General features: G+C 41.2%; 1 protein-coding gene across 1 annotated transcript; it reads left to right on the top strand.

Annotated features, from left to right (window-relative positions):
- Positions 1–3,455: 3,455 nt before the first annotated feature.
- On the top strand, positions 3,456–106,419 carry MTNR1A (melatonin receptor 1A). The gene is made up of 2 exons (XM_077814555.1): positions 3,456–3,636; positions 105,551–106,419. Exons 1-2 carry the CDS (start codon positions 3,456–3,458, stop codon positions 106,417–106,419), a joined length of 1,050 nt encoding a protein of 349 aa, XP_077670681.1.
- The last annotated feature ends 15,477 nt before the right edge of the window (positions 106,420–121,896 follow it).

Genomic DNA, 121,896 nt, shown 5'->3' with positions numbered 1-121,896 from the left:
TTCACTTTTTCAGTGCAAAGTATTTGCAAGCATTTGGCCAGGCCTAAAGCACTATCACCTGTGTTGCATCTAGAAAAATCTTACAGTGCTCAGTGGCTGGGATCTACTTTTTTTCTTTAGTTAAATACCAGGTCAGTCCTAACCTCAGTCTAACATTCTTAGGTCTAGTCTCCAGTGCAGACTTAACTCAGGCTGAACTGCCAGTTTTTTCTCCTTACTATGTTCTGTGTTCATACGTCCACATGCCTCTATACGAGCTACATTCTGATGTAGCCACTGCTACCTATGCTATGGGGCAGACCCCGAAGCAGCTACAGTGAGTAAGTTCAACTAAGGGCCATCACAACACAGACAGGATGTCCTCCTATCCCTTCCCGTAAGCCCTCTGACCAGAAGTGGACTAGAAGTGGCTCCTGGTAAGCCAGGATGGCTTACTGGGCTCTCCTCACCCCTATCCTCTCCCACCATGCATGACAGAGCTATGAGGGGCAGGAAAGAGAATGGGGGATGGGCAGGGACATTTGCAGGGTTTGGAAATAGTGATGGGGGATTTTCCAGATCCTAGTGTCTAGAAACTAAGGGGTAGTGAAGCCTGGTACCCTGCAGGACATGTATAGTTTGCGCTGCAGCCAACGGAGTGGGGGAATCTTCTACAGGCACCATGTTACTGATCAGCCAGCTTTGATCTAACTTGGAGAGGAAATGCAGGGCCAAAGGCCATTGAGAGTGCAGCCCCCCTGCGTGGAGAAGGTGTATGGTGTGGCAAGTGCCCCACCAGGTAGGAGTCTCAGTCTCCAGTGTGGCAGGTTTAAGGAAGAGTGGTGCTTCACACAGATGATACAGGGAAGGTGTGAGAAAGCTTACCCAAATCCCAGTAAGAGGTAAGACAACTGCCTTCCTTTACCAGGGAAACTGAGGCACAGTTAAGTAGTGCAATGGAAGACCCCAGGCAAAAGGAGGGAAGCCGAAGCAGATACAGACTACTGCATAAGATGTGATATCTATTGCTTCACATTCTGGGTCATGCCCTCAGGATGGGTATTTTGTACTTGGCAGTCAGCTACTTCCTCAGTCGCAGCCATACTCCATGAACTAAGGGCAAATTAGGAGATGAAGAATTTATTGAGGGGTGGACAGTCCGTTCATCAGTGAAAGAGGATTCTTGGAACGGATGATTAGATGCCAGAGTCAGACTTAAAACTTGAAAGGAATGCAGTGGGAGGCATCAGGTCTGGTACGAAACAAACAAACAAAAGTTGCCTTCAAGTAAGGCCAGCAGGATTTTAGCCTTAAACACGATCCACCACAGAATTGTCTCTAGGGCTTGCTCCTCTCAGGCGTTGAGCACCCTCAGCTCATAGGAACTTCAATGGGAGCCAAGGGTTCTCGGCTGGGATTGCACTCTAACAGCTTTTGCAGCTCTGGTATAAATTAGTCCAATCTTACTCCAATGGAAGTCAGTGGGAGTTTTGCTATTGCTATCAGACTTCAGTGGAAGCAGGATAAGGCACCTGTAGCTTTACTGTTGAGGTTTTTAATGTGAATATCTGTCAACATTATCATCAAAACATTTTGAAAAACAGGGAGTGAATTTTCTACCATTGGATTCTATTTTTATTTTAATTTCTTCATAAATGACGGGTCACAATCTGGCAAACAAAGACTACCTAAAACATTGCTTATTTTAAGGTTACTTAGTTTCCGAGTAAAATATATGACTCTTTGTGACTGAAGTGGTTTATGGATCCATAATTACGTTGCTACTGCTCAGCAAGGACTTCAAAAAGTGCACATTCCATTATAATCATAAAATCATAACCAGCACGCTATCACATGCAGAATATTTAATGCAATTTGAAAACAGCAATTTCCCAAATTACACAAATAGAACTAATGACAGTTGTCATTCTTCACAATGTAACTTTGTGTAGAAGACTTTAGGCTTCCATCATCTCTTCCCCCGCTCGATTTCACGTCCACGAAAGAGACAGCTCCCGGCTGAAGGTTTCAAGATAAATTTCAGGGGCTGGCGATCGTTCATGGCTGTTTGAATAGTGCAAATACTGGGTTTGAGCCACTACTGTGGCATGGCATTTATCACAGCACAACGTGAATTACCATTTTCAATCACAGCTGATAGGTCCCGAATAGAACTATGATTTCTAGGACATTTTGTGCAGATCAGTTTTCTCGGGTTATATATTTTAGTCTCATGCGACATACCATCACATAAACGAGGTATTTCAATACAGCGATTGACATTCAGCAGAAAACACTTTCTGGGGGCTGAGAAGTTCCTATTATAGAAGCCAATGTAACTACGCACGATAAACAACACGTTCACTAAAATCAGATCCTCGCTCTCTTTTTAGCAACGGCACCTCGTTTTGTCTGTCGTGCTTTTGGGGAGCGGCGAAGGCAGACTGTGTCAGATTCGTACATTTGCCCATGCATTCCCCCCCCCCCCCCCTCGAATCACGTTTTGGAAAGGAGATGAGGCTGCATTGCAAAAGAAGAACCGTCTCCACTGTGTATTTTCATGCAAAGCTGAGACGGTCGGGTGCCATCTCTCGCTCTGTCTCGCTTTTCTGTGAAGCAATGGCATGTGCTGCTCTGGGGATCCGGGTCCTGAGGTTCCCCCCTTCTTCTCCCCCCCCCCCCCAGTCAGCAGCTTCGCAAAGAGCTTTTCATAGCTCCCAGAGCAGATCCAAGCTCTCCTCGTCGGCTTCACTTTCGCGGCTGAGTTCGCTTGTCCGTCAGTAAAGGGTGCAATTTAGTACGAGTGCAATTACCAAGAGCTATTAACGCAACCGGTAAAAAAAAAAAAGTAAATAAAAAAGCAGCCCCAAATACTGTCACACAGAGCTCGAAGGGCACCGACCTCGGCTTACAGCGCCAGGGGAGGAAGGACGGGTGCCTACGCTTACACCGCGCGCGCGGCGTTGTCCAGAGGAATCAATGAAGGAATGAATGAATGGGGAGAGCCGGGAAAAGAATGAATGGGGCCCGGCTGCGCAGCCACACGCCGCCCGCTCGCAATGAATGAACCGCCCCTCGGCCGCGGCGCCCCAGCGCCGCACCGGGGCGCTGTTGCCCCGCCGCGGCGGCGGCGGCTGGTGGAATCCCCCGGCCGCGCACGTGGCCGGGGCGGAGGAGGCCGAGCGCCGCCAACGCTAGATGTCACCTGGAGGCAGCGGTGGCGGAGGCCGCTGCTGGGGTGGGGGTGGGGGCGAGGGGAGGCTATAAAAGTAACTCCGCGGCACGTGCACTCTTCAGGGAAACTTCAGAGCCCGGCCGCGGCCGTAGAAGGCGCTGGGGCTGCCTGCGCCGCGCCGGGCACCCTCCCGGTGAGCCGGGCGGGCGGATCCCCGAGGGCTGCAGGCGAGCCCGCTCCTTGCCCCAAGGTGGCCCTGGGATGTTGGGCGAGTGAGGCGGGGGCGAGGAGGAGCAGCAGCATGAGCGGCAATGGGAGCGGGCTGAACGCCTCCCACCCGCCCGCGGAGCTCAGCCTGGACCGGCCCGCCTGGGTGGCTTCCACTTTGGCCGCCATCCTCATCTTCACCATCGTGGTGGACGTGCTGGGCAACCTGCTGGTCATCCTGTCGGTGTACAGGAACAAGAAGCTGCGGAACGCTGGTAAGGAGAGGGGAGGGGTTGCTCAGTGGTTTGAGCATTAACTGGCCAAACCCAGGGTGGTGAGTTCAATCCTTGAGGGGGCTATTTAGGGAGCTGGGGCAAAAATTGGGGATTGGTCCTGTTTTGAGCAGGGGGTTGGACTAGATGACCTCCTGAGGTCCCTTCCAACCTTGATATGAGTCTAAGGGCAAGGGGGGGGGGCAGTGTGTGTGTGTGGGGGGCTTGCCAGCTCCAGCGCCTTCACCCCAGCTGACCAGCTTCGCTCAGGCGTCGGGCGCTGCTAGCCCGTGGCTGTCTCACGCCAACCTGACGGGCACGGAGAGTTCGGCCCCGGGAGGGCTGGTCCTCATTGCCTTGGCGCTGCGGCGTGGGAAGCTTGTGGCAAACGCGTCCCGCTCCGCAGCGGTGCAGAACGCGAGCCGCCGGTCAGCCCACTTCTGCAGAGCTATTTTTAACCGGCCTCGACTGGCGCTTTTCTCGCTGTTGGAGCCTTGCTCGTTTGTAGATAAAACTCGGGATGGGTATTCGGGGGGTGGGGGTTTAAAAGTCCCTGCAAGACCGCGGATACAGTATGCGACAGATGTTTCACGGCAAATCGGCGCTCAAGCTCTGTGATGTGTATTTTTAGCAATTGGAACCAAACCGTGGTGCTATTTAAAGCTTTCGTTCAGTAAAAGTGTGAGCCGGTATAACAAACAAGCTTTGCTTTGCAAAGAATGAAACGTGGAGGGAGGATGCCGGAGCTTGTAGTAGTATGTGAACAGACCAGATGTCACGCTACCGATCTCTAAGTTGAATATTACTTAATACGTCTCTCTGCATAAAATAACAGGGTTGTGACATCTGACAAAGTCCAAAGGTTTAGTTATGGCTGATGCATAATTCAGAATAAAAGCACAAAGTTGATCAGCATCTCTCTTTATTCACCAACTACTTGCTGTTTACTTCTGTTAAAGACTGAAGCCATCTGACAGAAAATCAGATTTAGGCATGCCTCAGAAAAGTGGATTTTTGACAGGATAGGATCTGTGACGGGTTATTGGGTAAATCCCTCTTAGTTTACTGATTATTGGTCCGACAGACAGGAACTTCTCCTTCAGAGGCTCTGCTTTATCAGGTCAGACCAGCTGCTGCGCACGTGTACCAAATCTGTGCACTCAAAACCGTTTCGAAACTGTCATTGAAAAAAAAATAAAGAGGGAATATATGCAGGGAGCTGCGGTGCTAAACAAAACAGCTATTTCTGTGTTGCTATTTTTTCCTCCCCCCTAAACCAGGGGTCTCCAAACTTTATGAGACGAGGGCCATATTAGATTTTTTGAAGGGGCTTCGCAGGCTGAAGTAACTGTGAAATAAATTAAATATATGCAAAATCATTAAAAAAAACCCACTACTCTACTCTGTGTCAGTGTTGCATTAAATTCTAAATCAGGTGTAAAAGTTAATCAATGCAGGTACTGTGAAATCACACAATATTTGTTGATACGTTAAAAATCATTTCACATTTTTTTTATTTCTAAAAACTCACATTTGTATCATACAAATACACATATTCAGAAATAAAGAAATATTATTGTAGAATTAGTGAGAAGTATGGTACTGATGTTTTTCTGACAACATTGCATTTAGCTGTGGTTCAAAGTTAGCGTTCCCTACCACCAAAATTGATTGTAAATGTTCATCAGACAAGGTCGATCTGTAGTGGGATTTCACATCTTTCATCATCGAAAATGTTTTTTCGCACACATAAGTAGTGCCAAACACTGACATTAATCCACAGAGTTTTTTACATGAGCATATTGATCACTTGACAGGCATTTATAGAACTCTACCAGACTTCCTTCCTTATGTTTGTCCTTCAACATGTCATAGGATTGCAGGTCAGTCACTTCCATTTGAAATTCAAGTACCTGCTCTGCGTGCCTACTCAGCTGCAGCCTGCCTGCTTTGTGCTGATGGGTATCTGTGCCCGCCTGTTTGCTTCTCCTGCTTGGCTGCAGCAACAACTCGCCCCTAAGTTGGCTCCCAGAGGCACTCACCCCCTGCACAGCTCAGCTGTGCTGCCCTCACCCCTGCATGAGCTCCTGCCGCGGCCCCTCCCCCTGCCTGCTCCCCGTGCCTACTCAGCTGTTCGCCGCTTCTCCCCTGTTGGTCGAAGGGCGGACAAATGGAAGCCTGGGGCCGCAGTTTGGAGACCCCTGCCCTTAACTGTTGTAAAGGACTTGTTCCGGTTATTGGTGAATGGCCTGCAGAATTTTCGTGTTCACGCCACAGAAGTCAGCTGAGTTAGACTGGCTTGAGACTGGTGTTAGAGATGAAGCTTGGTTTTGAATCTAGACAACTGCCATGTAACTGTTCTCTGTTTGTATTATAAATCTAACTGACACTGCATAAAAGGTTTCTAAGGTCACTTTCTAAGTAAGGTAATTAAAATCGTTTATAGTTTTCATTTCAAGGAATAAAGAAGAGGACGACTTGTGGCACCTTAGAGACTAACCAATTTATTTGAGCATAAGCTTTCGTGAGCTACAGCTCACTTCATCGGATGCATGCTGTGGAAAATACAGAAGATGTCAATAAGCATGATTAAAATGAAGGCAAACTTCTTTTCTTATGTAGTTATCACTGATCTGAGCCTTCTGTCACTTACCTTGATGTAAATAAGGAGTACTTCCATCAAAACCAAAAGTGATGTGCAAACTATGAACTGCAGCAAACTATGATAACATAGAGCTAAGGCCAGAGAATGTTTTGGGGATATTGAATTGTATTAGGCTAGGTTGTGGGACAGATACTGCTGTAATTTAACTAAGAAACTGGTTTATAGTAGGAAATAATTCATATTGTGTTTTAGGATATAATTTACTAGTAAAACAAAGTAGTTTCCTAGGAGATAGATTAAAACTTCTGTCCTGTAAGAAAAACTTTGAATACTTTGATGAAAGAAAATGTATGGACTTCAGGATCTTGGGAAACATAGAAAATGGTTAAACGAACAAATTTTATAATCCTGTAACTTTTTAGGCCCCACCCAGCGAAAATTTAAGCTGATCCGTAATGATGTGAGTAGCCCCATTGAACGTTACACTGAATTCAGTGGGACCACTCATGAGTAAAGTTATCCATGTATGTAAGTATTTCCAGGATCCGGGCCTAATATTATTTTGATTGGGGAAAGGAGGATTTTCTTTAATTTTAGTGCTGTTAAATCAGGATATTTAGTAACAGGCTAAATTTTAAATGTCAGGTTATTGATACATCTTATTTATAATTTGTTAATTATAAGGAAGGTTGCAACTAATTGCAGAGCCATAATGAGAAAGAAACTTCTGATTTTGCAGCATCATATATTAATGAGTCATTTGCTGACCCATTCCTTGAGGAAAAAAGGACACGGGCTGAAAATTCCACCTGAAACAGGTCAGGGAGGAGCAGAAGATGCCTTCTGAAGAATATGTATTTCAGTGAAGATTACTCTTCCTTCTGAAAAAGAGGACAAACTGAACTATGGAATATTTAACATTGTACCAAAACAGGTGGATGTGGTGGGGGAAAATATCTTGCATCTCCATCTCTCTCTATATATACACACACATACGTACACACACACATTTTTTTGGAAGATAACTACAACGTCAATCTGTGGACTTCTTTTATTGCTAAAATATGCCCTGGGGAATAGTAGGAAAACCTAGAAAAACCTTCACAAGAAGTGGTATCACCTGCCTGCCAGTCAGAATGTTAGTGAGGTACTGTGATCAAAGCAAAGGAGTCAGTATCTCAAAGAAGCTTTGTCTCAGCACGCGAGGAGTGTCTGATACAACAGACTCCTTCATAGTCACAGACGTGGCTTCAGTAGATGCTCTTCTAGACACAGAAGCCGATGATGCAACTGGTAGGATCCTCTTTTATTTAATGTATTTGACTGTAATGAGTTTCATAGTTCTGACCTAATGTTATGGTGATTTTTACGATCAACATATTACTAGGCCAAGTTCAGTCTTGGTGCAAGCAGCTGTGATCTAGGTCGCATTGGCTTACACCAGGGCTGAATTTGGCTCCTGATGTCTTTTAACTTTGGCACAGATTTAATGGGAAACATTCAAGGCATAAGGATTCTGATGTTTTAAGTCTTGACCTGATGTCCAGGTCGATGAAACTTTAGTAAGCCATTCATGTGCTTGCTTTCTTATTTTTTTATAAAGAGGTTCAGTATAAATCATGGAATGTATTTCATGGTTCTTTGTTAATGCTTATAGCTCTGCCTGATAAATTCTTTTAACAAAAGTCCTGAGTTGAAAAATTAAAGACACAGATTTTTGCTGAGTTGCTCTGCTCAGTGTTGCAAAGGCTAAAGTGACTTAGGCTCTTAAGTGCGTAAGGCCCAGATTCTCAAAGACATTTAAATTCTGAAATCAGGGGGAGTTAGGTGCCTAAATAGCTTTTGAGGCTCTAGCTAAATCACTTGTGAATATGAGACTTCGACTCCTGAGTCACTTAGGCCTTTCAGCACTGAGTAGAGCAATGCCTAAATAGTTTAAAAATCTGGGCCAAAGTGACTGGCCTCAGGGAAGGTAAGTGGGGAAATACAGATAGTTTTCAAACCATTGCATAATGTTATTACTAAAAAAGCAATATATTAGAGCACCTCAGTGAATGTAGAAAGCAGGTAACTTAAAGAAGTTTATAAAATGGTATAAGTAAGAATTCATATGATTGACTGTCCTTATGCCTTCATTGTTCTCCTTGTCAAGAAAACAATGCATCAAGAACAAGGTGATGAAGCAGTTGTAAAAATTAGCTTATTACGTGGTAAGTTAAAAATGATTTCTCCCCTATTAGGGTCTCATTCTACACTCTTTGCACATGCACAAAACGACCATTGTAATCACTGGGAGCTTTGCATACACAAGGACTGCAGGTTTGGGACCTTACTAGTTAATGAAGGGAGCTGCTTTCAGTCTTATCCCTCTTGATCTTCCTCTTCCCCTTCCAAACTGTATTATTTTGGCCAAGTTAATTGTTTTTGCATGGCTACTTGGAGGAGCCAGCATAAAGGAGTCATAAAGTGGTCTTAAGAGCCACCCACTGAATTCCTGGGGAGCTAAATTGGGTTCAGGGAGCATAGTTTGTAAAGACAGGACCAAGAATGTCAGTGCGTGAGGTTGAGAGCAGCCCCAAATTAAATTTGTATGTTCATTTGGGACATCTAGGAAAAAATGAAGGAGGACAGCTACTTATGTGAAATGTGTTTTTAAAAAGTCCCTTTAAATAAAAAATAACCTAAAGTATTTTTATTAATACTGTTGTATTTTTAGAATCTGGGGCACAGTCAGTTGGAATCCTGCATGTGGAGGGCTTACAGAATTGGGCTCTTGCTTTTTAAAAATTAAATATGTTGCATAGCAGCATACTAATCTGGTTGGTGAAGAGACTTCTTAGTTTCAGTATTTACATTTATTGGAAATATTATACACGGGGGTTTTCAGATGATCAGAGAGCAGCTTTCATTCAGCCTTTTCATTCTGTTAATTGTTCTTGATGATCTGTTTTTTTTATGTCAAGACATTCTTCAACAGAGTATTTGTCATGTTCTGTTTACAAAAAGAAATGAAACTTCTTCTGTTGTGAAACAGACTAAAGGAATTATTGTCTTTATTACAGATTTCCCTGGATGACTTTTGCATACCCTGGGAGAAAATGGGTAGCCCAAGAAATGTTTGGATCATCAGAGAGAACAGCTGTAGAAGACCAAATAATAGCACGTGAAATAAGGGTCTCGAAGAAAATTGACTGACATATTGATGGCAGTGAACATTGGTATTTCAGACTTGAGTTACTTCAGGTAGCAAAAATGGTAAGCCAATTGGGGGTGGAGGGGGAAATGTCTAGCTGAGTTGTTGAACTTGTCCACCTGATGGACAGAATTACAAAGCAAAATGTACAGTTTTGGACAAAGCAATTCCTTTAGAGTAGTAAATGGTGATTTTTGGTTAATAATTTGTTCAAGCTTAGGGTTCACTTCAGAAACTTGTTGAAGTGGGACCTTGTCCTTTCAGTAACCAAAAATTAGGGGTAAGCATTTTAAAAAAAAGTGTGGGGTTGGTTTTTTTTTTTTTTTTTTTTTAGTTTTTGTCTTTCCTTACTCTTCCTGCCAGTTTTTAATTTTATGAACTGGCTTACCTTTTTGAAGGCACTGCTTCTTGTCTCTTGCTGTCATGAAACACTGTTTCTGGTTGGAAACACTTTTCTTTGTCTCTTCTAGATTTTGGTTCACCCCTTTTCTGTTTTTAGTTCGGGTTTTTTTTTTCTATTCTTCGTCTGTTGTCTCTAGTCTCTTTTCACTTCCTCTCTTCCTCCCCTCCCCCCCAGTACTCTGCTACTCTTTTTCTTTTACTCTTTGCTGTTTTTTCTTTTCCTTCACCACTATACATGTTTCTAGCATAATGACAATTCTAGTTTCTAATGATAGAAATGCTACCAGCAGTAGATATCAGATACCAGTAGGACCACTAACAAACCCTCTTAGACATTGTGGCTTGCTTTCATAGGGAAATAAAAATTCTGCAATGTCAGACCAGGATTCAGAGTAGCAGCCGTGTTAGTCTGTATCCACAAAAAGAAAAGGAGGACTTGTGGCACCTTAGAGACTAACACATCCAGAGTGCAATTTTGCAGTCTGAAAAAACACCTTGCACCCTTTCTGTTGACAACCTCTTTTTCTTATGTACTTGCTTCAAAACTTCCTGAAATATCTCACTAAAGTTCCACTTTTGAGTAATGGAACTCCTCCAGGAGGACATGATTACTAAATGAGTTCTTTTTTTGGAATGAGACACAAATGTGTGTTAATAGCTTTTAAAAAAAATTTATGGGTCTTTTGTAAACAAATAAACATGTATTTAATATGTTTGTAAATAATGCTTGAGCCTTTATTATATAAATACTACCAAGAGAATAGTACCCTTTCAGTAGGGTAGCCCTTCCAAAGTCCACCTGCACTGGGGGCAATGATTGAGCTGAATAGGGTTGTAAAGCTGTGTATCTTTCATGCTGAAATGAGTCTCCCCATTCTTTTGAACTATGTCATTTTAAGGATGGAAAATACAATGAAACAAACTAAATAAGAATCCTATGGTATGCCAGAGAACAGATTTGTCAACCCTGTGGGCATGCTGCAAACCCCATCTTCCTCTCCTATGTTAGGCTATTGAGGAGGGTGTGGGTTGGAAAAAATATATTTAGGGGCAATCTTTGGTTTATATTGTGATTTGTAACTTATGGGATGGGTTACTTTGAGCACTGGATGGACACCTTTCATTGTGCAGTAATATGTGCAGTAATAAATAATACAAAAGCTCCAAGTTCAGTATTTTTTTAAAAGCGCAAAACCATGTCAGTTTCCATTTAAAAGCAGTTTTCCACCAGAAATGTCTTCAACCAACTCACCCCAATAGCTAGAAGACTGAAACAAAGAAATCATACCTGACTATCACAGCTTCTGGTTCCACACTCTTTCAGGCAGGGTTAGCACCTGCTCAGGAATTCTGTTCTTGATTCTTCTGTGCTTACTGCCTTGTTTGGCGTACCTTGTAAAGCCACAGTTACAGAAATACGGAGATACTGCATTACTTTGTTTGCATACTGCTACCTTCTTTTCCCTTCAGCCCCAAAGATTTCCCATCATCCTCCCTTTCTCTGTCTCCCTCCTCAAGTTTCTTCCTCCCCAACATCCATGGCTTGTTTTTCCCCATTCAGACACTCCTGTTTCCCTCCATAACATACTAACTATATAGACTCTTCCTAAGGCATGGTCCCTAACCTACACATGATTACGGAGATGTGGCTTTAGTGATTACTTCACACTATGCAGTGCTACATCCATGTGATTAGATTAGGGACCATTCTCCAAACTCCTGGAGGACTCTGAACAGTCTTTATAGCTTAGAGTCCTAGGACATACCTAAAGGACTCAAAATATAGAGATTGCAGCTTGGAGCACCTCTCCCTCACGCCCCAGCTCTTCCAGCAAAAACAGGAGATAAAGGCAGGGCCGGCTCTAGGCACCAGCAAAACAAGCAGGTGCTTGGGGCAGCGCATTTCTAGGGGCGGCATCCTGGCGCCGGCCATGCCGCCCCTAGAAATGTGCCCCCGCCGCCCCAGCTCACCTCCACTCCGCCTCTGCCCACTCCCCTGAGCATGCCGCCGCCTCTCCGCTTCTCCCCCCTCCCTCCCAGGCTTGCCGTTTCACACGGGGGAGGCAGCGGTGGTGGAGCGGAGGCGAGCTGGGGCGGGGAGGGGTTCCTCTTCTCCCCCCCCCCCCCGTTACTTCCTGCGCTCCCCCCCCGCTTCCCTCGGCTCCGCCTGAGAGGGAGGGGGGAGAAGCAGAGCGGCGGCGTGTTCAGGGGAGCAGGCGGAGTGGAGGTGAGCTGTTGCGGGGGGCAGCCACAGGAAGCAATGCGGGGGGGGAATGCGGCACGCCCGGAGGAGGAGACAGGGCTGGGGATTTGGGGAAGGGGTTGGGAAGGAGCGGAGTTGGGGCGGAGCCGAGGAGGTGGGGGGACACGAAAAAAAAGCAGGGGCGGCCAAAAAAGTTTTTGCTTGGGGCTGCAAAAATCCTAGAGCCAGCCCTGGATAGAGGCATATGCTCATGAAACCAATAGGGAGTGTCCTAGCGGGGTTCAGAAAATTGACCTCTGGTTTGGTAGTTTCCACCAGTACAAATAAAATGAGATTAAAATGCTATCAGTTTAGAATAGGGGCATTTCTCCACACTTTGCATGTGTGTGACTAAGTGACTGTACATGTTACATGACAGTGGAGAAATAGATCTTCCGCCTGTTGGTTTAGAAGTTGAAGTCCGGGTACAAAATTTGAAGAGGATGCACGATCATTTTCTCTTCTAATGACAAAAAGGAGATCCAAAAAGTAATTGTATTTCAAATGTACTTTTTATGGTTTATCGGCTTTTCAAAGTTTTTTTTAAATTTTTATAACATACTTCTGTAAAGCCAATGAGTTTTAAACAGTTAACATTTGGAGCAACTCAGAATTGAAAAGTTTATTTTGATCATAAAATCATGTTACATAGATATTTTATAGAGATTATGTATGTACTATGCATTAAATGTATAACGTCCATTTTTCAGTCATTAAAGATGACATTCCTTGCAAAGGTAGAAAACAGGATACAAACTATTCTTTCCTTTGACTCATGTCGCCACATTTACTCATAAGATTCTCATTGATATTAATGAATGAATTAATTAATTAATTAGCTAAATCCCCTTTGGCAATGCAATGTATGTGGTTGACGGCCCTCTTCCCCTTTCAAGAATGGATTTCAGCTTCACTTCACTTAACTGGCCTATATGACAATCAGATTTATGGGAATAGTGCTTCATGGCGGCTGAAAGACAAACAAATCTGGGACTCCTATAAAGCTATTCAATTGGGTTCCCATCTGCAAGGCCCAAGATTCATGTGTATACTTCTCTCTGGACCCTACATCTTCACCCTTCTTCAAATAACTCTGCCATAAAAACAGGGGGAAGGTTTGTGATCCAGAGGGTGAGGTCCAATTGGGAATTTGATCAAAACTAATGTGTTTTCCCAGGGGACTCAGTTTATGTCCACAGAGCTCTCATTCCATACCATGGGCACTGGAATGTGAATGGTAAACTGCATTATCACCTTAGCCTGTCACTGTTGGGATGGAGCCCACTGCAGCTGCAGGTTTAGCAGTATTTTCTGAGCAGGACTCCCTTGGGTTAGGACTTTCCAAGTAAATAAATCCTCCCCATGTCCTAACACAGGAATCAGTTCTTATCTTGTTGATTGATATTCCATGTGACTAATCAAGAACATAGCTTTTGTTAGTAGGCCATGTCAACTAAACCTGAATAGGAGTACAGTACTACTGTACAATCTTGTATTAGTCAGCCACAGAAAGCATTTAGGGCCTGATTTTCAGACATGCTGAACACTCAAACTCCATTTGAAGTCAATGGGAACTCTGATAATTCGTTACCTTTGACAAATAGGTAAAAAAGCCCATGCAGGTCTTTCCTTGTCTGACCACTCAGGAGCTATTGGCCAAGCAGATGGAGGGGTAAGTGCCATGTACAGTCTTGAAGATTTCCATGCAGTCTTTATATGGGAGATGAAGGTAAAGAGTGTGTGGAGGAGGAATACTGGAAGTCCCAGAAGCAGACTGCTTATGTGAGTAGTAGGAAATTTGCTACAGTAAATTTCAGCAAAAGTGGGTTTTTTTATCAAAATTTTCCCTGAAGTGTTTTTTGTCAAAACACCAAAAACTGACATATTTTGTCCAAAATGAATGTTTTCCATCCAAAAACTGCAATATTTCAGTCCAAAGCTAAAAACTTCTTGCCTTTCAGGCATTTGTTTCCTAAAATTTTCCCCCAAAAGCAGGTGCTTTTCATGAAAAAATGTGTTTAATGCAAACCGCAATTTTCAACTGAAAAACAGTTTCAGTGGAAAACTTTGAGCAGCCCTTGTGGGTAGTCTCCTCTCCATTGTCATCAGCAACAAACTTAATTAATGCCTCTACTGTCAACATCAATAAGGTAGATTGAGTGAGCCTTCCTACTTCCAGCTAATTATAAAGACCTGTTCCTTTCCCAATCTGTCTTGGGGGCAGATAAGTGAATTTACTTCACCCCTAGAGTTGACAGAGTGGTATGACCCAATTGGAGGTGGGGAAAGAACAAGTTTAGCATGTACACCTGGAAAGCCTGAAAGGAGAAAAGTTGCTTCCACATTCACTTCTCATTACATGACACCTTTCACCCCTTCACTCTTTGAGCAGCTCTGTAATTCCTGGCTGTTGAGCTAGAGCGGTGTATTAGCATTTTTGCTTTTCTTCAGCTCCCCTTGGATAGGTTAGCCTGTGTCAATATCCACAGTCTTATTTTGAGACAGTGGTGATGCTTTGCTAGGATAGGACCCTAAGATCTTTTAGGTTTGGTGAAGAGCTAGACACTGGCCATTAACTTTAAATAAATGTTCTCTGTATAAATTCATATGGACTAAATTCATTCCTGGTACAACTTCATTGACTTCAAAAGGAGTTTCTCTAGTTTAGGCAACTTTCTAATACTGAATGGGGAGCAAATTAGTATGGGTGATCTACAAATAAAATGTTTTTAAACATTGTTTTTATTTTATTAGTAATGTGCATGCATTTGTCATGGCTCAATTATGGGAAATCTTTACATAGAAAGTATCTCTTCAGATTATCTTTTGTTGAATTCATTTTTACTGGGATTCCATCTGATTATAATACTTCAGCAGTGTAATACTGTTAATCTAACATTCAGGTTCATATGATTATGATTTACTAACCATCTGTGTTAATGTTTTAGTAATGCAGTGGTTAATAATAGGGTATTTAGATAATTATAGTTTTTAATATGATTCAATTTGCAAATTGTTTTTAATTACTGATATATTTACAGGCTGGAAGTGTAATATTTTTGTAACTGTGGGATTCCAGGATGGCTTTTTCTACAGTTAAAACATACCAACCCTTTTGTTGTTACCATGTGAATGGTTTTAAAGAAACAAAATAAATGTTTTTCCATATTCCAATTGAGCATGCGGATGTTCATTAATCTGTTTCTTTAAACACATTATTTTTTTGAGATCATGAAATTTGAATATTTTTGGCTCCGAGCTAAGTGAAACTAAAACTACATGGCATGGAGCAGAGCGGACCTCATCAAATCATGAAAATTATGCTACAAAGCAGGGGAGTGGACTCTTGTAGTGTGCTTTCCCGGCACCTGAGCTGTGAAGCCCTCCACACGAAGAAAACGTGTTTGGGGCTCTGCAGCTTTTGGGAGGTACTGTGACTGGCTGAAATATCATGGGTCTGGGGAACAGTTTCTCAACACAGAATGTTCCCCTTCAGAACCTGTAGATTTTCCCACCGAAAGCTCAGCAGAAGTTAATAGTATTCATTGGAGCCTTGAATTCCATTGTTTCTACCTTAGATAGAGGGACCAAAGCAACGTGGCTGCTCAGAGATGCCAGCATTTCAAAAAATGATCCTGATAACAAGCTGGGATAATCTGGAGTCTGCTCAGGGGAAGTGGGAGGGAAAGGGTACGTGCATGCTTTCTGAAGAGAATTTGAAGTGATTTGCAACATGAATATTTTAATTCTCAAGGCCTCAACTGACTTTGAGTTCAGCTAAGCAGCCAGAACCCATGAAGATCCCACTTCACCCTTTAATTAAAAAAAAAAAAATTCTGACTCATAACTGGTGCCCCCTCACCTACAGATGATTCTCTTCTTGTGGGGAGGCCCAGTGACCTTCAATTCCCTCCTCAACTGGCATCATCAGCAACCAGTTTCTCACTTTGATATCTAATTAACCTATCTTCTGCATTCTTTTTCTCCAGTGGAGGGCTGTGTGCGTGATGTCTCTGCTACTTTGGTCGTCTTTTTCTAGGGATTGGAAAGGTTTGGGGTTCCCCTATTCTTGTTTTATTACTGTCTCCTCTCCCCCCTCAGTATGTGCCCATCTGCCCAGCTCTGTGTCCCATGAGTATTCTGGGAAATGAGTACTCCCTGGGAAATATTTTCTTTACAAATTCCCCCATCCCTCTTCACCAGTCCCAGCAAACTCAGGGTGAAAACCTGGCTATAGTGAAGTCAATGGGAAAACTCGGAGTTCAAGGTTTCCCACTCAACATCTATATGGGGCAATAATTGGTCTATGAAAGGCAGGAATCTTGATCTGCCATAGTCAGGATCCAAATACTTACCAGGCACTGGGGATCCTGCCATCGCTGCCCTTTTTATGCATGAATAGTAACTGCAGTAAGGGACCAAGACATAACATCTTTCTCCCCATCCTTTGTGTGCCCTGGGACCATCGTTAAAAATGTAGAACTGTCCTGGCTAGACTATCACCACCAAGCCAGCTGTGCTTTCTGGTCCCCCTTCTCCTTACACAGCTCACAGTGGGGCTGACGGTCAGTGCAGATGCCCAGAAAGCTATATAGTTGGGACTAGTACACTTAGTGGAAGTACATGGCTACATACCTAGCCATATATACTCTAGCTGTCTATTAACCCTTCCCCAATCCCTTTACCCTTTGGGCAGTATATATTGGAAAGTCAGTTGAAATGTCATATATGTTAGACAAACAAATTATGACTCAGATGTTGATGATTCAAGATTATCTCGGCAGGGAGAAGACCACAGACTATTGCAATACCTCCCTTGTCTAACCATTTCAGTAAGTGGATTTTGTGTTCAGTGGATCAAGGACAGTTTGCCTGTCCCACGTTGTCTGGATGGATAACTTCAATCTGTTCTTGATGTTCTTTGCCCCCCTCTGCTTTCTACTCACAGGAAATGCTCCAGATTATCAAATTTTGCAAATGTATGAGCTGTTTGCATAAAATTGCTGGTGTGAGTGTATATGTACATGATCTGCATATATATATGCATTTGTGTTTGCATGAATGTTTGCACACAGAGTCTATCAGGGATGGGCTCAAGAATGGGTGCTGTAGAGCCAACAAGGATAATTTCCAGATGGCTGGTTTTCCATCCTCTATGCATAGCTTGGACAGAGTGGAGTGGAGCGGAGCAGGGCCGAGGATGTGTCCCAGTATCTGGTGTTAACTGATGTAAAGCTCATAAGATTCTCGCACTTGCTGTTTCCTACAAAAAAAAATGCGTTATTTTAAACATTATTTTTAACGAGCATTATTTTTAGTGAGCATTTCTTTGGTTACTTCCATTATAAGTCTGCCTACCTTTTCACACTACCTTTTCAGCTCACAACTTCTTGCCTTGTCTCTTCCACAGTCAGCGTATCCTACTACTGGGAATCTCTGCAGTGTCTGAAAATAATGTTGACTATAGGTGTTTTGGTGGCTGCTGGAACACTTACATTGACATTTCATTGCTTTCTTGGCACAGAACTTGCATTGTTTAAAGATATGACTTTTTTCAGTCCATACAGCATTATATGTTTGTCTCATGTATCCAGTTTTTTCCAGTAGTTTCTGGAAGCTCCTAAGAATTTTTCCTGGTTCTATTTGTTGTACATTTGCATGCTTTCAATGGATACTTCATAGGTTTAATATGCAAGTATGAAGATGGCTCCCTGATATATCTGCTGATTCCTGTAGCTTCTTTGACCACACTCATATTGCAGGATTACTTTTCTGATAGCAAGGTTTAAATTTGTACTATCTTTCTTAAGTTGCCTGCTGTGTTTAATTGAATAATACTTTTCTCTCTTGTTGTTTTGATGATGGATCTTTCAGTTTTGCTCTGAAATCTTGTGGAATTACAAGCTGGTTTTGACTGGGCTTTCCTTTAAGGCTCATGTTAGACATTCTCGGATATTGTTTTATTAGTCTCTGGAATGTTAGGATATTGAAATGTTCTCAGGGCATAGCACGCTGCCATTTTAAAAGGGACCGCTATTCTTCCCCTGTAATTTTTCCTTGTAAGACTCGCTGTAACATAATAAAGACAATCTAGAGATGACTGTCAAATTGAACGGAGCTCTTTGTGTGCTTCTCTGATATAAAGCCTGAAACCCTGAGTAATCTGAGTCTCCACAAGTAACATGAGGCCCTAAAAAAAGATGTTGGACCTGATTAATGTAGGTACATTGGTTGAAGTTAAGGTAATGGTAAGTAAGCTGTGTTCAAGGATCTCAGGAAAGGGTGAATTGGCAATCCAAGTGCCTTTATGTATTTGTTTTCTCTTCAGGATATCACTCATTTGTCACAGCCCTTTTACATGACTTCATTGTAAGTTTTTGTTAGTGGGTGTCCCTCTTACTTCCCTCGAGCGCTAGCAGCTACAGCATGGCTGACAGCATGCTGACTGGAGTCAATGTCTCTGAGCATGTTACTCTTGTGTTGAGAGAATGTCACAGATTACCAGCAGATCTTCTATTATATTTGCTTATATTCAGAACCCTCCATTATCTTTTCCTACCATATTTCCTCATAAAACCTTCTTAATCATCATTCCATTATGTTCACCTGTCTCTATATTGAACTGCTGACAATTCCTTGTGATGGGGCAACAATATTTGTGTCTACATCTTTTGCTTACCTTATTTAAAAACATCAAACCTGCTTCCTTCACAAATTGATCTTCAAATCATTTACTCCTTCAGAGCTGTTCTTTCCTGCTACATCCTTAATGGATATTCAGTGGAAATTCAGGAGCTACTATGGAAGTAACATGGGGCAGCAGTTGCATCATGTGGTTAAGTTTAAATATGGCTTTTAAATTTTTATTTCTTTTTTTATATTAAAGTGCCTGTATGAAAGGTGCTTTTGAAGTGTGAAGTATGTGGCTGATCATTTCTTCTATAAACTCTCAGAAATATGTATGCTTTAGCATGTTACTAAAAATAGAGGACTCAAACACAAATATCTTAAATATATAAGCACTGCAGGCATTTCATACTTGTTAAATAGCAAAAAATCTGAATTTACAGAGAACACTTCATGATTGACATTACACTCCCAATTTAGCTGATTAGTAAGGGCTAAATTGTGGCTTAGATTACATAGCCACACAAAGGACTAAGGCCTAGATCCTCAAACGTCCAGATCCATTGACTTCAATGGCTAAATACCTTGGAGGATCTGGGCCTAAGTGAACTAGGAATTGTGTTTACATCATTTTGTGATTACCTGGACCTTGGGACTTGATGCCTATATATAAGTGCACGCCTGCATACTCCCTTCCTGGAACAGGTGGGCAGGGAATAGGTAAGCGTTGGTTCCATCTCAACCCTCACTGGGTAGAGAAGTTGACCTAGCATGAGTAGAGGTATGGGAGGGGGTAATCATTTAGTGCTGGGGTAGGCCAATAGTCAGTTACTACCCCCATTGAACAAGGAGGAAGCAGGAGAAGAATTGTGGCTCAGAGGTGTGTCTGAAGAAATACTGGACACTCTTCTCTTAGGTTCTTGTTTTCACACTCATAAGATTTTTGGCAGGTTGATAAGGCGGGTTGTGATGCAACTTTAAATGTAACTAAATGTAGTTTTGGTTTATAACAGAAACCACTCATTTTGCACTTACTCAATCAAGACTATAGGAATACATGTTCTTAGGACTAAAGGAAACACTTAATTAAACCTAAAATACTACTTCAGAAGGGTAGGCAAGTATGTCAACTGTTAGTCTGGGAGCCTGAAAAATTCACCCTGCTGGAAAGGTGACATTAATTGAATTTGCAATGGGTTCCTGCAAAAAGACACTTTCTTCCTGCAGGACACATTGGGCCTGATCCTCAGCTAGTGCAAGTTAGAATAGGTCCGCTGAAATCAATGGAGGTGTGTCAGTTTACGTCCTCTGAGGATTTGGCTTAACATGGTTATAATCATCCAAATGCATGATTTTTTTTTTCTTATGACATTGGGTTACAGTCCTCAACAGAGCTAGATAATAATTCCTATGCCCTCCTTGCATTTGCCCTTTACATCATTTGCCATTGTCAACCATTCCATATTTAATGGATCTTTCAGTGTCTTACTGCAATTCTCATGCCTGTTGTAGAAAAAAGTCCTCACTTGCTTACAAATGTTCTACCTCCATCCTCTTTCCCTTTGTAAGACTTTCTCTCTCCTTACTTAGCAACCTCTTTGATTATTTTCTGTCTTGATTTTAAATCTACTTCTTCTAGTGGTTAATGATTTACTTTTGCCTTTAAGCATGAATTTCTTAATTTCCTACTTGTTCTCAGTGCCACCTTTTATAGTATATGGCTCACACTGTCATGCTTTGAGAACCTCATTCAAGAAGCCAGTTTCTCCAGCATTCTCCTAGCCTGGCTTTAATCCTATTTACATAATCCCTTTCACTTCTAGTGGAGATTTTAAATTGTTCCCTAGCTGTTCTCCTGTGGAATGCCTCAGACTCCCTGGGATGTCTAATTTTTTTGGTGGTTTCCCACTTGACATTCAGCTCTATTATCTCTGTCAACTCATCCTCCCTATCCCTTTGTCTCCCATCTACAGCATTTACATATATTGTTTTAAACATTTGACATCCTTTCTTTAGGTAAAAAAGTTCTTCTTCATGCATGTTTCTGCCTTTGTTAGTTTCCTTAACTCCAAAAACATAGCTCCCAAGGCTAGAAATCTCAGGAATTTTTTACCTTGAAAATTCTCTATTGCCTGTCCTCTGCCACATCTCCTTGTCATCACCTCTGGTTCAGTACTCTAATTTCTTTTTAACTTAGTTGTGCTTCTTGAAAAAATTCTCATTCGTGCCTTAATGATTTTCTATTATGACTTCTTCCATTAACTCTTCTATGGTCTTCCTGCAGCCTTACTCTGTTTCATAGAGTCCAGAATTTTACAGTGAGATTTCCTGCTCCCTCCAGGAAATGGGACCATATCATTGTATCCTTTATAATCTTCATTGACTTAACTATACATCCATCTCAAAACTGAGTTCAAAACTATCCTCTTGTATTTCAGGCTTCTTTGTGGACCTGTTGCATCTTATAATTCTGACGTCCCACACACCTGGAAACTCTATTCCTCTCTCTCCCCCTGTGACTTTTGATTTTTGGGGCAGTTCTTTCATTTTTGCTGTTCCATCTGTCTCAATTACCTTTACATTTTCCTTCTCAACTAATGCTCTCTTGAGTCATTCCTTTTCTTTAAATCTCACCTTTAAACCTTTTTTCCTTTTTTGTCCTAATTTTCACTCTGTACAGCATTTTGTGATACTCTGCATGAAAAATGCTGTATTAAAATACATTGTATTGTAATTTTTGATTGAAGAAAGTTACTTTGACAGAATTTTGTGCACTGGAAAAGGTTCATTTCTTATAGGACTCTGCTGCTATACTTAAATTAGCTCAGTATAGAAAATAGCTAAACATCACAGGCTCCTTTTTGTTTTCTGCATTTTTCAATCCATTACTTCTCTATGCAGTACACAGCACTACAAAATTTTAAAGTGTGACTACAGTTAGAAAAAAGTGACTTTATGGAATGTCAAAGCTGTAATTTTTATATATTCTCCTTCAGTAACTTCCATATCAAATCTCTTCTGTTTATAAGTCCATGTAAAGCGCCCCCAGATGTTCAGCCATTCAGATCAGTCTTTTCTATGAAGACAATATTTTTATTATTTCAGTTAATAGAATAATGAAGGAAACAGAAAAAAAGAAACAGCAGTTTTTATATGACAAAGGAATGTCAGAAGGAAAAACACTTTGTGTTTCTCTCTCAATTTACTACCAGTCTATCTTAAATACGGTATTGTTGTGCAAGGCTCTTGAAGAGATTTAATGAACAGTGTTCTTTGCTTCTTGCTCCTTTAAATTAGTTGGATTAAGGATTCTTCAAACCTTTTGGAAAAAAAAGCTGCAGCAGCTAAGCTGTTTAATGCAGTAACTAATGCTTTGTTAGTTGTCCGAACAGATCACTTCCTTTAATGACTTCATTTTGCCTTTAAGAGTTCCCAGGATAGTGGCAATGTGTAAAGGGAAAATATGAATCTTGAAAATGAGTTTGAGCTAAGTGATTCAATTAAAGATATTACAGATACGAACTTGCAGTCCCTGTGCACTAAAATTCCCATTTACTACTTCTGTGAATCCTTTCAGAAATGGTCATTGCAAGTTTCCTGTGCCACCTCTGACTCACACTTACATACTATGCACTATTTGAGTCTGTATTCTTTTCTCTTCATCTTAGACTGTACGCTCCTTTGGGCAGGGGCAATTTAAGTCCCAATCATACTTTTGGTACTCAAAAACAGATATCAGCAATAATGACTATAAAGGGCAGTAGGACTATCTTTGAACATGGATCTAAATGATCCAGCCTTGCCAGATTCGGTTGTTTTTTTTGTTTTTTTTCCCATGGGCAACTGCTACTTATAGTAAACCTGTCAGATGTAGGTTAAAGATACTGAAGCTCTTCAAAGGGATTTGATATAAATTATAACTGATTCAAGATGGGAGGGGATAGGGAGGCTGCAAACTCCTCTGGGAAATATGAGGATGGTGGAGGTCTTTCTGACTGGCTCATCAGACCTGTCTACATTCATTCTCTACTATTGATCTCAGTCTAAACCAACAGTTGTGGGGAGGCTGAGTTGGCAGCAGCAGGAGGACTGATAGATCTTACTTCCTTAGGTGGCGATTTTCAGTAAGGAGACATCTGTCTAGCCTATTTGGAGATCTGCCCTTTGGTTCGGACTCTAAATATTGCCATACCACAAAAGCCAAAGGAACCCATGTCTACATGATGATGGAGAGGTCCAGAAAGCCTCCATGAATCTGTATTACCAGAGGACTTAGGCCTGGATAAAATAGATGCTGGATTAGGAAAAGGAAGTAAGAGGATAAGAAGACTTAATTTAATCAGGATACTCATAAACCCTAGCAATGGCCTTGAGCTACGTTCCTGATGGCAGTCCAAAGACCTAATGGCTCCCAAGAGAGGCACTTGGAGCAGATTAACAAAAGGATCTCTGCTTGAATCAACCAAGGAGAAGAAAACAGAACCAGTCTTACTGGTACTAAAGGAGGTATGGCTGGCATTGGCTCTTCCCAATGTTGGAAGGTGTATCATGGACGTTGTTGCTTGATGTCCATGGTCACAAACTGGATTCTGACTTCAATTGAGGACTAAACCTCGGGAGCAGATGAAAACCTAAATAATAAACTTTTAATGCAAATTTGCCTAACAAAACAAATAGGAAGAGAGGTCAGAAAATATGATAAAATGTTATCTAAACAAAATATTTTCTGATGAGTCATTAACAGATCTTTAGGATATGTTATATAGCAAATGAGATAGGTGTTGAGGTACATAAATTCTAAGGCCCCAAACTTTGAAAATGTCTTTTTAAACTTACAGGAATCTTAGTGGATTATAATGTTCTAGAATGAAACATTACTAAAATGCTTTTGTACCTTATGTAAAACAAACCAAGGGATATATAGGACCTGGTTCAGAAAAGCACTTAGTCGTATGTTTACCTTTAACCATGAGTGTTGTCTCACTGACTTCACCGGAATTACTCCTATGTTTAAAGTTAGATGAGTCATGAAGTACCTTACTGAACCATGGTGTGAGAATGGAACATGGAAAATAGAGACATGAGTTCATACTTAAAATGGATTCCAAAAAATGTTATGAAATGCAGTGAAAGAAAGTTGGATCCATCCTACTTGACATAATTTAGGGAAATATCTGAGTGTTCAGGGAATAGCCCGCAGTATTATTTTCAAGTTTATTTTGTTAAGTTTATTAAGTTCTGCCTTGTAGAAAGTCAGCAAAGAAGTTTGAATAGGATGCTATTATGGAGTATGACATAGAAATCAAGAAGAAGGGTATCACTGAGCAAAGAGTTCTGTCAAACAGCTGTGATAAAAACATCACTGTAGCTCATGTGTGGCTGACCTACTGATGAGAGCATTAACTTGAAAGACAATTCTGAAGTTTTACAGTGGATGTTAGCACATTGTTGTCCAGCATGATGTACAGAAAACATTTCATCCAGTTACATTTAATCTCCTGCCTTCCAGAAATCATTATGCTTTCTAACAAAGTGAGAATTTTTTCTGGTAGTAAATGATGATAAACCCCATGATTTATAGAACTGCATAGATTATTAGATTATTCTCTTAAGAGGTTTTTATGCATAAGGATTGAATTATAGGCATTTAGCTAGACCAGGGGTTCTCAAACTGGTGGTCGGGACCTTTCGGCATCGTGAGGTTATTACGTGGAGGGGGGCCCGCGAGCTGTCCGCCTCCACCCCAAACCCTGCTTTGCCTCCAGCATTTATAATGGTATTAAAACACTTTTAAATATATTTTTAATTTATAAGGGGGGCTGCACTCAGGCTTGCTATGTGAAAGGGATTACCAGGACAAAAGTTTGAGAACCACTGAGCTAGACAGTTACGCGTAGGAGACAAGGTTGGTGACAATTAGGAGACATGTTCCTGTGTCTGTCTGTCTTAGGAGATAGTAAGTGATCTTTGAGGAACAACCATATCTGTTGGGCTGGCTACTTTAATTTAACAATCTGTGAAGCTATATAGTAAGCTTCCCAGAGACATAATATGAAGAATTTTTGCCTTCTGGATGCCTGGTGGTACAGCAGGATAATGCTTTTTGCCTTTCATATCTGTAAACCTCAGAGCTGAATTAGATTACAAGTCCAATGAGTTTACAGTGTGTGTAGTTCCTCAAGCATGGCCAGAAACAACATGGCATGATTCTGCTTTAGGTAACCCAACAGAAGCCAAAGCTGAGCTATGTAGGTACCTTAGAAATTGGCAATATCAGTTATGAAAGATTCCACAGCACTTTAATGCTCTGTGACTGGTTATAGTGTGTGCTGAAGTTCAGCATTGTATATTATTAAAGTAACGCTTAGTTCAACCACTTTTTTTTTTTTCTTCCATCAAACAATTGGCAAGTGAAACACAGTAGCAACGCTTCTCTTTCCCATTAAAGGTGTGTGTGGGGGGGGAGGGGAGGGCGGATATTGGAATAAATGTGTTCAGTCCCATTACTATTGCATTTGCTAGGGCAAATTTGTCATGTTGATCATCACTCCATTGTTTAGATGACATTTTAAACTTCTTTGGAAAACCTTCAGATTATCAGACAGTATATAAAAATATTTCTTAGTTTAGTGGGCCAAAGAAAAATGATTTGAATGAGGGACATGCAAATACTGCAAAGTATCTGCATAGAAGAGCAATGGTGACAGTAAAGTGGTTCAGTAATAATCAGGTAAGCTGTCGTCATTACTTGTTTTTGTGACTACAGTGTACATAAAACAGAAGCTCCTACGTGATCAGGTTAGAAACTTTTAAAAAATGCTCTAATCAGTAGATGCTTAGGGAGCAGAACAGCTTGGAACCGCATATCAGCTTCTCTGGCAAAACCACTTATGGTGTCTCTTCTCCTAACTTTTTAAGCTTTCATTCTGTTTTAACCTTCCGAGACTTAATGGAGCTGAAAGTGAACATTTAAATTAGAGAGCACCGAGTGTCCTTATCCTCAAAAAGTCTAATTTTAATAATCACTGGATTCCTGGACACTGAGATGTGGAAGGTTTTATTCTGTCATTTTAATATTGGAAAGGGACCACATGGGAGAGAGCATTGTAACTGAAACAGAACACTAGTCCAGGTAGACTTTTCTAATGCTCCCCTTTCTACCTGCTTTGAGTTGTCCCCCTTCTTCTTTGTTCTTCCTTCCCTGGGTGTGTTCACACTTTCTCTCTCCTCTATTCTTCCTCCTCCTCTCCCTCCTCTGTTCCTCTCTCCCCCTCTTTTGCTGCTGCATAATACTTCATTTGAACTGGTAGCAAAACAGAATGAGTAAAAATCCTGATCTGTAGAACGTTCCATGTTCTGCTTCAAAGTGAGAGAGATTTATTGCTTTCTTTCTGCTTGCTATTAGCCCAGGTGGTACTGAGAAAAATATAAGCAAAAAACAGAACAGGTTGAGGGTTTCTCTGTGTGGGGCAGTGGGACATTACTTTGCTCAAGAGGAGGAAAACTGGTATTGTAAGGATAATATGGAATGTACTGAGCAGCTTCAAAATACATCTGTACTGTATTTTGCCCTCTACACATATTTGAAAGATGCAAACACTAATATATGAGAGGATTTGTTTAGGGTGAAAATGTAATTGTAATGGGATGTAATTAAGAGAGGGGAATAGTTAGGGAAAATATCAGGAGAAGGAAAAACTTCCTAGCAGTGTGATCTGTGTCAATGTTGAACAGCCTTGTAAAGGAAAGTGATATAAGTGAGTTATTTAACAGTGAACTGGAGAAAGCACTAGAAAGCCTTCTCTGAATATCGTCCTTCACTGTTACGAGAGTGAACTAGCTAAGCTCAACAGAAAAGGAGTACGTGTGGCACCTTAGAGACTAACCCATTTATTTAGTTAAGCTTTCATGAGCTACAGCTCACTTCATCGGATGCATTCCTAGCTAACCTAATTGGTCTTTTTCATCTCTAATGATAAAGCTCTCATTGATTTCAATGGGATCAGAAGCTGGTTCAAGGTCTGTATGAAAATCAGGCCTGCATCTCTTTGTGCAGCTTGTTTAATAATAAACAAAGTAGTAAATACTAGTTTCCCTCCCTTTTTAAAAAACAAAAAAACAAAAAACAACCAGTTATTTATTCAAGTATGGTAGCCTGGTAGTCACTACAATGTGATGTACACGTGGCCTGGCTTGTTTGAGATACTCAAGATTTTTGTTTTGTTTCCGCTGCATATCCACTGGAATTTTGTCAATTTCTGGTGGACAAACTCATTATCATATTTTTCCATAAAAAACAAAAATCCCCTAACAATTTGTAGAAGCCATCCTTGGGCTTGGGAAGTATCATCCTTGCACCAAGCAGCTTTTTGCACAAGGTTCTAAGATTTTATTATTCACACTGTTGCCACATACAGAAGGTTCTTGTGCCAGCAAATCAGATTGTATTGTCATGGCCAGGGATTTTAAACTTGAAAGCAGCTTTTTCCTTCTTTTGAGAGACTTCATTTTGCTGTAAAACTTGGACAAATAAATCTTGCAAATTTAATTACTAGGATTCCATGATGCATGTTGAGTAAATCAAAATGTTGAGCATTCTGTAAAACGGTTCCAGTCGAACTAGAGCCAAGAGAAGCAGACTTTGGAGAGGGTAATTTAGCTTCTTGGAAGGTAGTCTTTCATTGGTAAAATCGGGCCAAATTGTATTAAATAGCCCCTGTAAACACGCGAGGACTGCTTCCTCCTGCCTTTTTGGGAAAATAAGTCTGAAGGCGTGGTCAGAGTGCCTAATGTGAGACCCAGGTTTGTATTGCTGTGTAAAATGTGATATTGTGTGGACAAGATACTGACCTCAAGAATACTCTGGGCTAGGGTGACCAGACAGCAAGTGTGAAAAATCGGGGTGGGGGGTAATAGGTGTGTAAGCAGTGTCAGAATGAGCTCCACCCTGACATCTGGTGGTGAGGTGTGGCAAGTTGTGAAAAAGAACTTCAGGGGCCAATATCATTTGCATAGGCACACCCATCCCACCTAGAATGAGGCCATAGCTGCCCAAATGTCACTTTGGCTGCTGTGGGATCCTCAGTGTCTCTGTTATTGGGGCAGGAAGAATAAATTGTTATTACCCTGATTATGGGAACTGTGCTTGGAACTGTACTTGGCCTTTTGTTATGATGGAGGGACTCACCATCAACTAAGTAGCACTCGCTAGGCAAGGGTCATGGGTTCCAAAACTGTGTGAATTGAGAGAGGCTGGGAACAAGTATTAATACTTGGTGATATGGGCCCCTTGGTGAGGGCCTTACATGCTATTGCACTTCCTCCTCTCTCCACTGTGGAATATCAGAGCTAATTTTGATTCCATTAGGAGTCTAGTTACAGGCTGCTGAGCTCCCTTTGGGCTAATGGTGTACCAGCACTGAGGCTCCCCTACTACAAGCTGAATTCACTTAAGAGCTGAAATCGCTGAGCGTTGTGTTAAGTAGTGGGGGATCCTGAAGATATATTGTGGAGCGGTTTCTGGGACGGCTGGAGTGCCTTGTGGACCGGCTCGTGGAGCAGTTCGTGGGACGGCGGGAGCTGCTTGTGGGGAGCAGAGCCGAGCAAAGCAGTTCGTGGGGCAGCTGGTGGAGCGGAGCGAAAGCCTATGGAGCTGTGGGGTGGTCACCTTACCTCTCCCCCTTCCCCCCCTGCCCCCATCTCCACCCAGGTTGGGAGGTAAAGCTCTGCAGATAAACTTTCGAACTCTGCGGCTGTCCTGACCAGGGACAGAGATTTTTGGGTCATTGGACTTTTGGGACTTCGGGTGATCTGGGGTTGCTGGACTCAAGAACCAAAGGGAAAGGGCATGCCCCAAATTTGCTTGGGGTGGGTTTTTGCTCATGGGTTGTGATATGAATCCTGTTGGTGGTATTTTCCCAACATAATGCCATATTGTTTCTCTCTGTTATTAAAAGGCTTTTTGCTACACTCAGACTATGTGCTTGCGAGAGGGGAAGTATTGCCTCTTGGAGGCGCCCAGCGGGGGCGGTATATATTTGTCCCAGGTCACTGGGTGGGGGCTCGAGCCGGTTTGCATTGTGTTATTGGAATGGATCCCCTAGATATTGAACCGGGCCCTTGTTGCTGCCAACTCTGACAGGCAGAAGGGTTACAGGTGCCTACATCAGGCAAAGCCCCAAATATTGGGACTGTCCCTATAAAATCGGGACATCTGGTCACCCTACCCTGGGCAGGGATTATAAACTCACTCATCAGTCAGTAATTGTGTCTCCAGAAACCAAAGAGAATGCTGTTCTAAGTGATTTTGCTAGGCAATTAGCACAATGTAATGGGGACAGAGAATTGATTGGTGTGTTTAGAATTCTGCTGTGTCTGACATTCCACTTTAATCACTGGTTTTAATCATATCACAAACCTTTTAACCCTTTGAGATTCACCTACCAAGACAAGGAGGCTAAAAATACTTAAAGCAATTTTGCTTATACTTTTATCTTCCTTTCCTTGTGTTTTGTGTTCCTTTTTTAGTCAGTTATGGGACAAAAGGGATTATTCCACTCAGATGGTTCATCTGTTCCTACTGCTTAGGCTTCCTCTGACGTGTTAATTCATTGTTTCACATTCTAGGCATGTTTATAACAATATAGTGATGTCAAATCAAAGGGAGCAAATATTTATTTTTAAACATTCATAAACTGAAATTAAACTGACCTATGAAAGTCAGGTGGATTAACTTGTAGCAGTTTTTAAACATCATTTTTGTCTGAACAGCTTCAAAAGTGAATATTGTCCTTGATTTGTCCTTCAGATGTTCCCACTAAAAGATTTCCATGAAACCTATTTACAGTGAGAAATACAGAGATTCTTTAGTTTAAGAATCATTTTAAGCATTTGATGAAATTGTTTATATTCTTGTGAGCAGGATAAAATGCCAGCTGAGGGTCAGTTACTGCCCTCAATCTTTGTGTGAAAATCCCATTGACAACAAGGGAGTTCAGTCATGGATCAAGGGCATGGCCTGGCACTAAAATTGTAGCAGGTAATGATAGTAATACATGTTACTATAATTCTCATCTTACTTCTTTACACCATCAAAAGCAGTTAGAGCAGTTCATTATATTATGCTGTTGCTATTACTTTGCTGATTTGATGCTAATTTTAACAGACAATGAATATTCTGATTTAAAGGAAATCACTGAAGAATTTACACTCTTTTGAGGTTACAGTGTGGATACAGAATTAGTGGCAGAATACCCTCCTAAATTAAACCACCTCTGTTGCATTAAAAACAATATACAATTCCTCTGCCTACTGAAATTACCGACCTGAGATAGCAAAATTGAGGCCACGTTTAGGGGGGATTGGAGATGCACAGAAAATGTTGTTCTTGGTATATAACTTTATTTATCAATGTCTTCAAATTAGTTTCAGCAGACATTTACTAGTGGATACTATTTTAAAAATAAAGGGCTCGTTCCTCAGCTTCTATACACTGTATTGATCAATGATACTGTTCTGATTTTCACCAGCTAAGTGTCTGGTCCCAAATCTGGGAGAGAAGATTGTTATTTAAAAAAACAAAAATCCATCACCCTCAAAGCAGAAGTTTGTTTAGGTTTTTTGTCATGTTTGTGTTTTTGTTTCTTCTACTCAGCTGTTTTTGTCATATTCTAATTTTTAATGCCTGAGATAAATTCAAAACTTTTTGTACTGATTTTATATCATGCAATCCTATTGGTTTAAATGGGGTTTCACAGAGTGTGAACAAGTGTAGAGTTTGGCCCTCAATCTCCAAGTAAGAATCTGCTCTTAAACTGACATTCTATGCTTCATCCACACACAGAACTCTCTTTTCTCCTCCTGGCATTTGGCTATTGAAGAGTGTGCAAAGAAACTGGTGCAGGCAGGAAATGAGTTGAATAACATGGCAGTGATGCTAGAACCATCAGTATAGTAAAGGTCAAACACAGAGAGCCAGACTCGCTCTTTGTTGGATAGGAAGGAAGGAAGGGCATTGTGTGGCGTGCAATTGTAAAATTCTCCTGTCTAAGCAATGCTGCTTAGTACTCATTCAGCTACATTCAGAGGTGAAAGTGGGCCAGTACAGCATACCAGTAAGAAGTGGCCGCCGGTACTGGCCCGTTCACAGCCGACGTTAAAGTGCTGCACTTTAACGTCACCGCCCCTTTTGCCCCCCTCCCTTCCCCAGGGCAGCCGACGGGTAGGCACCCTACCAGCAGGCCTGCTGATGGGGTGGGCAAAAGGGGCAGCTGCCCTGGGGCCTGGTGATTTAAAAGAGCCTGGGGCCTGCAGCAGTGGCCGGAGCCTCGGGCTGATCAAATCGCCGCTGGAGCCCCGAGTGGTGCAGGCAAGGCAGCATGGAAGAACTGGCTGGAGGAGGCTGACCCCCCCCGCCACTTTGCCCAAGGACCTGCCTCCATACCGGTAAGTCTTTTATCTTACTTTCACCCCGGCTACATTATGAGCAAGCTGAAGGTTCTTGAAATATGTTCACACTGCAGTGTAAACTAGGATTCAAACTCCGGCTCTAGTCTAACCCCTCCCTCTTCCATTTACAGACAAATCGCGCTTACCAAGAGCTCAGACTCAGGGTCCCAGGACCCAACGGGGGATGGAGAATCGAAGTCTGAGTCAAGTTAGGGTCCAATCCATATTGCTTTGCAGGGAAAATGCAGGCCCACCTGACTCGTGCTCTGGACATCCGCCAAAAGTATCCCATAAGCTCATAACTGTCCAGAGGACAAAGAAAATCAGCCCAAGTTTGGTGGATAGTCAGGTTTCTCCACACTGTATCCTGAACAAAGGGGTAGAGTGGCCTCATTTTGGGAGTGCGCTAAGAAATCTGGGATATGAGTGGTTGGACTCATGCCGCATTATGCAGGCCCGGGCATTGGAGCCACCGGTTGGGACCAAGAGTTTAACTATTCCTAACCTGGGGTTACAAATGAATGTAGATGCTCAAGCTCCATATTAACAAATGTTGAATCTGCTAACTCAAGTTCTATTAATCCTGGGCTCACATTGCATTGTGGACATACCCTTAGTGCAGTGGTTCTCAAACTATTGTACTGGTGACCCCTTTCACATAGTAAGCCTCTGAGTGTGACCCCACCCCCTTATAAATTAAAAACATTTTTAAATATATTTAACACCATTATAAATGCTGGAGGCAAAGTGGGGTTTGGGGTGGAGACTGACAGCTTGCGACCCCCCCCCCATATAATAACCTTGTGACTCTCTGAGGGTCCCAACCCCCAGTTTGAGAACCCCTGCCTTAGTGGTCTTCATGCATACTCCATGTATGCTCATTGCAGTCACTGTGAATGTGATGAGTACAATCCTGAAAAAGCATATACATGTACTTAACTTTAAGCATGCAAGGAATCTTCTAGTAAATAAAAAATAAACACTGTGATGATTTGGGGGAATCTGTTTTGTACAATTCATGAATTTTGTGAGAGGTTGTGAACTCACTCTGTGTCTTGACCAAGCTGCAAACTCCATTTTAAAGGTGCAGCCTTTTGTCTTTTCTGTTGTCCTTTTACCTCCATATTAGACTAACGTTCCAAAGGGTTATGATACAGGGCTGACAAAAGAGGGTTATTAAATCTTGATGGCCCTTCATTCAAATACAAACATGCTAAACAATAGACTGGCTTCCACCCAAGAGCACTGGTTTATCAAAAATGAGGTCACGGGGCAAAGAAGTCACATGGTAAATATCTGGGATCACCTGAGCAGGCTTATCCTGTAGACAGAGGGACTGGAAGGTTACAAAAGGCAGGAGCTGATCTGTTCATAGTCTTTAGCCATTTTCACCAGATCAAACAGATGGAAGCTACTGTAGGAGTCTGATGTGGCAGGGAGGAACCCTGCCTTGAATTCAGATGGTCCCTCAAAGGAAGAATGAGCTAGAGTCAGGGGCGTTGTGTTCAGAATGTTTATTGTTTTTATATATACTCTGTGTATTTCTTGTGTTTAAATAAAGAGCAGTGGTGTTTTAGAATCCTGTGCAAAGTCTATCGTGTGCATTTTATGTCTTATGCTTACTGTGTGCCGTTCGAAGAGTTAACCTGCGGACCTAGAACATGCACATGGCTGGAATTCTTGGAGCAGGTATGTTTGAGCTAAGGAGGAGTCTGAGTGGGTCAGCACTGGTAACGGGCAAGACAGAGGTTTCCGCTTTCAGAAGGGGATGCTCGGTAGAGGATCTGCACCCTGAGAGTGTACCCTTAGATAGGGTTCAGACTCTGGAAGTTTAAAACTGTTTGATTCCTCTCCCAACGTCTGGTGAGTGGCCAAGATGAGGTACTTGACTGGATCTGTGACAGACAGACTCTATATTTTTCCTCCACACCTAAATAATGTAAAATGTATGTCATGATAGCTGTAAATACTCCCATTGTCTTGACTTAGCTTTGGGTCAGGCCCCAGGTCAACAAAACATGTTTCTCAATTTCCTACAGCCTTGAGATTAACATTTCCTTCTTGTGTGTTTCCAACTAATTCTTCCTCCTCAGTGTCATCATAGAGTATGAGACATTCATAATGGTGAGTTATTTTGAGAATCTCATTTAATTCTTTAGGTTGTACCTACTCAGTAAAAGATAATTTTGTCATAACAGCAGTTGTTTCAAGTTGCTCCTTAATTTCCTTCTTAGAAACGTAAACCTATATTAAAAAGCAGAAATATTTGTTACTCTCCACATATTACTTTTTAGTTTTTCTTCTCCGTATGTATAAAATTCTGCATCTAAAGACAATGACCTTAAGAAGCCTTTAGGCTAATTCTGTGGTTTAAGTTCTTTGCTTGCCCTTCATTTGCTTTTTAACCTTCAGCTCTCTCTGGGAGGCCAAAATGAGCTGCCTCTTCTGTTATGAATGCCAGAGATGTTCCAGGCACTTGCCAATAGTATTTAACGCAATTCATTAATCCATGTGTTCTTTGTGCACAAGTAGAAATCTAGCGGTTACAAACAAGGTGTGTGCCGCTCCACAAGGGAATCCTATTGAAAGGCCAGAGGAGCAGTCGGTGTCTTGCTTGCAGCATATAAAGTATTATAAACCAAATAATCCTTTTCAAAGCAGCAACGGACAGAAGGGGGAAAACTAAATTTGACACTTTTTTTCCTCCGTGGTGGGTTGGGACAACAGAGTCACAGGCCACAGACTTGGAGCAAAGAATGGTCCCTATCATTTTTGTAGAGCTCAGATATTTACAAGGAACCCTTGTACTAGCCCTGATGATTCCAGGGTTGCTTTCCCTTTCTCATGATGTTGTGGATCCCCCTCTTGCTGCACAGCTTGCTCAGTCTCCCCTCCAACGTCTCCTGAGCTGTGCATTAACCCCACAGGGATAAAAAGTGCATGGAGTTAATGATGCTCTGAGCAACATGATTTCTGTGGGATTCGAAGAGGAGCATGTAATCCAGAGCAGCTGCCCTCTGGCTCCACTGCCTTACATGTAGCTGTGCCATCTCAAAATCCCACAGCTCACCAAATGAATATTGTTCCCTTCTTTGCTAGTGGCAAGGATCAGCATTTGGCCAGAAGTCCGAGTTCAGAACAGAGTAATTGGCAATGCTTGTTGTGTCCAGTCCTTACCTCTTCAACTCTCAGTGCTTTGTCCCCGTGGGAGCTAAAGTACAAAGGTCACCACTAAACAGAATCCTCCATAGCCACACAATGTAGGGATGTCTTACACCTCATCAGCTGCTGACTGGGTGCTTATGCAGAAGTGAACAATGTGCAAACAGGTTTTAGCCTTGTTTGTTTGTGTTGTGTTTTTTAGGTGAGGCATTTCAAATATGTTCCAGCTGCTTTGTGTGACATTTAAAAGCGCAGAAGCTTTAGTATCATTTCTAACACTGACCACGGGTTACACTACAGAACTCCCTCAACCTGACTTTTGCCTTTGTTTGGCCTTGGTTCAGGTCTCTGGCAAACTGAAGGTGTAAGGCAATTTAAGTTGTAGTTGTAAACTCCTGCCCAAATAGATAGATAGATACATGGATTCATGAAACATTCTTGCTACCAGACTAGCAATCTCATGTGCCAATTTTTTCAGCATTCTGTGATGGGAAGTTATCCTCTTATACCCAGTTGAGCTCATTAAGCTCCCTTAAGTTTTTCTCCCACCTCAGATGTGGTAATTTCCATTGCTATATACTCATTCTCCTGTGAAGCCAGACATGGAGATTTCCTGACTCTCTCTCAATCTTCTCCCCTCATCTCCTAGTTTTAATGCTCTTCTTATCAATCACAGTGGTTCATTATTAAATTCCCTAATATAAGACATCTTGTTTCCTGTGCACAGCTGAAACAATGTAATACCCATGTCAGTGGAAAGATAAATTAATATAAATTATTACCTCTACTGTTGCCTTGTCAGTGATTTTAATTTTGAAATCTTTTTTACTTATTTTTCTTTTAAAGTGAAATGGTATAATGATACTCTACTGGGTAGTCAGTAAGAACCTGATTAGCAGACTCTGACCTCCACTTATATGTGAAACTTTTCAAGTTTTAAACTTTAACATTTCCATGTACAGATGACAGACTTTTCTTTAGTCCCATTGGGTTTTGTGTGTAGAAATTCCAGGGTATATTCTGAGTGCTATGGTATCAGGTGCAGGTTGATGTGGTGCTTCCCCATGTACAACACGGGAGGGTTGAGGATCTAGACTGTCAGATTCCTGTACGTATATTTATTTGCTCTGTTTGCTGTACAGATATTATAAACACATACAAAACTCACCAGGATGAAAAGCTCACTAGATCTAGACCTCTCCACTTTCCCAAGATAAAACTTCTTCCCTTCTCTCCAATCCCACTTATGTGAGTGTTTAGAAGGAAGAATGTCTTGTTTTTTATTTACTCTTTTTTTGTTCTGTTTTTCATGAGATTGTAATATACTGTAGTGTTCAGAAAAAGGTGAAAAAAAGAGGACTATGCTTACTAGGATAGAATGGCCTGTCAAGGTTCCTTCCCCACTCTGAACTCTAGGGTACAGATGTGGGGACCTGCATGAAAACCTCCTAAGCTTACTTTTACCAGCTTAGGTTAAAACTTCCCCAAGGCACAAATTAATTTTACCCTTTGCCCTTGGATTTCCACTGCCACCACCAAACTTTATCTGGGTTTACTGGGAAACGTAGTTTGGACACGTCTTTCCCCCCAGAATCCTCCCAACCCTTGCACCCCACTTCCTGGGGAAGGTTTGGTAAAAATCCTCACCAATTTGCATAGGTGACCACAGACCCAAACCCTTGGATCTTAGAACAATGAAAAAGCATTCAGTTTTCTTACAAGAAGACTTTTAATAGAAGTAAAGGAATCACCTCTCTAAAATCAGGATGGTAGATACCTTACAGGGTAATTAGATTCAAAAACATAGAGAATCCCTCTAGGCAAAACCTTAAGTTACAAAAAAGACACACAAATAGGAATAGTCATTCTATTCAGCACAGTTCTTTTCTCAGCCATTTAAAGAAATCATAATCTAACACATACCTAGCTAGATTACTTACTAAAAGTTCTAAGACTCTATTCTTGTTCTGTCCCCGGCAAAAGCAGCATACAGACAGACACAGACCCTTTGTTTTTCTCCCTCCTCCCAGTATCTTGTCTCCTCATTGGTCATTTTGGTCAGGTGCCAGCAAGGTTACCGTTAGCTTCTTAACCCTTTACAGGTGAGAGGATTTTTCCTCTGGCCAGGAGGAATTTTAAAGGGATTTATCCTTCCCTTTATTTTTATGACATGGCCATTACTACTATTATTGATTATTTGTATTGTACTAGTGTGTAGGAGCCCCAGTCATGGACCCGGGTCCCATTGTGGCAGGCACTGGACAAACACAGAACAAAAAGTTGGTCCCTGTCCCAGAGGACTTACAATCAGTTAATTAGAAATTAGCTAAATGAGTATTCTGGGTCTGTCCTACATTCTAGGTCTATGTATTGCAGCCTTAAATTGTATTTTACGTATGTTAGAGGATGGCAGACTGCAAGTGAACAAGTTCATAAAAACATCTATATATTATTAATCATCAGAATATCATTTGATCTTAATTAACACATTCACACCTTTAATTGCAGGTTTTTGGAATGGCTGTCCTCACAATACATGCAACTCTACTGGTATATTTATCTTCGAACAGGATTTAAAAGAGATTCCTGCTGAGTCTCTCAATCTGTTCTTTCACTTCACTGTATTATTTCATCTCTATGATGGAAGTTCAGTGTAGTCTGCCAAACTATGTTCAAGCCTACTGAATTTTTACACTTAACTGTGTAAGTAATGCCTGCATTGCCCATAGTTTGTTGTGTGATAATGGAGTTTCATGTGTCATGACAGACTTAAGCAATTCTTCCCTTTAACCAGTTGATTAGTATCTTGAGGGCAGATCCTCAGCTGGTGTACATTGACATAGCTCCATTATCTATGACAAATTACATCAGCTGAAGATATGCCCCCTTGTAATTATTTTTGCATGTTCTAATCGAGGCTTTGGCCCCAGACATTGAGGCTCGGGCACCAGCAAGTCTAAGCCAGCCCTGGTGACACCATTAAAACTGGGTTGTCACCCACTCTGGGGTCCCAATCCACAGTTTGAGAACTGCTGTTCTAATCCATCTTTAAGAAATTATAGGCTATTGTAGGTTCCTTCTCCCCTCAAAGTCAGTGGTAAAACTCTGACTTCCATGGAGCAGGAACAGACCTTAGATAACCACTTCACTGGAGCACATGCTTTTGGGAGGAAAATTATATAAAACCTTTGAATCTTGTTCTCTGGCCCTAGGATTAATTTAAATATGGGTTTGCTTTGGTTTTTTTTTCCCAGCCAGAGATCAATTCATTTAGTTTAAAAGAATAAATCTTTCTCATAAGATTTTTTAAAAAAAAAATCCAGGAACAGCTTTGGTATTATCGTTTATTATTTTACTGAGTGCCAAAATATGCTAGGTGCCTCACGTATATAGAATTAGACAAATCCCTGCCTCAAAGAGTTTAGGATCCAAATAGAAAATTGAAAAGGTTTGAACAATGGAAAAGGGTAGAACAAAGGAAACAATGGACATACACAAAACATACTAGCAAAATGACTAACACCAAGGGTGAGGCATGTCTTGTTAATGCCATGATTTTTCCTTTCTCCAGTTGCTTCCTATTTTATGTCCTCTTGCTATCTGCCCCGGTCAGCCATCTCCTCCGAACCATTGCCTTCCGCCCTCCCCAATCAAATGGCACCATTCTTCTGCTACTCCTTGTCTCCCTTATCATTCATAGACTTGGGACTGAATATTAAAATATGAGGTGACTAAAACAAAATCCAGCCATCAATAGTCCAAAGGGCATAGAGTATCTAACGGTACCAGTGTGGGATTTCCTACAGATGGGAGTAGGGCTCTTATAGCGTCTTAATTTTTCACAAAAGTTAATCGTTGCAACTGCATTTAATCAACATACAATTTGTGATACCTTTGTTTGCTTGCTGGGTGGTCAAAACTCACTTTTTCCATCTCATTCAATCTGAAGTTCAGGATGGTCTCTGGAGGTTAGATTACCTGGTTGTAAAGTCAATTTCTGGATGATTTTAGTCCATCTGTCTCAGTATGCATTTCATTCTATCTTGGAATAGTTGTCATCTTAAGAACTCTATTTGACCCTGATATAGGCATCTTTTTCCATTTTCAGAAAGTATTACTAAGGTTCATGTAATAATAGGTCAGATTTGATCACTTCGACCAGATAAACTGCTTCACTACTGCATCCGATGACTTAATGCTTTGATTGTGTCTCACGTGCTAGGTCACACAGCTACTTTTTTTCTAAGAGGCTGGCCATCAGGATAAAGTAGTATCTGTCTGGTGCTCATTCATTTTTGGACTTCTGAACTAAACTTTCAAGAAAGGAATGCCTCTTCCGGACATGGATAAACTGTCTATTACTGTGAGTGACACCCACACTGAATGGGAACCCTTCTTACATTCCATCTGTCATTATACTTAGGCATTCTAGTTATCTAACTAGAAACATGTTTCACATCAGCATATTTGAAGAGGCTGGAAACTAAGTGTACATATGAGTTGTTTTCTGGTTTCTAGCTGATAGACTGTAATGAGCGTAATGTGCTTTTTTGGTTGCAAACAGTGGAGTAGGGCTATACTGCACCTGTAATATAAATAATAATGATGAAGAATGGATGAATTGCGTAATTAAAGGCATTAAGGCATTTGTCAGGCACTAAGGCATATTAATTATGGCATTTGCTTTTGGCAAGAAACTCTGATTTGCCACATCCTCCTGTCCTGCATCTTGTTAATCTTTGTATTCTTTTAGGATAAACCATGAAGGGCCCTCTTACATCTTCAGGCTGGATATATCTCCTACTTCCAGTCCATCACTTTCTCTCACAACCTGTTAAATTAATTCTGTGTACACTGTGGAGTTTAGGAATAGCAGAGATCAGCTTTAAGTCTCTGAACGTGGTACCCATTTTCTCACTCTCACCAGGAAATTGTCTGTTATTTGCCTAGTCTCCTTACTTCCTGTTTCTAGTGCAGTGCTTACAGTGATCATAATCTGGAAGCAGCAACATTGGCAGTTCAGCTTTTGCAGTGTACCACTCAGTCAACCTGCTCTGTTTTTTTATTTTTGTTTTCTTGGCTGGAATTGCTAACCCTCACCTCCACCCACCCATACTTTAAGAAATGCTCTAGTGACAGCAATGCAGAGGAATGCTGGATTGGTCTCCATACCTCAATAAAACCTATTCTAATCTATCCTTGATGTGCCTTGCACATCAGTATCTGTGACTCTAATACAAGGATTTTAAAAAAGCATAACTGACTTCTAATTAATAGAACTGATAGAAAAATATGAAGAATGTATCACCAAAAGGTATACCATTTCCCTCTATTTTCACCCATAAACGTTTAATGAAAATTGCCCAAACAGTTCTACCAGTTAAAGACCATAGACTTGATCCTGCAAATTTTAAGTGAGCTCATAACTTAACTCACATGAGTAGTCCCATTTAAACCTATGCATGTTTAAGTGTTTGCAGGATTGGGTCCAAAATTCTCTGCTCCTTTTAAAGTTATGTTGTATTTATATGGGGTGTGCTTGGTGATAGATTTCTCTCTGCAAAGGGAAAAATGTCATTGACCTATTTTACAATACTCCTTATTGAGTGAAAGAAGCAAGTTTTGTGTCATGTTTTGAGCGTGGCAAGTCACAACGCAACCTGATTGCTGGCAAGGTAGTGTTTCAAACTTGAGAGCTCTCCATTGAGAAAACCCTATCCTCGAGTTCTGTACCCTGAGAGCTCTCGCTGGGCTTTGTCAGTTGCATCTTACTGATGTTAGTACTTAATACCTCTTGTGGTAAAAAGCACTTTTATCAGCACTTTTAGTCTCCTGTGATTGACTCAACTTGGCAAAACTATGTGGTCACCTTATTCTATTCAGATTCTATCTTGGCTCTAGTATGACCCTGTGGAACTTTCAAACCTTTTCTGTGGTGGATAAGAAGAACTCTTTGCATTGGTTGGCACCTGAGCTGTGGTTGTGGGGAGATAGCTTTTGTTGATTATACAGCTCACTATGTTTGTCCACTTCTGGGTCAGCCAAAAGTCAATCACCATTCTCACATATCTCTTTTATATTTTTTATTACATATAGTCTTGCTGACAGCAGCCCATTACTTTACAAGCACCAAATTGTGCTTTTTCTGCTATAAGTTAAATTGCTCAACAATTCTTTGAATTAGTGGATTGTTGTTGTTGTTATTGTTATTGTAATTCTTCAACTTCTGCAGTCCGATTCAGGACTTATCTGTGTTTTTGAAAAATTATTCTAAGGAATGGTTGTGTTCTGATGCAGTGATGATAGAATCTCTATGCTGAACTGAATCAGAGAGATGTTTCAGGTATTCTATTAGAATGCCTAAATATAACTATATTTGTGTGCTCACACTTAGAGTGAAGAGGTGAATGATACCATGAGAATAGAGGCAATGGTGAATTACACAGTGATGAAATAAACATAAAGTAGAGAGTGCTATTTTTCTTGAATTAGATTAATACTTTAGTAAGAAAATTGAACCTATGCAATTGAACCCTTAAACTGAACACATAGTTCCTTTCGACCCAATTCTAGGATATGGGGTTTTGTTTTGTTTTCAAAATCTTAACCTTAATCAGCTTCTGCTTTACAGTCAGTGGACTGCTCAGCCCATTATCTTTGCACCATTCAACCTGTCAGATTTCATTAGCTTGCCATACAGAGAAATCCCTCTACAACCAATTGCTTGTTAATTCATCTACAGCAAACTCTGAGGGATTTTCTTTAAAAGCCATTTTAGGCAAAGTAGTTGATTTATACTTCCTTTGGCACCACTTAGCCAAAGGTTCAACAAACATCAGATTTTTACAGCTCACCAGAGCTTTATAAGATTTTTTTTGCTGCTTGAGATTTTGAAAATAATCTGTTGGCGGTGCTTTTGGCAGTAGTTACCATGTTAAAAATCTGTTCACTTTAATAATATTGAATGGAACACTCCTTGGAACTTTTTTTTCCCCTAGGGCAGTTGTCTTCATTAAAGTACATTAGAAATAATATGATGCGGCTTCTTTTAGTTTCAACATCTAGTGACAGAAGTTATTGATGCACATAGAGTATATTTATGTTGGATTGTCACAAGGCATTGGAACTTGCTTCAACAGGTATATAATTTCTTCTTATTTTTAGTAAGTTTTACATATCACTGCAAGAATGTCTATATTGCAATTACTGAGAGTCTCTTAAGGAGAAAACTAGCTGTCAGACTGCAAAGCTGATCATATCCATTCCCTTATTAGAATTATGAATTTCAAGTAGGTGTTACTGTAGTACAAATAATGAATAGTAATGATAACTGGCTGAATATGTTGATTATCTTTCCCAACATGCTTTTCTGATCGTTGGCCCTTTCCATTAGGCAAAGATAGTGTCCATTTGACAGCTCTCTGCTGCATTTCTGTTCCTTCCAGCTGGTAAATATTCCTGGTTTTTTTTCTTTTTTCTTATCACAGAGGTAATGGCATATCCTCACAAAAACAGTGCATGCTTGAGTGACTGGGTGCATAAGGAAGGGATTGTCAGTGGTGATGGAGAAGGAGGCAGAGGAGAGAGTTAGCAGGAAAGATGAGAAGTTTGTTTTTTCTCCAGATTGATTTTTATGGAGCTGTAAGAAATCTTTGAGGCGATATAAGAGCAACAAGTAGAGATGGGAGTCTGCTCAGGGCAAAGAGGTAATAAGGAGAGAAAGATCTGAGAGTAATTAGCGCAGAGCTGATGAGAGTGGGAGTGGATTAGGCCACAAGAGAGCTAGCACAGAAGGGAAAAAAGGAAGGAACTAATGACAGACTGACTGGGAAATTCAAGTGCAGAGTAAGAGGAAGGAGGAATGTAGAAGTAATGATGGAGCTGTCTCCAAGATAGGTGGAGAACAAGCAAAGAACAGTCACAGAAGCCTAAGGAAAAGAGGGTTCTCCACAACATCAAATACAGGAGAGTGATTGTGAAGAATGAATATAGAGAGGAGACTTGGAAAGGAAGAGTTATGAGTAACTTCACGGGCAGTTTAGGTTGCATGGAGAGAATCAAGGAGAGCACTAGAGAAGATTAAGCTGAGACTCTGGAAGTAGGCATCTCATTGATAGAGCTTGGAGAAAAGAGAAATAGGGGGTGGGTTGAGTAAGGGTTTTATTAGGATCGGAATAATAACAGCATGTGTAAGTGCAGAAAGGAAGAAGCAAGAAAAGAGAGAGAAGTTAAAAGCCATGGAATGAATAACTGAGAGTGCAAGGGAAGACAGGGAACATGGGCAGAAAGAGAAGGAAAGGAAATGGAAAGGGAACAGGATTTAAGGCGCTGAATGCATGAGCGTAGATAAGAGAAGCAGGATCAAAGGAATAAGGCTGCATCAGAGAAGAGTGGAACTTGTCCAGTGGAACTGAATGAAGAAAGGACAACTGTATACTGGGAGAAAGTGTATGGTAGAGGACTTACTCCAGTAGAAGCTTTTGTGAAAGCAGTCAGAAAGTGAGATATATATATGAGTTCTATTATTAGCAACCACAGATGGTTTTCTTCTACAAAATTCTGAATGCAGATTTAGGTTGTGTCCCTTTTCAAAACTTAACCCATTAAAATCAAATATTTTCCATACTTTAATCCATATTTTTTAAATAAAATACAGTAGTTTACTCTTTCAAATACATTAAACCCAGCATTAAAACCTACTTCAAAATTAGTCTTCCTTTTTGTATACTTTAGAACACAAAGATAACAGAAAGAAAAGAGGAAAGGTAAGGTTTTTGATAATCTAGTTGGGAGGATGGTATCCTTTTATTCATTCATACTGAAAATGATCTCTCCCACTGCTGGTGTTACTTGAAACCCTGCAGAGCTAATGCAAGTCTTTTTGTTACAAAACAGATGTTGGGCAGGGATGTTGGGAATGGGCAGAAGCTGGGAATGGGCGACAGGGGATGGACCACTTGATGATTACCTGTTCATTCCCTCTGGGGCACCCGGCCTTGTCCACTGTTGGAAGACAGGATACTGGGCTAGATGGACCTTTGGTCTGAACCAGTCTGGCCACTCTTATGTCAATATGGTCTTATGAAATAAGAAGCTAGGTTTTTAATTTTCATTTGATGGCACTTTTCCTAAATCCTTTGCGTCTTTACATTTGCCCCATATGGTACATTCAACCTGAGATCAGTAAAAATGTTTGTTTTTGAAGTAATGCACAATGGTTTGGATGTATTCAGCAAAAATAAAATAAAAGTAACATTTATTACTCTCCTTTCCAGTAAATAGTCCATGTGTACCTGTTTTGCTGTTTGTGTGTGTGTGTTTGTTCATTGGGGTCAGGTGGGAAAGCAAGGCTTAACTGCAGTAGAAACAGTGATGCATATTCTTTGTCATACAAAGCAGATAATATTGTATATATTGAAAACAATTCTCCCATCAGCTGTGAAGGTTAATACAAATTATAATTAACCATCGCCAGTTTTAGAGTGTAGGCATAAATATTCTAACAAATTTTTCAATTTGTTTTGAATTTTCAGAAAAAATTATTTAAGCCTTTGTCAGCAGATGATATTCCATGGTCACGGTAAAGTAAATATTTTGATGGAAAGATTGAGTTACTAATCCTTTTTCTTGTTTTCAATTCCAACAAAAACCCATGTTTCTATGGTTTCAGAGTAGCAGCCGTGTTAGTCTGTATCTGCAAAAAGAAAAGGAGTACTTGTGGCACCTTAGAGACTAATAAAATTTTTGTATGTTTGTATGTTTTGTATATTTGTATAGTTTGCTTTGTTTTTTCCCCTGGAGGAGGTAAATATCTTCCGGGTATGGATGTAGATATATACCTAACAGATTGTATTGTGACTATGTGCACTACTAAAGAGCAAAGGTTTCGTTCTGCTTATTTTGGTTCAGTGAAATGAAGTACATCATCTTGCTCGCTCTTTTTGACTATTGTGCATGAATGGTTACTTGCTTGAGAATAAAAAGAAACCTTAATATGACTTCCACTTCATCTAGAGGCTTGCCTTTTTTAGTCCAGTGCATCTTTTCTTACCTAGGGGACAGCAAAATCATATTTGTAATACTACAGATCCAATAAAAAAGTTGCAATAATGGTATTTGAGATTTTGGAAAACAGATATGAAAAGTTGATCAAAGTAAATAATAGAGATGACCAAAAGCATGGTATTTGATTCCAGAACTAGATGAGGTTCAGAGTAGGGTTCAGGTTTGAGACTGAATAGAGTCTGGGAATAGATTCGAAGTCAGATCAGGGCTAGGGATGGGTTCAGAATCAAGGGCACAGAAATCTTATGAGCTGTTCTCCTGAGATTTAACTGGAGCTGTCCGAAACTCAGAATTTCTGGTGCTTAGAAGATATGGCTTAGAAAATTCCATGAACTGAAAATTCCAAAAAAAAAAAAACAAAGAAAAAAAAATTCATTTCAGAAGCACTAACATATGGTGTTTCTAAATGACATATGCTCCATGAAACTTTGGAACCTGACTGAAACTGACATGATTCTACACTAAATTGGAAAATCAGTTGGAATTAGTAAGTAAGCTTTTCATTTCTAGGAAAGTGGTTCAGATCAGGGAGCTGAGATTTTCATGCAATGTCTGATTTTATTGTGAGGCTTGCAATGCTACTGTGAGAATAGCAACAGTGGGACTAACACCTGACAACCTGATTGTGACTCAGTCCTACACAGCTGCAAGAAGTCCCTCTTCCACACTTCCCCTCTGTGTGATCGTTCAAGTCTTATTCAGATCATGAGTCTGGGTAGAGGGAGAGCAGTAAAGTTACGTGCCTTCCCCTCCCCCTCTCCAAAATCCTTCAAGAGCAAGAGAGCAGGGAATGGTGAGGAGTAGGAGGGAACCATAGGCCTGTTCTTTTCTCCACCTTCCTCCACATGCTGCTTCTGGAAATGGGCAGGCCCTTCATCGGAAAAAAATAGGAGTTTGGTCTGAAAAAAATGTGTGAGGAGTCAGATAGCACCAGCAAAGTGCTGCAAATGCTACTTGGGCAAGTAAGTTACAGAAAATGGGACTGTCCTGAGTGGCATTAATTTATGGGCAAAAATATGCAGAGTCCTGTGGTAAAATTTAACAGAGAAGTGAGTATCTTAAGCATGTAAGACCCATTGATACATAGTGGGGCTCAGTGGCAGGCTTAATCTCAGATTGCAAGGGGCTTGGGAAAGTATGTTGGCCATGTCTAGAAGCTATGGCCTTTTATTACAGATTATACTGGCATATGTAGCAGTGCATTGTTCTACATCTTCCCCTATTAAATTACCCACATTTTCTAGTCTCTCTCTGTGCAACAGGAGTTTCTTGCCATGTTCACTGCCATTTACTAAAATTTTATTGTTTTTATGACTCCATAGTATGATACAAAAATTAGCTGTGTACGTTAATTTGTAGTAGCTTCCCCCTCCCCCATTATTTTTATTATAATGAGGAATGTACTATCCATTGAAGTTAATGGCAAGTCTCTCCTTGACTTCAGTGGGAGGAGGACTGGGCCGATAATCTATAGTTAATTAGAAAATAAAGTCTAATAAATTGAAATTATAGCTAAACATGCTATTGACCTATAGCAAAGTTTCATAATCTTTAGATATCCATTAAAATACTGAAATTGCTCAAAAATCCATTCAAGCAGTTGTAGTTTCACCTATCAGACACCAGAGGGAAAAATAGTCCACATTTTTGGAGCCTAGAGAAACAATCCAAAATGTACTACTTTTCACCTTACCCACCACTTTTCATAAATAGAATACTGTTACTTAAATAGGATTTGTTACTCATATTCTAGCACTTGTAACAATTGTTTGATTATACAGCAGTAATTTTGTAATAGCTTCTTGAATCAGCACTGTGCTTGAATTTCAAACAACACTGGCACCATAAACATATATTTCTTTACTGAGCAGTCATTTGCAATCAGCCTATGACAAACCCCGATCTTGCAGTCCTTACTTTGGTAAACCACCACTGAATTCAGTGGGAATTTTGCCTAAGAAGTGCTGGATCAGTCTCATATTCTACAATGGTGTCTGAATTTTCCAGAAGCTGTGATCCTTTAAGGTACAGAATCAGAATGACTCCTGTACAGTGCTGAGTTCCCTCAACTCTAGCTCTCTTCAACAATTAAGGGACTTCAGCACCTTGTAGAATTAGGCCAAAAGAGAACTAGTTTAAGGGTATGTCTACACTACGGAATAAGGTCGAATTTATAGAAGTCGGTTTTTTATATATTCGAGTGTGTGTGTCCTCACAGAAAATGCTCTAAGTGCATTAACTCGGCGGAGTGCTTCCACAGTACCGAGGCTAGAGTCGACTTCCGGAGCATTGCACTGTGGATAGCTATCCCACAGTTCCCGCAGTCTCCGCCGCCCATTGGAATTCTGGGTTGAGATCCCAATGCCTGATGGGGCTAAAACATTGTCGCGGGTGGATCTGGGTACATATTGTCAGGCCCCCGTTCCCTCCCTCCCTCCGTGAAAGCAAGGGCAGACAATCGTTTCGCGCCTTTTTTCCTGAGTTACCTGTGCAGACGCCATACCACGGCAAGCATGGAGCCCGCTCAGGTAACCGTCACCCTATGTCTCCTGGGTGCTGGCAGACGCGGTACGGCATTGCTACACAGTAGTAGCAACCCCTTGCCTTGTGGCAGCAGACGGTGCAGTATGACTGGTAGCCGTCCTCGTCGTGTCCGAGGTGCTCCTGGCCACGTCGGCTGGGAGCGCCTGGGCAGACATGGACGCAGGGACTAAATTTGGAGTGACTTGACCAGGTCATTCTCTTTAGTCCTGCAGTCAGTCCTATTGAACCGTCTTATGGTGAGCAGGCAGGTGATACGGATTGCTAGCAGTCGTACTGTACCATCTTCTGCTGGGCAGGCAAGAGATGAGGATTGCTAGCAGTCGTATTGTACCATCTTCTGCCAGGCAGGCAAGAGATGAGGATGGCTAGCAGTCGTACTGTACCATCTTCTGCCGAGCAGCCATGAGATGTGGATGGCATGCAGTCCTTCTGCACCATCTGCTGCCAGCCAAAGATGTAAAAGATAGATGGAGTGGATCAAAACAAGAAATAGACCAGATTTGTTTTGTACTCATTTGCCTCCTCCCCTGCCTAAGGGACTCATTCCTCTAGGTCACACTGCAGTCACTCACAGAGAAGGTGCAGCGAGGTAAATCTAGCCATGTATCAATCAGAGGCCAGGCTAACCTCCTTGTTCCAATAACAATAACCTAGGTGCACCATTTCTTATTGGAACCCTCCATGAAGTCCTGCCTGAAATACTCCTTGATGTAAAGACACCCCCTTTGTTGATTTTAGCTCCCTGAAGCCAACCCTGTAAGCCGTGTCGTCAGTCGTCCCTCCCTCCGTCAGAGCAATGGCAGACAATCATTCCGCGCCTTTTTTCTGTGCGGACGCCATACCAAGGCAAGCATGGAGGCCGCTCAGCTCACTTTGGCAATTAGGAGCACATTAAACACCACATGTATTATCCAGCAGTATATGCAGCACCAGAACCTGGCAAAGCGATACCGGGCAAGGAGGCAACGTCAGCGCGGTCACGTGAGTGATCAGGACATGGACACAGATTTCTCTGAAAGCATGGGCCCTGCCAATGCATGCATCATGGTGCTAATGGGGCAGGTTCATGCTGTGAAACGCCGATTCTGGGCTCGGGAAACAAGCACAGACTGGTGGGACCGCATAGTGTTGCAGGTCTGGGACGATTCCCAGTGGCTGCGAAACTTTCGCATGCGTAAGGGCACTTTCATGGAACTTTGTGACTTGCTTTCCCCTGCCCTGAGGCGCATGAATACCAAGATGAGAGAAGCCCTCACAGTTGAGAAGCGAGTGGCGATAGCCCTGTGGAAGCTTGCAACGCCAGACAGCTACCGGTCAGTTGGGAATCAATTTGGAGTGGGCAAATCTACCGTTGGGGCTCCTGTGATGCAAGTAGCCCACACAATCAAAGATCTGCTGATATCAAGGGTAGTGACCCTGGGAAATGTGCAGGTCATAGTGGATGGCTTTGCTGCAATGGGATTCCCTAACTGTGGGGGGGGCCATAGACGGAACCCATATCCCTGTCTTGGCACCGGAGCACCAAGCCGCCGAGTACATAAACCGCAAGGGGTGCTTTTCGATAGTGCTGCAAGCTCTGGTGGATCACAAGGGACGTTTCACCAACATCAACGTGGGATGGCCGGGAAAGGTACATGACGCTCGCATCTTCAGGAACTCTGGTCTGTTTCAAAAGCTGCAGGAAGGGACTTTATTCCCAGACCAGAAAATAACTGTTGGGGATGTTGAAATGCCTATATGTATCCTTGGGGACCCAGCCTACCCCTTAATGCCATGGCTCATGAAGCCGTACACAGGCAGCCTGGACAGTAGTCAGGAGCTGTTCAACTACAGGCTGAGCAAGTGCAGAATGGTGGTAGAATGTGCATTTGGACGTTTAAAGGCGCGCTGGCGCAGTTTACTGACTCGCTTAGACCTCAGCGAAACCAATATTCCCACTGTTATTACTGCTTGCTGTGTGCTCCACAATATCTGTGAGAGTAAGGGGGAGACGTTTATGGCGGGGTGGGAGGTTGAGGCAAATTGCCTGGCTGCTGGTTACGCGCAGCCAGACACCAGGGCGGTTAGAAGAGCACAGGAGGGTGCGGTACGCATCAGAGAAGCTTTGAAAACCAGTTTCATGACTGGCCAGGCTACGGTGTGAAAGTTCTGTTTGTTTCTCCTTGATGAAACCCCCCCGCCCCTTGGTTCACTCTACTTCCCTGTAAGCTAACCACCCGCCCCTCCTCCCTTCAATCACCGCTTGCAGAGGCAATAAAGTCATTGTTGCTTCACATTCATGCATTCTTTATTCATTCATCACACAAATAGGGGGATGACTACCAAGGTAGCCCAGGAGGGGTGGTGGAGGAGGGAAGGAAAATGCCACACAGCACTTTAAAAGTTTACAACTTTAAAATTTATTGAATGACAGCCTTCTTTTTTTTGGGCAATCCTCTGTGGTGGAGTGGCTGGTTGGCCAGAGGCCCCCCCCACCGCGTTCTTGGGCGTCTGGGTGTGGAGGCTATGGAACTTGGGGAGGAGGGCGGTTGGTTACACAGGGGATGTAGTGGCAGTCTGTGCTCCAGCTGCCTTTGCTGCAGCTCAGCCATACACTGGAGCATACTGGTTTGGTCCTCCAGCAGCCTCAGCATTGAATCCTGCCTCCTCTCATCACGCTGCCGCCACATTTGAGCTTCAGCCCTGTCTTCAGCCCGCCACTTACTCTCTTCAGCCCGCCACCTTCCTCCCGGTCATTTTGTACTTTCCTGCACTCTGACATTATTTGCCTCCACGCATTCGTCTGTGCTCTGTCAGTGTGGGAGGACAGCATGAGCTCGGAGAACATTTCATCGCGAGTGCGTTTTTTTTTCTTTCTAAGCTTCACTAGCCTCTGGGAAGGAGAAGATCCTGTGATCATTGAAACACATGGAACTGGTGGAGAAAAAAAAAGGGACAGCGGTATTTAAAAAGACACATTTTATAAAACAGTGGCTACACTCTTTCAGGGTAAACCTTGCTGTTAACATTACATACATAGCCCATGTGCTTTCGTTACAAGGTCGCATTTTGCCTCCCCCCACCGCGTGGCTACCCCCTCAACCTTCCCCCCTCCCTGTGGCTAACAGCGGGGAACATTTCTGTTTATCCACAGGCAAACAGCCCAGCAGGAATGGGCTCCTCTGAGTGTTCCCTGAAGAAAAGCACTCTATTTCAACCAGGTGACCATGAATTATATCTCACTCTCCTGAGGATAACACAGAGAGATAAAGAACGGATGTTGTTTGAACGCCAGCAAACATACACTGCAATGCTTTGTTGTACAATGATTCCCGAGTGCGTGTTACTGGCCTGGAGTGGTAAAGTGTCCTACCATGAAGGACGCAATAAGGCTGCCCTCCCCAGAAACCTTTTGCAAAGGCTTTGGGAGTACATCCAGGAGAACCGCGAATGCCAGGGCAAAGTAATCCTTTCACATGCTTGCTTTTAAACCATGTATAGTATTTTAAAAGGTACACTCACCAGAGGTCCCTTCTCTGCCTGCTGGGTCCAGGGGGCAGCCTTGGGTGGGTTCGAGGGTACTGGCTCCAGGTCCAGGGTGAGAAACAGTTCCTGGCTGTCGGGAAAACCGGTTTCTCCGCTTGCTTGCTGTGAGCGATCTACAACCTCATCATCATCATCTTCTTCTTCGTCCCCAAAACCTGCTTCCGTATTGCCTCCATCTCCATTGAAGGAGTCAAACAACACGGCTGGGGTAGTGGTGGCTGAACCCCCTAAAATGGCATGCAGCTCATCATAGAAGCGGCATGTTTGGGGCTCTGACCCAGAGCGGCCGTTTGCCTCTCTGGTTTTCTGGTAGGCTTGCCTCAGCTCCTTCAGTTTCACACGGCACTGCTTCGGGTCCCTGTTATGGCCTCTGTCCTTCATGCCCTGGGAGATTTTGACAAAGGTTTTGGCATTTCAAAAACTGGAACGGAGTTCTGATAGCACGGATTCCTCTCCCCAAACAGCGATCAGATCCCGTACCTCCCGTTCGGTCCATGCTGGAGCTCTTTTGCGATTCTGGGACTCCATCATGGTCACCTCTGCTGATGAGCTCTGCATGGTCACCTGCAGCTTGCCACGCTGGCCAAACAGGAAATGAGGTTCAAAAGTTTGCGGTTCTTTTCCTTGTCTACCTGGCCAGTGCATCTGAGTTGAGAGTGCTGTCCAGAGCGGTCACAATGGAGCACTCTGGGATAGCTCCCGGAGGCCAATACCATCGAATTGTGTCCACAGTACCCCAAATTCGAGCCGGCAAGGCCGATTTAAGCGCTAATCCACTTGTCAGGGGTGGAGTAAGGAAATCGATTTTAAGAGTCCTTTAAGTCGAAATAAAGGGCTTCATCGTGTGGACGGGTGCAGGTTTACATCGATTTAATGCTGCTAAATTCGACCTAAAGTCCCAGTGTAGACCAGGGCTTAATGTTTTCCTTTCTTCCCTTCTTCTCAGTACAATAGACACACTTGACTATAAGTGCTGCGTTTTTTTTTTTTTTCTGAAAATGTCTACTAATCATTACTACTTAGTTATGGCCTTCCTTGCAGAGAACTGAAAGCAGTTTTAAAGCTATCAATCATCAGTCAGTTAAAATGAAGGAGCAGCCTACTATTGTTTCTACCAGAATATTGTGCCCTCAATGTGTGTCAGTCCTGATATTTTGGCACTCACTTTCTCAGAGAGATTTAGTTTTTGTTTGAATGTTCTTTCATTTAACAATGAATTACCCAAATTTCTACTTCCTTCTTTTTGCTATGTCTGCAGGGAACAATTTTTGTAATCTTGTTAATGAAATAGCACCTCCACTACCTGACATAGTAATAGCAAGTAAGGGAAGAAGACAGGGCCAAAAGTCTACTGCTTCAGGAGACAATACTTCTTCCTTTTGTGTTGAGCAGAAAGTATGACCCCAGAAGAACCTACAGATTTTTTTTCTGAATCCAGCAAAGGTCCTCCACAAGCGGCTGGTTTTTTGTTGTTTTATTTTTCAATAAGAAAAGTGTTAGTACTTCACTTCTTGTTTTGGTAATAAGGACTTTGACTTGGATTCTCAGGAGAAACTTTCTCCATCTGACTGTTTTCTTCTAAAATTAATTTAGAAATTAAAGTTAAACCTAGCTGCCAATAGCACACATTTCCCCATACTGCCAATATGCTGCCTCCTTTGATTGAGGACCTTTACAGGTGAGCGTGCAATTCAGATCCATTCACTACTTGGCCTCTCTGCTGAGATTGCCAATCAGAGTCATCATCTGGTGGTGGTTTTTGTGATCTGCAAACATCTCTTTGCTAGGAAATGAACAGAGGCCACAACTCTTTTCTAATCACACTTTTCTAAACAACCAAGAGACAGAATGTTAGGATACCTATCCCATATACACCTGTAGTCACTGCAGGGATGCTTACAATCCATCTGACAATGAGCCTTCCTGCCCAGGGAGACAGACTCTCACTGATTACAAATAGTAACCCTAAAGAGGAGAGTTTCCTGACTTATCCAGTTTTGCTATGTTATTATTTTCAAAGGGAAGAGAGTAATCCAAACCTGGGAGAAAGAATGGCATTTACAACCTCTTCTCTTCAGTATGGCTCTCCCATGATGAACTTTATTTTTCAGTTAAGAAAGCTACTGTACTTCTGTTCTTCACAAGTGAAAAAATAGAGAAGACCCTAGCAGCAGCCTCTTCCGTCATTATCATTATTATCAGAGTCCACCAAAGAAGATAGAGAGAAAACAGCTATGTTATTTTAACGAGTTTTTAAATAACTGATCAGCCAATATCTTTTCCGCTGCTCTTGGTGTTCTTATTTACATTTTGCCATTAGTGCTTTACAGTCGGAAGACTGTGCTGAATAAAGAACCAGATCTCTAACCTGAAGAGATTACAGTTTGAAAGGAGGAGTGCGTATATAGTACAAAATGAGTCCATGTACTGTATAGGCAAACAGTGACGTGGTCATATCTGGAAAGCCTTGCAGAACAGGATATGCAGCACCTGAATGTCTTGAAACTCAGCCTGAGCAGTGGCATACCATGACACTTTCAGTAAAGCACGCCACAACTTTTTCGCATACAAGGCGTAAACTACAAAATGGTGTCCTCTATGGGCATGCAAGGTCATGCTGTGGGGAGGGCACCATTTTGTTCCACAAAACTGGGTTACTAAGAAAGGAATCCAGAGTAAGGAAGATACGAACACTAACCACACTGTCTCATTTTATTGCCCTCTAGAAGCAAATCTATTTCCTGAGCACCCTCAAAGATTTGGAACAGGGTTGAACGCTGATGTGAAAAGAAATGAAATAAGTAAAATAAGCAAGCAAAGGAAAAGAAAACTCAAAGCCAAAATTACACAATGAATAATGAGCTGGAGGCCTGAACCTTCCCCTCCAGAAAATCCTTCTTGTGGCAACAGAACTCATTTCAGTGGAATGAAACAGCAATTGCTTCATTTTATTCACCAACTCATGACTGACCACTCTGGAGCTTTTCTGCACAGAAGGATGCAAGTCCATTGGAAGGACTGATGGTCATGTTATGTAAGAGAAAAGAAAATCTATAAGTAAAATCGTCCTTCCTGTTAATATAAAGTCATGTTTTCTGGTAATTTTTGAATACTTGAAAAGGATCGTTCCATTTATGTATGGGGTATTCCTACTTTTATTTTCCGACAATATCAATAGAACCACCGGCTATCCTTTTATATTGATTCTTATTTAGTTCTTATGAAGTCCAAGAAAATATGAAGGGAACAGAGTTCTTCTATAGATAATTTAAGACCATTTTAATAAAGTCACTCTTCACGGGCCTGATGAAAAATATACTGAACATGTTGCTAAATTACTCTTCATGGCTCTCCCAGTCCAAATTATAGGCTGTGATTTTCTTCAGCAATTTCAGTTTCTCCTGCTTGCCTTTACTTTGCATTGCTCTATGCTGTTCAGTTTTCTATGGAGCAAACAGTTTTACAGGAAAAATTAGTATATTTTTTGAAAATGCAGTTGGAAATGACATTAACTATTAATTATTCCAAAATAATATACCAGTGTAAAAATAAGTCTGGATTTTGTTACGTGCTTGCCTTAATTACTATTTGCTGTAAAAAGATTTTCAAGGTATTAAGTTTTTTATAGTGGTTAATCTATATAGGACCTATTAGTGAATATTCTTACTATTGCCTAGTTTTCATCAACAGACTTAACTGTATTTCCTCTCACTGCTGGGTTGAGATAGCTGGCAGCCATTCAAAATGAAAATTACATGCTTCTTCAGTGCTAGCTTTTCTTTATTTTATATCCGTCTCTCCACAAGAAGCGATTACTCATCTTCTTGTAACTAATGTTCTTTGAGATATGTTGCACATATCTATTATACTGTAGGCAGTGCATGTCTCATGCACCAGTGCAGGAGAGTTTTCTTAAACTGTACCCTTAGGGGCAGCCACATATGTACTGTGATGTCCCTTGTGCTCCGAGCTGAGAGTATCAAGGGTGGAGCCTAAGCGCTTATGTCCTGATAGTCAAAAGCAGCCAAATATTAATGAAAGGAGTTCTACAAGTTGATCAGTTTCCATAAGAAAGTGGACTGTTTTGTATATATTTAACCAGATTAGAAGTTTTATGTTTGGAGTTTTACAGTTAGTTTAAACTTCTTAAAAGTTATTACCAGACTATAATTTTCATTTAATCTCTTAGGAATGTGACTGTATTATGACTTTGAAACTTTGTTTCCTACCAATTATTTGCCAGTGCTTGGCTCTCTTGTATTATAATGACTTGACTAATATGCCTAATGAGAAGAACTTTTTAGGGTGCTAAATAAATTAGAAGTGATATAATTAATACTATGTAAAATATATCCAGGAGATGTTTAAAGTACACATTTTGAAAGGCATTATAAGTAATGGACTGAAAATATTTACAAAGACAGCAAGCCGTCCTACTTAGCATGATTTGAAAAATTGCAGATAATGACTTCCACAAGTACACAGAAGTAAGTGATAGGCTTGTTTCAGCACATATCCATGCAGTTGCTAAATGTCCTCTTCACCTCCCAATATGCATAAATCAGTCCAAGTAATATTAATGAGACTGATGTATGCTCAACAAGGAGAAAATATATCCCTAACGCATGAGTCCTGTTGCTGAGATTTATGAATAATAATAAACAATCAAGGAGCATACTAGTGTATCACACCGTTCTCTAACACTATTTATTTAACAATTTCTATATCAAATTACCAGGTTGGGTCAGATAAATGCATCTTAAAAAAATACCAGGCTGATCTGGGTTAATAACAAAGATGGGCTTGAGCCATACGTTTGGATATGGCTCTGAATTTACCTAAAGTTCAAGTGAGGGTTTAGTACCTCCTGAAGTACATAGTTACATTACCACCACTCACATGTCTACCAGCATTCTGTGTGCCAAGTTTATCATTTGGGTTACACTGTGTCACTGTAATTATGCCACTGATGAATTTGACCCTAAGTATATAATTTTTTAAAAGAGCACTAAGGGCCCCATTGACTTAAGTGTGGGAACAGGAGAAGACCTTAAAAGATTAATTTATTGATACATCAAGAAGCACCTTTATATAAATGTTATTTTTCTGATTTGGCTGTGTCTTCATATTTCATAAAGAGTTTGCCAATGACAGTTAATGTTTTTTGTTCTAGCCATAACTGTAGAAGATCTGGATCTTGAGCTCCCATCTATGTTTACAGCAAGAATTTCTATGTAATCTGCAAGAAGCAGAAATACACATTTTGTTAATCTAGTAACAAAGATTAAGTGCAATTCAAGAAGGATTAACCTGCATTCCACAAAATTGAACTCTGCTCTACTCAGTACCAAGCCTGTTGTTTCATTGCATTGCAATCGATCCTCAATGAAAGAAATTCTCATTGAGAAAATCAGTCATAATGAAACTGAAAAGTCGTACAATATAAATTAAAAGTACAGTATTGATTTAGTTACTATTAGCACAATAACAGGTTTCAGAGTAACAGCCGTGTTAGTCTGTATTCGCCAAAAGAAAAGGTGTACTTGTGGCACCTTAGAGACTAACCAATTTATTTGAGCATGAGCTTTCGTGAGCTACAGCTCACTTCATCGGATGCATACCGTGGAAACTGCAGCAGACTTTATATATACACAGAGAATATGAAACAATACCTCCTCCCACCCCACTGTCCTGCTGGTAATAGCACAATAGTATCCAGTGGTTTTTCTGCTGTGGTTATGTCATTTTTATGGCATGTATTTTCTACTTATTTTAAAAGATATGATTTTATAACTGTTTGGAACGGAAGAGAACTTTTTGTATTAAAAAAAAAATTAGTGCTAGTCAGTGGGTTGACATTATTTGTTTGGCTGTACCTCAAGTTCAGGTGACTTCTTTAAGAAGAAGAAATGGTTGTATAATAAGGCTTGGCATTCCCTCTGTAACCTAAGACGTATGGGGAAACTGAAACTTTTACAAAAAATTGCAGATTCTTAACAATACCAATGTTAATTTTTTTCCTAAAAAAAACCAAGGTGGAAAAATGATCTGCATTCATGATAGTTTTGGAAAACCTGTTTGCATCTAATAAATGTAATGGTTCAAGAATTACTCATTGTGAGATGACATACCACTGCTGGATTGCCAAGGTCCTGGAAGCTCATGTTGACTCTCTGAGTAAGTGTTAGCCATGCTTGTAAAAGCTGTTTCAGGACAGTTTCAGTTTATCATAGAATCATAGGACTGGAAGGGACCTTGAGAGCTCATCTAGTTCAGTCCCCTGCACTCATGTCAAGTATTATGAAGATCATTTCTGACAGGTGTTTGTCTAACCTGCTCTGAAAATCTCCAATGATGGAGATTCATCAACCTCCCTAGGCATTCCATTCCAGTGTTTAACCACCCTGACAGGGAGTTTTTCTCCCAACCTCCCTTGCTGCACTTTAAGCTCATTGCTTATGGTCCTATCCTCAGAGGTTAAGGAGAACAATTTTTCTCCCTCCTCCTTGTGACAACCTTGTATGTACTTGAAAACTGTTATCATATCCCCTCTCAGGCTAAACAAACCCAGTCTTTTCAATCTTCCCTCATAGGTAAGGCTGTGAGTCTGTCATGGAGGTCTGGAAGCAGCCCTTGTCCCTCCCTTGGCTCCTAGGTGGAGGCACAGCCAGGCAGTTCTGCGTGTTGCCTCTGCCTGCAGATACCTGAGCAGGCGATTGGGGTGGGTACAGCGTGAAGACTCCCCTGACTGCGCCTCTGCCTAGGGGCTGCAGGGACATGCTGGCCACTTCCAGGAGCCACGCAGAGCTGGGTAGAAAGCCATGTTTTTAGATCTTTAATCAGTCTCATTGCTCTTTTCTGGACTTTAACGAATTTGTCCACATCCTTGCTGAAATCTGGCACCCAGAACTGGTTACAACACTCCAGTTGAGGCCTAATCAGTGCAGAGTAGAGTAAAATAATTACTTCTTGTGTCTTGCTTACAACAGTCCTGCTAATGCATTGCAGGATGATGTTCGCTTTGGGGTTCTTTGGGCGGGGAGGAGAGGGGGTTTGGCAACATTGTCACACTATTGACTTATATTTAGCTTGTGGTCCACTATGACCCCCAGATCCCTTTATGCAGTACTCCTTCCTAGGCAGTCATTTCTCTTTTTTGTATGTGTGCAACTGATTGTTCCTTCCTAAGTGGAGTACTTTGCATTTGTCCTTATTGAATTTCTTATGTCCTTATGCAACCAATTTTTTGAGAATTAAAAACAGAGACTAGACATATATACATCTATATGTACTTTACTTGTGTAGGTTAATTCCTCATTTTTCTCTACTGTCTCCATGACTTTCTTGGACATTCATCTTTCTTTTAATGTACTTATCAAGTTCCCTGAGATAAACTATGAGGAAAAAGAAAACAAAATATTGTTTAGCTGAAATTCTAGGCTATATGGAGGCATATGTGAAATCAAATTAGAAGTCATAGTCTTTCTGTGTCACAATGTATGTATGTATAGATAACTATACAGTTGGTAATAGTTTTAGCACAAAATACTGCTAAACCATTATTTTCACAGCAACTAAAACTATTTTCCAAATCCAATACAATTGACCCCCCGAGGACATAGTTAATCTCCCAGCAAACTTTCAAAAGCATGAGTTACATCATGTTCAATATAATTTCTCATATTACATATTAAAAAAGAAAACTTACATGGCCCAGCACGTACTTATTCTATGAATTTCACAGACGTCTGCCACTTACAATTATGCTCATGACTCTGAAATTATTCTAAAAATACAGCCCATCAAATTCCATCAAACACATGATTTCAAATGGCTGATCCTGTGTGGTGTTTGAGTGCGCTCAATTCCCATCGTCTTCATAGTTATAAAGTTGTAGGTGTCCAACATACAGCCACATAAATGGAATGCAAAATCTGAAAAGATAGATCAAGAAAAAAAAACCCTTTAATGTTCCACTCCAGCTTCAACTCTCAAGATTTATGTAGTCCTAATCCTTATTTATGCACCCAGTGATTAAAAACTCGTTCTCTCACTGCATACAATATGGTATGTTGATAATTAATGTAACAAATAAAAGTGTGATATAAAGGTTAATTCTGAGTAAAACTCTAGTCTACAGTCTATGTGTGTGGTTCTTCCATTTGTTTCTCAAAGACTGTAACATAAATGACCATTGGGAAACCTCAAAAAGTATATTTACATATTTCTGATAATCTTCTAAAAGTTTTATGGTCCCAAACTTTATAGACTGCAACTTTAATACCTCAGGACATGATCAGATCATATTTCATGGTTATGAATGGTCAAACCCAAATAATAACCTCCGTAGACTTTTTCCCAAGACTGATGAGCTTTCAGCCTCTGGTGGCCCCCTTGGTGGGGCCTGTGTGGACGCTATTGTGAATCTGACCCTCGAAGTATTAAATGCACCTACTTTTGAATCATGTCCTTTTGGGGAGATTCAACATCAGAACATAAAGACCAGTTACATTGTCTGCAAGAATAAAAAGGATTAACTCTTTGTCCTCCAGGTTGCTTGTAGCCCATTAACATGTAAACGGTTCAAAATTTTGGAAATCTACACTGAAATTCTACCGGGGAAAAAAGCCCTTACTAAAGTAACACTGATTTTAATGAAACTATAAATGTGTGTATTGTGCAGTGAACTAGGTGTATGTTCTTTAAACTCTGCAGATTTTATGCCAATTTTAATGTATTTGTCAATGTTTGTAGAAGAGATTCTATTGGAGATGAGTTCCCAAACATGAGTGGAAAATATTGTTTGTGTGTGTGTGGCAGGGGTGGGGGGGGGGGAGAGAGAGACAAAGAGCGGTGAGGGAGAAAGGTGGGTAATAACTCCAATTGTGTCTTAAGATTTTAAGTGGTTAACCCTTTTCTGATTTGCTATTTTCGGTAGGTATCTCACTTTTATACGTTTGACATTCTCTGACCTTTTCTGTGTATACAGCTTGATAGTCAAAAGAGAGGTTTCAGAGTAGTAGCCGTGTTAGTCTGTATTCGCAAAAAGAAAAGGAGGACTTGTGGCACCTTAGAGACTAACCAATTTATTTGAGCATAAGCTTTCGTGAGCTACAGCTCACTTCATCGGATGCATAAAAGTGCAAAATGCAGTGAGGATATTTTTATACACACAGACCATGAAAAAATGGGTGTTTATCACTTCAAAAGGTTTTCTCTGGCTAAGTCATTATGCAAGATAACCTATTTCCCCTTGTCCGTCCGTCATCCATCCCCCAATCCCCCCTCCCCCCACCCCCTTCCTCAGACGTTCTTGTTAAACCCTGGATTTATGCTGGAAATGGTCCACCTTGATTATCATACACATTGTAAGGAGAGTGATCACTTTAGATAAGCTATTACCAGCAGGAGAGTGGGGTGGGGGGGAAGAAAACCTTTTGAAGTGATAAACACCCATTTCATGGTCTGTGTGTATAAAAATATCCTCACTGCTTTTTCCACTTTTATGCATCTGATGAAGTGAGCTGTAGCTCACGAAAGCTTATGCTCAAATAAATTGGTTAGTCTCTAAGGTGCCACAAGTCCTCCTTTTCTTTTAGTCAAAAGAGAGTGGCAACTTAGTTCAATCACAAGACTGATCCATACAGTATATCTAAATGTTCAGATAGACATGAAGTGAGTTTGTGAGGAAAGGGTCCCTCCTGAGCGATCAGACTATTTGGAGTGCAGTTTTTCATTCTATTTCTTGACCTGTCAGTTAAGAATGTGGCACAAGAACAGTTTTGCTGATTTGAATGATATTGCATGCGTGAGAGATGTATCCCAAGAATGAAGTGCTTCTAGTGGAGTAATTGAAATGGAGGGGGATGTTGGGAGGGTTTCCCCCCCCCCTGCACATTGACATGCACAGATTCTGCTTTCACGTAGGAAGTATCAGAAAGGGGAGGGAGAAAAAAGCCTCTTGCAAACTGCAAGGTGACTTTTTTTTTTAATTGAGGGTCACAGCTGCCTCAGTTCTAACCACATAACTTAGAGGATAGAATGACTCTCCCTGGAAATCTGGCATGTTGCTAGTGTAACCAATTCCAGGATCTGGGTTTGGTATGGTTGTGGTTTTGTTCCCTGTCTTTTGCTGCTTCTCTTATTCTTGTAAGTTGCACAGGGGGCAGGGCCGGCCCATAAAATTTTGGCATCTGAGGCAGGGACTCAAACGATGCCCCGGTGCCCCCTCGCTTGGGCCAAAACTTTGAAAGGTCTCAATTCTGCCTTCTTCCTATTCTGCTCCTCTCATGGTATTGCTCTGCTACTTACCCCAATAAAGGAGAACTAACAACTTAAAATGCCTTGTTCAAAAATTTTAAGTAACACTTAACTTTCAAACGCCTGAACAGCAAATGTAACTTTTCTTGTCTGCATAGTAAACACTGGTTTCAGAGTAACAGCCATGTTAGTCTGTATTCGCAAAAAGAAAAGGAGTACTTGTGGCACCTTAGAGACTAACCAATTTATTTGAGCATGAGCTTTCGTGAGCTACGGCTCACTTCATCAGATGCATACCGTGGAAACTGCAGCAGACTTTATATATACACAGAGAATATGAAACAATACCTCCTCCCACCCCACTGTCCTGCTGGTAATAGCTTATCTATTAATAAGCTAAGCTAAGCTAAGATAAGATAAAATAAGATAAGCTATTACCAGCAGGACAGTGGGGTGGGAGGAGGTATTGTTTCATATTCTCTGTGTATATATAAAGTCTGCTGCAGTTTCCACGGTATGCATCTGATGAAGTGAGCTGTAGCTCACGAAAGCTCATGCTCAAATAAATTGGTTAGTCTCTACGGTGCCACAAGTACTCCTTTTCTTTTTATAGTAAACACTGGCATTTTTATCTGTTTGAATAATCAAAGTGGTGCTTTCCGTGCCATCTTGGTTGCAAAGATTTGAACTGCTTCGTGAAGGTCCACAGTCTGGGCCAGCTCATGCTCTAGTGAGATGGTTGCAAGGCCGACCAGCCTCTCCTGTGTCACTGTGGAGCGTAGATGTGTTTTTATTAACTTCAGCTTGGAGAAGCTGTGTTCTCCACTGGCAGCTGTTACAAGAAGTGTTTAGAAGTATGCACAGAGCAACAAAAGCATTTGGAAAGAGGGTGATCATCTTATTTGTGCACATATATTCCAGAACAGCCTTTGGAGTTGATCCTGCTGAAATGTATCTTGAAAGGGCTTTCAGTTCATCACCTAAATCACTCGAATCAATATCGCGCATGTCATCATGCGTCAACACTGTCTCTAGTGCCCTGCATTGCTGGTGTAGATCTTCTTCAGGTATAGTGAGGAGTTTGAAATATAATACAACATCCCAGATACACTGCTGTGTTCCTTGAGCTGCATGAGCCCCTCTGCCATGTACATTGGTCAAACTGAACAGTCTCTATGTAAAAGAATAAATGGACACAAATCAGATGTCAAGGATTATAACATTCAAAAACCAGTCGGAGAACACTTCAATCTCTCTGGTCACTCGATTAGAGACCTAAAAGTGACAATTCTTCAACAAAAAACCTTCAAAAACAGACTCCAATGAGAGACTGCTGAATTGGAATTAATTTGCAAATTGGATACAATTAACTTAGGCTTGAATAGAGACTGGGAGTGGATGGGTCATTATACAAAGTAAAACTACTTTTCCATGTTTATTTCTCCCCCTCCCCCCGTTCCTCAGACGTTCTTGTGAACTGCTGGAAATGGACCACCTTGATTATCACTACAAAAGGTTTTCTCCACCCCACCCCCCCGCTCTCCTGCTGGTATTAGCCCATCTTAAGTGATCACTCTCCTTACAGTGTGTATGGTAACACCCATTGTTTCATGTTCTCTGTGTGTATAAAACTCCCCACTGTATTTTCCACTGAATGCATCCGATGAAGTGAGCTGTAGCTCACGAAAGCTTATGCTCAAATAAATTTGTTAGTCTCTAAGGTGCCACAAGTCCTCCTTTTCTTTTTCCAATTACAATTAATGTCAAATGTGAATGCAAATACCCAAGGTAGCTTTGAAAGTATCATTCAATGAGATTAAGGGACCAGGGTCCTTTCTGAAGGAGATTAACCTTCCTCCTGACACTCACCAGTTGGTGCTATGCCACTGGGGAACAGGCTGATGCTTCATTTGCAGTATATAACTGTATATGACCCACCAAGGAAGTGCTTTCTCTTGTTACTGGAGAAATATATATCATTGACTGCTTTTTATATTTCATTGCTGCATCAGCCATTAGCTCCAAATAGATAACTGATTGGTTGATACTGCTGTAATGGAATTCAGATTGACTTGCTTGATAAGCTGCTTGCCACATCCATTAGCTGCACTGGAGTGAAAAAGGCCATGAGATACTTCTGCTACATGTGACTGCTTCATGTGGAGACAAACATGTGGCCTTTTGTAGCTAATTTTAATGCTGTTTTATCTTTTTCATCTAGTGAATCTTTATGGCTCTTCCTCAGCATTTATTTTGGCCTCATTAAAAGGGGTCTCAAAACGTGTTCCTTCCTTGCAACCCAGTTCGCTCCAGTGGCTTCTTGGTTACTGGCCCCAAATCAATACAGTAGAATTACTCCTTCTTGCTGTCTCAGCTGAGTTGCTGGCAGATTGGAGGTGAGAACCTAGTTTCTGTGTACTCTGTGGCCCATCCCGCCCACCTGCTCAAAAGGGGAAGTTGCATGTGCTCATAATCCGCTTACCCTTATGCTCCCAGACCCAAGGACCAGGGATGCTGCATGGAAGCAGAGAGAGGGGTCTAACTCCCTCTTACCCCGCTGCATAGCCATGCAGCTTTGACCATGATTCGGAGCTAAATATTCATTAAAAACCCTGAGATTGATTCACCTCTCCGAATAATGTTACATTGGCCAAACTCTATTGCCTTTAGTTGAATTACTCCTAATTTACACTGGGGTGAGTGAGAAGGGAATCAGACCCATTACCTGATTTGGCTATGACTTTTACTGCCTAGGACATGCCGCTTACTACACTTTTAATTCATTAGAAGTACCTGACAGTAGTTATGCTTTTCACTTGCTTTATACTTGTGGTGGATCACTGGCAGCATAATTTGGTCTCGTTATTACTTCAAGCAATTACATACGACATGTGTCCAAATTACAATAATTTTTCATCGTGCGTCCAGCTAGTAGGAAAATACTAGTCTTTAAATTACTGTATTTCAGTCATTTACTACTGTGCAGACCTTAATTTGTTCTTATGGTTTAGATCAGTGGTTCTTAACCTGGGGTGCACGCATCCCCTGGAGGTGCGAGATGCCCTTTTTGGGGGTGCGAGACATGCCAGATTTTTTTAGAAGGTAAATCATTGAAAACACAAATTAAGCACAGGCACATAAGTACAACTACTGTACTTTGTTTCATCAAACCTATGTATTTATTAACATTATAAATTTTTTAACGATTCCTGTAATATACAAACAAAAAATATATCTAGGTTTAAAGAACTGACCTACTTGATAAGGGGTGCAAGAACATATTTTGAGAACCAAAGGGGTGCAGGCTGCAGTAAAGGTTAAGAACTACTGGTTTAGATGATGATGATTTATTTGAATTTCTGTAACTGGGAGTACGTGCCTGTAATTAGATGCTGAAAGGCTCATCCATTGGAGCTGAATCTCATTTCTTCAAAGCATCTCCATTTCTTGTAATGCAAATGTACATCTCTAAAGATAATATGCTTCCACATATTACACTTTGTTGGCTTTCAGTTTGGTGGCTGTAGGTAATTCGTTTTATTACAAAACTGTCAGTAAATCTTTTGTCTAAAATGACCATTTAAAACTTGTATTTACAGTGCCAAATCCTCCAATCCGCCTGGAATGGGTTTTCCTGTTTATAAAATTCATGCATCTTGGACCATAGGAAAAAAACTCATTTATATGATTGTCACTGGATTCAGTATAGTCTATTATTATAATTATTTTTCTACAGAAAAGTTGGAATGAGTTGGCAGTTCCATTTCAATGTACATCCCAGAGCAGACAACAAAAAACAACAGTATTGAATCACACATTATAATGTATGCCTTATGAAACAGATATTTATCTTGTTTCAGATTTGACTAGAATTACAAATTTAACTATCAAGTTCTCTTTTAAATCAGTGATTACTAATTACACTCTATTTAAACTGTTGAGAGTGGCTTTGTGTGTACAAGACTAAAGGCTAGATTGTGCCTAGCCTTAACACACCTGCACAGGTCCTGCATTAGGACTACCTTAACTGAAGCTCCGGTATTCGAGGGAGCATAATGGCTGCATGCCACGTTACCCCCTCCCGCTCAACATGAGAACAGGTGGGAAACCATAATGCTGCCTCCCTATGCACTAGCTTGAAGATGCAGAGGAGGAGTATGCTGCCTCCTGAATAGGAGGTTTGCAAATTACTTTCCTGCTCCAGCACAGCAGGGAGCCTCAGGAAAATTGTGCATTTCCTACTTGTGGTGGTATGCCTACCACTGTCCCTTACTGCTGGCAACATTCAACCTAGTCCCAGCTTTAAAAAGAATTAAGATACAGTGTAAACATCTACTGAGTTAGTTATCACATGCCAGTTGACCATGAATTCTGGAATATCATGGAAGATTTTTGCATAGGTGGTAATTTTTGTAGAAAAATGATAAAAATATTCAATATACTAAAAATTGTGTCTTTATAAACAAAAACTAAAAGATAATGTATCCAAAACATCCTTTGCCTTGTCAATAGCTACAAGTACGTTCTAGATTTATTTTCCACTTTATATTTACTTATGAACCTATCCACCACCTCTCTTGTCTGTAATCCCACCTAGAGGGAAGAGACTAACTCAATACCCAAACATTAAGAGGTGAGAGCAACCTGACGGCTCAATTTTCAGGTCACTTAGTTCTACTTTTTAAAACAGATCTTAGATTCTATTCATGGAATGTATGTTTTAAATGGCTAAATTTACTGAATATTTGCCTAGAATAGATCCACTACTGCAATTTGGATACTCAACTGTTGCTCAAACAAAGCTTCTTTTTTAGGTACAGTATGTCAACATTTCTTTATACATAACTTTTTCTTTGAGCAAATGAATTTTGAATGCATGCCAGCTGTTAGTCTCACTTCAAATGAGTAGAGCTTGGCAGGTACATAAATACTGTACGTAATTTATTGCATGAGCAAACAAGTGCCTGGAAAAAGATGTTTCCATGTCTTTTAACTCAACTCACAGCACAGAGCGGTTTAGGATTTTTAAAATATATTACAAATGTAAATTAAAACTTTATGAAGCAGCAGGAATCTTCTTTAGGGGAAAATTATTCATTGAATTAATAAGATCTTTGAATTAACTGAGTGTATTCATAATGGTGGCTATGGTTGGCTCTATGCAGAACTTTTCCCAAGTAAATCTGTGCTCTCCAAAACTCCCTGGGCAAAATTTTGCTGTCAGATATGCGACTTTCTGTCTCTAAAAAATGACTCTTTGGAGCATTTTCACTCACAATAAGCCTTACTTAACTGAGGATCTTTGGGATTCTGCTAATTCATTCCAGAGACATTTCTTCTGCATAGCAGATTAGATATGGGCCAGAACCAACCCCCCTCCCCAACCTAAGCTTGTGGGTAGGGGATTAGAATTCCAGGTCCAAATTCTCTGGGTTGGGCCCATTTATATTTCAGATAGAGCTAGTAGAAACTTGAAATTTCTGTTCTGCAGGATCTTATGACATTTCAAACATATTTAGTTTCAAATTGAAATAAAACCTAGACATTTTCGCAAAAAATGTCAAATAATTTTCATTTTGGAAAAACTGAGCTATTTGGTTCTCCCTCCCCTCGCCCCCCCCAAAAGAACCAGAGCAGCCAGCTGCCCCAATTCAGGGATTACTCACACTTCCCCCATGGCACTCCCTGTGCTGCTCCCAGAGAGCAGAGAACAGCCCAAGGAGTTCCCTGGAATTGCGGGAAGCCCTATGAGGCAAGGGAGTGGGGGAGCCTAGAAGTCCACTCAGCATTTCCAGGACTGCCAGCCTCCCTGCCATGGACCAGGAAGTCCTGGGGTCCCCAACTTTGAGGCAGTCAGCATGTTGGAGCTGCCCCAGAACCAGAGACACTGAAACTCCGGGCTCCTCAGCAGCCCACTAGGCGAGGCAGCAGGAAACCAGGCAGGGTTCTGTCAGGACCCTGCCTGACTGTGTTTCAGCAAAAGTTCATCAAAACCGAAACATTTCTGCCAAACGTTTTAATGAATCTGCTTATCCTGACAAAAACCTGCTTCCCCCCAAAATTCCCATCCAGCTCTAAATTCACATATTGAGCCTCCAAAAGCAGGCATGCTGTGTCCAAATGTAAATGCTTTTTGGACATTGCACCACTTATTTCTTTTTGTATGTCTCCTTCTCCCTTCTTTTAAAGTTTCTTATACTGAACCATTCAGATTCAGCCAGGTAAGAAGCAGAGGAGTACCAAGATTGTTGATCACCTTCAATGTATAAGTCTTTGTGCTATCAAGTATTCATCCGTTCTTCTCCCTGACCCCTCCACTCCCCCAGGCATAATCATTGTAGATTAGCAGTAACAGCTGTGTAGTTCAAGTTGTGACTGAGCTGCCATGATAAGCCCTTTCTGCTTCTTTCAAGTAATATCAGTCTCAAAATTATAGGTTAACACTGGGGCCGAAAGAGAGTTTATCTAACATATATAAGGCCAGTATAATGCATCAAAAAGATAATCATTTAGCGTTCAAAAATTCTTCTAACACTGATTTTGCTGATTTGAAGCAAGAGAACAACAGTAACTAAAAATATAAATCATGTTTTATGATTTATAATCATCAGCCCATGCCAAAGATTAGCTAATTAAACTTTTATTTTACAATTAACATTTTAAATAGGAAATTGAGCAGATGTCAGTTCATAGAATCATAGAATAGAATCATAGAATATCAGGGTTGGAAGGGACCTCAGGAGGTCATCTAGTCCAGCACCCTGCTCAAAGCAGGACCAATCCCCAATTAAATCATCCCAGCCAGGGCTTTGTCAAGCCTGACCTTAAAAACTTCTAAGGAAGGAGATTCCACCACCTCCCTAGGTAAAGCATGCCAGTGTTTCACCACCCTCCTAGTGAAAAAGTGTTTCCTAATATCCAACCTAAATCTCCCCCACTGAAACTTGAGACCATTACTCCTTGTTCTGTCATCTGCTACCACTGAAAACAGTCTAGAGCCATCCTCTTTGGAACCCCCTTTCAGGTAGTTGAAAGCAGCTATCAAATCCCCCCTCATTCTTCTCTTCTGCAGGCTAAACAATCCCAGCTCCCTCAGCCTCTCCTCATAAGTCATGTGTTCCAGTCCCCTAATCATTTTTGTTGCCCTCCGCCAGACCCTTTCCAATTTTTCCACATCCTCCTTGTAGTGTGGGGCCCAAAACTGGACACAGTACTCCAGATGAGGCCTCACCAGTGTCGAATAGAGGGGAATGATCACGTCCCTCAATCATAGAATCATAGAAATATCAGGGTTGGAAGGGACCCCTGAAGGTCATCTAGTCCAACCCCCTGCTCGAAGCAGGACCAATTCCCAGTTAAATCATCCCAGCCAGGGCTTTGTCAAGCCTGACTTTAAAAACCTCTAAGGAAGGAGATTCTACCACCTCCCTAGGTAACGCATTCCAGTGTTTCACCACCCTCTTAGTGAAAAACTTTTTCTTAATATCCAATCTAAACCTCCCCCACTGCAACTTGAGACCATTACTCCTCGTTCTGTCATCTGCTACCATTGAGAACAGTCTAGAGCCATCCTCTTTGGAACCCCCTTTCAGGTAGTTGAAAGCAGCTATCAAATCCCCCCTCATTCTTCTCTTCTGCAGGCTAAACAATCCCAGCTCCCTCAGCCTCTCCTCATAAGTCATGTGTTCCAGATCCCTAATCATTTTTGTTGCCCTTCGCTGGACTCTCTCCAATTTATCCACATCCTTCTTGTAGTGTGGGGCCCAAAACTGGACACAGTACTCCAGATGAGGCCTCACCAATGTCGAATAGAGGGGAACGATCACGTCCCTTGATCTGCTCGCTATGCCCCTACTTATACATCCCAAAATGCCATTGGCCTTCTTGGCAACAAGGGCACACTGCTGACTCATATCCAGCTTCTCGTCCACTGTCACCCCTAGGTCCTTTTCTGCAGAACTGCTGCCCAGCCATTCGGTCCCTAGTCTGTAGCGGTGCATTGGATTCTTCCATCCTAAGTGCAGGACCCTGCACTTATCCTTATTGAACCTCATCAGATTTCTTTTGGCCCAATCCTCCAATTTGTCTAGGTCCTTCTGTATCCTATCCCTCCCCTCCAGCGTATCTACCACTCCTCCCAGTTTAGTATCATCTGCAAATTTGCTGAGAGTGCAATCCACACCATCCTCCAGATCGTTTATGAAGATATTGAACAAAACCCGCCCCAGGACCGACCCTTGGGGCACTCCACTTGATACCGGCTGCCAACTAGACATGGAGCCATTGATCACTACCCGTTGAGCCCGACAATCTAGCCAGCTTTCTACCCACCTTATAGTGCATTCATCCAGCCCATACTTCCTTAACTTGCTGACAAGAATACTGTGGGAGACCGTGTCAAAAGCTTTGCTAAAGTCAAGAAACAATACATCCACTGCTTTCCCTTCATACACAGAACCAGTAATCTCATCATAAAAGGCGATTAGATTAGTCAGGCATGACCTTCCCTTGGTGAATCCATGCTGGCTGTTCCTGATCACTTTCCTCTCATGCAAGTGCATCAGGATTGATTCTTTGAGGACCTGCTCCATGATTTTTCCAGGGACTGAGGTGAGGCTGACTGGCCTGTAGTTCCCAGGATCCTCCTTCTTCCCTTTTTTAAAGATTGGCACTACATTAGCCTTTTTCCAGTCATCCGGGACTTCCCCGGTTCGCCACGAGTTTTCAAAGATAATGGCCAATGGCTCTGCAATCACAGCCGCCAATTCCTTTAGCATTCTCGGATGCAACTCGTCCGGCCCCATGGACTTGTGCACGTCCAGCTTTTCTAAATAGTCCCTAACCACCTCTATCTCCACAGAGGGCTGGCCATCTCTTCCCCACTTTGTGATGCCCAGCGCAGCAGTCTGGGAGCTGACCTTGTTAGTGAAAACAGAGGCAAAAAAAGCATTGAGTACATTAGCTTTTTCCACATCCTCTGTCACTAGGTTGCCTCCCTCATTCAGTAAGGGGCCCACACTTTCCTTGGCTTTCTTCTTGTTGCCAACATACCTGAAAAAACCCTTCTTGTTACTCTTGACATCTCTCGCTAGCTGCAGCTCCAGGTGCGATTTGGCCCTCCTGATTTCATTCCTACATGCCCGAGCAATATTTTTATACTCTTCCCTGGTCATATGTCCAACCTTCCACTTCTTGTAAGCTTCTTTTTTATGTTTAAGATCCGCTAGGATTTCACCATTAAGCCAAGCTGGTCGCCTGCCATATTTACTATTCTTTCGACTCATTGGGATGGTTTGTCCCTCTGCTGGCAGTGCCCCTACTTATACATCCCAAAATGCCATTGGCCTTCTTGGCAACAAGGGCACACTGTTGACGCATATCCAGCTTCTCGTCCACTGTCACCCCTAGGTCCTTTTCTGCAGAACTGCTGCCCAGCCATTCGGTCCCTAGTCTGTAGCGGTGCATTGGATTCTTCCATCCTAAGTGCAGGACTCTGCACTTGTCCTTGTTGAACCATATCATATTTCTTTTGGCCCAATCCTCTAATGTGTCTAGGGCCCTCTGTATCCTATCCCTACCCTCCAGCGTATCTACCTCTCCTCCCAGTTTAGTGTCATCTGCAAACTTGCTGAGGGTGCAATCCACACCATCCTCCAGATCATTTATGAAGATATTGAACAAAACCGGCCCCAGGACCGACCCTTGGGACACTCCACTTGATACCGGCTGCCAACTAGACATGGAGCCATTGATCACTACCCGTTGAGCCCGACAATCTAGCCAGATTTCTATCCACCTTATAGTCCATTCATCCAGCCCATACTTCTTTAACTTGCTGGCAAGAATACTGTGGGAGACCGTGTCAAAAGCTTTACTAAAGTCAAGGAACAACACGTCCACTGCTTTTCCTTCATCCACAGAGCCAGTTATCTCATCATAGAAGGCAATTAGATTAGTCAGGCATGACTTGCCCTTGGTGAATGCCATGCTGACTGTTCCTGATCACTTTCCTCTCCTCTAAGTGCTTCAGAATTGATTCCTTGAGGACCTGCTCCATGATTTTTCCAGGGTCTGAGGTGAGGCTGACTGGCCTGTAGTTCCCCAGATCCTCCTCCTTCCCTTTTTTAAAGATGGGCACTACATTAGCCTTTTTCCAGTCCTCCGGAACTTCCCCCGATCGCCATGAGTTTTCAAAGATAATGGCCAATGGCTCTGCAATCACATCCGCCAACTCCTTTAGCACTCTCGGATACAATGCATCCGGCCCCATGGACTTGTGCATGTCCAGCTTTTCTAAATAGTCCTGAACCACTTCTTTCTCCACAGAGGGCTGGTCACCTGCTCCCCATGCTGTGCTGCCCGGTGCAGTAGTCGGGGAGCTGACCTTGTTTGTGAAGACAGGCAAAAAAAGCATTGAGTACATTAGCTTTTTCCACATCCTCTGTCACTAGGTTGCCTCCCTCGTTCAGTAAAGGGCCCATACTTTCCTTGACTTTCTTCTTGTTGCTAACATACCTGAAGAAACCCTTCTTGTTACTCGTAACATCTCTTGCTAGCTGCAACTCCAGGTGTGATTTGGCCTTCCTGATTTCACTCCTGCATGCCCGAGCAATATTTTTATACTCATCCCTGGTCATTTGTCCAATCTTGCACTTCTTGTAAGCTTCTTTTTTGTATTTAAGATCAGCAAGGATTTCACTGTCAAGCCAAGCTGGTCACCTGCCATATTTACTATTCTTTCTACACATTGGGATCCCTGTAACCTCAATAAGGATTCTTTAAAATACAGCCAGCTCTCCTGGTCTCCTTTCCCCCTCATGTTATTCTCCTAGGGGATCTTGCCCATCAGTTCCCTGAGGGAATCAAAGTCTGCTTTTCTGAAGTCCAGGGTCCGAATTCTACTGCTTTCCTTTCTTCCTTGTGTCAGTTCTGGCTGTGGAACAGAAGTTCTGGAATCCCTGAGATTGTACCTACTAGATCCAGTGTGTTATGCTGGAATGGGGCTATGAAGTCATTGCTGACCTGTTCTTACGTGCTTAATTGTTTGAGTTCTGTTTCATGCTTGTGTTAATAAATGGCCATTTATAATGGCAAGCTTCTCATATCAAGTTTATCCATCCAGGAGCAGGACCCTTTGGATAACTCACAGCATGATTGATAGGGTGATTTGAAGAACATTCATACTCATTGCCATGCCATCCACTGAGTAATGCGATTGAGGAATAGGCCCTAGAACAAATAAGTCATTCAGATGCTCTTTGTTTCTTAAGAATTGAATGTTCACATCTATAACAATATTCCTAACAGACTGTTTTAGAATAGAATAACGGACAGGGTTTGGATGTTAATTTTTAATAAGAATTGTGTGTCTATCCTTCTTTGCATAGCGTTGATAATTTAAGGCTAAAAGTATAGATTAATTATTATTATTTATTATTTGTAGTACCACAGTGTCTAGGAGCCCTCGTCAAGCACCAGGATCTCTTTGTGCAAGGTGCTGTACAAACACAGAAAAATGGTTCCTGTCCCAAAAAGCTTACAATCTAAGGGTATGTCTACACTATGAAATTAGGTCAATTTTATAGAAGTCGATTTTTAGAAATCAATTTTATACAGTCTATTGTGTATGTCCCCACTAAGCGCATTAAGTCGGCAGAGTACGTCCTCACTACCATGGCTAGCATCAACACATGGAGCGGTGCACTGTGGGAAGCTATCCCACAGTTCCTGCGGTCTCTGCTGACCGTTGGAATTCTGGGTTAAGCTCCCAATGCTTGATGGGGCAAAAACATTGTCGCGGGTGGTTTTGGGTAGATGTTGTCAGGCCTCCCCTCCCTCCATCAAAGCAATGGCAGACAATTGTTTCACACCTTTTTTCCTGGTTACCCGTGCAGACGCCATACTACAGCAAGGATGGAACCCGCTCAGCTCACCGCTGCTGTTGCCTGCATTGTAAATATCTTGTGCATTATACTGCAGTATGTGCAGAGCCTGGCTAAGAGACAGCAGCACGAGGACGATTGTGAGGAGGACATGGATACAGCTGTTCCTGAAAGCACGGGATGTGGCAATTGGGACATCATGGCAGAATCGGGGCTCGTTGATACACTGGAACACCGATTCTGGGCCCGGCAAACTAGCACAGAATGGTGGGACCGCATAGTCTTGCAGGTATGGGATGATTCCCAGTGGCTGCAAAACTATCGCATGCGTAAGGCCACTTTCCTGGAACTCTGTGAGTTGCTTTCCCCTGCCCTGAAGCGCAGGAATACCAAGATGAGAGCTGCCCTGACAGTTGAGAAGCAAGCGGCGATAGTCCTGTGAAAGTTTGCAGCGCCTGACTGCTACTGGTCAGTTGGGAATCAATTTGGAGTGGGCAAATCTACTGTGGGGACTGCTGTGATCCAAGTAGCCAATACAATCACTGACATTTTGCTGTCAAGGGAAGTGACTCTGGGAAATGTGCAGGTATTAGTGAATGGCTTTGCTGCAATGGGTTTCCCTAACTGTGGTGGGGCGATAGATGGAATGCATATCCCTATCTTGGCACTGGACCACCTTGCCAACCAGTACATAAACCGCAAGGGGTACTTCTCAATGGTGCTACAAGCACTGGTGGATCACAAGGGATGTTTCACTGACATCAGTGTGGGATGGCCGGGAAAGGTCCATGACACTCTCATCTTTAGGAACTCCGGGCTGTTAGAGCAGCTGCAAGAAGGGACTTACTTCCCAGATCAGAAAATTACTGTTGGGAATGTTGAAATGCCAACAGTTATCCTTGGAGACCCAGCCTACCCCTTGTTCCCATGGCTCATGAAGCCATACACAGGCAGCGTGGACAGTAGTAAGGAGCAGTTCAACAATAGGCTGAGCAAGTGCAGAATGGTGGTAGAATGTGCCTTTGGATGTTTAAAAGCTAGCTGGTGCTGTTTGCTGACTAGATTAGACCTCAGCACAACTAATATTCCCATTGTTATTACTGCTTGCTGTGTGCTCCATAATATCTGAGAGTAAAGGGGAGACGTTTATAGCGGGGTGGGAGGTTGAGGCAAATCACCTGGCTGTCAATTTTGAACAGCCAGACACCAGGGCGATAAGAAGAGCACAGCAAGGCGCGCTGCGCATCAGAGAAGCTTTGAAAACCAGTTTCATGACTGGCCAGGCTACAGTGTGACAGTTGTGTGTGTTTCTCCTTGATGCAAACCTGCCCCCTTTGATGGCTTGGGCCATCCTCTGGAGTGGAGTGGCTGGATGCCCGGAGTCTCTTCCCCGCCGCCCCCGGCACATTCTTGGGCATCTGGGTGAGGAGGATATGGAACTTGGGGAGGTGGGCAGGCAGCTGTACAATGGATGAAGTGGCAGTCTGTGCTCTTGTTGCCTTTCCTGCAGCTCCACCAGATGCCTGAGCATATCCATTTGCTCCCCCATTAGCCTCAGCATTGCATCCTGCCTCTTCTCATCGCGCTCACTTAATGCTTTCCTGGACTCTGCCACTGAATGCCTCCATGCATTCAGCTGTGCCCTATCAGTGCAGGAGGACTGCATGAGCTCGGAAAACACGTCATCGCGAGTGCAGTTTTCTCGCCTTCTAATCTGTGATAACCTCAGGGACAGAGATGATAGGGGGAGCATAGAAACATTTGCACCTGCAGGGGGATAAAAAGGGAGAGTAAAATTTAAGATGATACATTTCTGAGAACAAAAGGGACACTCTTTCACAGTGAATCAAGCAATTCACAGCAGACAGCACATGTGCTTTAGGTACAAGGTTGCATTTTGCCTTTTATATTGAGCACTTGCCGGTATGGTGGCACATCACACACGGCTTGGCAACAGAATTCGGTTTCCAGGCAGCCATGGTAAGCCACAGGGTACGCGGGTTTGGCTTCTAACGCCTTCATAACATTTGTGAATATTTTTCAAACTGCAGCATCCTCCTTTCCCATAGCAAGCAATGCCGGTTGGGTTTGCCATTTAAAAGGAGGGGCTGCAGTTTTCTGGTGGATGTGCAGCACACTCCTCCCCCGACCCCTCCGCGTGGCTATTTGGGATGATCCCTTCAGCCCTCCCCCCGCCCCATGGCTATGGGATCATCCCTTTTAGCCAAGCGCAAACAGCTCAGTATGAACGGAGTCCTTTTACCGTTCCCTTACAAAAATTCTCCTATTTCAACCAGGTGACCATGAATTATATCACTCTCCTGAGGCTGACACAGAAAGATAAAGACCGAATGTTGCTTGAATGTGACCAGAACCCAGGACCATTCACTGCCATGCTTTGCGCTGCAATGATTCCAGAATACTTGCTACTGGCTTGGCGTGGTAAAGTGTCCTACTGTGGAGGATGAAATAAGACAGCCTTCCCCAGAAACCTTCTGCAAAGGCTTTCCGAGTAGCTCCAGGAAAGCTTCATGGAGATGTCCCTGGAGGATTCCCACTCCATCCCCAGACACGTTAACAGACTTTTCCAGTAGCTGTACTGGCCGTGAATGCATCCCAAGTCTTCAGGGCAAATCAAATATTAAACACTATTGCTTTAAACCCTGTACTGTAGTTAGAAATGTGCACTCACCAGAGGTGCCTTCTTCACCTTCAGGGTCAAGGATCTCGCCTTGGGAGGTATTGGCTCCAGGGTGATGAAAAGGTCCTGGCTGCCGGGGAGAATGGATTCACCACTTGCCTGCTGCGCGTTCTCCTCCTCCTCTTCCTCATCCACAAAATCCTCCTCCGTGTTGCGTGAGACTTCCCCCTTGCAGGTGTCCACGGACAGTGGTGGGGTAGTGGTAGGGTCCCCCCCTAGAATGTCATGCAGCTGATCATAGAAGCGGCATGTCTGGGGCTCTGACCCAGAGTGACCGTTTGCCTCCTCTGTCTTTTGGTAGGCTTGCCTGAGCTCCTTAACTTTCACATGGCACTGCTGTGTGTCCCTGTTGTAGCCTCTCTCCACCATGCCCTGTGCGATTTTGGCATATATATTAGCATTTCTTCTTTTTGATTGGAGTTTTGCCTGCACAGATTCTTCTTTCCATACAGCAATTAGATCCAGTGTCTCCCGTTCGCTCCATGCTGGAGCTCGTCTGTGGTTCTGGGGGGACTGCATGGTCACCTGTGCTGCTGAGCTCGCCATGCTGACCAAACAGGAAATGAAATTCAAAAGTTCCTGGGGCTTTTACTGTGTACCTGGCTAGTGCATCAAAGTTGAAAGTGCTGTCCAGAGCGGTCCCATTGGAGCACTCTGGAGGCCAATAACATTGATTTGTGTCTGTACTACCCCAAATTTGACCTAGGAAGGTCGATTTTTAGCGTTACTCCCCTCGCTGTGGAGGAATACAGGAGTCGATTTTCAGAGCCCTTTAGGTTGACAGAATGGGGTTGCTTGTGTAGACGCATTCATTATAAAATCAACCTAACCCTGTAGTGTAGACCAGGGCTAAGACAACAGATGGATACAGGCTGACCAACCTGGATCTCCTCCTTAGAAGTAATATACTAAGAAGTACAAGAAAATAATGAGGCAGTATTGGTCAGCAGGGTAGACAGTGGTCTCAGCGCACCAGTGAGCTTACCATTGTCAAGTTTTTTGTAGTTATCCTAGCAAAGGAGAGTTTGAAGAAAGATAGTGAAATACCTTTGTGAATGTTTAGGGGGAGCTCAGCCCAACCAGGAGAAGAAGCACGGGAGAAAGCATGAAGGTGTTTTATGCTGGTGTAATGTCATAGACTTCAAAGGTATTGCATTACAGTGCAGAGTTTGGGGCTTTTTTACTTTCATTTTCTGGCAGGTCAGTAGAGACTGGCTTTATTTTTTGTTACAGGGATATTGTCAAGGTTGTTTGGCCTAAAATTTGACCAAACTTAAACTAGCCAAATTCTCAGCTGTTGAAAATCTGCATAGCTTCATTGAAGTCAATGGAATTACATTGATTTACACTAGCTGAGAATAGTTTGCAGCCAGTAACAGTTTTACAGCCTCAGTCTGAATTGATTATTGCCATGTGTTTAGAAAAATCAGGATCTCAAGTAAAGGACACTTACACTACAGTTTGTATAAGACTCCCAGTGCAGCTTTACGTGAGGATATCAGGAGTACAATCACAACCCCTTTAGCATGATATAGGCCATTGGAAAAAGTTGTGTTCCCTCTTAACTGCCTGTATCATCTACAAATACTTCATGACAAGAATTAAGTTGGGACGTCCAATAATGTTCTGTGTCTGCCTAGTAGAAATGTGAATAGGATATATTGCTATGGAGAGTATATTGTTATGGAGAGGGTCTCCTTTAACTATTGTGACAAAGTTCCTCTTCTGCCTTGGTGGGTCCTGCACTTATTGGCGGATTTGCTCGCCTCAGAGGTTCACAGCAGCCCTCAGTTTGGCCACTTTCGTGGCTCAAATCTGCCATTCACTCAGTTAGCCTCATCACTGGCCAGCATGGGGAAAAGGAAGAACAACAATCCCCGCAGTCTCTGCTGATTCACCTAGTGGATCGGGGAACAGGCCAGAGGCCTTCCCCTCTGGTGGAACCCACAGTCCAGGTCAACTCCTCCGGTATCAAGTAGGGAGTTGGGGGGATGGAGGGAACCCGGGCCCGCCCTCTACTCCAAATTCTAGCCCAGGGCCCTGTGGATTGCAGCCGTCTACAGTGGCTCCTGTAACAGCTGCGTGACAGCTACAACTCTCTGGGCTACTTCCCCGTGGCCTCCTCCCAACATCTTCTTTATTCTCACCACAGGACTTTCCTCCAGATGTCTGATAATGCTTGTACTTCTCAGTCTTCCAGTAGTCCGCCTTCTCATTCTCAGCTTCTTGTGCCTCTTGCTCCCAGCTCCTCGCACGCACACCACAAACTGAAGTGAGCTCCTTTTTAAACCCAGGTGCCCTGATTAGCCTGCCTGTCTCAACTGATTCTAGCAGCTTCTTGACTGGCTGCATGTGTTCTAATCAGCCTGTCTGCCTTAATTGTTTCCAGAAAGTTCCTGATTCTTCTGGAACTCTATCACTCTCCAGCAGCCAGCGGGCTGACCCTGTCACACTGTCTACAGCCCATCAGAGCAGAGCAGTGTGCCAGTGTGCTACCAAGAAAGAGGATCAAAATAACTGTCACCAATGCTAGGTACATATTCTCAGTTGCCTTCTGTCGTTTTGTCTGTCTTTGCTCCAGAATCATGGAGTATATGCTCCTGACACATGCTATTTCTGCTCCCCCTCCCCCGCAGCGTCTACTTGAAGGAAACATCAGAAAGATGCAATGATAATAAGAACTGAAGAAGAAAAAAGAGCAGCTCTAAATGTTGATCAGTGTCAGATCTCGATCTAGGAGGCATTCACTGGAGCTGGAACATGCGCCTCCTCAATTCTCCCCTCTATCATCCCCAGAAGAACAGAAATCCTTCCCCCATGTGCCTCATGTAATGTCCATTCTGGCTGCAATCCCTTCAACTGAACATTATTAATAAGGGAATTAGTTCTAGTTTCTTCAGCCGCCGTACATCTAGCTTCAGACTCTGGCTGGTGGAGATGTGCAGTAGAAAGCTTTGCAGCTCTCTGATAGCCTTAGGGCTGGGGAGTTTCTCATTTCTCTACCCCTGAAAATGCCAAGGGGAGCAGCTTTTGCGGAAGAGGGAGTTCTGCTTCTTCCTCTGACCTTTTAGCAGAACCTACATTTCAGGCAGGTGTCTTAGCTCAGTGCTACCACTTCACACCAAGTTCTCAACCCAGTCTAATGTTCCTGCTGCTTTAAAACAAAAAAATCCAGTCCCTCTCCGTGGACAACAAGCAGTGAAAAGCAGGGAAAGTTCTACAGCCAGCACCTACCTCAGTATATGGGAAATATTCACAACCATGTCTGTTAGCTAAGAGCATTCAGCAACTAGTGACACAATCATGTACTATCATTCATTTTAAAGGGCTCTTAAAAGGGGCTTCAAATTAGTACCTTAGGGGTTTCACTATCAATTATTTCTGTGAGCCATTATTTGATTCAGCCTCTAGACTGGAGGACTTGGGGACTCAGCTATATATATTTTTCAGAACTCTGAAAATCCATTTCCCAGCATTCTGTGCTTTCTGCCTATTGCCTCGAATTTGTTTCAAAAGTGAATGCAGAATTACATTTTAATGACCCTCCTGTGTTGCATTTATTCCTAACCTAAATTCAGTGCAGGTAAGTGAGCTCCATTCACAGAATAACTAACTTTTATGTGGATACAACAGAGAATGTCAGACTTGACAGGTATACTAATCTGGGGACGGGTCCAATATTGATTACAGCATTGGAACTTGCAAAGATCAATATCTTACCATTAATATGTAGTTATTTATTCATGCTCCATTTCAATTCAATTAAAAATAAAAAATAAACCTGCTCTTTATTTTCTGAACTGCATTAAAAAAAAATAACCCAGAGCTACTGTCCACAAAGACAACATTTCAAGTAGCTCTCAAGAAGATGAATGACACAGATGAGCAAAAGCTAACATTTTAATTCTATTACTTCCAGGCATAGTATTCTAACAATAGAGCAGTATTCTGAAAGCTGTGAACTCCAGTCTTACTGCCTCTTGGTAACAGGGATGAAGAATCAAGAGTGAAAGGGCAACTGCAAACAAACATAACCAATGGAAATGTACATGTGTTCTGATCTGCTGACAGGGCTTGGTGTGTGGGAGAGGAGTGGTTAAGCACAAATATTTACTAGTGGCATAAGGCATCTAAGGGTAATGTCTACACTGCAATTAAAAACCTGTACCAGCTGGCCTGTTCCAGCAGACTCAGGCTTGCAGGGCTCAGGAGCTGTTTAATCGCAGAGTAGATGTTCAGGCTCCTGCTGGAGCTCAGGGACTAGGACCCTGTGAGGTTGGGAGGGTCCCAGAGCTCAGGCTGCAGCCCGAGCTAGAATGTCTACATGGCAATTAAACAGCCCCTCTCTTTGTTAAACATTTTGATTGCTGTGTGAGAATAGCGTTATGTAAGAACTGAGTAGTATTATTCATAAAGGATAAAGTTTGTATTTTTTTTATGTATTGGTTCAAAATGTGATTGTTAGTTTCCTGGAAGTCCCTCACCCAACTGGCCAACAGGAGAACACAGCCTGGTGCAAGAGTCCTGTGGTTAGTCAGTAAAGATATACTCAGATTGTTAATGAGATAAAAGGTGGCATCAGGTCGCCCACTGAACTCGATATCTTACAATAACATCACCACATAAACACATACTTGAACATAAATTCAACAGTATAAATAATAATGCAAAATACTGTGTATTGTAAAATGTTGCTTTGGGAACTTATTTGAATTATCTGACATCTAGCCATTTTCAATTCTCAACATTACTGTTGTATTAGTATAGTACATTGCATTTAATATTCCAAATTTCACTTATGAATTGGAGACAGCAGTGATTTCATTCAATGTCATGATTCATTTACTACCCAAAAAAATCTTCGTTCTTCTGGTCTTTAGAATTTAGATATAATTATTTCCGGGCAGTTAAGGGTCATATTTAAAATATTCTTTTCAGTGAATATGAATATGACTATGCCATTTATAATGCAACTGAAACATTTATTTATGTTCACATAGGGTTTAGAATACACACTCATACAGGCAAATCTGTATATGTATGGAAACCTCTGAATATGTCTACATTTTCATAGGGAAAAATGAGACAGGATATGTATTGTATGTTAAAATGACCAACTTAAACACCTGAAAGCATGGAAATTCAAAGCAAAGGAATATCGGTGTTGAAAATGGTCTTAAAGCATTGCAGTATCCCTGAATCTCATTTTGTAGAAATGTGAGGGTCAGGAAGAGCTAGATTCCAATCTGACCTAAATTAACAACAAATCAGTTTGGGTTAATATTTAGGCACCTGCCTCATAACAGGAATATGCCTGTCTCCCATTGATGACACCTGATGGGAAACCTAGATCTTCCTCATAGCAGAAGCTAGCAACTAAGTAACTAAGGAGAAGAACTAGCAGCTCTTTGGGGAAAGAGGGTTTAGGATCAACCCCTCCCACACCCATGAAAAAGACCAGCAGTAATGGAGGCACTGGAACAGGACAGGCACATGTGACCCAATGCCCTCTTTTCCCATCTACATACAGCAGGTGGGTTGGTGAAGGGAAAAGAAACATTCCCATTTACCCAAAGAGAACTATTTTTATGGGAAATGGGGCCATATTTATCCCCCCTCCTCCACAAAAGAGGAAGGATGGACCAGCTTAATTGTCAGTGGAAGCTGATTGTGTTTGGATCCTCTCAGTTCTCCTTTGAAACTGTCTTTTAATGTGTATCTGTACAGCACCCTGTACACAAGTGCTCCAACTCTGGACTATAGTAGTACAAATAATAAAAAAAAGGGAAAGGTGATAAGCAAAAATGGCAGCTATATCATCATTCTGATGTACAGGCAGTGGTATAACTGAGCAGGGTTTGGTTTTTATTAGGGCTGTCAAGCGATTTTTAAAAATGTATTGCGCGATTAATCATGCTGTTAAACAACAATAGAATACCATTTATTTTAAATATTTTTGGACGTTTACTACATTTTCAAATATATTAATTTAAATTACAACACAGAATACAAAGTGCACAGTGCTCACTTTATATTTATTTTTTATTACAAATATTTGCACTGTAAAAAAAAATTTATATTTCAATTCACCTCATACAAGTACTGTAAGTACAGTCTCTTTATCATGAAAGTTAAACTTACAAATATAGAATTATGTACCAAAAAACTGCATTCAAAAATAAAACAATGTAAAACTTTAGCGCCTACAAGTCCACTCAGTCTTACTTCTTGTTCAGCCAATCACTCAGACAAAAAAGGTTGGTTACAATGTGCAGGAGATAATGCTGCCTACTTCTTGTTTACAATGTCACCTGAAAGTGAGAACGGGTTTGCTTGGCACTGTTGTAGCTGGCATTGCAAGATATTACATGCCAGATGCGCTAAAGATTGATATGTCCCTTCATGCTTCAACCACCATTCCAGAGGACATGCTTCCATGCTGATGATGGGTTCTTCTTGATAAGCATCCAAAGCAGTGCAGGCTGATGCATGTTCATTTTCATCATCTGAGGCCTGGTCTACACTATGGGGTTAGGTCGAATTTAGCCACGTTAGGTCGATTTAAAAATGACTGAGTCCACACAACCAACCCTCTTCCGTCGACCTAAAGGGCTCTTAAAATCAACTTCTGTACTCCTCCCCGACGAGGGGAGTAGTGCTAAAATTGACCTTGCTGGGTCGAATTTGGGATAGTGCAGACTCAAATCGACGGTATTGGCCTCCAGGAGCTATCCCAGAGTGCTCCATTATGACCGCTCTGAACAGCACTTTGAACTCCGGTACACTAGCCAGATACCCAGGAAAAGCCCCGGGAACTTTTGAATTTCATTTCCTGTTTGGTCAGCGTGGCAAACTCAGCAGCACAGGTGACCATGCAGTCCCCCCAGAATCATAGCCCGTAGAATCATAGAATATCAGGGGTGGAAGGGACCTCAGGAGGTCATCGAGTCCAACCCCCTGCTCAAAGCAGGACCAATCCCCAATTTTTGCCCCACATCCCTAAATAGCCCCCTCAAGGATTGAACTCCCAACCCTGGGTTTAGCAGGCCAATGCTCAAACAGACTGAGCTATCTCTCCCGCCCACTGAGCTTCCCACAGTGCACCGCTCCATGAGTCGATGCTAGCTATGGTAGTGAGGATGTACTCTGCCGACTTAATGCGCTTAGTGGGGACATACACAATCGACTGTATAAAATTGATTTCTAAAAATTGACTTCTATAAAATCGACCTAATTTCATAGTGTAGACATACCCTGAGTCAAATGTCACCAGCAGAAGGTTGATTTTCTTTTTTGGTGGTTTGGGTTCTGTAGTTTTCACCCCAGAGTGTTACTCTTTTAAGACTTCTAAAAGCATGCTCCACACGTCTTCCCTCTCAGATTTTGGATGGCAAAATCTGATTTCAGATTCTTAAACTGTGGGTTGAGTGCTGTAGCTATTTTTAGAAATCTCACATCGGTACCTTCTTTGCGTTTTGTCAAATCTGCCCTGAAATTGTTCTTAAAAGGAACGTGCTGAGTCGTCATCCGAGACTGCTATAACATGAAATATATGCAGAATGTAAAACAGAGCAGGAGACATACAGTTCCCCCCCCCCCAGGGGTACAGTCACAAATTTAATTGCTGCATTACTTTTTTTAACTATCATCAGCATGGAAGCATGCCCTCTGGAATGGTTGCTGAAGCATGAATGGGCATATGAATGTTTAAATATAACTGGCATGTAAATACCTTGCAATATCAGCTACAAAAGTGCCATGTGAATGCCTGTTTTCACTTTCAGGTGATGTAAATAAGAAGCAGGCAGAAGTATCTCCCGTCAATGTAAACAAACTCGTTTTTCTTAGCAATTGGCAGAATAAGAATTAGGACTGAGTGGACTTGTAGGCTCTAAAGTTTTACACTGTTTTGTTTTTGAGTGCACTTATGTAAGCAAAAAAGAATCTGCATTTGTAAGTTACACTTTCTCAATAAAGAGACTGCACTTGAGTACTTGTATGAGGAGAATTGAAAAATACCTTTTCTTTTGTTTATCATTTTTACGGTGCAAATATTTGTAATAAAAAATAATAATATAAAGTGAGCACTGTGCACTTTGTATTTTGTGTTGTAATTGAAATCAATATTGAAAATGTAGAAAAACATCCAAAAATATTTAATACATTTCAATTGGTATTCTATTGTTAGTGCGATTAATCACTATGAATTTTTTTAATCATGATTAATTTTTTTGTTAATTGCATGAGTTAACTGTGATTAATTGACAGCCTTAGTCTTTATCGTAACAAATAGAGTAATTGCAGTTAAGAAGATAAAAGTTCAATCAGTGAAGAAATGGCTTGACCTAACTCGTATGTTGCCGGAGAAAACAAAACCTGCAACACTTAGAATGTTGCTATCATTCACTGAAGGGGTTGGAATTGGTACTTGTAATGAACTCTAGCCTATGGAGAAGAATATATAGAGATGTAGCAAATAGCACTCTCTCTTTTCAATGGCTGGCATTGACACCCCCAAGTTTTATAAAATGGATTTGAAGGAGCCACCTCTCCAGATTATCAAAAAGCCCTTTCCTTTTACCACCCCTGTAGCATCATGGGGGCAGAGCAATTCCACGAAGAATGCTAGTGGAGGTAAGTGATTCTGTTTCTTGTTTACAAGATTAAAGAACTAAACATGCTCATTTCTTTGGGCGCAACCTTTCTATTAACCTATCTGTTACTATCAAAGGCATTCATCTGCTTCTGCCTAACTGCAGACAGGATAGGGTCTTGTGTTCACCTGTGAAAATACCCACTATCATATTTAAGTGGCTCTCCAAGAGGCCAAAACTCTTTCACTTCCCACCTTGTGCCAGGGACCCCACTTCACTTAAAAATCTGGATAAAGAGATGTTTATAGAAACAAGGAAAGCTAGAAGGCCCTAGTAGGGATGCCAAGGGGTTACTGCCAAGTTTTAATCTTCAGCCCTCTTTAGAAGAGCTCAGCCAGTTTACGTGGACATTCTAAAAGACTTAAAGGTGATTGTCCCTACTGAAATGAGATTTCTCAAAGAAAACCAAATGGATGAGTTTAAAACTGGTCACTTTAGTTGGTCATTGGGGCCAGGCAGGAACTTAGGTTATATAACTTGGACACAATGCACTATTTAAATAATAAACTTAATGTTATAATGCATTTGTATCACAGTGGTGCCATTATAGTAGGCCTTAGAAGTACATACATTAGTTAGGCAGTACCTCTCCATTTTCTCAGCATTTTGCGATCATTTCAAGATTTGGTAATGGAATTTTTGATTGTTATCCATTGAGATAATTATCCCATCTTCTGTCAGCACCCTTTTTTATTTTTAGCTTCCTAAGTGAAGAATTTCCTTGTTGTTTTCTGGTTTGTTAAATCTTGTTAAATAATAAAGTAGGTTTGCATATAGATGTGTAGCTAAAAAAAGGATGGAGAACTCAAAATAAAGGTTCAGAGGGAGAACAGGCTGAGTGAGTTCTCATTGAATATTTAAAAGGAAACTATCTTTAGCTGTCTATATTTAGCTGTTCAGTTTCCTTAAAAGCTTTTTTTGGTGTAAGTCTTTATTCTTACATGTTTAAACAGAGATAAAAAACTGCATAAAACAGAAATAAAAAAGCAGAAAGGGCTCTTATCAGCAAAGTTATAACAGACACAATATTATGAGTCTAAAATGAGACAGGATTATATTGTAGGTATGATTTTCTATATTTATTTTCATTTTGCATAGGAAGCTATGTTCACATTTCTATGGCAAGCTCTGAACTTGTGATTTTGCAGTGAGTATTTTGGATTCTTGCAATGAGCAGATACCATTTCTGTATCATGAAAAAGAAGTCAATGATTACAAATATTTCAGCTGAGATAGTAAACTGAGATCCTTCTTTCTAGTCCTTAGAAACTATCCAGGTAGGACTTACACTAATAAAAATTCCAACAGCTATGGCACCTTTGTTTATTGCATTGCACCTGCCAGAATTGCTTGGTGCATCACAGCAGGTATGAACCGAGAGTAATTGAGTCATACCCATCAAACATTAAACAGAAGCTTCTAAAAAAATTCAGCTCCACTACACATGGAGGAAAAGCCTAGATAAGTGTGCAAGATTACAGTTATCAAATCTAGGCTCAGGTGTATCAAAATAATATCCTCAATAATCACTTTAGGAGGGGCATTCAGGACATTGGGTTAGTTCAACTTGTTGAGTTGAGTCAGTGGAGTTAGTTGCATCACTTTAACAGAGAACAGAATTTGGTCCTAATTTCCCAGCCTGTTCGAAGCATAAGCTGCCATATTTGCCAATGCATGCATTGCACTGGTGATGTATAGCTTTGTATATTGTACAGTACCTTGTTCAGTGCTGATAGGAGGAAACGTGCACTTTCTAACCCCATTCTAATGTTACTAAATACATAAGTGCAACAAAGCCATGTATTATTTAATTAACTTACCAAAATACATTGACAAATGTTAAGACTGTGTGACAGAAGGTATTAAAAAGAAGGAAGTTTCTTTATGAGATGAAGGCTATGTCTACACTTACCATTTAGAGCGCAAAAAGTCCCTTTTTTGCAGTAAAAGCACGGAAGCATCTACACTGGTTAATGACTTTTTGCGGCGAAACTCTGAAGTTTCGCCGCAAAAAGAAAATCACCTTCATGAGAGGCATATAGCTCTTACCGCTGTTCTAGCTGTGCTGTTGTGAAAGCGAAGACACGTTCTACCAGCATAAACTCCTTTTGGCCTCTGAAGGATATCCCCCAGTTCCAAAAGTGACCACTCTGGCCAGCATCTCGGCTGCTCTTACGCAAGGTAAACGGACATCTGCCCTTCCCCCTGTAGGCCCTGGGAAGTTTGAAACTCCCTTTCCCTTTGCTTGTAGATATGGCAGGGAAAGCACCCAGACATCGGGGGTTTAAAAAAAAAATGCCACAAACGAAACGAGGTAATAGGGCTGCTGGGACATGAAGCAGGGCAGCACGGGGCACTGAGCAGGGACCCAGAATGCTTTCCACTCACCCCCCCCTTCTCGCAAGCCCTATCGAGAGAGCTGCACTGTGGGATAGCTGCCCTACAGCACTGCTCTCATCGGCGATGGAAGTGCTGCTCGTGTAACTACTCTCTGCTGCCTGAGGAATTGAGTGAGTACACAAACCAGTGCTTTACTTTCACCGGTGCCTTATCATCGGTGAAACTTACAGCGCAAAAACTCTACAAATGTAGACATACCCTAAGGCTGGAACGTCATCGTTTAAAAAACCACCTCCCCGGAGGACAAAAGTTTTACCAGTGAAAAGCGCCAGTCTGAACAGCACTTTGTCAGCAGGAGAGCCCTCTTGCCGACAAAGCTACTGCTTATTGGGGGTGCTCCTGCCAACAAAGCTTCTGCCGCTTGTTGCGGGTGGGAGGTTTTTGTCGTCAGGAGAGTTCTCTCCTGATGACAAACAGCGGCTACGCTGCGTGCCTTGGCTGTAATGGCACAGCCCTGTCGCTAAAAGCTGGGTAGTGTAGACAGAGCCTGACTTCAAATGACCGAAGCACAATGGGGTGCATTATGGAAATAGCTAAGGAGTCACCCCATTAGGGCTAGGTACAGAAGGTCAATTAGCTTCTGTCACATCTTGAATGTTCTTTGGAGTATATTCATTGCTCCATAAATTTCTTTTAAGTAGAGTAAAAAAGCCCCTTGGGTAGGAAGAAACAGAACTCTATATGAGCTTCTCCCATCAGTGTAAATACTTCACCTCCCTGAGAAGCAGGAGCAGTGCAGTGAAGCATTCCCAACGACAGATCGCTGTCTACACCAGGCATTAGGTAGATATAACTGCGTGGTTATATCGACATATGTTTGTAGAGTATACCAGGGCTCAGGGACTGATTCTGTTCCCACCAAAGTCTAAGGAAGTTTTATCATTCACTCTAATGGAGGAAGGATTATATTGGGAAAAGATATAATCACAAGCGTTAATGCATATTTCACATTTCCCCAAATAATAGTGCAGTTCTAATCCCCTATAATGAGCTCTAAAATAAGGAAGAATCCATTGGCACCTTAAAGGCTAACAGATTTCTTTGGGCATAAGATTTCATGGGTAAAAAACCCCACTTTTTCAGATGCATGGAGTGAAAATTACAGATATAGGAATAGATATACTGGCACATGAAGAGAAGGGGGAGTTACCTTACAAGTGGAGAACCAGTGTTGACAAGGCCAATTCAGTCAGGCTGGATGCGGTCCACCCGCAATAATTGATGAGGAGGTGTCAATACCATGAGAGGGAAAATTGCTTTTGTAGTGAGCCAGCCACTCCCAGCCCCTATTCAAGCCCAAATTAATGGTGTTAAGTTTGCAAATGAATTGTAGCTCTGCAGTTTCTCTTTGAAGTCTGTTTTTGAAGTTTTTGTGTTGAAGAATGGCTACTTTTAAATCTGTTATTGACTGTCCAGGGAGAGTGAAGTGTTCTCCTACTGGCTTTTGTATGTTACCATTCCTGATGTCTGATTTGTATCCATTTATTCTTTTATGTAGAGACTGTCTGGTTTGACCAATGTACATGTGTGACGGTGTTGCTCGTGGGAGTCAGCTGAGGTCACTCTATTAGGGTGAACTGCAAACAAAATGGGGCAGACAAATCCCAAAAGCTGGTGGATATTCCAATACTTAGATTTACCAAGCCAGTACAAAACAGCTCCTGTAGTACCTCACTGGTTACTCAGAAGTCCAAACAACGCAGTTCCCTTAAAGTAACCCAGCCTCAGGCCTCCATCCAGACACACATGTCATGTATGATGATGATTACTGAAAATCTTATCTCATCATATAAAATAAAAGGTTCTTTCAATCCCAAAGGATCAGCCACACACCCAGGTCTAATTACAACTTAGATCTTACCCAAAATACACGCTTATAGTCAATTCTTGTTAACTAAACTAAAATTTCTTAAAAAAGAAAAGAGAGAGTGTTGGTTAAAAGATCAGTATACCTACAGACTTGAATTCAGTTCTTGAGGTTCAGATCCATAGCAGAGATGAGCTTGTAGTTGCCAAAAGTCTTTTTGGAAATAGTCCATCGGTTATAGTCCAGTGTCCATATTCAGGATGACTCCAGTCAATGACTGCGGTTCTCAATCCTTATGGCTCAAGGTTTCCCCCTCTTGAAACCCAAAGCAGATCTGAGATGAAGAAGGATCGTGTCCCAAGGTTTTTATACATTTCCAGCAGCCTTTTGGCCTGAGAAAACAATAGGCTTCACTTTCCTTCTCCCAAACATCATGGCAATTAGCACAAGGTAATTTATCCATTAAACAGTTCAGATACAGGTTACCAAAACCTTCAAAGAGACATATAGACAATAATACTATTTCACTCAAGTGTCTTCCTAAATGTTAATATTCCTTTTTTGATCTTTGAATCAAAGCTATAGCAATAGACAAGAATTGTTTGCTTACATCAAAAGACCTGAACAAACATCTCTAACAATGCAGACTTGCATTTCAAAGCTCTATTCATTTACATATCTTCCTAACCAGTCTTTAAAGTTCGGCCCTGGGTCAGGTCAGTCTGTGAGTTAATTAACTCTTTCTGGCCCTGTCACCTTCAATGAGATATTATATTACACTCATAAGGTCACAACATGGCAGAGGGGCATTGCTGGCACATGGTGGCATATATCACATTAGTAGATGTGAAGGTGAATGAGCCCCTGATGGTGTGGCTATGCGGTTGGGTCCTCTGATGGTGTAGCTAGAGTAGATATGGGGAGAGAGTAGGCAACAAGGTTTGTTACAGGGAGCTATCATGAGCTGTCGCTAGTCATATTGTATAAAGACAAGACACTCCAAATTCATATACCAGCTATCAGTGAGGCTCTGATGGAACTATCCACATTGTTATAACTACAATATCCTAGCCAACTGGCATTCTTTTAATTTTTGAAAAGACCTAATGAATACACTACCGTGGTGATCGATAGATTAATACATGTGCATTTGTGAAATTGTACATCATGATGTGATGTGGCATGAAAGTATTGATAGTGTACCCAAGACCAAATAATTTTTTTTAAAAACTTCTAATTAAAAAAAAACAACTCCCGAGTAGAGAGTTTCCCAAACTTTATGAAATAAATTACAATACATATTGGATTGAAAGTCATATTCTACCTTCCCCACTGCAAAACGTTGATTGCAGATATGTTACTTTTCTATGCCCTTATTCAGCAAGCTACTTAAGCACGTGCCTAATTTCAAGCTAATAACTGTTGCCTTGAGAGTCAGTGACACTACTCACATGCTGAAAATTAGAGACATGCTGTCAAGGTTCCTCCCCCACTCTGAACTCTAGGGTACAGATGTGGGGACCTGCATGAAAAACCTCCTAAGCTTATCTTTACCAGCTTAGGTCAAAACTTCCCCAAGGTACAAAATATTCCACCCGTTGTCCTTGGACTGGCCACTACCACCACCAAACTAATACTGGTTACTGGGGAAGAGCTGTTTGGACGCGTCCTTCCCCCCAAAATACTTCCCAAAACCTTGCACCCCACTTCCTGGACAAGGTTTGGTAAAAAGCCTCACCAATTTGCCTAGGTGACTACAGACCCAGACCCTTGGATCTTAAGAACAATGAACAATCCTCCCAACACTTGCACCCCCCCTTTCCTGGGAAATGTTGGATAAAAAGCCTCACCAATTTGCATAGGTGACCACAGACCCAAACCCTTGGATCTGAGAACAATGAAAAAGCATTCAGTTTTCTTACAAGAAGACTTTTAATAAAAATAGAAGTAAATAGAAATAAAGAAATCCCCCCTGTAAAATCAGGGTGGTAGATATCTTACAGGGTAATTAGATTCAAAAACATAGAGAACCCCTCTAGGCAAAAACCTTAAGTTACAAAAAAGATACACAGACAGAAATAGTTATTCTATTCAGCACAATTCTTTTCTCAGCCATTTAAAGAAATCATAATCTAACACATACCTAGCTAGATTACTTATTAAAAGTTCTAAGACTCCATTCCTGGTCTATCCCCAGCATAAACCAGCATATCGACAGACACACAGACCCTTTGTTTCTCTCCCTCCTCCCAGCTTTTGAAAGTATCTTGTCTCCTCATTGGTCATTTTGGTCAGGTGCCAGCGAGGTTACCTTTAGCTTCTTAACCCTTTACAGGTGAGAGGAGCTTTCCCCTGGCCAGGAGGGATTTCAAAGGGGTTTACCCTTCCCTTTATATTTATGACACATGCTTAAGTACCTTGTTAAATCAACACCATGAAAAACTGCATTCTTCCCAAAATACCTTTATTAAACAGTTCTGTTGTATCACATCTTTGAATCTAGGGTTCTTGTAAGGGAGAGCTAAGGAGTCAAGTTATACAACTGCTGCAATGCTTTTGACATTACCATATTTGTCATTGCAATTACTTGATTTGCTTGCTTTAGGAGGAGTACTGCTTTCTTACACAGATTTTATAGACTGTCATTTATTAGCTTACATGCTATTCCTAAGCCAGGTGTCTGAAACATAAATTGTAGCCTTGACACATTCAAGTTTTGACTGGTACTCTGTATATGTAAAAAGAAAAGGAGTCCTTGTGGCACCTTAGAGACTAACCAATTTATTTGAGCATGAGCTTTCGTGAGACTAACACGGCTGTTACTCTGAAATCTGTATATGTAGTTCAGGTTAAACATTTTGTTCTGATATTTGTTAAAATAGTAAGGGGCAAAGCAAGAATCTAGCTGCTAGGATGAGTATTGGGCAGGGACATGTTGGGTGATAAACACCACCATCCCCCCACCCGGTGTGTGCCTAGTTGTTTTGGAAAGGTTACTGCAGCTCAGTGTCTGAAGTAGATTCCGCAGACCCTTATACAAGCTTCTCACAGGGAAAAAGGTCCATATAGTAGTAAAAAGAAAAGGAGTACTTGTGCCACCTTAGAGACTAACCAATTTATTTGAGCATAAGCTTTCGTGAGCTACAGCTCACTTCATCGGATGCATACTGTGGAAAGTGTAGATCTTTTTATATACTTTCAGCCCCCAACTAAAACCCCTCCAACGCATTATTAAGGATCTACAACCTATCCTGAAGGACGACCCAACACTCTCACAAATCTTGGGAGACAGGCCAATCCTTGCCTACAGACAGCCCCCCAACCTGAAGCAAATACTCACCAGCAACCCATACCACACAACAGAACCACTAACCCAGGAACCTATCCTTGCAACAAAGCCCGTTGCCAACTGTGCCCACATATCTATTCAGGGGACACCATCACAGGGCCTAATAACATCAGCCACACTATCAGAGGCTCGTTCACCTGCACATCCACCAATGTGATATATGCCATCATGTGCCAGCAATGCCCCTCTGCCGTGTACATTGGTCAAAGTGGACAGTCTCTACGTAAAAGAATAAATGGACACAAATCAGATGTCAAGAAATATAACATTCATAAATCAGTCGGAGAACACTTCAATCTCTCTGGTCACGCGATTACAGACATGAAAGTTGCTATATTACAACAAAAAAACTTCAAATCCAGACTCCAGCGAGAAACTGTTGAATTGGAATTCATTTGCAAATTGGATACAATTAACTTAGGCTTGAGTAGAGACTGGGAGTGGCTAAGTCATTATGCAAGGTAACCTATTTCCCCTTGTTTTTTCCTACCCTCCCCCCAGACGTTCTTGTTAAACCCTGGATTTGTGCTGGAAATGGCCCACCTTGATTATCATACACATTGTAAGGAGAGTGGTCACTTTAGATAAGCTATTACCAGCAGGAGAGTGGGTTTGTGGGTGGGTGGGGGGGTGGGGGGGTGAGAAAACCTGGATTTGTGCTGGAAATGGCCCAACTTGATTATCACACACATTGTAAGGAGAGTGATCACTTTAGATAAGCTATTACCAGCAGGAGAGTGGGGTGGGAGGAGGTATTTTTTCATGCTTTGTGTGTATATAAAAAGATCTTCTACACTTTCCACAGTATGCATCCGATGAAGTGAGCTGTAGCTCACGAAAGCTTATGCTCAAATAAATTGGTTAGTCTCTAAGGTGCCACAAGTACTCCTTTTCTTTTTGCGAATACAGACTAACACGGCTGTTACTCTGAAACCTGTCATATAGTAGTAGATCATCTACTCCTCCTTCCATTGGCCCAGCCAGGCAACCTCCTGTCTCCCCTCTCCACTTATGCACTGATGAGCAGGGAGCTGTTCTCGAGAGGGACTAAATCCCTGTTTGCATCGTCTCCCTCTCCCTCCCATGCACACAATTAGTTTCCCCCCCTCTTTGCACATCAGCAATGTTCCATTGCCAAAGAGCCCTCTGTAAAGTTACCGACACAAACAACTCCAACTAATTAATTTATTAAAACAGCTCTATTTAGTTATCTAGGGATGCCAACTGCCTTGCAGGTAGACAAAGAGGCAGCTGCAGGCCACTACACCAACTCCCCTCAGTAACAGCAGAGCTGAGCGCTCCTATCTAAGGCATCATGAACTTTTTTTTCTGAGGGGAGAAATAAGGACTGTTTCTTTCTGCTCCTCCCCACCTCTTTCAGGGACTCAGGGCAGTAAGAGGAACTAGGAGGCAAAAGGAGAAAAAGGATTTGAATGGAGAGATGAGGGAATTCAGAGGGAAGGCAGATAGGAGAGGAGGAGCTGTGGGGAAAGATAGAGAGGAGTGAGGAGATAGAATAAGTCCAAGAGTGAAGGAAAGGGATAAAGAAATGAAAGGGGAATGGGTTGGGGGAAGCAAGAGTAAACGCACACCACTCCTGGTCAGTTGATTTTTAATGTAACATTATTTTGTATTTCCCTGGTGGGTGTCCTACATAGCTGCGTTTAGGAGAAAGCAGTGGGGTGGCTATTTTAAGAACTCATGTTTAATTAACTTTGCTGGCTCTCTACCCTGGAACCTGTTGTTAAATGTTGGGATTGCTTTGACGGCTAATTATGCTTATATTACTTCTGATTTGTGTGGGAGGCTGTGGGAGGGATATTGTGTTGCTCTTTTTTTTTTTTAATTTTTTCCTTCCCTGGGATAAATACCATGGACAAATTCAACCCATAAACCCCATGTGACACCAATGACTTGAATGTAGTTGCACGGAGAGCTAAATCTGGTCCTCCATGTTATTGGGCTGAGTTTTATACAACGTGTCAAATTCTGCTGTCAGTTACATGGCTGTAACTCCACATAGCAATCTCGGTAACTGTATGATTGGTATTATCTTTACCATCACCCTTTCTACCCCGCCCCCGTTGTCTGTTAACTTTTGTCATGCTGCGAATTAGATTGTAAGGTCTCAGGAAAAGAGGCCATTTCTTCCTATTTTTTGTACAGCACCTAGCACGCGCCGGGGGGGGGGGGGGCACGATCCTGGCTGGGCTCTATGACAATACAAATATAATAATAATGTTCAGGGGTCTCTCTCTATCTGTCATACCCTGCCTTTTCCTTTTGCTTTCTTTTAGTCTGTGGCCCCACCCTCATTTCCTTTCCCTCCCTTTGCTTGGACTTTACTCTAGGCTTATCTCCTTACACTTCACTTTTCTGCAGTGGTCCAGTGCAGCAGTGTGTAGCACTAAGTAGTATTGTTATTCGAAGCAGTTGCATACAGTTTCTACAATTGCGATAACAACACCAGTGTTTTGAAACATCTAGGCAAAGAAATAGCACTGGAGCACAGGCTGGTCTGTAGGAATTTTTTGTAAATGGATGATAGAAATGAAAGGTGGAAATGATCAATATAAATCCATTTTGTGAAAGTGGATAAGTTACTCAGGTAAATCCATTCAGTTTCTGATGCATTTCTCTCTCAGGAGGAGAGGCTAGTGGACATTTGAAGAGGACAAACGGTGGTACCTCCTAACCACTCTTTGCCCAGGGATCCATAAAGAATTCCCATCCTGGCAGATGCCCTGAGAGCCAAAACCAGTACCACAGAACTCAGGCAATCTGCCTGCATGCCATGGTGTTTGCTTTGGACTCCAGTCCCAACCCTCATGACAACATGGCTCATACACAAGCTGTGCTGCCGTTGGGGCTTCTCTGTGGTTCACCCTATCCCTCAATCCCCAGTGAGGGGGTGGGTGTGGAAGCCACAGAATGCATCAACAGCATTAATCCTGAACACACTATTGGATTGGTGCCAGACACTCCTCAGGTTTAGCCAGTGATAATTCTGCGTAAGGATTAGGTCCTTTGATCCAAGAGTGAGATGTATATGTGCCTTCACCCTCTCAGGGGGCCAGCAGTTAATACGGCTTCCCACACTGTTTTTACTGGCCTCATTTTGCTTATTATTTGAGCTTGTTCGATCTCTTCCGTACCATGCATCAAAGGAGATCATACGACCTTGGGAGAGGGCTAAAACATAGGAACGCCTTGGTAATGTAGGATTTTTACACTTTATTGACAAACCTGAAACGTCTGTTAATCTGTACAGCTGTGAAATTCTCTACCCATTTTATAAAATGAATGGTTCAGATTATCATTGTGATACGATAAATTATATTGATTTTGATTATCATAGAAGATACTAAGTTTTATTTAGCATACAGTACTTCAAATATTTGTAAAATAATGATTAAATAGTAATCAGTTTTTTTCAATGGTTATTGCAGGTATGCAAACAATGGTAATGGATTGTTAGCCAATCTCAATTGTTGGCATAGGAAGATTTTAGAAATGTACTTGTTTAGTTAATTAGTGTGACTTTCTTCAATAGCTTCCAACGCATTAAAAATCTATTGATTATTATACCTCAGTTTTAATTTAATGCAACAGATTTTCCACCCCAGAATTAAAAAGCTAGAGAATATTTCTTATATGGATTTGATGCTGCTTTTTTAAGCAAAAAACCTTGTACACCAACATCAAGCCACATCTATTGGACGATCAAGCCAAAATATTTGTTATGGCATGATAAATTTTTAAAAACAGAATGATTATGTGCACAGAGGTTTTGTTTATTTTCAGTAGCCCAGATAACCTACCCTTTTCTCCTTCAAATCCTTCTTGAAAATGCATTTGTACAAAGCCTATAAAGCTGACCACTGCTAGATACTTAAACCCTTCCAAAATCATTTGGTACACTACGTAGTATTTGGGTGTGATCTGTTTTGTCTACAAGTGAAGTAGACTGTAAGCTACTTAGGATAGATAGTGTCTTATTTTTTATGTAAAGCATCAACTGCATTATATTGTTGCCCCATAAATACATTCAAAATAATAATAATAGCCTACGTTGTGTTTGACTAATGCGCTGTATGTCAACTAAGGCATGGAAAAGGTTAAGTAAGCAAGCATTTATTTACATTTGGTTTTTGCCCAGGTTCCCAATTGGGTTTTTCCATGTTCTCCCAACTCCAGTATGGTTTGATCATTTTCACCAAGTGAGGTCTGTGTTAGAAGAACAATACAGACATCAGAATGAGAAGTGTCCTTAAGCATATGTTACCCAGGAATGTAAAATTGGGTGACAGTTTTCGGTTCTCTGCAGCCCACAAGAACCTAGAATACTAGTATAATAGCAGGTTTCAGAGTAGCAGCCGTGTTAGTCTGTATCCGCAAAAAGAAAAGGAGGACTTGTGGCAGCTTAGAGACTAACACATTTATTTGAGCATAAGCTTTCGTGAGTTACATCCGATGAAGTGAGCTGTAGCTCACATAAGCTTATGCTCAAATAAATTCGTTAGTCTCTAAGGTGCCACAAGTACTCCTGTTCTTTTTACTAGTATAATAGGAACTCTGTTTATACAGGTTTTAGTATTTAGAGTAGAGCTGGTCAAAAAATTTTGAATTTTGTAAATTTTTATGAAAAATAGGAACAAATTTTTGCAAAACTGTTTGCAGAAATCTTCCCTGTTCACTAGCTCTAATTCAGAGATGCTGTCCTCAAGATCAGCATTTCACATGTGTTTTTCTGTACAAGTCAAAGGGAGCTGCTGGCTGCTCAGCACTTTTGGAAATTGGGCAACTTATTTAAGAACCTAAATATGGACCTTTGAACCTAACTTTAGGCACCATTGTTGTAAACGTTATCCTTTATTTGCAAACTTGTTTTACTAGTCACTCTTCTTCATATGCACAACCTATTTGGCCAAGGCCAATCTGGAACTGATCCCTAATATTTTATTCCCTGTATTGTGGGAGTCCCTATTGTTGCTCTCCTCCAACCACTCTAATTTGCATATAATATCCTTGGCTAGAGGATGAGCAGGCATTTCAAATCAATTTGTTGCTGTTGCTTCTTTGGAAGATTGTGTATGATAACTCTGTTCTGCAGTATACAATTAAGTATAATCTAAACACAGTATTATGATCTTTCCTATATGCAACACTAGCTATGTATCTATTCTTTCTCATCTCTCACGTATAGTATATTGTTTCTGCTCACCTGGGGTCCAGTCCTGAGCACCCTGAGTTCCCATTGACTTCAATAGGAGCTGAAGAGACTCAGCTCTTTCCAGAATCTGAGCTGTACTGTGGTATTCAAAATATTTGCCTTACTAGACTTGTTATAAATGAGTGGAAGTGTAAATATTTAATACTGTCTACTGAGTGCTAACAAGCTTCCTGCCTGACATTATGGATGTGTCAAATTCTATGGTTGTAATAATTACACATTAGGCTTGGTTAGCCGTCACTAGGTGATATTTCTATGACAAGAGGAGATGTGCCTGAAAGGTCAAGGATCACAATACTGGATTTTTCATGCCCTTCTGAACATTGTTTCTATTATGAGAAATTGTATAACAATTATAACAATGAAGCCCTAATGTAATGTGAGGCCTCTTTTCAGATTAAAAAGAAAATTAGAGAGAGATGTTTTCATGCACGTGTTTGATGCTGAAATATACACACTGGGCTTAAAGCCATTCACATCCTCTTGCATGACCACCTGCGGTACCAGATTTAATTTGTTAATCAGGAGTAAACCCCAAAGGCCTCCGTCACGCAATTAAAATTGAATATGCACGTGGAATTTTTGATGCAAGCCAGGTTTAGAAATAGAGTCTTGATTTTAAAAATAGGCATTTCACATCTAAGGGAGCTGATATTATGATCTGTAAAATGAATGAAGTTCCCAAGAGTAACTGGAGTTTATACAATATTTATTTCTGCATTTCTTTTCAATGGTTTTTTACCATTTTGATGCAGAGTTGTATAGACCATTAGTTTCTTAATCCTCTAGGACCTGTACTTCAGTGAAACTGGGGACTGTCTGTGCAAACAATCTAAGCAAACTTACTTGGCTTTGAAATGGTGGCTGAGAAGTAACCCTGAAGGGAAGAAATGGTAATTGACTTAACTTGCAGGCTATTCCTCTCCATATAATACTTTTGGGGCACTTTAACCCTTGTGGAATTCCAAATGAGATACTTAGCTACTTAGATGTACCAGTTTTCACATTCTGCATTGCCACCAGGAGGATACTGGACTGGAGCTGATCCTGCTTTCCTTGAACACCCTATATCAACTAATTGTTTGTGGGGGGATATCAGTGGGCACATGGAATGCAGGATCATCCCCCTACTGTGTAGGAAATAACTATATCAGAGACTGTAGCTGATTTCTAACAGCCCATCATAGTTGTACCAAGTAACAAACATATTGATACCTTGAAAGTAAATGGAGCATTTTGTAAATTACTTGTTTACAGGACCAGGAATGCAAAGAAGACTAGGTTAGTTAACTAGCACTGGACACTTAGAAAACCACTGGAGAGCAGTTATTAATTAACACATTTTAAAATTGAAGGAACATTTAGGGCATCCCTTGTCACACAGTATAAAGATAGCCTGTTCATGATTGGTCTAATCCTTTTGAATGCCGTTATGTGCAAACCAAAAGGGGACACTGACCCCACAAAACAGTGTGGTCACAGGGAAAATGGCAGCATGATATGCTTCCTAAGACTATGCACCATTCTATTTTACAAAACAAAAATGGCATCCAAAGGAAAGTAGCTCATGGCCTGTTCTGCAAAAGTAAAGGTGAATTCACTTTGTATTGTTTTTAGCTTTCTAGTCTTGTTTTCCATACAATCTAGACCAGTACTTTCTGGTTTCCCTGTGACGTACTGTAATCTGGAACTGTGGTCACTCCTAGCATTGTGTTGCTCTGTAGTAGGATTGCTAGTTTATTAAAGTGTTGCTAGTTTTTTACAGAATATCAGCATGTTTGTATTTTTGGTTTTATGACTATGGAGCCCAATGTTTGACTCTTTCCCTTCTTTGCTGCACACGTGTTCGGTGAGCATAATGTTGAATTAGTTGTTTATGTCTATCTAATAATGCACAACTTTGGGTTTATCTTTTGAGCCTGTGCATTTTATAGCACTAAATGAGAAAATATCTAGACTAAAGGGAAAATATAGTTTTATGATTAAAATGATAAAATACAATGAGAGACCCCTGGACATAACCAGTAGAAATTTTAGCAGTTACCAGAAATCTTATAAGATGTCACTAGAAGAATTCAAGGTGCTTTACTATGAAGATATGCTGATAAGAGTACCAAGTCCTAAGAATCCTGGCAGTGAAGCATTTTGAACAAGTTATACCTCTAGAGAATTTGACCTACATTTATAGAAAAAAAACTCCCAATAATTAAGCCTAGCCTATAATTAGTTACATCAAGATCAGAAGCTAGTGCTTCGACATTCACATCTGGGCATATTTGAGAGGTGATAAAAAAGCAGTTAGGAATTGCATAGACATTCTAATCAGAAACTATATTTGACTTCATAATTGACCCTTGATTGTAAATGTTACATACCACTATCATTAGGGAGTGGGGAATTAATAAGTAAGCACTAAGGGCCTGCTCCAGCTCTTATTAAAGTCAATTGAAAGACTCCCATTGACTTCAGTGGCCATAGGATCAGGTCCTGCCTCAAAATAAACACTTATGGTAAAAAAGGAAAGGTTGAAAAAATGTCTCAAAGTTAGAAAAATGTAAAAACATGCTTGGGTCCCATCAGACCTAGGTGAATATGAGATGTGAACAGTCCATTAAAAGAAAGAGAACGCATTATTTACCTGAATGCAGTACAGTCTGTATTTGTGGCTCCTGGATACCCAGTAAACAACAGATGGGTGTGGGAGGTCCCTAAGCAAGAAGCTAGAAGAAGGTTACAGATAATATGTTAAACATGCATACACATCACACAGGTTTAGAAGATATTGGGAATGGAGTCTTGTATCTCGTTAGAGTTGGAGCCTCTAGCTATTAATACAATACAAATACTAAATATGTCATTAAATTATGTTAATGATGCAAACTGGTCTTTTTTCAGGAAAATATTTTTTTCCTAAACCCCAATGTAAGCATAGGGGTTTAGGTGTAAAGAAGATTGAAAGGGAGAAGATCAATTACAGGTGTTTAATAACTTTTTAGGGGGGAATGCAGATGTTTGATTTGATCTATCTATTTAGGTGGAAAATATTTTCCCTCTTTCTAGCATAGAATAATTTGTGGCTGTTGACAAAGTGTGAACGTTCTGCTGTTCTATACATGTAAAATAATTACTTGCCTGTTTTTCTTTTCTTCTTCATTGAGATGATTCTAGATTTTTTGTTTCTATTCATATTTAAGTTATTGCTGCTTTGCTTGTGCTGGCTATTTGTTTGCTTGTTTCTCATAGCCAAATTTCATAGGGGCCAAAAGTGGTCCCTGAAAGTCAGAAACCAGATTGCTGTGTTCACTAAGGATTAACAACATGGCTAGACCATGAAGCCACCTGAAAATAAATTTAGTAATAAAATAATTTTATTCTTTGGGTGAAGAATAAAAAGTTAGCATAAGAAAGTGAAGAGTAGAAACAGCAAACTAAAAAATGTTAGTCTAAATAAATGTGTTGAAAAATAATAGTAATCCCTTATCACTGTTGCCACTAAAATAAGATCTCCAGTCCTCCCACTCTACTACTCAATTAAAGTTTTTCCATAATCCCAAAATCTTAAATAGGACTCACCAACCTTATAAAATTTAGTTATTTTGCATCATAGATCTAAAACCTCCAAAATTTCTTATTCTTACCACTCCTTCCAGCAGAGAGAAAGTCAACTCTGCCCCTGCCAATACCTGCCTCTTGACATTTGGGGAGCTCAGGTCTCCAGGCCAAAGTCTGCTCTCAGTTGTATCAGCAAAACTGAGGGCAGAATTTGGGCTTCTTTCCCCTGGTAATGTGGCTGCATGGTGCTGAGTTCCCTGAACGTTAAGTCTGAGGTTTGACATTGGCAATTTCTTCCTTTATTGGTTCTAGTCATATTGGGCTAGATTCCATTCCAGTCACAGGCAAAAATCTGATTACCTTCAGTGCTAAAGGATCAAGCCCAAATACAGAGTCTATGGGATCATTACGAGCATACAAAATACAATGTGTTACACAGATATCAATTACTGCCAGTACAACAGCCTGTGGATCTTCTGTGCTGCTTCTCCATCTATTTTGGCAATGGCATCATGAAAATTAATAGTATGAGTCTTTCCTACAACTTCCCTGTGTCACATTTATTCCATTCATTTTATGCGGTGTTTCCCTTTGGGGAAAGTGGAATTGTGTGGATCATTTGTTATCTTTTGTAAAAATTGTAAGATGGCAGAATGGTCTGATATTGAACATGTACTGTGCATGAGCAGTCACACAGCTTCATTATCATGCACATTGTGTAAAGAGTTGTCACTTTGGATGGGCTATCACCAGCAGGAGAGTGAATTTGTGTGGGGGCGTGGAGGGTGAGAAAACCTGGATTTGTGCTGGAAATGGCCTAACCTGACAATTACTTTAGATAAGCTATTACCAGCAGGACAGTGGGGTGGGAGGAGGTATTGTTTCATATTCTCTGTGTATATATAAAGTCTGCTGCAGTTTCCACGGTATGTATCTGATGAAGTGAGCTGTAGCTCACGAAAGCTCATGCTCAAATAAATTGGTTAGTCTCTAAGGTGCCACAAGTACTCCTTTTCTTTTTACAGGTTTCTTCCGCATTCACAGCAATGCCAATATTTTTTGGAGCATTTCTTTGGACTGTATCTAAAAGCAGAGCCTACTGACTATAGTCAGACCAGCTCAGCTTTCTCCACACTTCTTTACAAGTTTAAAGAACATTATTAAGGTTGCAAAGTCAAGCCCTCAAAAGTTAGGAAATACCAGAATTCAGACTGCATGTGAAACCTTAATTCACTCCCCTTGTGTCTATGCATTGCAATACAGTCTTTAATTACATGATGGCGTACTATTTTTTCCACAGAACCCCCTGCTCATTCAGTGCACAGAATGGAAGGTGCTCAATTAATGAACAGCTATTTAATATTTTGTTTTCTCAGCATTTGTTCGAAGTGTAGCCACAGGGCTTATTTACTGCACAGCGTTCTCTCCCCTCCCACCAGCCTCCTTGCCCAGACTCCCCTCTGGCTTCTGCCCCCATGAAGTCTAGCTCTTGTGAATTCTGGATTCAAATCAGCACAAGTTGACAAGCTCCTTGCTCTCAGGTCTGGTGCCAGACCTCAGCCCAGCCTACAGGAGACCAGAGCTGCAGTTATAGGCAGAATTCTGCTCAGCCCCTGGATCCTGCCCAGTGTGGACAGAACCTTTTGGGGATTTAACAACTAAAAATCTACGCATGTTCTACTGAGACCATGCAAACTGATTTTTCAAGAGCCTGTAATTTGGGCAAATTTGGACTGATTTTCACAAGGAAAGCAAAAAGCAAATCCTTGACACAGAAGTCCCCCCTGCTGCCAAATGTCAAGCCCCAGCTCTAAAGTCTGGGGATGCTAGCACATTTTTTTCATAGAAAAGATCAAAGTTTTTCAATATGGGCAAACCAGTTATTTTTCCCTCGTCTTGTTCTTGGAAGTGGCTGAACCATTGTGGCTGAAAGTTTTTGGGGAAAAAAAATCAGCCTGCAGAAGAAACCAGCATGGAAAATTTCAGCCCAAATAGTTAAAATTTGGCAAAGCTATGGGCAAATGAAACAGAGCCTTATAATAGGAAGTGACTCAGCCCCACCTGTAATTTATATAGTGTTGAATTTACACATTTACAGCATTCTGCAAACAATCTTCCAGTGGGTCATGGACAGATTTTGTGAGCAAAGACCAACAGAGGGAATGGATTTTATATTTTCCTTCTGTTTCTATTCAAACTTCCTCCTTTCATGCTGCCGCTGAAATTAATAGGACCTCTGCCACAGGCTTCATCACAAGCAGACTCTAGGATGGCATTAGACCCTCAGTCAAAAAGAGGAAACAATTTCACAAATCAACAGGAGAAAGGCATCTAGAAAACTAGGTACAAAACTTATAAAAACCAGTATATCTTAATCTTTTAAATAAGGCCATTTATCCCAGCTTCTGTTAGTAGGAACAGTTAATGGGCATCATGTGCCTGCATTGAATAAAATTAAAATACAAAAAAATACATACTATTCTGAGCCAAATATTTCCATGTTTCTGCATCTTTGCATGTGTCTTGAGATTTAGTATTTCCCTATGAACACTTAAAGCATGGGATTAGCAGGAGAAAATGCTTTTTTCCATGTTTTAATTAATGTAATTATATTAAAAGAAGTGGAGCACAATGTTGAGAATTGCAGCAGTGCAAAGGGCTTGATACTGCATTGGTATTTTCATTTTAAAGCTGATTTTCAGTTATAATTTAACAGTATGGTGCTATAATTTAACAGTATGCTGAAAAACTTGAATAAAACATTGTCCCAAAAAATCTGCTTTTAGTAAGTTGGCTTTTTTAAAAAAAAATATAGAAAGATAAGAGAGAATATGTTGGGTTGTTTTAAAAAATATCCTTGCCTCGTTGAAGTCAATAGCCAATACCCATTAACTTCCATGATGCCATGATTTCATCCCTTATAATCAATAATCTGTCCACAATTCTTTTATCTGAATTTTGGTTCCATGTTTTGCTTGTCATTGTTTTTAATTTGCACTGTGATTGTAGAGGTGTTGGTCCCAGAGAGACAAGATGGATGAGGTGATATGTTTTATTGGACCAACTTCTGTTCGTGAAAGAGACAAGCTTTCCAGCTTCTACAGGGCTTTTCTTTTTCATGCTTCCCTACATTGTATAATATTCTGGACAATGAACACCTATTATTGTAGGGACCTCTTGATACCACCTGCTAGCAGTGCATTAGGGTTACAGGGATCCCCTGGTCCGGAATTTACATTCTAGTTGACGAAAGAGTGCCAAGTAAGGTCTCTAATGAAAGCCTGTGTCATACTGGTCATCTCAATGATTGAGCGATGTATGTACAGGTGATATTTAAAGAGTTGTGTATGTATGTACACAAATTATGTTCTTAAAGCATATAAGGTGACATGTTTTAGAATGGTTCCACCAGACAGGAAGTAAGAAATGTTTAGCTGTCTGGCTACATGAAAGTGAAGTATTGTAAGCTTTACAGTGGAGACACATTTACATACTGAGTCAAATGCTAATGCAGGGATGTGAAATCAATGAAAAAAGCACACAGGAAAAAATGAGCTGTGCAGAATGATATCCTGATCTCAAACTAAAACAATGGTTTGAGAGACTATATCTAGGAGGTGCAGAGGAACCCCCAGTGATTACTTCAGTCTGTGAAGACAAGCTGCCAGTGGACTTGATCTCAGGAGCAAAGGTCTCAACTAAATTAGTTGAAAACACTGTGGAAAGGACTTGGGGTAAGCTGTTTTGTTAGTCTCTAGAAAACATGTTATGATTTTGTTTTATATACAACCATTTGTTACCAATATTCTCACTCTCTATCACTTGAATTTCTGTTTGATAATAAACTTATTGTTTTCACTATATCTAAGCATTGTGTGTTAAGTAAAGTGGTGATCCCAAGTGGAATTTTACAACCTGGTGTACACTATTCCTTTGGGATTAGCAGAACTAAGAGTTCTGTGAGTGCTCAATAGACCAGGGATTGAGCACTCTAGAGGAAAGATAGTCTCTATATGTGCAATAAGACCTCACATGTGACCTACAGTATATGACGTAAATGTCTCATGAGAATAATAATCTTCGTGCTTGCAATATAGAGGCAAATAAACATGTAGATTGACTAGTGTTTTAAAAACGCATGAGGATAAACTAATTGAACATAAACTCATACATTTGTAAAATACTTGAAGGATTATGAGGTGCTCAGATGCTACAGTCTAAAATAGATTGATTCTGATTTACCTGCTTGATTGAGGGCCCTATCCAAAGCCCATTAAAAAGTCAGCAATACCTTTTCAGATTTCAGAGTAGCAGCCGTGTTACTCTGTATTTGCAAGAAGAAAAGGAGTACTTGTGGCACCTTAGAGACTAACACATTTATTTGAGCACAAGCTTTCATGATGCATCCGATGAAGTGAGCTGTAGCTCATGAAAGCTTATGCTCAAATAAATTGATTAGTCTCTAAGGTGCCACAAGTACTCCTTTTCTTTTAGTATCTTTTCAGCAAGTTCTCTTTGCTGCTGCATCTGCTGTGCTTACCTTTAGGTAGAGCAATCAGGAAGAAGGAGTAAGAGTGCGTGGCATCAGTGTTCCATGCTGAAGATCTTTAAACTATCTTTGTCAGCCCTAGATGATTTTAAAAACAGGATGAAAAAATTGGGATTTGGGGTTTTTTTTTTAGGGTTTTAGAAACTCTTTCCTTGAAAAATACCAGAAGGATGTTGTCTCTAACTATTAATACAATTGCAGTATTGTAGCTGGAGTCTTTAAAATTTATTAAGGTAATATAACCCAATAAAGGCTTGAGATACAAACAGGAAAACAGATTTAAGTTTCAGAAGTAGAAAAGTTTGGGGATAATTTAAGGAAAAGCAATGGAGTTAAATGTGAAAAGAGAGTTTTAAATGGCACCATATTCATCGTCATATTATTTATGCTCATTTTTCAAGAGAGTCTGTTTTAATAAGACATGAATTCTGGATCTGTGTGATTAGGAGAAACCAAGTAAATGACATAATAAAAATAGAAGTTTTGTGGTAACTAAACCCAATAAAATCTTTGTTTTAAAAGTACACCTTAGAATTGAACCATTTCCTCTTTAAAGAAAAATAAGTGTCTTATTTCTGATACATGAAGATAAAGTTTGGGGTTAATAGAAAGTAGAGTTTTCCTCTGAGACTGGCTGTTAAAAATCTGGAAACACACAAAGGAAGAAAGAACAAAAGAAAAAAGAGAAATAAATATTTTTTTCATATTTATTTTGCAGGAAATATATTTGTTGTAAGCCTGGCCATTGCAGACTTGGTAGTGGCGATCTACCCATACCCACTGGTCCTGACATCTGTATTTCATAATGGATGGAATCTGGGCTACCTCCACTGCCAAATTAGTGGTTTCCTGATGGGCCTAAGTGTCATTGGATCAATATTCAACATTACAGGCATTGCTATTAATCGATATTGCTACATCTGCCACAGCCTCAAGTATGACAAGCTGTATAGTGACAAGAATTCTCTGTGCTACGTCATTCTCATCTGGATCCTGACATTTGTTGCTATTGTTCCTAATCTGTTTGTTGGATCTCTACAATATGATCCACGAATCTACTCGTGCACATTTGCACAATCTGTGAGCTCACCGTATACAATAGCAGTGGTGTTTTTCCATTTCATGCTTCCCATAGGCATAGTTACTTTCTGTTACTTGAGAATATGGATCCTTGTTATTCAGGTAAGGCGAAGGGTTAAACCTGACAACAAGCCCAGGCTGAAGCCACATGACTTTAGGAACTTTGTCACTATGTTTGTGGTATTTGTACTGTTTGCGATCTGCTGGGCTCCTTTGAATTTCATAGGCCTGGCTGTGGCTGTCGACCCAGACACAATAATCCCCAGGATTCCAGAGTGGTTGTTTGTATCCAGTTACTACATGGCATATTTCAACAGCTGCCTTAATGCTATCATATATGGACTTCTGAACCAGAATTTCAGACGAGAATACAAGAGAATTATTGTCACAATTTGTACAGCAAAGGTTTTCTTTCAGGATAGTTCTAATGATGCAGCAGATAGAATGAAAACCAAACCCTCACCACTGATTACAAACAACAATCAAGTGAAGGTAGACTCAGTGTGAAATTGGGATCCTCACCATTGCCAATCTACAACATTCAAACACTAGTTCTGTTTTATTAGCTACACAGTTGAAGTGCTGTACCGAAATACTAGTCCTATATGAAAGGTACTTGGACAATGTTCTGTGTACAGTATTTGTGAGCCAAAGTAACACAGCCTTGACATAAAGAGCCTCCTGTTGTACAATATGTCTTTCAAATAACGACTGACTTATATGCTTAAGGTATTACAGGGTTACAGAATTTTTTAAAATTTTCTGTTTAACATCGATAACTGAAGATGGATGGGAACTGAACTGCCATATTAACTGGCTGTTTGAAAAAGCATCAATCTGGACTCCCTAAATTGCAAGGCAGGTTATGGTACTGATCTTGACACCCTTAACAACTTCTGTTAAAGGAAAAATGGGAGCTATTTATTCCAGTGTGCGGGAACATGAAAAGAGGAGGGAAAATACTTGAAATGTTTCACTAAGAATCTCAGTCTATATATTTAAGTTCCTAGAGTAGTCATAACTTTGTGGCAAATAAGCCTTACCACTCCTTTCAGGTAACTACACAGCCCTTGTTTAGTTCTCCTCTTTAAAATTGTTTTTAGGAGGAAAAATATGCATGTCTGATTATCTCAAAAGCTACAAGGGCCTATAGAACAGCTAGGGGCATGCTGGGGGATGGCAGGGAGTACACATGGGTTCAGCAGGAACTCAAAGAACATGGGGGGATTTTGAGGTATGGGAACTTCCAACTTCCCTAATGTCCAGGAGAAATACAATGGGAGAAGCTTGGAAGCCACCCAAAAGGAGAGAATGGGGCAGATATCCTCTGGAGATAGTAGAGAGAAGTGCCTGTTGCTCCTCTGTGACCTATGGGTGGCAGCGGGAATTGCCAGGCCTGGACCAAGAAGCCAAATGCACTTATGAGGGCACCTGAGGGGAATGGGAGTTTGTTTTGGGGAGTGACAGGGCCTCCATGGGTTCTGACTGCTTAGCTGAACTCTCAACCACATGAAGCCTGGAGAATTGAGATAAGCATATCAGATTCACTTACTGCTTCCCAAAACGAGCCTGTGACCCTGTTCTAACCTCTAGAAGCCCTTAGAGCCCTGGCTGCTTCTCAAAATTGTCCAAAAAAGCTTTTTGAAATGTTGGTATCTAAACACCTCATCCATAGTTACCAGTGATGAAAATGGTATAAAAGCCTAGAGAGATTAACAGACCAGAATAATAGGGAAGAGAAAAGAGAAGGCACCACTACCCTGTGGTAGACGGACAAAGGAATAGATGGTTCCCAGTATTGGACCAGCCACTCCCTATGTGGCCTACCCATAGATGTGTTCCATGCATGGGCAAGAGATGAAGAGGGTGGGGAAGGGAGGAAGTGCAGCTGGGCAGGCCTTGGCCTTCCACAGTGAATCTCCACTTACAGTGAACTCATTTGGTGATTTTTTTTTTTTTTTTTACAAGAGTAGGTTTCAGCTTTTTCAGTTAATGGACTGAGATCCTTTCAAACACTATGCAAGGATTGTTCTCTCACTAACTCTCATTATCATTAAAAGGAGTGATCACTGAATTAGATCTGTAAGGGTTTCAGCTATCATAGCTTTCTAATCATTAGCCATCCTATCCTGGAATATATTTACTTCCCACAATCACTGATGCTTGAGTTTTTCCAAGACAGTTCCAGCCATCTCTACAAGACTAAAAGGTTTTAATAGTTTATCAGCATTTTATTATTATATGTTGAAATATATACTATATTGAAACTGGTTCATTAAAATAATTACATGATACACTAGAAAAAGATTTGGATTTCAACATGTTAGATGTCTTTGAAAACATTAAATACTCACTGTGTTCTATAATTCCTTCACTGTAGACAGCCTTAAAAGCATCTCATGTCTTTTGGGCATATATTATTGTATACTTGACTTAATATAAATTATGAGCTAAACAGAACATTCATACATACTTGAAACCACACTAACATTTTGGCAACTGAACAGTTTCTTACCTTAAAAACAGGTGCCTCCTGTTGTCCTTCACTCACTTCAGGCTTGTAATGAACCTAACTAACTAATGATGAAACAATGTCCAGATGAACAGGCCAGTCAATGCATTATCAAGGTGTTTGACTCATCTTTGTTTACATTCAGATCTGTGTGGGCAGTCAAAACCGCTCTGTAAATAACCAGTTCTCTTCTATTGTGGTATCATCATGTGATATGATTAACAGTATAAAGTACATCACAGCTTCCTTCAGTGATTTCATCCTTAGAGGATGCTTAGCCGTGTACTGGCATTGCTTATAGTGTGTAGTTATAGCACAATAATGAGGGAGGCAAGACCACCCTATATGAGTCACATAAGAAATACACTATTTAAATTACTACAAAAAGTCTTGCCTTATTTAAAACAAATATTTTCACTTAAAACAATGTAATATTTTGTGGGGAATCTGATAAAGTAGTTTCAGTAGCCTAATCATCAGTGAATGTAGTATTCTCAAAGGTTTTTTTTCACTTGCCCGTTTCAAACTGGAAGCTTACATGTTTATCACTTCTACACACGTATAAGCCTTGAAACAGCCATTAGTGTGGGTTATCTGAGGACTTAAAATCCCTTTTAATTCACAAGTGCGAAAATATATTTTTGATTATAATAAAACTCATTTGCTAGACACAATAAATCATATATTATACCAAAGGTCTATATTTTGGTGAACAGGCCTGTAATTAAAATTGAGAACATTTTTCAGATCTGGTATTTTGAAGGATTTATATTAATATTAAAACTACAGAAATTGTGTATGTTGGTGATGATATGAGCTGCTAAATAGAGCAATAATTGTAAAAAGACTAATCCCTTGCTCTTTTGGGGGGTATTGTTGCTTGTAGCTATTTGTTTGCCTCCAAATTAACACAGATGACCAGCTGGCTGGAACTTTTAGGAAATTATTTGCTGACCTCTTCAAATTTTTCTGCTTATTTTTCGACCATTCCATAGTATGTTTTTAGGAGTGGTTTCCAAAGTCACTCCCAACCAACAGCACCTCCAAATGCAAAACAACTGCAAATTAAAACCAAAGTACTAGTGTTTAAGTTCCCTAGAACGATTTATGGCCTGATCCTGTGAGGTGCTTGCAACATGATGAACAGCCTCTGTTGGAAGTTGCTCAGCACCTCACAGAACTGGGCCATCTATAATCAACAAGTAATGCCTGGAGAACATAGGATGCTTCTTTCTCAGTAAAAATAGAACTAAGCTCCGGCAGTTATGGGGTTTACCCAAACAAGTCTTGCAATTGAACTGTACAAATGGATGATCCCTAAGATATAAGTAAAGATATTTTTACCTTCAAAGTGATGAAATTCACCCCTGTGTAAAAGACCAGCATAGGACTGCTACACCACTTAATCCAATTAAACTGTATTTTGGAGGCTTAAGTGGTGCATAGGCCCTTTGAATAGGGGTGATTTTCACTCTTTAAGGACCCAGTCCTGCAATGTGTTACACATGGATAGACCTCTGCATTTGAACTTAGCCTCAGTGAAGCCAATGGACATCCAGGCATGAGCAGGGATACACCCAGGTGCAACACATTGTAGGATCAATGGCTAAATGAGTCTCAATTTTCCCTATGAAAATTCTTTTTTCTGTATGATCCTGGCTGTGCTAACAGTCAGTCTGTGTGTGTCATCACATCCTGAATAACACTATTGCTGTGTTTGGTACAGTCATTTTATTGGTGGTGATTTTCAGTGCAAGCTTTATATAACACAAAAGTATAGCACTGTTTCCTTTTAACTAGCACAGAAAATATTAACACATTAATATTAGTTAGTGTTTATAGTATTTAAACGGTGATTGTTTGCAGCTGTGTACATTAATTTTGAATAGTTTACTTATAGTGCTCATTGCAATATTTCTTTCGCTCCACTCTGCTACTAGTGGAACAACACGGAAAAACAGCAAAAAAATGTGTTATTTTGTATGGACATCAAAGCAACAACAAAGCTGTTATTTGTTTTTTCTTTATGTTTCAGAAGATTATCTTTCAATAATCCATAATAATCTATTCTATTCTAATCAGTCTGTGTAGAAACAAATAACCCATCCTGCTAAGATCAGTCTACACTGCACCTTTGGATTGCTTTTGAACTACTTTTGCAATGTTATTGTTGATTAGCTTCAAAAAGAATTATGACACAAAGGAATTCATTGGTCCATTGAAACTGCACGGCAAACAACATATATACAATATATGTTGCAGCGCAATGTAAAAAGCCTAGAACCATAGCCTTCAAAGTAGCTTGTTCCTAAACCAGTAGTAATGCAAAATAACAGATATTCTCTAATCCCTTTCCAATATGTGCACTTTCTTTCTGCTCATAATGAATAATTCCCAGCACTTTAAAAAGAATTAAGACTTGCTACTGTTTGCCATTTGCTGACTGAGGCTTTAGACTGGATATGTGCCAGCAAAGATAAACTTGCTTGCCAATTCAGAACCTGTAGAAAAACACACTAGTCATGGCCTCACATGCCATGTAATATAGCTCAAATTTTTGCCTAATTTAAATGAGAACCCCATTTTGTGGTTCAGTTTTTTCAATTATAAGAAAAAAATCCTACCTTAATACTTTGTATGTTTCTGGGAAGTTCTAATTATATAAAAAAGAATATAACTTGCCCACAGTACACACCTCTTAGAGTCTATTCTAGAAGAAAGAAAGGAAAGGTGAAAGGAAGAGGCGCATATGTTAAAACTGATCTGGGATTACTTTAATACACATTGGCAATCCAAAACAGCCATATTACTGAATATTGACCATAATATTTATGATACATTATGTATAACATGCCTATAAACAAACTATGCCAATATATTAATATTAAAGATGAAAGATGAGCTCCTCAGCTAATGTAAATCAGCATAGCCCCACTGATTTATAACAGCTGAGGATCTGGCAATATTTACTTTCATACATGTACAGGACACCTAGCATACCATTACACTAGCTACGTTTCTCTCTTCATTTTAAAAAAACCATCACTGTCAGCTATCCAGGTCTATACCAAGGTTGTGGAGGAAGGTGAAATTGCCTGTGAAATCTCCGCAAAATAAACCTCATCCAATGGAGTTGTCTATGTGATTTATTTTTTAAATAAAGTAAATATATTAACTCAATGGCTTGATTAAACTTCTGTTATCTAGCCATGTTTCATTGTTGCTATATTGGTGAAATCCTACAAGCTTTTGGCAGATATCCAGAAATTATCATCTCTATGTAACTCTATGGATGTATGAAAATAGACATGCCACACACACGTCCCCATATGGGTGCACAAGGATGGCATTTAATTACAAACATGTAGATGGGGTCCTGATCCTGAGAACTCTTACTCAGACTCTTACTCAGACAAGTATTCTCATGAAAATGGAGTAATCTCATTGACTTCAGCAAGAACTACTTGTTTAACTGCTTCAGGATCAAGCCCTAGAATAGTAACCTAAATTACTGCTTAGAAGCCATAAATTAGAAAGTGTGACAGAACATTGAATACCTTGATGAAACATTGGAGAATTTGTTCAAGGATGGACAAGAATCATATCAACGTGATAATACTGCTAATGGTAAGCTTGATTTCCCCGCCCTCCCCAAATCAAATAGTTACATGGATACACAATTACACTTCTGTGCAATCTTTAGTGATGTATTATCTAGGTCACACCCTCACAACACACAAAGTATAACTAGTGGTTATTTTGAAGAAAGAATTGAAATATTTTAAATTACATATAACTACATAGGCTACACATTGAAAGGACTTCTTCAAGCCATGCTAAAAGGTATGCTCCACCAGCTTAGATACGGCAACTATTCCAACTCTGCAGTACTATCCTCAGGTGGACTTTGCATCTATGGTCAGGATATATATCAAAATATGCATGTTTAAATCCAAAAGACCAGTATACAGCCCTTGGAACAGAAGGATGATAGTTGCACTGATGATGTATATGCTCAACCTGAGCATTTGCCCCAACCCAGTATGTGGCTCATGCCATATTCCAGGATAATTCCTTCCCCCGCCCTTAGAGAAGTATTAACCCTTCTCTAATTTCATATTCCAAACTATGGCCCTTTCTATCCCATGTCTGAGCAGGCTACCAGCCTGACTCTCCCCACCCACCTGGCCGCAGCAGCCAATCCACTCTTTCATGAGAAGTGCTGTCGGCTGTGTGTCAACATACCCCAGCCCAATGTAACCACCAATCCTTTATTTTAAGGGATGTCAGATGGTCCTCCATCCATACCTAATATGGATAAGCATTTTATCAGATACAAATATATAGTTTAAGCAATAATCACACAAAGGGTTCTGCACTGTGATGCCAATGTATATTTTTTGTACCATGAATAAACCACCACGAGGTGATGTTCCTTCAACAGAAGTGTCCTGTATATTTCATACAGTTTGCTTTTATTTCCGTGAAATGCAGGTGGTTACCCTGCTGCCCACCCCCTCATCTTGTTCTCTAGCCACATGACACCCTCCCCTGTTGCTTCCTGGACTGAGGGAGGGACCAGGATTAAAGATCAGGAGGAAACAAACTCTCACTGAGGACTTGTCTACATGGAACATTATTGCCTGGCATGCACTGAAACAGGAATTCTGAAACGGCACTATGGAATGTTTAGCACACAGTAGCAAGGTCCACGTGGCCAGTTAATGTGCAAAAAACTAGTGCACTGTAGATTCACAGCCTTGGCTTGCCACGTACAAACTCTCTGTGTAGACAAGCCATGAGAAAGCAAGCTGGGAGGTGGTGTTTTGGTTCCCAATAGGGCGAAGACTCACATCAGATAGAAAACACAACTCAGCCTACCCTCCCAGGGGCCTTCCCTCCTCCCTAGCACAGCTACCCTAATGGCTTCACTCAATACTGGATCCAACCAATGGTCCATCTAGTCAGTATCTTCTCTGACATTAGCCACTACTGTTTGAAGAAGACGAACAACCTCTTTAATGACCAACTTCACAATAGAGTAGCTATGAGAGGAGTTTCCAGGCAGGGAGTGATTTGCTTAATCTCCTGAAATATGTAGGTTATAAATGGTTGTTCTGCCAAGCTAGTATAAATATGTAGTTATTACAATTATATGTTTACCTGCAAATTTCCTATGGCTGAGTGTTTGGAACTTCCTCACCATACACTGAAATGGCAGTTTAATTAACTTGATGGTCCCAATTCTGCTTTCAGTTACACTGAATTTCATAACAGCTACATAAATGTATGTGAACCCCAAACTTCACCTGTTATGTGTCATTCTATGAGTACCTATCGTTTGATCAAGACTTTGTTGAATAACATTTGTCTAATCATTAATTTGGATGAAATTTGTGAAAATTTAAAAATAAATGGACTTTTTTCATAACTTCCTCATGTTGGAGAATGACTTGTAAGATTTTAATTGAATGTTAATTCATGAATGTATAATATATTGAAGAACAATTTCACATACAGTGTTTTCAATTGTTTTGATTATTCAGCCAACTCTGCTGTCATTACCTGGTTGTATGTAATTATGGAAGTGTAAAGTGAATACACAAGTATGCACACCACAGCTTCATAAACTGTAAGCCCAGAACAGACTACTTTGATCATCTAGGCTGACTTACTATATAACACTGGCCACACGGCTTCCTTGAATTAATTCCTGTTTGAAGCATACCTTTCAAAAAAACCCATCCAATCTGGAATGTAATATTGCCAGTGCTAGAGAATCCACCACAACCCTTGGTAAATAGTTCCAATGGTTAATTACTCTCCCTGTTAAAAACGTGCACCTTATTTGCAGTCTGAATTTGTCTAGCTCCAGCTTCCAGCCATTGGAAGCTATACCTTTGTCTGCTAGATTGAAGAGCCCATTATCAAATATTTGTTCCCCATGTAGGTACTTATAGACAGTGATCAAGTCACCCCTTACCCGTCTCTATGTTAAACTATATAGATTGAGCTCCTTGTGTCTATCACAATAAGACATGTTTTCCAATCCCTTAATTATTCTCATAGCGCTTCTCTGAACCCTCTCCAACTTACCAACATTCTTCCTGAATTGGGGCCAACAGAACAGGACACAATAGTCCTGCAGCAGTTGCACCACTCCCAAATACAGTGGTACTGTAACTTCTCTGCTCCTAGGCCAGGTCCCCCTGTTTATGCGTCTAAGGTTATGGCTGCACTTGGAGCTGGGGGTGTGAGTCTCAGCTCAAGTAGACCTACTTATGTTTGTCATTAGGCTAGTGTGCTAAAAAATAGTAGTGTAGCTGTGGTAGCATAGGGCAAGGTGAGCTGCGGCATGGGCTAGCCACCCTGCGTCCAGTCCCACCGGGGTCTGGGAGTGTGTGTAGTCAGGGCAGCTAGCCTGTGTTGCCATTTGTTGAGATGGTGCTAAATTATTATGAATTGCTGTGATTGATCTGGATAAATGTGGCAAGCATGAGTTTGGTATGGCTTGGTGTGGCTGAAGCTGCTAGAAGATTTTGGGACCAGGATTCTCTTAGCATGAGATAAATGGAGTTGTATACTGCTGGAGGTGCTGAAACTGCACTGGAATGGCTAACAACAGCTTAATGGGCCTGTGTGTTTTAACTCTCAACTTCGGAATATATCAGCAGAAAGACCTGCTCACAAAGTAAAGAACATGTAAGATCATGCAATCAGTGGGCTTGGTGACATAGCTGACATGGGTCAAAATGACCCTTTTTGAATAACCTCACGCTAAGAGCTTGAGTGAATGATTTATGAGAAGGTAAATTATGGATGAGCTTTGGTCTGTCTGTGTGTTCGCTTTGCAGTCCCTTCCAAAATTATGAAGAAAACCAGTAATAAACGACTACAAGGCATATTTCTGTGACAAGTGACTCCTTTGAGAACAAAAGGGTATATAAATGCTAAGCAAAGTGAATGAAATCAGTTCAATCCCCAATTAATATCCAGAGGTTCGAGACTGAGAGACGGAAGTCGTCGGGGTAACCAAGACCCTGCCGCAAGGGACCTTAGAACCAGAGGTCATTAGGGTAACCAAGGCCCTGCTCTGAGGGACAGATCAAGTGCCAGAGAGGGGAAAGAAGAAAGAGTAGTAGTCTCCATCTAGAGCTGGTAGATATATCTGCTTTCTTTGCCAATCAGGATACTGTATAAAGCCAACGTAGTTACTGAGGGTTTAGGCTTGGGGAACTGAGGCTTATGGAAAAGAATGTACACCATGTAACTTTAAGTACATTTGAGTGATTCTCTCTCAAATAAATGACTGTGCATTAAGTGTACTGATTTCCAGATTCTCACTAGTATCGGAAAACCCCTGCTCAACTGTTGGCCATTAAAAGATCCGTTTCAACACCATTCACTGCTGCCCGTGCTACCATGGCTACACTACTATTTTTAGAGGGCTAGTGTTATGAGAACTAGCGCAAGTATGTCTACTCGAGCTGGGAATCACACCCCCAGGTCCAAATGTAGGTGTAGCCTATGACTCACATTAGCCCATTTTGCCACAGCATTGCACTAGGAGCTCGTGTTTAGCTGATTACGCCCATGACTCCCCACGTTTGAAAAAAGAATGTATCAACAGGTTTAACCGTCCCTCTCAAACTACCAAACGACAGAATGCAGAACTTTTAAAAATGTAAGATTATGCTAAAAATTAAGGGCTACAAAAGCAGATGTTTCTCAATGAAGGGGAAGAAATTTCACAAATTCCAGCCTGATCCTACAAGCTGATCCTTGTGGTGGACACTTACTACCGAATGATTGGAGAATTGCTAACATAGTTCCTATTTTTAAGAAAGGGAAAAAAGTGATCCGGGTAACTACAGGCCTGTTAGTTTGACATCTGTAGTATGCGAGGTCTTGGAAAAACTTTTGAAGGAGAAAGTAGTTAAGGACATTGAGGTCAATGGTAAATGGGACAAAATACAACATGGTTTTACAAAAGGTAGATCGTGCCAAACCAACCTGATCTCCTTCTTTGAGAAAGTAACAGATTTTTTAGACAAAGGAAACACAGTGGATCTAATTTACCTAGATTTCAGTAAGGCGTTTGATACTGTGCCACATGGGGAATTATTAGTTAAATTGGAAAAATGGGGATCAATATGAACATTGAAAGGTGGATAAGGAATTGGTTAACAGGGAGACTACAGTGGGTCATACTGAAAGGTGAACTGTCAGGCTGGAGGGAGGTTACCAGTGGAGTTCCTCAGGGATCAGTTTTGGGACCAATCTTATTTAATCTTTTTATTACTGACTTCGGCACAAAAAGTGGGAGTGTGCTAATAAAGTTTGCAGATGGTACAAAGCTGGGAGGTATTGCCAATTTAGAGAAGGACAGGGATATCCTACAGGAGGATCTGGATGCCCTTGTAAACTGGAGTAATAGTAATAGGATGAAATTTAATAGTGAGAAGTGTAAGGTTATGCATTTAGGGATTAATAACAAGAATTTTAGTTATAAGCTGGGGACGCATCAATTAGAAGTAACGGAGGAGGAGAAGGACCTTGGAGTATTGGTTGATCATAGGAGGACTATAAGCCACCAATGTGATATGGCTGTGAAAAAAGCTAATGTGGTCTTGGGATGCATCAGGCGAGGTATTTCCAGTAGAGATAAGGAGGTTTTAGTACCATTATATAAGGCACTGGTGAGACCTCATCTGGAGTACTGTGTGCAGTTCTGGTCTCCCATGTTTAAGAAGGATGAATTCAAACTGGAACAGGTACAGAGACGGGCTACTAGGATGATCCTAGGAATGGAAAACCTGTCTTATGAAAGGAGACTCAAGGAGCTTGGCTTGTTTAGCCTAACTAAAAGAAGGTTGAGGGGAGATATGATTGCTCTCTATAAATATATCAGAGGGATAAATACCGGAGAGGGATAGGAATTATTTAAGCTCCGTACCAATGTGGACACAAGAACAAATGGCTATAAACTGGCCATCAGAAAGTTTAGACTTGAAATTAGATGATGGTTTCTAACCATCAGAGGCATGAACTTTTGGAATAGCCTTCCAAGGGAAGCAGTGGGGGCAAAAGACCTATCTGGCTTTAAGATTAAACTCGACAAGTTTATGGAGGAGATGGTATGATGGGATAACATGATTTTGGTAATTAATTGATCTTTAACTATTCATGGTAAATAGGCCCGATGGGATGTTAGATGGGGTGGGATCTGAGTTACTACAGAAAATTCTTTCCTGGGTATCGGAAAAAGAAAAGGAGTACTTGTAAATTTGCAAATTGGATACAATTAACTTATGCTTGAATAGAGACTGGGAGTGGTTGAGTCATTATACAAAGTAAAACTATTTCCCCTTGTTAATTCCTCCCCCGCCCTCCCCCCCACACACACACACTGTTCCTCAGATATTCTTGTTAACTCCTGGAAATGTGCTGGAAATGGCCCACCTTGATTATCACTTCAAAAGGTTTTCTCTCCCCCCACCCCATTCTCCTACTGGTAATAGCTCATCTTAAGTGATCACTCTCATTACAATGTGTATGATAAACACCCATTTTTTCATGGTCTGTGTGTATATAAATCTCCTCATTGTATTTTCCACTTTATGCATCCGATGAAGTGAGCTGTAGCTCACGAAAGCTTATGCTCAAATAAATTGGTTAGTCTCTAAGCTGCCACAAGTACTCCTTTTCTTTTTGAGAATACAGACTAACATGGCTGCTACTCTGAAATTTTTCCTGGGTATCTGGCTGGTGATCTTGCCCATATGCTCAGGGTTTAGCTGATCGCCATATTTGGGGTTGGGAAGGAATTTTCCCCCAGGGCAGATTGGAAGAGGCCCTGGAGGTTTTTCACCTTCCTCTGTAGCATAGGGTATGGGTCACTTGCTGGAGCATTCCCTGCTCCTTGAAGTCTTTAAACCACAAACTGAGGACTTCAATAGCTCAGACATAGGTGAGAGGTTTTTCACAGGAGTGGGTGGGTGAGATTTTGTGGCCTGCGTTGTGCAGAAGGTCGGACTAGATGATCACAATGGTCCCTTCTGACACTAATATCTATGAATCTATGAAACAGTAAATGGGACTCCATACAGGTGCTCTGGTTTGACTTCAGAGTATCAGGGTCTAAGTAAGATTTCTCTCATCCAATACAAGGCAATAAGGAAAATCAAGAGAACATAAGCTCTTTGCGAGGGGAAGGGATTTTGAACCCAGGATGTGTGATTACACCCTCTTATATAGTATAGCTAAGGTATTAAAAACATACTTCCCTGCACTTCTATCACTGACATGAAACACCATGTTCCCAATGGTCATGATTTTATTGGGAATCTGGCAACATCTGTTGTTCTTCAGTCACAGATCCTGGAGTCCAGTGGCTAGATGAGCGACTCAGCTTTTATTTAAAACAAAAAGCAAGTTTCTAGCCCTCCTTGTTGCAGAGTAAAGCTTGAAAATGTGACCACAGTGTCACCATTGGGAAACCCGAAGACAAGCAAAAAGAAACCCCCCAATTTTTTTAAATCATTATTTTGGGGGCCTGACTCATTTTTGAATGCGTGGAGTTGGCAATACTGGAAACGACCAAGAAACCCAAGGCCTTAATAAGTTATATTTATTTTGTTGTTGTGTGCATAAAGATGGAAATAACAAAATCAAGCATTTTGCAATGTTTTAGCAGTATTTAAACACTGAAAAATTTGTCTCCAGTCTGCAGGGCTGACCATCAAATTCAGTCAATTTTGAATCAATGTCATTTCAGCTACTGAGAATAGCTGCTTTAGTGCCACACAAATCTTGAGGACATATCAGTGGGAGAAACAGGGTTAATGAATATAACGGGGAAAAATAGCGGGCGCTGATCCTGTATTCTTTATACAAGGAAAAAAGGCTGGAGCCCGATAATTGTCAGTTATGAAGCACTGGGTTTATAAATATTTTAATAACTCCTATAACTTAAAAATATTGTACCAATAAAGTTCCACGGATGCAGGCTCCTCCACTGAGACGTTTTCATATCCTATTTTTATACAGATCGCCTCATCCTCCATTAAAAGAATGTTAAGGCTGCAAAGTCAAACATGCCAAAGTTAGGAAATGCAAGAATTAAGGTTGCACAGGGCACCCTCAATTCATCCCCTTGTGTGTGTGCAGTATGAGACAATCTGCAATTAAATGACTGCATATTATTTTTCCAGAGACCTCTGCTTTACTTAGGGCACAGAATGTATGGAGCTCATGTACTGAGCAGCTATTCAATTATTTGTGTTCTCCTCATTGTTTGATGTGTCCCTATTTACTGCACATTACTCAAACCCCTGCACACAGTTTAAACCTTGCTCTGAAGTCAGAATTATTCATGTCCTCATGGGCTTGTCTATGGTACCCACCACGACAGTAGCTCAGTGCTTCACAAATAGGAATTTATTTCCACAACGCTCCTGTGAAGTGAGGGGGGGGGGAAACTGAGTCACAGAGAGATTAAGCAAAAAGAAAGGGAGTACTTGTGGCACCTTAGAGACTAACAAATTTATTTGAGCATAAGCTTTCGTGAGCTACAGCTCACTTCATTGAATGCATTCAGTGGAAGATACAGTGGGGAGATTTACATACACAGAGAACATGAAACAATGGGTGTTACCATACACACTGTAAGGAGAGTGATGACTTAAGTTGAGCTATTGCTAGCAGGAAAGCTGGGGGGGGGGGGACCTTTTGTAGTGATAATCAAAGTGGGCCATTTCCAGTAGTTGACAAAACCTTCTGAGGAACAGCCGGGGCGGGGGGAGGGGGGGGAGAATAAACATGGGGAAATAGTTTTACTTTGTGTAATGACCCATCCACTCCCAGTCTTTATTCAAGCCTAAGTTAATTGTATCCAGTTTGCAAATTAATTCCAATTCAGCAGTCTCTCGTTGGAGTCTGTTTTTGAAGTTTTTTTTGTTGAAGAATTGCAGAGAGATGAAGGTAAAACAAATATTCACCAATTCACCTATGATCTGATTTTTCAGAGCATTTTGCACTATATAGCACTCTGTATATTCAAGATCCTGTTTGTTCAGTCCTTCTGTAAATCAGACCCCCCAGGGACCCAGAAAATGAAGAACACAAAATCAGTAATCACCCGTAAAACATTTGGTTTAGGTGACTTGACAGGCATCACAAAGGAACTCTGTGGCAGAGGCTGCAGCATTGTCCGGTTCTCATGGGCAGCGCTCAGCTGCCTTAAGACTGAGACAGTTCTTTTTTTCCCTTCAGTCCCCTGCCTCATTCACTAAACACCTTCCAACTTCTGCAAAAAAGAAAGCAGAAGTTCTACAGGCAGCCTTCTTCCCTACACAATCCTGATTCCTCACCAGAGCAAGTCCATCCTATGCTCTGAATCAGGCTGGGGCCCAGCTGAAAAAAAAATGGTTTGTGATCCTGTGATTAATCATAATGCATAGTCATTAGGGGACTAAGTTAAGGTTGCACAGGCAACTTTAATTCTGGCATTGTCTGTCTTTTGAGTGCTTGGCTTTGTAATGTCACGGTCATTTAAAACAGGTTTTGTTTTTTGAGCATAGATTTCTTAGGTTTTTTTTTTTAAAAGTGAAAAAAACTCAGAAGATCTGTCATGTGCCATCATACTGGCACCTCCATGAGTCATAAGCAGGGCTTATCCACCACACAGACCTCTGCCACGAGAGCTAAGGCAATAACTGATAACAGTAGTAGTAGGTCATCCTCTCTGTGAATCAGCACTACAGAAAGGTGGGACACTTTGCTAGTGTGTTTAACAGCTATTTGCTGGCAGCAGAGGAATGGTAAGCCTCAGGAATCTTGAGGTCCATTCCAGGCTCTGGAGGGGAGTGTGCTGCAGTGGACACAAACTCCGCTGCCTATTTCCAAGGCATGACCCCTTCTGCTCCTCCCCTGCAACCTGTCCCTACTCCTGGCTCCTCATCCCAATCCTATACTCCTTTAGCCAGTTTCAGTCTTGTGACCGGGATCCCAGTGGGAGCGAGCTGAGGTCACTCAATTAAGGTGAACTGCAAAGAATGGGGCAGACAATCCCCAAAGATGGTGGATATTTCAATACTCAGATTTACCAAGCCAGCACAAAACAGTTTCTTTATCTCACTGGCTGCCCAGAAGCCAACAACAAAATTCCCTTAAAGTAACCCAGTCTCAGACCTCCAGCCAGGTACCCAAGTCAAACATGATGAAGATTTCTGAAAATCTTATTTCATCATATAAAAGAAAAAGGGTCTACCAATCCAAAAGGATCGGACACATTACCTTCCAGGTTATTGAATATTCCAGATCTTACCCAAATATATGCTTACACCCAATTCGTATTAACTAAAGTAAATTTATTAAAACAAAAAGGAGAGAGAGCGTATAGGTTAAAAAAATCAATATATATGCAGACATTCTTGAGGTTCAGATTCATGGCAGAGATGGTGAACTTTGTA

The sequence above is a fragment of the Eretmochelys imbricata genome, chromosome 4 (assembly GCF_965152235.1).
Source record: "Eretmochelys imbricata isolate rEreImb1 chromosome 4, rEreImb1.hap1, whole genome shotgun sequence".
In the NCBI taxonomy this organism is placed as follows: Eukaryota; Metazoa; Chordata; order Testudines; family Cheloniidae; genus Eretmochelys; species Eretmochelys imbricata.
The sequence above is the reverse complement of the archived record's forward strand: the minus strand, read 5'-3'. Positions and strand labels throughout refer to the sequence as shown.

Coding starts and splice junctions, on each gene's coding strand:
- MTNR1A (XM_077814555.1), top strand. CDS start 3,456: ATGAGCGGCAATGGGAGCGGGCTGAACGCCTCCCACCCGCCCGCGGAG. Junction 3,637..105,550: donor CAAGAAGCTGCGGAACGCTG/GTAAGGAGAGGG, acceptor TTTATTTTGCAG/GAAATATATTTGTTGTAAGC.